Genomic DNA, 144,179 nt, shown 5'->3' on the forward strand with positions numbered 1-144,179 from the left:
ACTGCTTGCAGGCAGCAAGATACCATAGGAGTCCTTAGAAAGTGAAAGTAAACAGCAGAGGAAAAGCATGCAGGAAATACAGGAAATTGTGGAAAGAGATGACCCGCAGACAGGCAGTGTTGGAAGAACAACAGCGATCTGCTTACATACTGTGACTGTGTATATGCATCATAGCTGTCTATCCAGCAGGTGGCACTGCAGTGCAGAGTTATCTATGGTAATGTAATTGCAGGATGTTCTGTCTATGTTCAGTGTGCACTTGTTTGTATTCAGTTCCTGTCTCTATGATAAAATATATGTTCTGATATTTCACCATGAAAGTAAAGCGTATTGCTGTACACATGAAGCAACAGGCACAACACACAACATGAGAGGAGAATTATCACGTAAGCTTAAATTGGTTTGTCAAATATAACTACTGTCTGTATTGTTATTACAATGATGATGATATAAAATGAAAATGTATGCTGTGACCATAGATCTCCTTTAATATGAGGCAGGTGTCTCTGCAGACATTGAGGAGTGAAATGGAATCAATGTACTAAAAAATAACATATAGGGGTGTATTGAATACATTCATTGTTACATTCTTTGTATTGCAATGAATGTAACATTTACCAAGCAGTCACTGCATGGTGCGTCAGTAACTGTAATTTAAAACTCCAGAACTAATAGGTACACCTGCAATGAATGTTTGGTGGATGCCACATTTTACTGTTTTATTCAGGGCCAGGGCTAGCGCAAGTCAACTCTGGCACTTGCCTTACGGCGCCAGCGCCAGCCAGGGGACATTTCAGTGGCGGCCGCCCGATCGAGACCTCAGACCAGCAGCACCACGCGGGGTGGAGGCGCTCAAGCTCCAGAGTGCTCCGCTCCCTCCTTCTCCTTGTCTGAGGCCGCGGTATTTACTTTTTCAAATCCTCCTCCCCGATCCACCCGGGCGGCGCAGCTGCACACTGTCCTCTCCAGCTGCCGCCCGGTGGGGTTTGTCCTGAGGGGGCGAGGTTTGTGGTGGCCTCTGTGAGTGCACTAGTGGAGGGGTCTGTACTAATGGGGGGTGGTTTGTGGGGGGGAGGGTCTGTAATAATGGGGGATGGCTTGTGGGGGGCTCTGTAATAATAGGGGTGGTTTATTGGGGGGGTTTGTACTAATGGAGGCGGGAGGTTTGCTCACCACACAGGCCGGACACACGCCTGCAGAGCCACCACCGCGACTTACAAGGCTTCAGAAACACGTAAGGGGGACCTGTTTTAAAGTTTCCTGCTGGTATTCTGTATTGTGTTTTATATAATGTATTGCTGGGATTTGTAGTCCTCTGTAACTGCTGGTATTCTCCATTGTGCTGTATAATTGCTGGGGTTTTTAGTTCCTCTATAACTGGTCAGTGGTAATCTGCATTGCGCAGTATAATCATTATACAGCGCAATAGAGAATACCACCAGCTATAGAGGACTACAAATCCCAGCAATAGTACATTATACAGCGCAATGCAGAATAATGCCATCTATGCTATCTTTCTCTGTAAAAGATAAATAAGTTAAACGATCACTTTAAGCATCATAACCATTAAAGCTTAATTGAGCACAGATATAATGTATGGTGTGTGTGTGTGTGTGTGTGTGTGTGTGTGTGTGTGCGTGCGTGCGTTCGTGTGCGTGCCGGAGGAGGTGACAAAAATCCTTGCACCGGCCCTGGTTTTATTAAAAAAAATTGTAATGTTGTTGTTAGGCAAAACATTCATATTTGAAAGATAACTGTTCAATAACAAGTGTTTTAATGATATGTTTGTTTTAGTTTATATGAAGAGGGAAGCCATTTTAGCTGCTACCTCCAACCGAATGACCAAATGTACACTCACTTCGTTCCAACCATCATACAAAAGGAATGCAGCTCTAACTGGGTTTGTGTTATATGAGCACTCAGGAAACGGGTTTAATGAGACCATAATCTAAGCATTTGACCAGGGCTTCTCTGGCCACAGCTATAATATGTTCCTTCTTTGGATTGTTCTCCTCTTTTCCAATAATGGTTAGGATCTCCAGCATTTCAGCCTCCACCATTTTCTTTGCAAGGTCTTTGTCAGCATTAATCAGGTTGTGGACAATCACAACTCCACGGTGCTGAACCTGCAAGTCCTCATTAAGGCAAAGTCTCTGCAGGATCTCCATCCACTGTGTAGTCTAAAAAATGTATACACACATAAAATGATTTATGTATAAAAGGAACATGTCACATTGCAAAGCCAAATAAGAAAGATAAAGCAGAAACCAATCAGATAGAAGCTAATCTAAAAGATTCCCATTATAGCATTTGCACAAACCAAAAGGGGCCAAAGTTTGACCTCTCTGCTGGTCACAAACACCCCCTTTTTCCACCACTACAAGTATGCTTGGGAATGAACCTAAAACCCCAAAGATTCGACTAAATGTGTCTTCTATTTTAGTTACTTGTACAGTATATGGCAAAACCTGTACCAGGTTGCACTAACTACCTCTGACCCCACTACATTGCTGGATTCTCCCAAATGGTCAAAACACCTCGGGGTTGATTTACTAAAATTGAAACGTCCAAATCTGGTGCAGCTGTGCATAAGAACCAATCAGCTTCCAGGTTGTTTGTCAAAGCTTAATTGAACAAGCTGAAGTTAGAAGCTGATTGGCTAAAGTTTTTAAATTCTTCCTGTGATCTCTGTCATGTCTCTCCATTCAAAGAAAAGTGGAGGCTTATTTACTTATATCATCATGTAATCACTGGTGATGATGTCGCTGTTAAAACATAGACTATCAATATGAAGCTATGCAATCGTTGTGGCCATGTCATTGAACTTTTAGGGCATATGGGAGTAATTTCAGACTTCTGGGGGCAGATTCACGTATCTGGGCGCATCTTTATGCGGGCGTAGCGTATCCTATTTACGCTACGCCACCGCAACTTCGACAGGCAAGTGCAGTATTCACAAAGCACTTGCTCCGTAAGTTGCGGCGGCGTATCGTAAATTGGCCGGCGTAAGCCCGCGTAATTCAAAGTAGGCTGGTAGGGGGCGTGTTGAATGGAAATGAATCGTGACCCCACGTAAATAATGCGCCTAACGAATGGCGCATGCGCGCGCATGCTCAGTATCACGTCAAATTTTTTCCCTAAGTTACGCCGGCTCAATGCTTAGTCGACGTGAACGTAACCTACGCCCATCCCCATTCACGTACGACTTGCGCAAACAACGTAAAATACGACGCTGTTCCGACGTGGAGATACGCCGTCGTAAGTCTTTTGTGAATCTGGCCCCTGGACTATATTTGTAAGAGCCTATTCACAAAGGGGCGAGTCATCAGGAGCGACAGCCGCCTGACAAGTCACCTCCTGCTTTGTTCAAAAGAACCGTTCTAATAGGAACGGCACAAGTCGCTCCGACTTAGAAAAAGGTTCTTGTAGGACTTTGTGGGCGACTCGAGGTGACTTGCATAGATTTCTATACAGAAGTCATTTTGCAAGTCGCCTCTCAAGTTGTCTTCAGGTCGCCCTGCCGAGTCGCCCCCAAAGTCGTGCCGCCCCTGTGTGAATGGGCTCTTTAGGGCATATTTTCAGTGAGAAATATGGAGGATGTCACTGTTAACTTGTCCTTCTGCAAATGGTAGTTGCCTGTCTATCATGCTGACCATCATGCTTCAATACTTTGAATCATTTACTAAGAAAAAGCATGCCGCTAATAATTTATGATTTTCTGATATTAAAAATTGTTCCAAGTCAGTGACTTTGAAAGAATTGAAGCTAATGGGTGAGCGTAATAGCCAGGAAACTAACATTTTGAAAGGGGTTAGCTAAGGCAGTCCCGTATTACTCTGAACGTAGGTTTACTTTAATCAGCATGTTCTTTGTTTCAAATTTTAACTGCCTTAAAACTAGCATTCTACAACCCCTTCCTTTCCAGGAACTTTTCAGTTTTTAGTGCTGTGATAATTTGACTGACCATTACTCATGCAACACGATACCAAAATAAATGTTATATCATTCTTGTTTGCCTTACTTTCTAGTATAAAATATATTAAATAAAAATGTCAAGACCGTACAAACACCCCAAATATGACAAATTTTTGTAAAATAGATACCCCCAATGTGATCTTATTTTTGCCACAATTTTTTGGCAAAGAAAAAATATGCTGGTACGTAGGTGTTTTTTTTTACCTTTGGGTACCGTAGATTATCACTGTTTCACAGGCTCTTACAATTTTAGGGCTTGACATGTTTTGTATCTGTTTAATTTGCACAACCTCATCTTTTATAATTTTACAAAAAATGGGTAATATATTGGGGTTATGTAAAAGCAGAAAAATAAAACCAGCCCATACAGAGCTTGTAAATAGTCCTGCAGCAGCGCTGCAAACCCCTGGTTTGATGTGTAAGCTGTGTGGGATGCTGGATAGCAGCATTCCTACCGGAAGTGACGTTTTGCGCTCCACTTGCTGAGGGAACCAGGAAGTAAGCTGCAGGAAGGATTCCAAAGCGGTCTTCAGGGGTCCTGATAACAGTGAGAGTGGCACAAACACCCACACCAATTATATTTTTGCCTGACTATTTCATATATCTGGTATGCATGTTTTTATAAGGGGGCCTGTATATATGTTTTTTTGGTAACATTAAAATTATCGAAACAATATTGCGCTATGTGGATTTTTCTTTCCCTTACATAACTGCCAATACCTGGAGAGTGAAAAATCTATACGGTGATCAAGGAGATAGATTTGTATGCAGTTTCAATCCACCATCTGACAGTGACGAGTTACACTGAAACGCTGTTTTAAAGTAACCATCTGGTGAGTGCTTTCCCCGAAGGGGACCCCATATCCCCCCATGTGGTGAATTCCCTATTGGTGATTGGAGCACATACTGTTGATACTTCTGATCTGGTCATCCTACACAGCTTACACATCAACCAGGGGTTTGCAGCGCTGCTGCAGGACTATTTACAAGCTCTGTATGGGCTGGTTTTATTTTTCAGGGAGGCCCGGAGTGGAAAGACAGCACAGCAAAATAACGCAGGGCCAGGCATGACTGTGTGGAGGTAGGGCAAGCAGGAGTTAAATAAAAGGTGGAAGCTGATTGGAGGAACAAGAAAAGGCAGCCTGAGAGGAGAGGGGAGGGGTATTATATAAAGGGGAGGCGTGGACTCAGAGGAAAAGTGCGGGAGGAAAAGACCAAGGAGGCAGGATTTTTTATCTCTGCTCCTGTAACCCTCTTTGTAATGGCGGACATTGATAGGCTTTTAGCCAGGCTACGGGCGGCGGCTGCGTCTCGGGACCCCGGATGGTTGGAGGCTCAGGTCGGTGAGCTGCTGCGGGACGAGGCGGGGGGGTCAGACGAGACGGAAATGCGGTCGCCACGCGCTCGGAGGTCCAGGGCCCCGGAGCGTTACTCCCCAAGCCCAACAGCCAGAGCCCAGCGCCCTGTTAGGAGCCCCCCCGGCTAAGCGCGCCAATGCTTCTGCTGGGGGTGAGGCGGACCGGAATCCTCGACGTCGGGGGGGGCTCGGTGGGCGGGGCTACGGGTAACGATGGCGCCCGTACCTCGCCTGCACGCCGCGGACACAGGGATCGTTCGGTCTCCCCCTCTAGTCCGGATGTCGTGAGGGGGGGGGACTCGCCGGGGGAAAAGCCGTGACACGACCGGAGGGCTGGATTCTTCCGCGGCCGCCGGTTCCAGGAGGGAGAGGGGGGCGGAATCCCCAGGCCAGGAAGATGGCGCGGCGGGGCCTAGTCGGGGCCTTGGGAGGACAGACGGGCGTCCCGCCCCTACGACAGCAGGGTCCCACGCCAGAGGTCGCCCGGCAACTAGGCCAGGGTCCGCGACCCACAGGCAGGATCCGCCTGGGGGGTTGACATCGCCGAGGACGCCTGCTTCTCCAGCCAGGTCGGAAGGGGAGGCCTCCGAATCGGACGTGGATGATCCCGCGGTGGTGTCGCCGGCGGTGGACGGGCCTCCGAGGGCTGTGGGAGACGCATCCAGCCGGCAAGGTAAGCGCGCTCAATCTGGGGAAGGGGACATGGCGTCTGTTTTATGCAGGTTGTTGGGGGTGGGGAGTGGGGGGGTTTTGCCTGTTGTTGCTGCGGGGGTGGGGGTTGATGTTGCTGGGGGGGGGGGTGTGCGGGTCCCTGTTTCTTCCCCTGCTGTTGCACCAGGGGCACCGGCGGGACTTGGGGAATTTTTTAGGGGGTTGCGGGATCTGGTGCAGAGGTTTTCTGGGGGTTTGGAATCTCATCCGCAGGTGTCACCATGGGTGGGGGCGGGGGCTGCTGCGGCGGCACCCCCTGCGGTGGTGGCGGACGTCCCCCTCACCGGGGGGTCGGGCCCGGTCCCGGATAGCAGCACATCGGGGGAGAAGTCGGGGGGGGACAAGCCAGCAGTGGTCAGATCTGATGTGGTGCGCATAGCTGACGCTGCGAAATGTGAAGTTTATGTGTGTTACGAGGGCCCATTAGGGGCGCACTTGAAGCAGGAGGTGAGGGACAAGATAGTGAAAGGTGAGTACATAGAAATCTTCTCCCTCCTCCCATTGGAGAAATTTAATCTGGACAGAGTGAAGCCGGATGACTCCAAGAAGGAGGACGAAGAGAAGAGGAGGTACAGGCTTATTCCCCGTACATTTGTAAATTGGTTGCAGGCATTTGCAATAATGGCCAGCGTCATTGGGGAGAAGAACCCGGAGCATTGTTCCGGGTTATTCTGCTACATGGACGCGATTGGGGAAGCGCATCGGGTTTATGGGGGGACGGGTTGGTTGCGCTATGACGAGCAATTTCGTCAGCGCAGGGCGGTTCGTCCCTCGCTTCGGTGGGACCACAAAGACATCAGCTTGTGGATGCGCATGATGTCGGCTCCGCGGACGCAGAACCAGTTTTTTTCGGGGGGGGCCGGAGGTACATCCACCTCGGGACCGCCGGCCGGAAAAAAGTGGGGGGTGTGTTGGAGATTTAACGAAGGTTCCTGCACATATGGAGGAACCTGCCGTTTTAGACACGAATGTTCAGGTTGCGGCGGCAGTCATCCCTTGTCGCGATGCTTTAAGAAAGGAAAGAGAGCAGGGGAGGCTGGGAACAAAAGGGATGACGCCGGTGAAGGGGGAAAGGATGCGTCCTTTTCTAAATAGATACCCGGACAGGGCGGCGGCGGCTCTGCTCGCCTCCGGGTTCTCGGACGGTTTTGTCATTCCGTGTTCTTTGGCAGAGGTGCCACCCTTGGCCAAGAACTTGCGGTCCGCTCTAGAGAACCCGGGGGTGGTGTCAGACAAGTTAGCCAAGGAGGTGGAGTTGGGTAGGATGGGGGGGCCGTTTGACGAGGTGCCCCTAACCAGGCTAGTGGTTTCGCCTCTGGGGGTGGTGCCCAAGAAGGAACCGAACAAGTTCCGCCTCATCCACCACTTGTCCTTCCCAAAAGGGGGATCGGTGAATGACGCGATTGACCCGGAGGCATGCACGGTGTCGTACACATCGTTCGACGCGGCGGTGCAGTGGGTCAGGCGTTACGGGCAGGGGGCGCTCATGGCAAAATCTGACATTGAGGCCGCGTTTCGTTTGTTACCGGTACACCCGGACAGTTTTTGGCTGTTGGGTTGCCGGTGGCAGGGGAAGTACTATGTGGACCAGTGTTTGCCCATGGGTTGCTCCATCTCGTGCGCCCTGTTCGAAAAGTTCAGTTCTTTTTTGGAGTGGGTGGTCAGGGACGTGGCAGGAGTGAACTCGGTCATCCACTATCTGGATGACTTTCTGTGCGTGGGCCCTCCGTCTTCCAGGGTGTGCGCGACGTTGCTAGCAACGCTGCAGCATGTTGCAGAAAGGTTCGGAGTTCCGTTGGCGGCAGACAAAACGGAGGGCCCGACTACAGAATTGAGTTTTTTAGGGATCGTGTTGGACTCGGTGGCCATGGAATGTAGGTTACCAGTGGAAAAGGTGGTGAATCTCCGGCTGGAGATTAGAGGTATGTTGGGGCGCCACAAAGTGCAGTTGAGGGCGCTACAATCCCTGTTGGGCAAATTGAATTTTGCCTGCCGCATCATTCCCATGGGGAGGGTGTTCAGTCGACGGCTGTCGGCGGCTACTGCAGGGGTTAAAGTACCAACGCATTTTGTCCGGTTGACAAAAGAGCTGCATGCGGACTTGCAGGTATGGCATTCGTTTCTGGAGGAGTACAATGGCCGGTCCTTGTGGATGGAAGGCCCGGTGAGTAACTTCGATTTAGATCTGGTCACGGACGCGGCCGGGTCGACGGGTTACGGGGCCTTCTTTAAGGGAAAGTGGAGTGCGGAAGGGTGGCCGGAGGAGTGGGTCAGGACGGGTCTGGTAAAGAACCTGGTGTTGCTAGAACTGTTCCCAGTGGTGGTTGCCATGGAGTTGTGGGGGGAATCTTGCAGGAATCTGAAGATCAGACTGAACTGTGACAACATGGGAGTGGTTCAGGTCATCAACCGGATCACCGCCTCTTCTTTGCCGGTGGTTAGGTTGCTGCGCCATCTGGTTTTAAGATGCCTTCAGTGGAACATATTCATGTATGCTGTGCATATTCCGGGTGTGGACAACAGGCTGGCTGATGCGCTGTCTCGCTTTCAGTGGGACAAGTTCAGAGAGTTGGCCCCGCTTGCAGACAGAGAAGGGGTGCCTTGCCCGGGTTGGATGTGGGGGATTGTCTCGGAACAGCAGCAGCATGGATCAGGCGCTCGGTGAGTGGGGCCACGTGGGCGGCTTATGCAAAGGTCTGGAAGGAGTGGTCCAGTTACATGCGCTTAACGGATGGGAAGCCAGGTGATGCTGAAATGGGTTGGTTGGTATTGTACTTTGCGGCTCGGCACATGGAGGGAGGCGGGTCGGTTTCTGCACTGGATAAGAAGCTAACGGCCCTGGCGTTCTTGTTTAAACTACAGGGCAGGGTGGATTTTACTAAGTCCTTTTGGATAAAGCAGGCGATGAAGGGATACAGGAAGGGCCATAGGTGCAGGGATTCAAGGAGGCCAGTTTCTTTTAACATTTTACAGGCGATTTGTGGGGTGCTGGTTGAGGTATGCTCCTCGGCATACGAGGTGAGTTTGTTTAGGGCGGCCTTCACTATCGCGTTTTTCGGAGCATTCCGGGTGGGGGAATTGGTTTGCCCCTCTAAAACAGTTGGGGGGGGTTGCTAGTCACGGACGTGCACGTGAGGGAAGGTAGGGTGGTGTTTAGGTTGCGCAGGTCAAAAACTGATCAGGCCGGGAAAGGGGTGGACGTGTGTTTATATGCTTTACAAGGGTCAGAAATTTGCCCGGTAAGGGTGGTTGGGGAGTTTTTGGCCATTCGCCCAGGGGTGGAGGGGCCCTTGCTAATGCATGAAGATGGGTCATTTGTATCCAAGTTCCAGTTCATAGCGGTGTTCCGGAAATGTTTACGGGTGGCCGGTTTTGAGGACAAACAGTTTGCCTCGCACTCCTTCCGCATCGGGGCGGCTACTGAGGCGGCTCGGTGCGGGTTGGATGAGGCGGCAATAAAGCGTATAGGCAGGTGGGAGTCTAGACGATTCAGGTCGTACGTTAGACCTCATATGGTGATGGATTAACAGTTCGGGGCGGGAGGGGCAGGAGCCTGAAGGTGAATCGTTTGACATGTTGCATTATATTGTCATTAAAATGTTGTTGTTTGTTTTGCAGATGGTGTTCAGGAGCGCCTCGTTTGGATTCTGGGGCATTCATTTGTGTACTGGGGGGCTAGGAGGGCAGAAGCGAGGCCGGAGGGCAGGCAGCTGGGTTTCCCTAGGGGTGTGGCTAGGATTCGGTGGCTGGGGATCAGGGGAATGGAGTGGGGCAGGGTGCTGCCTGAGGTGCAGCATTATGCCCGACTGGACCGCTCTCCTGATGTGCTAGTTCTCCATGTAGGGGGGAATGACTTAGGAATTAGGCCTATTGGGGACCTGATCACGGCCGTTAAGGCGGATGTGTTGACATTTCGCGCGGCGTATCCCAGGATGCTACTGGTTTGGTCCGACATCATCGCTCGGACCACCTGGCGCATGGCGAGATCAGTGGTGAGGGTGAACAAGGGGCGGATTAAGGTCAACAAGGTAATTGGGCGGTTTGTGGTGAGACATGGGGGGTTAGTGGTGAGACACTTGGAGTTGGAGGAGAACGTGGGCCTATACCTCCGCAGAGATGGTATTCACCTATCGGACGTGGGTATGGAGTTGTGGTTTTTAGATTTACAGGAGGGGATCCAGAGGGCCCTGCGGGTGTGGAGGGGCCCGTAAGGGTAAGGCTTTACCCTTTCGGGCTGTGGCGGTGTTCGTTGGTCTTTGATGGTGGCAGTTACAGATGGGATGGAAATGGTGGTGGGCTCATCGGTGGGATGGGACCCTTATGGGGGATTATTCCAGTGGAACGGTGTCTGCTGGAATACGGTGATGGTTGCACTGCGGTGGAAAAAGGTTCGTCTCCGAGCTGGTTCGGCTGGGGGCCGGTTATGGTTAATGTTTCCGCAGTGAAAGGTTAAAGAAAGGAAGTTTAAGCCGGGTTACCGTCATAGACCAACAAGCTGGGTTATTATTATTAAAAGTGTTTATTGAATTGTTTAAGGAAAAGTTAGTGTGTTTTAATTATTTTATTTAAATTAATTATGCTTTAAAAATAAAAAAACTGGCTGTCGTGGCCAATTTACTCCAACAAAATCTGTGTCTCTCGTTAATCTAGAAAGGGGTTAAGGTATGGTAACAAATGGGGGGTGATGGTTTTGGGGGGTAATTGAGCTATCCGAAGTACACTGGTCATGCTTTTACATATGGACTTTATTTATTGAAGCAGCTGCTTTTTATTGTTTATATTGTGTTTTATTGTAACAGATTTTATCTTTGGGACTTTGAGACGCATCCTAAGCGCAGGGTTGTACTATAAATAGAGGGGCTGGTTAATAGTACTTTTACAAATATATTGGGGTTGATTTACTAAAACTAAAGAGAGAAAAATCTGGTGCAGCTCTGCATAGAAACCAATCAGCTTGAGTTAGAAGCTGATTGGCTACCATGCAAAGCTGCACCAGATTTTACACTCTCCAGTTTTTGTAAATCAACCCTATTGTGTTTTGTAAACTAGACAATTTTTTTAATGAAAATATGGGTTTGTTAAACAGTTGTCAAAAATTATGAGAAGGAGCAAGTGGACTCTCAAATGTAAATAGTAGTCATTTTTGAAAACTGCGTTAGCCAATATGATTGGCTCTGTGCTGTTTGCCTATGATAACTGCTTAACAAAATTTTCATCCCCATTTTAAGCAAACATTTTTTCCCCTAAATAGCTTCCTTTACCTTAGTGCAGTCCTCATTTACTTACCTCATCCTTCGATTTTGCTTTTAAATGTACTTATTTCTTCTGAGAAATCCTCAATTCCTGTTCCTCTCTCTGTAACTCCACACAGTAATGCAAGGCTTTCTCCCAGGTGTGGAGAAAGCCTCTTGAGGGGGGAGGGGGCGAGCAGGAGTGTCAGGACACTCTCTACTTTGCAGATAGAGAAAATAGCTGTGTGTTAGTGGGTGTCCTGACTCTCCTGTAGTCCAAGGGAGGGGGCAAGCACGACACTCCACACCAGGGAGAAAGCCTTGCATTACTGTGTGTAGTTACAGACAGAAGAACAGGAAGTGAGGATTTCTCAGAAGAAATAAGGACATTTAAAAGTGAAATCGAAGGATGAGGTAAGTGAAGGAGGACTGCACCAAGGTAAAAGAAGCTATTTAGGGAAACATTTTTTTACCTTTACAACCCCTTTAACCTCCCTGGCGGTATGATTCTGTCTGGAATTACGTACCAAAAGCGGTACATTTATTTTGCAAGGAAATTGGCGTTTTATACTGTAGGCCTGTAATTTTTAGAAATAACTCACTTAAATCTGACCAAGCAAGAGTCTTGTAGGCATCCCGGGTATGATTTTTTTTTTTAAAACAAAATTATAAATTATAATATAATAAATAATTATAAATAATTATAACAAATAATAATATAATTATAATAAAAATTATTCAATAATGTAATCAACTCAAAATCACTGAAATTTGCAGTTGCAGAATTGTCGCTGTCATTATTTTATTTTTTTTATGACGAATTTCCCCGCAAATCGCTATCGCACAATTCTGCAAGTGATTATAATTTATTATCGCTGTTTTCTAGCTGATCTAAAACCATTTTTGACATAAAGGGACACTTTTGGACAATCTACAGTTTTTAGGCAGAAATGACATTTTTTATTATATAAAAGTACATGCAGGGCACTGGGCAGACCACTAGGGACAAGGGGGGTGTGTATTTTTTACATACAGTACTGTAATCTATAAGATTACAGTATACTGTATGTAATGTGTTTGTTTACTTTTTTGAATTTGGCGCCGTTCTCCGTCCCCGTGCGTCGTAACGTCGCAGGGAACGGAGATCGGCGTCACACGGGGACTGTGAATCGAGCGAGGAGGTCCCGCTCGCTCACACAGCGGGTGGCATCGCTGGATCCAGGGACAAGGTGAGTAAACCAAGCCTGTGGATCCAGCGAAAGGTAAGCCCGTCCAGCCCGAGCGCGACTCGGGTTTGCCGATCCTAACATGTAAAACCAACCCCGAGTCGCGCTCGGGTTTACCGTCAGGGGGGTTAAATGACTCACATCATCAAACTAATTTTATTATTACAACTCGAGTAAATACAAAATGCAGTTTTTAAATGATGGTTTCCTTAATGATGGTTTCCTTAACCACTTAACCCCCGGACCATATTGCTGCCCAAAGACCAGAAGACTTTTTGCGATTCGGGACTGCGCCGCTTTAACTGACAATTGCGCGGTCGTGCGACGTGGCTCCCAAACAAAATTGGCGTCCTTTTTTTCCCACAAATAGAGCTTTCTTTTGGTGGTATTTGATCACCTCTGCGGTTTTTATTTTTTGCGCTATAAACAAAAATAGAGCGACAATTTTGAAAAAAATGAATATTTTTTACTTTTTGCTATAATAAATATCCCCCAAAAATATATAAAAAAACTTTTTTTTTCCTCAGTTTAGGCCGATACGTATTCGTCTACATATTTTTCGTAAAAAAAAATCGCAATAAGCGTTTATTGATTGGTTTGCGCAAAAGTTATAGCGTTTACAAAATAGGGGGTATTTTTATGGCATTTTTATTAATATATTTTTTTAATAGTAATGGCGGCGATCAGCGATTTTTTTTTCGGTACTGCGACATTATGGCGGACACTTCGGACACTTTTGACACATTTTTGGGACCATTGGCATTTTTATAGCGATCCGTGCTATAAAAATGCATTGGATTACTATAAAAATGCCACTGGCAGTGAAGGGGTTAACACTAGGGGGCGGGGAAGGGGTTAAGTATGTCCCTGTGTGTTCTTACTGTGGGGGGGGGGTGGCCGTACTAGGGGAAACACTGATCATCTGTTCATACATTGTATGAACAGAAAATCACCATTTCCCCTGCTGACAGGAACGAGAGCTGTGTGTTTACACACACAGCTCCCGGTCCCCGCTCTGTAACGAGCGATCGCGTGTGCCCGGCGGCGATCGCGCCCGCCGGGCACACGCACGGGAGTCGGGGGCGAGCGGAGGCGCGCGCGCGCGCCTCCTAGTGGCGGCTCAAAGAGCCGCCGTATAGCTACGGGCTCTCGCCCAGGAGAGCCGACCTGCCGCCGTATAATGACGGTGCGCGGTCGGCTAGTGGTTAAGTAAAGCAAAAAAAGCTGCCCAAACCTGCCTGGCTTTATGTGAAAAAGTATTTGCCCCCTAAACCTAATAACTTGTTGTGCCACCCTTGGTGGCAACAACTGAAATCAAGTGTTTGTGTCTGGCAATGAGACTGTCACATTGCTTTGGAGCAATTTTGGCCCACTCTTCTTTGCAGAATTGTAAATTCAGCCACATTGGAGGGTTTTCCAGCATGAACAGCCTGTGCAAGGTCATGATACAGCATCTTGGATTGGATTTAAGTCGGGGTTTTGACTAGGCCACTCCAAAATCTAGATTTAGCTTTGTCTGAATCATTTGGAGGTGGACTTTCTGTTGTGTTTCTGACCATTGTCTTGCTGCATAACCCAAGTGCACCCAAGCTGCAAAGCAGCCCCAGCAGCGGACCAGTTTCAGCAGACATGTTCGGTCGTCTGTACGAGGCCTTAGTGTGCTTCACTTTGTCAGACAGCTTCTATTTATGTGATTTCTTGATTCAACAAGTCTGGCAGTAATCAGGCCTGGGTGTGGCAAGTGAAATTTAGCTCAGCTTTCCAAAAAATATTGGTTAATCACAGTTCATGATTCAGCATGGGAGGGGGCAATTACTTTTTTCACACAACTGTATTTTCATTTAAGTAAGGTGTGCCTAATTTTAGCTTGCACTGAGCTGTACTCACCACTTGTGTTAATTTTTGGCATAGCTTCTTCTCGGCTGAGGTCAAAACAGCTAGGGTTCCTGCTGCGGCTCTTTGCAGTTTCACTTCATCCTCTTCACCGCACAACAATACAACCAATTTCAAACGATCATTTCCTTCTGCCGAGAACCTTTCCTGGATCTACAAGAATGACACCACAAAGTAAGGCTGGTGGACATTTTTGTATTTTGACTGTTAAAATATTAAGCTTGTAAAGTGGTTCTATACCACAGTATTTGTAAAGCCATGGGAACTCCACTGGAGCATTCAGTTCTTGTATTTATAAGCTAAAAAGAGATTTTCCTTTTCCAAAATAGGAATGTTCCACATTGCATCATATATATGAAACATTATATAGATAAGATAAATATGCCTAAAAAAAATTATAACAATATACTAATTTGCTAAAACAGCGCAGGACTATGAAAGCAATTAAGATAACCGTCAACAAAAAAAAAATATTGTCCCATCATATAAATCTGTTAAACTATGTTTTATTAAAGAACGCAGCGGTACACAATGCAAGTTTCAATACATTGAAGTATGGAGTAGCCCAAACTAGTTGCATCATGTCCTGAGGACTGTTGTGGACTGTCTGAAATACTAATACGCTACCAAATGAGTGCGATGTTGAAGCTTCTGCTAATATGATCCTTTGGTGTCTTGGGACTTATCCACTACTGAGTTGGGAAGTTTTACTTTGGCTGTTCAGAATGGGTGCAGTAATTTTTACTTTATTTATCCTGGTTGGTAATTGTGTTTCAATGCAATCTATGGACATATGCTCTGTCTTCTAAACTAAGCTTACTGTGTGAAATTTACAGTAAACTTATGAATTTCGCCAGTAAAATTTATTGTACCCACATGGATGGATGGATACTGTCCATGGCATAAATCCACCAGCTTTGCTGGGACACACTTTACACGATACAATAATATCCAGATTCATCAGCCTATTTCTTGCTTAGCCATTTTATGGGGTTTGGATTTACAGCATTTATATTATATTTGTTTCAAGGATTTCTCGTGTTATTCCTGTAAACAGTAATTTTGTGAGATACAGTTATTTGTTTGAATAGTTGGCCTTACTGGAGGCTCAGAATTTTTCTTTTGCAAAAAATGATTGTTACTTCTACTTCAGTCTGAGGATTTGGAACTTTTCTTGACTCTACCTGCGCATGTTATTCCGATAGGAATGAGGCATGAGCGCTACATTTAAGACTAACAGACTAAAAAAAATGCCAAGAAAAAAGTATTAGCACGATCCACATCAAAAAGCACATGCGTTTGCACATGCATTTCTAATTTTGTGTTTCCTTCATTGTTTCGGCAGCGAAAATGCTAGGGTTTCGGATAACAGTTTATGTTTTGGATGGAAATTTCTGAGGGCAATTAGTCTGATTCCTATCTTAATCTGTTAGACACATCAACATATGAACCAAAAACTAGACAGAATAGGGAAATGCTCAAAATAACGAAACCCTAATGGTTTCAAATGGTCAGGGGATGCAGAAAATAAGCCAGGGGTGGAATATGACGTTGGAGAAATATTACAAATAGTTGCCCTACTCCAGCATTTCATTCACTTAAATGTTTCTCTTCTGGCCTCATTCTAAATTCACTAGCTGCAATTATCACCCAAAATGGATGCTGTGCATATGCAATAAGCTACCACTGCATCCACTTAAACAAGGTTATTTCTTAGCAAACACTCATAAGCGTAAGTGGGAAGGATTATCACTATAATAGCCATAGCTGCTAGGAGGCATTTAAAGTGTCACTAAATCCACATCATAAAAACTATCAATAAATGGTGTATTACATGCTGTTCATACTGACTCAGTCACTATGAGATTGGTTTTCTGTATTCTGAAAAAACCTGAATGATCCTGCTGTTCTCTATCTCTATCTCCACCTGCCGTTCTCTATCTCCATCTATCTTCTCTTTTGTTCATTTCCCCATTTCAGCTAGGGATTTTACAGAGCAGTGTTAGCAGCTCTGCACATGCTCAGTTTTCAGTGAGTTTCTATGCTGAGCATTTCCTCTCTGAGCAGCCCATGTGACTATAAAGTCACACATGTGGACGTATACACAATGGTAAATGACAACTAGGGTTGTCCCGATACCGATACTAGTATCGGCATCGGTACCGATACCGAGCATTCGCCTGAGTACTTGTACTCGGGCAAATGCTCCGATGCTTCACCTGATACTTGTACAGTCAGCAGTGATCTGTGCGGTGGTGGAGTTACAAGCACCGATCACCGCTGACTGTCCTCGTATCCTCCTCCAGCCCCCCTCTGTTCTGCTGCTGTACCCCTCCGTGTCCCCCTCCATGCTGCCACCCCCCTCCGTGTCCCCCTCCATGCTGCCGTCTCCCTCCGTGTCCCCCTCCGTGCTGCAGTGTCCCCCTCTGTGCTGCAGTGTCTCCCTCTGTGCTGCAGTGTCTCCCTCCGTGCTGCAGCGTCACCCTTCGTGCTGCAGTGTCCCCCTCTGTGCTGCCGTGTCCCCCTCCGTGCTGCCGTGTCTCCCTCTGTGCTGCCGTGTCTCCCTCTGTGCTGCTGTGACCCCCTCCGTGCTGCAGTGTCTGCCTCTGTGCTGCCGTGTCCCCCTCTGTGCTGCCTTGTCCCCCTCTGTGCTGCCTTGTCCCCCTCTGTGCTGCCTTGTCCCCCTCTGTGCTGCCGTGTCCACCTCCGTGTTACCGTGTCCCCCTCTGTGCTGCCGTGTCCCCCTCTGTGCTGCCGTGTCCCCCTTCGTGCTGCCGTGTCCCCCTTCGTGCTGCCGTGTCCCCCTCCGTACTGCTGTGTCCCCCTCTGTGCTGCCATGTCCCCCTCCGTGCTGCCATGTCCCCCTCCGTGATGCCATGTTCCCCTCTGTGCTCCTCCTCCACCCCCTCGATCTGTCAGGATGGAGAGCGTAGGTAACTGAGCAACTGTGTTTACAATGTTTCAGTTTATGAATGGAGAGAAGCCTTGTCTTCTTTCCATTCATTTTCAGCGCAGCTGAGGCTGCAGAGAAAGGGACTGTGGAATCTGTGTCCCTAGTCCCTTTCCCTGTCTCAAAGGGAAATCTCACCAAAGCCCCCCAACAGGACTGATAAAAAAATTTGCAATAAATAAATAAAAAAATGATTGTAAAAAATGTAATAAAAAACACACCCCCCCCATTAAAAAAAAAAAGAAAGCATTGTAAATAAATAAATAGTAAAAAAAGAATTGTAAAAAAAAATAAAAATACTGACACATGTGCCACTATCACATGAGATTAAAAAAAAAGTATCGGTAATCGGTATCGGTGAGGGTGAGTACTCGAAAAAAAAGTATCGGTACTTGTACTCGGTCTTAAAGTGGCCACATCATGTTATTGCCAAAAAATAATAAAGATTTAATTTCAAATATATTTATATATATATTTGTATGGCAATTTAAAATAGTATATTGATATTATGTATTTTTACTCTGTATTCCAAAGGCTGTTTTTTTTTTTTTTTAACATGTGACCTACGGCAGAAGACTTAGAAGCTCCCCTTGCTTATGTTTCCCTGCAGACAGGTTGGGAAAGAGCAGGGTCATGTAACCGCTGAATATTGATTGGGAAAAAGGTACTTAGATTTATTTTGACTTTTTTAAAATAATTCCAGTGCCATCGGCCATATATAGAAACAGAAGGGACAATGTAAATTAAACAGTGCATGTTTAGTATCACTTTAAACAAGGTGGAATAGTGTGGACATCTACTTGTAGCTAATAAACATTTTCTACTGAATTCTGTTTAGGTATCCCACACAGTGCACAGAGTAGATGTGATGTCTGCACATCTGAAGAATGCAGACAGAATGACTGACCAGAACCAAAAGGCATACTTTGTAAGGCATAGTTTTTTTCTTTTTTTGTCATACTTGCCTCCACTGTGCAGTCTGTTTCGCACAGTGTCGCCCTGATCATAGGATGCATTATGGTGAAAAAATCGGATGCATTATGGTGAAAAACCACTAGGGTTTACAACCCCTTTAATAAAGAAGCTTAGAATTTTGCTTAAAGGAGTTGTAAAGGCAGAAGTTTTTTTTTATCTTAATGCATTCTATGCATTAAGATAAAAAACCTTCTGGGCCAGATTCACAAAAGAGATACGACGGTGTATCTCAGATACACCATCGTATCTCGGATTTTTTCTAGTCCTATCTATGCACCTGATTCATAGAATCACATACGCATAGATAGGGCTGAGATCCGACAGTGTTACACTGTGTTACACTGTCGGATCTTTTTTTTGATTTAAAAATGGCGCCGGGGGCGTTCCCGCTGATTTACACTGAATAATATGTAAATCAGCGAGATACGCGAAATTCACGACCGTACGCGGACCCGACGCGGTGTTCTTACGTCGTTTCCGTAGCGCGGTACCCGTCGTATACTTACCCATGCTAAAAGCAGGGGTAAGTATTGTTAAGTATGGCCGTCGTTCCCGCGTCGATTTTGAAATTCCCTACGTCGTTTGCGTACGCCGATTCACGAACACGCGCGTCGCAAGTCCCGCTCACGTCGCAACCACTGACGTCCTATTGACGTCAGTGGGAGCAATGCACGCCGGGAAATTCCCCGGACGACGCATGCGTATTTAAATCGGCGCGGGAGCGCGCCTGATTTAAATATGACACTCCCCTAGCCGCGGAATTTGAATTCCGCTGGGGGAGTTAGGATCCGCCGTCGCAAGTTTGGAGGTAAGTGTTTTGTGAATTTGACACTTTCCTCACAAACTTGCGAGGGCGGATCTTAATTCACATAGGTTACACGGATCTAAAGATCCGCTAACCTTTGTGAATCTGGCCCGTTGTGTGTAGTAGCCTCCCCAGCACCCCTTAATTACCCACTAGAGCCCCTTCTCTCTCCAGCGATGTCCACGATCCCCTCAGCCATCCAAGACTCTCTTCCTGATTGGCTGAGGAAGAACAGCGGCGCTATAGGCTCCTGCGGCTGTCAATCAAAGTCAGTCAGCCAATCAAGGGAGAGAGTGAGCGAGGCCATACCGGGGATCCATGTCTGAATGGATACACGGCGCTCTGACTCAACTTAGGTGCCCCCTGTAGTAAGCTGCTGGCTGAGGGGCACTCGAAGGAGGGGCTAGGAGCAGCGAAGAGGGATCCGAGAAGAGGAGGATCCAGGCTTCTCTTTGCAAAACCAACTGCACAACTGTAAGTATAACATGTTTGTTTTTTTCAAAAAAACAAAAAACAAGCCTTTACAATCACTTTAGTGTTCATACATTTGTGTATTGATAGCTGCATTCTAACCCAGTGACTATGTGTTATTATTGGTGCATCTAAAGCCGAATGTAGATGCGTAAAGCAATATAATCCAAGTATTTAGAAATATATTAATATTTAGGTTACAGTTGTAAGTGAATTGACTAAAAATAGTATGATAATTAGTAAAGGCTCACATCTGTAACTACAACAATAAAAACAAATTAAAAGCCAGCAGCTACACATACTGCAGCTGCTGGCTTTTAATAATGGAACACTTACCTGTCCTGCAGTCCAGCGAAGTCGGCACCATCAGCTGTCGGGTGATGCCGCCACCATTGCGGGTAAGGGAACCCGCAATGTAGCCTTACGGCTTCACGCTGGGAGCCCTACTGCGCATGCACAAGGCTCCGCTCCTCTCTCCTACTGGCCCGGTGACTGGGGGAGGTGGAGGGAGCCCCACGGTGACATCATGGACCACGGCGCAAACTCCAGGAAGTGGGAACAGAATACCTGTCAAAGACAGGTATTCTGCCCCCCCCCCCCCTCCCCTCCAAAAGGTGCCAATTGTGGCAACTGAGGGGCAGAGGAAATAAATGAGCGGAAGTTCCACTTTTGGGTGAAACTCCACTGTAAACTGACTTTTTATTGTCTTGTTAGCCCAACATACTATCCCTTGTCTTTTGTAAGTTCTTGCAAGTACATTTCCATAAATGGAAAAACTCTCCACCTACACAAAGGCGAAAACCTCATGAAAAAATTATTGCCCTAGCTGGTACCAAAGCAAGTACTGTATGTCTCACTTACCTCTTTGTTTACTGCTAAGTTGCACATACATTCGGTGGCAGCTTGTCGGATCTGTTCATGATTCTCAAACATATAATTCTCTATCTCAGCAAGGGCCTTCTCCTTTATGATTTTTTTCCTTTACGAGAAACATTTGAAAAAGATCACTTAAATATGTAAAGCATTCCTTTTTAGCCTTTATCAACATTTTCACTTTCAGTATTTTACATTTTCCACCATTTACTGCTTGTGAAGTGAGAAGTTTTTTAACAACTAAATTAAATAAAGAAAAAATAGTTGCTCCTGGGGCCGAATACCAGTTTTAGTTTCCAACAGTGATGAAATGATGTATTTTTTATTGTCTTTAACAATCAAGTAACAAACCTCATACTGAACATAATTTGTGTACACTATGCAGACTGTGCATTATGTTTATGAGGCCAGCTTTCCTTGGGGATTTCAAAGCTATCCCAGATCTTCTGTGAGTTGTAATCAATTTACATTTCTTTGGATTTGCTTCAGAAACTCCACCCAGATAATTGTGCCTGATAACGCTTTAAGGGAACTTCCCAAAGGGCATTCATATAGTGTGTAGGTTTTTAGCACCAGGAATGTGGAACTGATAGTTCTTGGTGTGGGCTGTTCTGCAAACAGGTAGAAATAAAATGTCCTGACACTTAACTTAACACAAGCCGGCCCTAAGGCCTCAAACACACGACCGTTTTCCTCGACAGAATCCATCAAGAAACTTGGTGGCTGAGCTTTTTTGCCGAGGAAAACGGTCATGTGTATGTTTTTCGTCGAGAAAACTGTCGTGGAACTCAACGAGAAAAAAAGAGAACAAGTTCTCTTTTTCCTCATCGGGAGTCTCAATTACCTTGCCGTGTTTCTCGTCAGGCTGGTCTACAACGAGAAACACGTTCGTGTGTATGCTTAGAAACCCACGCATGCTCAGAATAAAGTATGAGACGGGAGCGCACCTTCGGTAAAAGTAGCGTTCGTAATGGAGATAGCATATTCGTCACGCTGTAACAGACTGAAAAGCGCGAATCGTCTCATACCAAACTTTTACTTAACACGCAGTAACATGAGATTAGCAAAAGCAGCCCCAAGGGTTGTGCCAGTGGAATCGAACTTTCCCTTTATAGTGCCGTCGTAAGTGTTGAACGTCACCGCGTTTGAGAACAACGAGATTTTGTCTTGACAGTGTGTCAGGACCATCAGTCAGCTTCATCGGTTAACCGATTAAAAAGGTCCATCGGTCCTTTCTCATCGGATGGACTGATCGTGTGTACGCGGCATTAGTCTTAAACCGATCCCTGTAGCATCTTTTGTTGTATTGTCTGGACCCAAATGCTAGGCCATTCTCTATAGCCAAAGATTTGACACCTCTGAGATCTTCCGTCTGCCCCCACACAAATTCCAACTGGCAAGGCACTAGTATGGACTCCCTCACTAGGCCAACAGGAATATGTAGTCACTACCAGGCCAGTGCCAGGGCTTTGCCATTTCAAAATGGCTCAGCCTTCAGAGGTAAAAGTGGTCAATGAAATCTGTTGCTAGCAATTTTATGTTTTTAAGTGCTGCAATCAAACACAGAGGGCATCTCACAGTAAAAGAGAAGTGAACATGTGAGCTTGGAGCTTGGCCTTACCCTAATCCTTAGAATCAATTCTTAGGTTTTAAGGTTCAGATTAAATTTTAACACTTAAACCAAACCCTTACCTCAAACTCCTACTCTTAACACTCACCTTAGCCTAACCCAATAACCTAACCTCTAAGGCCCCATACACACGAGAGGATTTATCCGCAGATACGGTCCAGCGGACCGTATCCGCGGATAAATCCTCTCGAGGATTTCAGAGGATTTCTATGCGATGGCGTGTACACACCATCGCATTGAAATCCGCGCTGAAATCCTCTGCCGATGACGTGTCGCGCCGTCGCCGCTATTATGACGCGGCGACGGGCGCGACGCTGTCATATAAGGAATTCCACGCATGCGTCAAATCATTACGACGCGTGCGGGGAATCCCTTTGGACGAATGGATCCGGTAAGTCTGTACAGACGAGCGGATCCATCCGTTGGAATGGATTCCAGCAGATGGATTTGTTGTGCATCACAACAAATATCCGATCTGCTGGAATCCATCCCAGAGGAGATTTCTCCGCGGAAACATATCCGCTGGCGTGTACACACCATAGGATCTATCCGCAGAAACCCATTTGCTGGGATTTATCTGCGGATGGATTCTATCGTGTGTACGGGGCCTAACTCTTAAATTGTGCAGATCCGTATTTCCTTTTTTGAGTGTCTTACTCTGAATTCAATCAAAATAATGCCAAAGTGCTCATTACCGAGAACCAAGACCTCTCCAGATCTGATTACCCTACTAAACTCTGTAAGCCCCCCAAAACTTTCAAAGAAGCATTGTTTATTTCATCTGCATCCATGGCTTTAGGCTTTGGTCAAAACCCTATTGTTCATTACCATAGACAAGAATAAGTACATGCACTGCGTGGTACACCCTGAACCTAGTCCAAAATCTCAGTCAGTAAATTTTCATAGTACTTATGTGTGATGAGGAACCTGTTTTCTCTTTCTATGTATTCTTGCCATCGTAATTCTACTGAAAAAATATAACCACTGCAAGGAAGGCAACATTCTACACTTATTCATTATTATATAGTGTATCACATTAATGTTCAGTAATCACTGACACACATATACAGTAGTTCCATCAGCTGGTATTAAACATAGTGATCTGAACCCATTCGTTAAATTTAAAGGGATTTATGTGGCATGTAGCATGGTAAACATGTAAAGATTAATATTTATTGTGTGAACATAAAACCAACCTTAATTTGTCACTTTTTCCAGCAAGGTTGGTCAGGCCTAAAAGTGCTTCATAGTTCTGCATACCATCTTTCTCTGTGTTTAGAAGACTGACCAGGGGACGTACCACTTCATATACCTGGAAAGATACCAAAATGCTTATAAAGAGCAGTCTTCAAAACATATATTTATGTGGTAGCATTTTCTCATCCAAGAACAAACTGCTTCAAAGCTTCTACATCTTGAAAGAAAGAATAGTTACAGGCAGGTTGAAAAAAAAAAACATATTGGGCCAGATTCAGGTAGATCCGCGTATCTTTGCGGCGGCGTAACGTATCCGATTTACGTTACGCCTCCGCAACTTAGACGGGCAAGTGCTGTATTCTCAAAGCACTTGGTCCGTAAGTTGCGGCGGCGTAGCGTAAATCGGCCGGCGTAAGCACGCCTAATTTAAATTTGGAACAGGGGGGCGTGTTTTATGTAAATGTTCTGTGACCCGACGTGATTGACGTTTTTCACGAACGGCACATGCGCCGTCCGTGGAAATCTCCCAGTGTGCATTGCTCCTAATACGCCGCAAGGACGTATTGGTTTTGACGTGAACGTAAATTACGTCCAGCCCCATTCACGGACGAGTTACGCAAACAACGTAATATTTTCAAATTTCGTCGCGGGAACGACGGCCATACTTAACATTGGTACGCTGCACCTACGCCACCATATAGCAGGGGTAACTATACGCCGGTAAAAGCCTAACGTAAACGGCATAACTTTACTGCGTCGGCTGGGCGTACATTCGTGAATTCGCGTATCTAGCTGATTTACATATTTTGACGCGGAAATCAGCGTACTCGGCCCTAGCGGCCAGCGTAAAAATGCAGTTACGATCCAACGGCGTAAGAGACTTACGCCTGTCGGATCTAATAGATATCTATGCGTAACTGATTCTAAGAATCAGGCGCATAGATACGACCGGCCGGACACAGAGATACGACGGCGTATCTGGAGATACGCCATCGTATCTCCTCTAAGAATCTGGCCCATTGTTTTTAATCTAAGCACACAGATTAAAAAAAAATCATCTTAAAAACCCAGTTAATTGAAAGGATGGCAAAGCACTTATAAACCATGGTCCACGGAAAATAGAACTTGGTGGGAAAAAAAATAACATTCATTCAGAGGCATTACCCAGTCCATTCTTAAAGCATGCCATTGAACTGGCTAGAGCCTGCTCTTGTGGAATACTATTCTGTGTTTGTACAGTACTTATCGCAAATAACCCCTAAATTACTATTTTGCTGGTAAAATACATTTGTGGGAAGTTGGCAACTGACAAAATGACAATATGTATAATAATGATTATCTATACAGATTCATTTACAGTCGAAAATTGCCTGTAATTTCAATTGTGGAGTATGTTTACAGCTTGTTTAGTCATTTCCAATGCACCCTAGTAAATCCTATGGCCTCATTCACACGGGCATATCAGTCCATACATCTGTACAAAGGGGCTGTCTTCTGTGCAAACCTGTGCCTGCAGCCTGATCAAATCAATGACATGCGGTCAACTGCACAGATCTTCATGAGTATGCAAGTTTGATGCACATATCAGAATTCAGTCTGGCTGTGTCCTTATCCATGCATAATGCATGGCTGTACATTCCCAGATGCACATAAAGATGTGTACAGGTCCATGCAGCTGACTGCATGTCACAGATTTTCTGCCTGCACAGGTCTGCATGGAACACCTGTGCATCCTATACAGGAAAAGACAGCCTCTTTGAATGGGGGTAGGGATTGGTACATCTGTGTGAATGAGGCATAAAGCTCTCCACTTGTACCTCTGAATGGTGAGGCTGAATAGTAATTTGACCTCAGCAGTCAAGGTTGGGAGGATAGCTCTAGGCATTTGATCTAGTAAAATACATACCCTTTCTCCTGGGAATGCAATGTCAGGGTTAGATATAGCTGCTATTTTGGCAAGACCATGAGCGGCCTTTGTCTTCCCATCTTCAGTACCTTCCAGAGCCAATGGGATCATGACCTGTCAACACAAAGAGCAATGGTTGGTATTGTTAAACCTTCTTGGTTAGGAATAGCTAACAACTGAATAATTTTAAGACCTGTTGGATTAATAATAAAGAAGGGATATTGTTAAGCACTTTACCTTTCCACCCCCTTGTGCTACAATAGTTCCTCTGTCCTTTGGATCTTCACACAATGCCAGGAAAACCCTAGAAACAGTACAATGTAAATTATCAGAAACATGGCTGAAATGTATATACAACCCCTCTGTACTTGTTTTTGAGGACATGTATTGCCTTGTTTCCACTGAACGGAACGGTTCGGGTCAGTAAGTTTGGAACGGTTTAGAATGGACCGGTCTATTCTCGTGAGCGTTTCCACTGCAAATCGGACCGTCGGGGACCATACAGGATTTAGAAAAAATGCCTAGAGCGTCCACCAATCAGTGGAATGTATTGCATCTCCGCCCCAATGGAACCGTTCCATTTTCTATGGCCCCACATCTGAAGCAGGACCCAGAATGGTCCGGTACGGTTCGGTTTTATGGCACACTTTCATAATGGAAACACCCAAAATAGCGTACCGAACCGTACCGAACCGATCCGCTCAGTGGAAACGAGGCATATGTCTCTGTTGTAATGTTGGAATTTCTCCATGTGTGCTTTCTCAATAAAATATATATTTGAAACATTTTTTTTATCAGAAACAGCTAAAAAAATGTATCTTGCATTCTCTGATCTCTGAGCTATTTAAAGTGGTTGTAAAGGCTTAAACCTTTTTACCTTAATGCATTATATGCTTTAAGGTAAAAAACCTTATACATGCAGCTCCCCAGCCCCTCCTTATACTTACCTGAGTTTGATCTAGATACAGCACTGCGCACAAAAGCAGATGCTCTCTTTGCCTGCATGAGTGCCCCCATAGCAAGTGGCTTGCTATTGTATCATATATATTTAAAGGTAAAATATAATGGTCTGGGGTAAATTTTATTTGTAATTTTCTTAAATTTGTTTTTAAACAGATTTCTTTTTTTTTTAACTATGCATATACAATCTTTGTGTTACTAATAATTATTTAACACAGGGTATACACATGAGCTATGGAGAGAACGAGTATTCATATTTTTCCTTTAGCAATAAAGATACATTTTGTTCTAGGTAATATTACCTGGCTAGCTGTTCTTTGGTTTGATCTGTAAGGATAGAGCTGTCTGCTTTCAACATGCAAGCAAGGGTGGATATCACATCAGCCTTCAACAGTCTCTTAACTCGCTTGGTCACAAAGTCTTTCTTGTCCTAACAGAACACAGAAGAAAATCGAATAAATGCAAAATAGGATAGACAGTTTTCTCAAGCCAAATGACCAAAAACTATGCAGCACGACAGAACCGAATAGGTTACAGTTTTTGTCTTAGGAAAGTAATCACGCTGAAGCACAATGTTTTCAGGGTGTATTTAGATGTTAAATTATATTTTATTAATTCATTATTTCAACAAGCGCTGCTATAAAATATTCTGTACAGGTACTAACCTAGATGTGGCATAACTCTGGGTACCAAATATTTTATGGGTGCTTAACCAGATAATTAAAAAAAATGTTGTCCCAGTTGTGTACATAAAAACCAAACACGGCCCATTATCTGTTTTATAATGTGCCCTTCTCCAATAGGTGACTTACCTTTGGGTGCTGTTCAGGAACATGTTGCTTTGAGAATTTGGCCAGTTGTACCAGCTCAGGAATGACCTCTTTCACATCATAACTGTTTGTACAGTTGACCAGAGTGGAAGCCACTGAGTACAAGACTGTCTTGTCACTTGTCTGTGGGAGTAAATGCTGAGATGTCAACTAAACAGTACAGAGCAAGCATTATTTTTTTTTTTTTTTTTTTAAATCTGTTTATTGAATTTTAAAACATTCAACAAAAAAAAAAAAAAAAAAAGAAAACAAACATTGGTCATGACAAAAATTGGCTAAGGTACATACAGAAATATGATACGAGGCAATCTGAATACATAGAAGAAGGTGGGAAGTTCAAGTCAGCATAAAGGTCTCAGCGGGCCGTCATTCACGAGTGGAAAAAAAATAAAATAAAATAAATAAAGAAAAATAAAAAGGGGAACCCTGCAGCTCATAGACACATGAGATATTACATTCGAAGAGTCCTATACAACATCCGGGAACAAAGAATTAAGTGGAGCTTGGGTCTGCGGCTGTGGAAGAATCCGCCAGCCATTTGGACCAAACCTTGTCATATTTTTGAGGGCAACCCCTATTAGCATAGCAATCCTTGTAAAGAGGCAGGCTGTTGTTGACCAATTGCTTCCACAGGGAGAGAGGAGGAGGATTAGGTTTACGCCAGCTAAGGGCTATGGCCTTGCGGGCATAAAAGAGAAGCAACCCGACCAGGGTGCGACCTGCCACAGTGGGAATCAGTTGTTCTATCAGACCTAATATACATACTGCTATGGAGGGTTGAAGCGATATGGTGGTGATCTGCGTAATGACCCGTAGTATCTCCTTCCAGTAATCAGCGATGGCTGGGCAGGTCCAAAAAATGTGGGTAAAGTAACCTGGGACTGTACCACAACGCCAGCACCCCGGGGGGGAGGCGGGGTTCATTTTGTGCAACCTGTGTGGGGTGAAGTATGCGCGGTGAGCCATCTTGAACTGTATTAGTCGGTCTCTCAGGGAGACCAGGGATCTGAAAGGGAAGTCCCACATGTCATCCCAATCGTCATTGTCAAAGTCAGGAATGTCGTGTAGCCATTTGTTTCTGAGGTTTTCCAGAGTAGGGAGGGAGGTTAGTATTAAGTGAGAGTACAGTCGCGAGGTGGGTTTGTCTGTACACCCCGACCTAAGGAGGGTCTCTAATGAGGACTGAACGAACTGAAGGGGAGAACTGGAGAATTGGCGACCAAAGGCATGGGAGAGTTGTAAATATCTAAAGAAATAGCTCTGCGGGATGTTAAAGTCCGAAATCAGTTTGGGGAGTGGGGCCAGAGATTGGTTGGAGACCACCTGGGCCACTCTTTTAACACCAAATTTGGTCCAAGCGTGGGGTTCAGGCAATTTGTAAATGTGCTCAATGGTGGGGTTCAACCACAAGGGGGCAGAGCAAGCATTATTAATATTATAAAAATAATAGCATGTCAATTCAACACTTTGGCTGTACAAACCTTAGCCAGTTCAAACATGGCCTGCAGAGATTGTTCATCTTCAACAAAATCATCCTTTACATCAGCATCTAAAGTTAGATAAGCCAAGCCTTCAACTGCCCACTTTCTTGTTTGTATGTCAATGCTGGGATTACATAGCCACCTATAAAGAGACACCGGTCACTTTCCATGTGGGAATGGAAAACACTAAACTAAACAAAATAAACACTCCATACACAACAGATTTTATACAAACTGCTTAACTATTTGCTGTGTACTTTCTTTTGAACCAAGTAAAGCCAGCATATATTATGTACTCTAAATAGTATATGTGTGCATGCTGTGATAGACATGAATGGTGAAAAGCTTTTATTGTATAAGATACTTACTTCCTGCATTGTTTAGCAAGTTTATCTGTAGATCCCTCAGCAAACTGCCTTAAAGCGTAGTCTGAACCACCAGCTGATCCCAGCTTGCAAAGACCCTGCAAATAGAAAACCATACAAAATAAGTAAGACACTCAAAGGAGAATTTATCAAATATCCAAGAACCAGGCGCCTCTTACTTGGTATACTGCAACCCATGGACCTGCTACCCTGCACAACCAACTGGTGACAGTTTTTGTCTATATCTGATCAAGGCCATATTTTATGTTGGCATAATGGTACTTTTGACCCACAAGGAATTTTTTAAAAGAGAAGTTTAGGAACACAAAAAAAAACATCCAAATTCACCCACATGGTTGCAGCACTGATCCCAGCTGCAGCTGTCCCCTGCCAGCTCTACAGCTAGAACTGATCGCAAGAGCCAGTGACTGTCAGTCACCAACTCTCTGACCTTGCCCCTCCAGTGCAGGGGGTGGGAATGGCTGGCTCCGGTATTCAGCGGCTTTTCCGTCCAGGCATTTGAGTGGATCCTAATTGTAAAGTTGGAATCTTTCCAGAGCCTGGACTGGGTGAGTGACAAAGATCCATAAGAGAAGTAGGGCCAAACATGCTTTCACTATACTTCTCCTTTAATTGATTTTCAAACTTGTAGTAAATATTTTTCTCATCTTTCCTGTTTTTCACAGCCTTTGGTCTAGCAAAATGGGTTAATAACCCATTATTATTACAAGGTCGTATTTTAAACCAAAAATGATGAGTGAGGTCAGTGAAAAGGTAATTTATAAGAGGGAAAATGACAGAAGGCAGTAACTTCCATTGAGGTAGTCTGACTTGTATAGCAAGGGTCACAGAAATTCATGTGCTATGGTCTCTAAAGTGAAATGAGCAAGGATCAGATTTAGAGTTCAATGTCAGTAACATTGTGCCAGGCTGCCAGCTTGGATTCATGCTCATAAGTATGCACATGTTTCTGTGCATAGAAGCCTCGCTAGCTAAGCAACCTGTGTGCATGAGTACACACATTACCATGCATGCATGTCCACCATGGATAGTAGGTATATTTAAACTTGCATAGGCTCACTACTGAATGTTTTTTCAAATGTGTTCCTGTGACCCATGATCTCTGATCTTGAACCTTGCACCTGACTTTAATTTCTGACCCAGCTTCTGCCTGACTTGTCCTTAGATTTCACCCGTTCCTGCATCTAGGCACTTCTGCCCTTCTATCATCCTTTCAGGCCCTGTTGTAACTTTTAGGGGAGCTCATGTATGAATTGTCACCCTCGTCATCTTGGGCTCCTCCTACAGGTACATGGCACTCAAAGTAAAAGGCACTGGTCCCATTCACTCTTTGAGCTAAGTTGCAGAAACTCTTAACTCTCACTGTTAAGCACCTATATTTCTATATGTTACAGATTTTTGGAAGTAACAAGTCTTTGCAGGCCCTGTTGTAGCTTTTACGGGAGCTCGGAAAGGAATTGTGCAAGAAGTCACTCTCATCATCTTGGGTTCCTCATACGGATACATGGCACTCAAATTAAATGACACTGGTCCCATGCACTCTTTAAGCTTGTGGCAACTCTTAACTTGCACTGTCAAGCACCTACGCTTATATATGCTACAGAATTTTGGAAGTCACATGGTAGACACAGTAATCAGCGGTGTTGAAAGCATAAAAGATTTCAGTTTGCTCATACTCACCACCAAAGCACGGATCTTAATCTTTTCATTCTTTGTTTTCTTGTAAATGTCTTTTAACATAGACACTCCATTAGTGATGATGAAGGAGGCACGGCTAAACTTTGTTGAGGCATGAATGAGTGCTTCCACTGCAACCAGCTGGTCTATCTCATTTTCTGATGCTGTCAGTGCTACCATCATTTCCATTACACCCTGCAGCCCAAGCAATTTGTTTCCCAGGTCAAATGGTCCTTGCAGAATACCTGACACAGTTTGTATGGCATGTAAGTTCTTCTCCATATTCTTAGGGTCAAAATTACCACTGCGAGAAAAAATAACAAATGTTTGTCATGAGGCTAAACAGTAAGATGTAAAATGGAGAGATGATATACAGTGTAAAGAAATTGTTGTCAATGCATTGACATTTGCAACATGTACTACTCAAATCACAAGTAGCCCATGGCATACATATTTTTATTCTTATGCGGCTCCTAAATGGAGGAATATATACCTATCTGTGAATGCAAGCCATATGATGGGGATATGGGCCTAGATCTATGTTTTTTTTAAAATATTGCTAGATTATATTATTAATTGTTGATTGTGATCGTGGAGGGGCTAATCACTCAGCAAACAAATCACTCAATGTGCATGTCTTCCCACTTCCCTGTATTGCCATTTAATATGTTGGCGTGGTCAGAATTTACATGGTCTGTAACTGCACCCTCATTCTATTCCTTAAATGTACACAACAAAAGAAAAAAATCTCACTAGTAGTAAACTTGAGTTTTTGTGATCTGCCATTTTATAATAATATAATAAAAAAAATTGTTTTGTTCTCAGCTATCCTTGTGAAAAGTAAAACATCTTACTGGCATTTTTTGAAGTCATACTGGTAACTAATAAGATTGGTGATGATGAAGATCTCAACAATTTTGCAGAGGAGTATGGGAACATATTGGGCAATCCATTGGAGGCTGTATTTGTAAAAATGTTAAGGACCAATACCTTTATGTTTTTCAAATAACTCTAATTGGATTTATTTTAGATACAGCACGGTATGCTATTTGCCAAGACTGAAACTGTTACTACAAATCTGTTTATAAAAAGCCAAACTATACTTGTCTGTACATGTACAATTGGTTAAGGGGCAATAGTGCAGAATATAAATATCTTTAGTACAGCTAAGTATTTTCCCAAAAATAAAAATAAAACTTTACATTTTAATGATCATTTTCTTTAATGGGAATTATATTAACCTGGTAGAGCATTGTAGCATTAATCACTGACTTTTCAAATTTGTAAATTGTTGTTAAATTACTTACGTTATGTACTCCTCACATATTACACGGAAGTTGTCTCTTTCAGGGTCACAGCGCATGTCATCATATAGCTTATTTACAAGAATGGAAGCATTTAAACGGGTGTTCACCGTGACTGGAAGGCTGTTTGGCAATTCTGGGATTTGCCCCAAAGTCTTTAATATCTTCTTCAGTCCTGTCAGTAAAAATATTATTGCTTTATATATACAGCTCTGATCACTGACAACCTCATTGTTTTTGTGAATTTATTTTCCCCTTTACATTTTTCTACGCTGTTTTCCTATGGCAATGTCCTTAGCAGTAGCTAGAAGAGGGGATTGCATATACTTTGAATGTTATTTAACAATAAATATATGACTTTCAAACAATTGTCTACGCACAGGCTTTATAGAGGCTACAGAAGTACCTATGACATAAATTATTATATGAGATAAACATACCGTAAAGGACATTTTTATGGTAATCCTTTGCCATAGGTGCATGTTTTTTTTGTAAAACAAACATTTACATAAATAATATGAAATATAACATTTTCCAAAAGTCATTAAAGTTTCTTTTGAAGCACAAAGCCTCATTCCTAGCTCCCATATTGCATTTTCTTTCATCTTTGTGTTTCATTCACTATTCTTTTTTTTTAAATAACAATAATTAATAAGAAAATAAGAATTACATCTAAGTTGCTAAACCCTGAATTGAAGTATAGAATTTAACAAATAATATAAATCAAAACAGGCAAATTTAAATTTATTTTAATTAAAGTGTTGCAAGATGATAGCAACTGTCTAAAAGGCAAATACAAAGATGAAAAAAGCTATTTGGGGCAAAAATATATCTGTGTCATCAATTGTATAATGCATTTTATTAAAACATGTTATTTTGAGAGTTTTAAAATATTTGTTAATGTCACCTGTGTCAATTACGAATAGAGATTTGGTGTTGTCTTTAATCTTCTGGTCTTTACGGGGGACGTTTTTATTTAGCAGATTTAGAGCCTGATCCCTGCCATGTCCAGAGACCTTTTTACTAACAAGCATGTCCAACAAGTGGGTGGTGATCATCTGGAGGTCCTTCCTGCTGTCTGTAACAAAACATTTAGATGGAGATGTAGGAATCATTCATACCTTATCTTAGGATTACAAACCAAAACTTGTATAGACAATTAATGGCAAAAACTGCAAAATAGTTGGAGAATATTACTTTGTTGCTTCTTAGCACAAAAATCTAAGGCTGACCAAATATGTCACAATCTCATTGTAAAATGTTCTTTCAATTTGCAGTAATGCATGCAGTGCTGGTGCAAGAATTTTTGACACCCTAGGCGAAACCTAGTTGTGCCGCTTCCCCTTGGCTCCACCCCTGATTCCACTCCCTTTGCCCTGCCCATGTATACCCCACCTTTTTAATAAAGCACCCATCAAATGCAGCCTCACCAGTGCCCATCAAATGCAGCCTCACCAGTGCCCATCAAATGCAGCCTCACCAGCGCCCATCAGATGCAGCCTCACCAGCGCAAATGCACAAATGCAGCCTCACCAGCACCCATCAATGAATGTTTGCTTGCTTCCATTCATTCAGGAGTCGGGACACAGCCCTCCTCCACCGCTGCGCCTCTGACACTATGTGCGAATGGATGCGCTGATGCTGAGACTTAGTTGCTTGCTGAAGAGAGTAGGAACACCAGTGGCCGGGCGCCCTAGGCAGCAGTGCGCCCTAGGCGGCTGCCTATTTTGCCTAGTGGTAGCACTGGCCCTAAATGCAGGGCCCCTAACTGAGTGCAGGTTGAAAAGATTTTATATTTCTGCAGCATTGATTACTGTATAATAATTGGCGACTTTATGCTATTGTGTAATCTTATTGCGCTGTGTAAGTACCCATTTTTCTTAATTCTTCTCAATAAACTTCAAGTAAAAAAAAAGATTGTTCATGCAGGCCTTCACTTTTTTTCTATACACATCTTAAGAAGATTTGTACAGAGCTTATTCAGATTGTAACATGTATGGTCAGTTTAGGAGGCTGTGTTTTGTGCACTGCACATATTTCTATCAGTACAGCCCCAACTCTCGTGCCTATTACATAAACTGCATTGAACATATGGGTTCAACTTGGACGTACAACATATTATATCCAAATTTTCCAGAGCTCTTACCTAAAACCAAAGCCTCTTCTTTCCCATGGTCCTTTCGATCCTCTCCTGTCAGAGAGTCCACAATATTCTGTATCAGGTTGCTTGTAGCTATAGCAATTTCTTCATGATCAACTGCCATAATGCTCAAGATTTTACTGATACCCACAAGATGTAGGATAGCTGTAGCCTTGAGGAAAAAAACATATGCAATGAAAAACTAGAAAATTCACATACTTTCAAATGACTAAGCTCCTATGACTAAGCTCTGAGGGGCAGAGCGAAACACGTTGGGGGTGTGGCCTGGCTGGAGTCCAGGCTGAGGTTACCACTTACTCATTTTAGGGAAAGCATCGATGTGCAGCTACAGGGAGTCCTTTCTTCTCCTTTAAAAAGTATCTCCCTTTGTACATTTCTTTAGAAAAAAAATTTTTTCTTTAACCTGCAACTTGTTCCATATACTATATTTATATTGCAGATCCGGCCACACTTTGTTTTTCATTATAGTAAGGAAGGGTTAGAACATCTGCCATGTTTTATTGCTGTTTAAAGACTGTCTTTGAGTATAACTATAGTCAAAAAAAAATTTTTTTAAGGAGTAGAGAGGGATTAGAACACCTGACAGTTTTTATTGCTGTCTGTGCCCCCATTAGGGAGATTCACACTCACTGTTTGTCCTGTTTACTATTATGATTGAAAGTGAAAGAAAATAGAAGATTATGGGTTGTCCCCATAAAAGTAATAGAGGGGAAATCTTTCAATGGAGACACTAGTTCTGCTGACCTTGGAGTCCCAAGGGAATTCCCTTAGTTTGCAGGGGTTTCCTCTCCCTTTGTGTTTGGTTATGGGACAGAAAGTGAAGGGAAATTTTCACAATTGGACATCACAAAAATCTGACAAGGGGTTATAACACTCCCCAACTCAACAATTTTTTTGCCTATAGTTCTACTTTAATAAGGAGATTTCCCTTAATATAAATGTTGTCATCAGGGCAAGAAAATATCTCTAACACAATAAAATACTGAAAGAGGCTCTAGCCACTTTGTATTTCGATTGTTACGCTGTTTATGTCCCTATGGTGATTTTCTCTTCTGACACATTGTTTCCAAGACGGGAAATAAGTGAAAATCTCTCCATAAAGATCAGTAAAAAATATGTGGATGCTAACCTTGCCCATTTACCCAACACTTTACGAAAAGGATTTGGCTGGAGATATTCTTTCTTTTTTGAATTAATAAACTTCTTTAGTTAATGAAGTCCTATGCTGGTACCATGGACAATGAGGAATTTAAGGCCCCGTACACACGACCAAAAATGTTTGCTGAAACTGGTCCGCAGACCAGTTTCAGCAGACATGTTCGGTCATCTGTACAGCCGAGCGGACAGGATTCCAGCGTACATTTGCCCGCCGGGCCTTTTTCGAGCGGCAAATGTTTCTAAACTTGTTTAGAAACATGCCCGCTGGAATCCTGTCCGTCGGACATGTTCGGTCGTCTGTACAGACTTACCGTACATGTCTGAGCGGCCGCCATCCCTCGCATGCGTCGAATGACTTTGACGCATGCGTGGAAGCATTAAACTGCCAGGGCCGTGCATGTCGCCGCGTCATCTTCGTGGCGACGGCGCGGCCTCGTCGCCGCGTATCGTGTACGCACAGATTTCTGTATGATGGTGTGTACAGCCATCATACAGAAATCTCCGGGCGGACATGTACGCTGAAAACGGTCCGGCGGACCGTTTTCATCATACATGTTTGCCCGTCTGTACGAGGCCTAAAGTTTGGCAGGCCTTAGAAGTTATGTAAGTAGAAACTGACAAGGTCCAAAAAATTGCATACACTTACTCTTGCCCTGTGGCCAGTGCACATGCCAGAAAGGGTCCTCACTGCAGAAAGAATCAGCTCTGGGTCTTTGGTATCCACCAATTCCATTAGAAGGTTCACACCATTGTTCTGGAAAATTCTCTCAGCACCTGCATCCTCCCTGCCCAGAACAATTAGATTGTTGAGAGCCTGCAAAAAAGAGCATTTGAATATTAAAGGGATTTTAAAGAAAAAAAATTGTTTTCATAATAAGCATCCTTTACCTGCAGACATTCCTCTTTTCACTTCCTCATTGTTCGTTTTTGCTCAGAAGTTGCTCTATTTCTTGTCTGTTCTGTTCACTTCCTGCTTGTCTGATTTTACTGACCACCATGAAGGGAGGCTTTACTGCGGTGGTCAGTAACGTGCTCACCCCCTCCTGGGAACTACATCTGTGTGGCAGGACGCTCTCTACGTGTTAGAGACTTCAAGGAGGTGTGAATTACTGGGTGTGCCGCAATTCATACAGGGAAATGTAGTTCTTACATGAACGAGCGCCGCAAACCAGGAAGCGAATGAGAGAACAGAAACTAGAATGCCGGAGGTGATATAGATGAAGGAATTTAATAAGTATTTACTAGTTTTTTAACAGAATCATTACACTATTCTGTCTGTCTACCTTGCAGACATTAATTTTAGGCAAGAAAATGTTTTCCTTTAGTGACCCTTTAAGGCCTCATTCACACCTATGCAGTTTGCATATTTCAGGTGCATATTGCATTTTTTTCAATACAAGTTTTTGATCCATTGAAGTCTATGGAACCAAAAACCAGAAAAAAGTCCCTGGCCCTTTCCAGAAAATGCAGAGATGTGAACGTGACCCATAGGAAACCATGTTAAATGGACTGTAGTGTGTTTCTGCAAAACTGAAAACGCACTTTTAGGCTGGATTCACACCTATGCAAATCTGCAAAATGCAAAAAGCACAAAAAATGCATAGGTGTGAATCCAGTCTAAAGCATGTATATGAACTATATAGAATGTTTATTGCTATAATTATTATTTTTATTTTCTGTTATTTTTTTTGTTCTGTGTTTTCCAAAAATGGCTGTTAATATTAGAGAATTTTCAGAAATCAAAAAAAAATTTTTTACCTTTTCTCGTTTTTCTTTTTCGCTGTTTGGGTCCAGCAGGATTTCAAACATGTTCTGAACACGAGAGTCAGTGGAGAACTGAACGCGAAGCTGTGGGAATTAAGAGAGAGAGAGGTCGATTGTGATGATATAGCACACGATTTATCCAGATAATTTAATCTCAGTGAACAGTATAGTATTAAAGTGGTTGTGTACCCTTACATATTTCAAGTAAAGTGAGTGGCCTCAGGTGAAACACAGAGATTAAACAAATCCTCCTACTTAAGTTGTACTTGTTTATCTGCAGCCTTCTCTTCTCTACAGCCATTCAAAATGCAGAATATATAAACCCTGTCTGAGATTTCAGAAAGTAGGAGGTGGAGAGCTAAAATTACACATTGCAGATCTCAGTGAGAGCCAGGGCTGGACTGGGACAAAAATTTGGCCCTGGACTTCATCCAGACTGGCCCACTTTGACAGGTCTTTCCCATGGCGGTCGGACAACTTCCGCACTCCCTCCCCGCCCACCTAAGCCCCCTCGCCCTCTTCACTAGCCACTAGCCATTCTACTTTATTAGAGTAGAACCACTGGTACTGGTACTCTTATAGGCAGTACCAGTGGGGAAGCTAGACATTATTTCATCCGGGGGAAAGAATCAGTTCGGTGCCCCCCCCCCTTATGGGACAAGATTAGGCAGAAGTGAGAAACTCCCAGACCATAGCTGTTGAGTCAGCTGTCTGTCCCCTTCCTCCATGCTCCTCTGTCGTCCCCCCTGCTTCTTTGTCCCCCCCCCAGGTGAGCGCTGCGGGGAGGGAGAGACAGAGGAGTGGAGGGGGGCAGCAGTCCGCTGTCACTGAAGCCGGCCCACTGAGCCACCGGCCCACCGGGAAACTCCCTGTGGTCCCAATGGCCAGTCCATCCCTGATATATACCTAATATTGCCTCGGAATTCAAGGGATTTTTTGAGTGCAGCAGTTTCGGAAATCTTTGCAATCGGTGGCCAAGTGCAACCTTTTTAGAATACTTACCAGTATAAAGAAGTACTGTTTATACCATATATTTTATTAAACTGTGGTGTTACAGCAAGCAGGGTCTTACCTTTTCCTGAATATTAGTACCTAGCCGGTGCAGAGTCTCTACGAAGGTCTTATTCTTTGGCTCTAATGTTGCACATCTCTGGACATCCTTATATGCTTGGTCCAGCTTCCCCAGTTTCTCCAGAGCCTGGCAACGTCTGAACAAGGCTTTTATGTCTGATGCATCAATATCGATAGCTGAAATTGAACAAAACAATTATCTCATTTCAGAGTGTCTGACCTAGTTGTTAATGCTACCAGTCATAACCAGTTGATTAGATAAATCTCCCGATTTGAATTATTATGGTTTACAGCAGGGATGCTCAACCCGTTGGGTGTTTACCTACTATTTAATCTCAATAACAAAAAGTAGTGGATAACACTAGTGTGAACAAGCACTCTATGTCTATTGCATCGGTGGCGGGAGGATGATGGATAGGATCAGTTCCTGTATATGCCATCTCTGTCACCCCTTCTGTCCAAGTGTAAAACAGAATGTGACAGGGAGGCTGCCCGTGCCCCTTGGAGCATAGCATTGCGACCCCTGACGCTACACCAGTGGTTAGGGGGGGGTATAAAATCATGCCTCAACTATGGGGTTTTACCACCCCACAAACCGCAAATATAAGGCTTCTTTTACACTGATACACTGCAGTTTGCTTGCACCGTGGGTGCAGCGCAGTATATCTACAGCTTTCCTGTGTGTTAGCTGCGCTTTGCCATTATTTCCATTACATCTTGCAGGTGTGGTGCACTTTCTGAAGGCTCACTAAAGCTCCTGCATTCAGGATTTTTGGTGCGCTTTCAGAAAGCACACCAAAGCCGCAGGATATAATAGAAGTCTATGGCTCAGAGCAGCTAAGCCATAGGAAAGCCACAGGTACACAGATCAGCGTGAAATCAGCTTGATTGTTGTTAACCCTTTTTTAGGTGCTAATTTGCCCATTACAAAAGCACAGTTCTGATGTTTAATACACTGACCTTCTTTTGCTCTTCCAGCTTCTGCTGGCATCGCTCTCCAGGCTGCTAGAAAGATCCCAGACAAAGTGCACTTGGTATCACTCTGCCTGGGACAGGAGCTGGTGCTACGAAGGAAGGATCAGCTTATCCAGCTCCTGCTCTCTCGGCGGCCGCCTGCTTCCTCCACTACCAGTGCCGGCTCATCGCACTCTGATGCTCTGGGATATCAAGTCTTCAAACCTGTTGATCACGATGCGGGCTTGCTGACCTAACATCCCAGAGCATGAGAATGCGCTTCTCTGGTTTGAGGTCATGGGTCACATCAGAGGGCTCTGTGCCAGGGGTTGAGCAGGGGTTGAGCACCCTTGGTTTACAAGGCAGTCAAGCAAAATGTTCTGCTGTTTTTCTTTACATGTCTTACCTTTAGCGGCATCTGAGGCTGCCTGAAGAAAATTTTCCTGGATAAAAGAAAAAGATACAGGTGAACTCATTTTACTGAACGTTTGCTCTCAGCACAAAAAACGTTAGGCTAAATGTACAAAGTTTAAATGCAAGGATAAGGATTTTTATCTTAGTCGTATGACTGTGATTTTTAAATTTAATTGCACACTTTTTGGAAATAATGATCCTTATTTTGGTGTGGTAGGTTTGTGTATAGTAAAAATGTACTTATAATTAGATTATTAAGGCTTCTTAAACTTGTTTTATTTTTCAAGCTGATGAAGCACATGATAGGAGTAATAATGTATTGTAGCTAGTGTCAAGATTGTGACTTTTCAATGCACTCATAGTTCCACACTTCACCTTTCCACAGCAACCATTTCTACTTCAATCAGAATGCACTTATAGTATAATATTTCATTTTTCCACAGCCAGAGTTTACCACTGATTTTACAGTCCACATACCTATACATATCACTGCCTGATGCCTGTCCACCCTGGATGCGCCCTGTGGGGGCTGTCTGACGTGAAAGTCCCCGTCTCAGCCCCCAGGGGGAGCGCTTCCCGCACCTGGGGGCGTTGGTGGACCGACTCCCATGCCAGCAGTACATGGAAACCTTGTAAGTACCAGCTGGGACTCTGACTCTGTGTTCATTGTCCCCTAAATGTGTGAATGCATTGGACCAATCTGAAATTCTATTTATGTCATTACACAATACATGTTTTCTCCTGATAAGCGTCAATAAGTCGCGAAATGCGTAGAGCCAACAGATATTGTGTGTCAACTATGTGTCAAAACAGCATCTTCACATTGCATCAATTCTTTTTTGTCTGTGTACTGTTATTTTCTCATATTCATTGATTTTATGAACTGTCTTGCACCATACATTTATACATACATTTTTATTTTTTATATAATAAAATTGTTACATTTTAATTTTGTATATTCTTTTGTCCCTCCCTGTTATGGATTAGATTAATAACCTTTAACCTAGTAGGTATCTATTCATATGTATATTTATGAATTTTTCTGAATAATAAAATATAGTCAGTCATTTATAAATGAATTATGTAAAAATTAAGATATACAGTGTATTATAGATATGTCCACTATTATATAACAATTAGACCTTTATCCCACACATGCTTCATTTAAAGTCCCACCCTTTCTGTTATCCTTTTTATTATACATGATAGGAGTATTCCATGCTCAGTTTCTTTGAACACTAGACCTGTATGCTATGACATTCCACTACAAGCTACACAATGGCTGTCCTTGCAGTCAGAGTTAAACTTTAAGGCAAGGCCTCCAAGAAATATAATTCCACGCAACAGCAAAACCAAATAAATCTGAACTCCAGAAATACAATTTTATAAATATAATATAATTTTCTTTTGATTGCCTACAAAATCCCATAATCGTTAAGGTTTATTCTATAAGAGGGAACAGCTTATGCCCCGTACACACGATCGGAATTTCCGCTGGGATAAACTCAGATGGATTTTTCTGACGGAATTCCGTTCAAGCTGTCTTCCATACACACTGTCACACCAAATTCTGACCATCCAAAATGCGCTAACGTACAACACTACGACGAGCCAAGAAAAATTAAGTTCAATGCTTCCAAGCATGCGTCGACTTGATTCTGAACATGCATGTTTTTTTCTCCGTCGGAGTTCCATACAGATGAACGGAGTTTCATCTGAAAAATTTAGAACATGTTCTCTTTCTAAGTACGTCGGAATTTCTGATGGAAAAACCCTGATGGGGCACAAACACGGTTGGAATATCCGATGACACAATTCCCACTGACTTTTTCAGTGTGTACAAGGCATTAGCTTACAGTGTGAAGGACTGTTGAGGTCTGATCACTGTATCCCTCCCTTCTATACTATCTCCCTATCCCTGCAATTAGGAGACGATGGGGGATCTTGAGAGGCATACCAGAGGGAAGCAATTAGGACAAAACCATGTTCAGGCACAATTGTTCTCCCACTGATAAGCCTAAGGTGACTAAAATTAGCCTTCTTCACAAAGTTAAGTTGGCCACACACTAGTGAATGTTTAAAGAAACATTCATATGGACTTTTGTTGGAATATTCTCAGTACATTTTATGACTTGACCAATGTCATTCAAAAGTACTTTCATTTTAAAAGTAATATTAACTTTCAAAAGTAATATTAACTTTCAAAAGTAAAATTTTGTTTGCTTTTATCATTCAGTTTTGGAATAAATGGACTTTCCCAAAAACCACATACACTGTTAGAAATTAGTTTGTCCAGGAATTTTTTCCATCCTGCACCTTTGAATTTTCCTGTTACTGTGGTGGAAAACGAATGTCGGTTTGACCCCACCAACAATTAGAAAATTGAATGTTCTTAAAGCTAAAATGTTTGCATTAAATTTTACTAGAATATGACACAGAGACACACAGGGCAGCCATCACAAATTTTGGGGCCCCTTACACAGCTTTAGGCAGGGCCCCCCTGGAGCAGAGAACCGGGGGGGCCCTCCTCTCTCCTGCCGCGAGATGATAAGCGGGACGGGGGTTGGTGTTGACGAATAAAACAAAGAACCGGGCCCCTGGGGGCCCCTTACAGGTGTAATGCCTGTAACCTCTGATGGCAGCCCTGGAGACACATGAGGCAAGCATTCATGTTTAAGACCAGGTGGCTGGCATAGATAACTCAGGAAAGTTGGCTCTGCATATCTGACTGTTCTGATGTCAGAGAAGGCCTAAACTTGAACCTTCTGCAGGGTGCTGGCTCAGGCAAGGTATCCATATGAACCCATGGATGTTGATGACCTCCACAGCCTCTCTGGTCTTCTTAAACTGTTCAGTTAGTCTACAGGACAAATACATGGTGAAATTTTGCATTGGGCAACAGAATAGGAAATTGTCATTTCGAATTTTATTTTTTATTTTTTCTGGGATCAGGTCAACTAAAATTTTGCAGGATAACTATCTAAAATCACAATGGAATCTTCTGTTTAAAAGAGGAAATAAATCTGTCATTTGAAATATTAGATTGATCCACATTAACCAAATCTATAGTGTAGTTAGGGCTTGTCTCATGGTTTAAATTTTAACTCCAGTATGCCTGTTGGCATGTGTTTTGTTATGCTGATTTGTTCAATAAAAAATATTTCTGTTAAAAAATAAAAAGCACCAGTCCGAACGTTTATTTATAAATATAAATATAAATAATAATAATAATAAAGATACATTTCTGTAGATAGAGTTATGCCGCGTACACACGACCGTTTTTCGGGTTGTAAAAAATTAAGTTTTTAAGGGTCTAGAAAAACAATGTTTTTTTCATCTCAATCATTAAACTGGCCTTGCCTACACACGATCGTGAAAAAAAAATGCTCTAGCAAAGCGCGGTGATGTACAACACGTACTACGGCACTATAAAGTGGAAGTTCCATGCGGATGGCGCCACCCTTTGGGCTGCTTTTGCTGATTTCGTATTAGTAAAAGACGATTCGCGCTTTTCAGTCTGTTACAGCGTGATGAATGTGCTTACTCCATTACGAACGCTAGTTTTACCAGAATGAGCGCTCCCGTCTCATAACTTGCTTCTGAGCATGCACGTTTTTTTCACGTCGTTAAAGCCCACACACGATCATTTTTTACGACGTAAAAAACGACAACGTTAAAAACGACATGAAAAATTATAGCATGTTCGAAATTTTTAATGCCCATTTTTTACATTGTGAAAAATGCTCTGGAGCCCACACACAATCGTTTTTAATGACATTTAAAAAAAAACGTAATTTTTTACAACCCGAAAAACGGTCGTGTGTACGCGGCATTAGAACCTGTGTCATGTTTTTGTTGGTCTCTTTATTTATACTAAGGAAATTTCTCTTCACTTCCTACTGTACCACCAGGACAGGAATTATTGAAAAGCATATGCAATAGGGGCACACGCGACAAGAAAAATTTAATAAATTCGAACTCTTCCCCGCTCTATCCAGAACTCGAGTAAATGGCTGTAGGTGCAGTTTACTTTTCTTATAACATACCTTTTTAAGATAACAGGCTGATCTGTTACGATACAAGACGGCCAGCAGATTCTTATCTTTAGCAAGCTTTATGGCTTTGCTGTAGCAATCAATAGCTTGGCCATAATCATTTTCCTTGAAAAACGTATTTCCATCTTCTTTAAGTTGAATTGGGTCTTCCATCTGAAAAAATTCAAAATAACAAAATAAATACATTGTTAGATACACCTTAGAGATGATGGCCCGGATTCAGAAAGCCCGGCGTTACTTTGTGCGGGCGTAGCGTATCTCAGATACGCTACGCCGCCGTAACCTAGTGAGGCAGGTTCTGTATTCAGAAAGAACCTGCGCCCTAAGTTACTGCGGCGTAGCGTATGAGGGCCGGCGTAAGCCTGCCTAATTCAAAAATAGGAAGATGTGGGCGTGTTTTATGTTAATTCAGTGTGACCCCACGTAAATGACGTTTTTAGCGAACGGTGCATGCGCCGTCCGTGGACGTATTCCAGTGCGCATGCTCCAAATTACGCTGCAAAGCCTCATTGGTTTCGACGTGAACGTAACTTACGCAAAGCCCTATTCGCGAACGACTTACGCAAACTACGTAAACGACGCTAAATTCGACGCTGGCCCGATGTCCTCACTTAACATTGGATCCGCCTCATATAGCAGGGGTAACTTTACGCCGGAAAAAGCCTTACGTAAACGACGTAAAAAAATGCGCCGGGCGGACGTACGTTTCTGAATCGGCGTATCTACCTAATTTGCATATTCTAAGCGCCACCTAGCGGCCAGCGTGAATATGCAACTAAGATACGACGGCGTAAGAGACTTACGTCAGTCGTATCTTAGCCAAATTTCGGCGTATCTTGCTTTCTGAATACAGAAAGAAGATACGCCGGTGCATGCTAGAATTTACGCGGCGTATCAATAGATACGCCAACGTAAATTGTTTCTGAATCCGGGCCGATATCTATCTAGCATTACCTAGCATAAGCCACTAGATGGGGCTGACTATACAACAGAACAGCAATGTGCGCCTACTGCTGTACAATGACACTAAAATAAAATGTAACAACTTATGTATCATCAATAGCAGCCTATTACTACATATTCCACTGCTAGCATCAATAAATACATGTTTATTATTATATAGATAAAAGGGATTACAAAGCCATAGTACAATTGAAAAAAAAAATCAGCTCCAATTTGTGTCATCAGAAAAGAATGATAGATAGACTTACACTGTCTGCAGATTGATTGTGTATCAGGCAGAGTCTGTGACTAGAAGGGTCTGGGAAATGTCCCACACACTACCCATTTGTCTGACAAACAGCTGTGTGTATTCAGATGACAGGCGGCTTACCATATATGGAAAGTCAGTTGTCCCCAGTGAGACAAGTGGCCCTGTCACCTGTCCACAGACCAACACACAACAACTTCTTCACTAATTACAGAAAAAAATCAGATTTTGTGTATTTTTTTAATTAGAAATTGGGGCAATTTAATAAAGCATTTGCAACGCTTTCCTGGCATTATAACTGCACTAGAAATCACATCAATAGTTCATGAATGAAAATTAGTTAATGAGTAATGGCTTTGCTGGGGCTTTTGCAATAAACGGTGAAAGTATTCATGCTTTAACTGTAAGGTGCAGTAAACAGAATTTAATTAATTAAAACCAGACCGGGGCAAAGCTAATTCTGATTGGTTGCTATAGGTTACTTAAAGGGGTTGTAAAGGTACAATTTTTTCCCCCTAAATAGCTTCCTTTACCTTAGTGCAGTCCTCCTTAACTTACCTCATCCTTCCATTTTGCTTTTAAATGTCCTTATTTTATCTGAGAAATCCTCACTTCCTGTTCTTCTGTCTGTCTAACTCCACACAGTAATGCAAGGCTTTCTCCCTGGTGTGGAGTGTTGTGCTCGCCCCTCCCTTGGACTACAGGAGAGTCAGGACACTCTCTACATTGCAGATAGAAAAAGGAGCTGTGTGTTAGTGGGCATCCTGACTCTCCTGTAGTCCAAGGGAGGAGGAAAGCACGACACTCCACACCAGGGAGAAAGCCTCACATTACTGTGTGGAGTTACAGACAGAAGAACAGGAAGTGAGGATTTCTCAGAAGAAATAAGCACATTTAAAAGCAAAATGGAAGGATGAGGTGAGTGAAGGAGGACTGCACTAAGGTAAAGGAAGCTATTTAAGATTTTTTTTTTTACCTTTACAACCCCTTTAACCTAAGCTGGCCATACACTATACAATCTGATTGCACAATCTCCTTTAGGTGCACCAAAATTTTGTAATGTAATGTAATATAATATTTAGTAATATGAAGACAAAACTAACCAATGCATTCAATCTATCAAATCAGGCAGGCCTTAGCACTACATAGTTGATGATAGATCTAAAGGAGATTGTACAATCAGATGGTAACATGTATGGTAGGCTGGCCATAGAAGGTTCAACTCTTGGGAGGTTCAGCAGGAACCGACTGAGCTTCGAATCATGTATGAGCAGGCTGAATGCACACACGCTGATCAATCAATCAACTTGGATACAACCAGCCTGATGTATTTTACATGCGATTATCGCTAGCGGCTGTTATCGCTACTAGCAATAATGACTGTGTTCTCCTGGAGTGGACGACTTTCTTCCCCCCACCGCTGGGAGAACACAATGGCAGGAGGGATTCCCTAATTAACACTGAATGTTGATGGGGGAATCAAGCTCATTCCTTTCCTGCAACCCAACCTTAGATCCTTGTTCCAAAAAAAGTATAGTGTGCAAAGATTAATTCTAAGTAAAGCATCTCCTGGCAACCTATGGGATCTTTATTTGAATAGCGCATTTTACACTTCCTTCACTGAATGAGCATTTATCAGCTCCTAGTACTCTAAAACATCAATAAAAAGTAAATGTTATCCAAAAAAGTTGTATTCGTCATTTAAGTAATTGTTACCTTGCCAGCATCCAACAACTAAAACACAAACTGATTGTTAGACAGATACGTATCCTAAAGTGGAATTTAAATAATATCAATACACTTGGATCCAAATACATTAGGTGGCTTCATTATACTGCAGTGTGTTAGGCCTCATGTACACAGGCAGAAAAAACGCAACTGGTGGTTTTCCTTTTTTATGTGCCTCTGAATGCAGCTCTGTTTTTGCCAATGTGTTTGTGGACATTGTGGCGTTTAAAATTTTACGTTTTACAGCAGCATTTGGGGGATAAAAAAAAAAATGCTCCAAAGCCCGCATTTGCATAAATGCATATAAATGCATATAAACATGTAAACACGTAAAGTCCTTCTAGTGGCTTAGGATAAGTGAATATTCTAGCCAAAAGATTACGTCTGCTCGCATACACTTCTAAAAGCAATATGCCCATAAACACACATTAATTACTTGACAAACAAACATTTTTTTATTCCGGATTTTCCTCCTGAAAGAAAGATCCAGCATAGATGATGAGTATTATAATGTGCCAGTATAGTCTTAAGCCCCGTACACACGGTCGGACCTTTGTCCGACCAAAATCACATCGGAATTCCATCTGAGTAAACGTGTTCTCTATCTATCTCTATGAGTAAACACTAACATTAGTGTGAAACGCGTCAGCTGTCCTAGGTTCCGTTGCTGTGACTTGTAGTGCCTGTTTCCATTTTTTTACATTAAAGTTACATTGGATTGGAGTGCGTCTGTCCTGATCATCTTTTGTTCTATCTAAACTCCGACGGAAATTCTCTGAATTTCCGATGGGGCATACACACGGTCGGAATTTCCGATGGAAAAAGTCTGTCTGACTTTTCCATCGGAAATTCCGGTTGTGTGTACGGGGCATTATACTGTAATATGTCATATATATTTATTGTAGAATTGTACTATATGGAATGGTTGATGTGTGTATACAAGTAAAATGCCATAAAATGAGGTGGTTACACGGTGTTGAGATAGAAATTGCCTAAACAATTTGACAACCAAATCAAATATTGTGGTAGACTACCTATAGGCAAAGGACATAAATATATGGCAAAATTAAAAACAGTAACCACATATTAATATTATTATTATTATCAGAAGACAACAAGGCAAATAAAACAAGAAATAAAAGGTGTCAATAAATATTAATAAACATACATCATTATAAAGACACTAAAGTTCCAGTTTTTTTCCAATATATAGATAATGCAGTTGATTTTTTTGCATTACATAAATGGTATATCCCGACTACAGAAATTTCTACTGTGATCTCAGCATATAAACATACCTTGACTGGCATATGGGATCTTGGACTTTTCGTAGCACTTCTCAGGCAGCTTGTGTCCTCTGTGATATATATAGAAGTGAATGAAATGGTCCAGGACTGTGGAATGCTGGGACACCAGACACACGCAGGGGTGTCCTCTTGTAAATAAATATTTTAAGAATCGATAGACAAAATCTTCAATGATGAATTGTCAGACATAAGTTTAAGCTAAACAACTTTTTTTCTTGTTCCACATGTTGGCACACAAATGTGCATGCAAAGAATTGTAGAGTACTTAAGTAGTTGTAGACCCCCCTGTTGGTGTTATCAAAGCCACCTGCCCTGCCATTTATGGAGGTGACTGAAAGCTGACCACTGGGACAGCTAGAGGCATGAAGCTGATATAGTGGGAGATGATCCAGAGCAGCTGTCAGAGCTGGAGGTGCCTAGTAGCTTCTGGAAAATGAAGTGTGCCCATGTCACTAGGCCAGGCTCATCCACTCCAAGTTTTCTTTTCTCTTCGGTTATTACGCTGCAGTTTCTATGTCCATCATCCCATGGCCTATCTGGTTTATTATTTCACAAACAAAAAAAGATTACTTTCTCTAGCAAATAAAATCAATATATATCATGCAGCCCCTTTATGTATGTATATACCGTATTTATTGGGGTATTGTACATCCAGGACGTGAGCGCGAGAGGAGCCGAGCCTGCCTGAATATACACGAGTGTACTGCGGTCGTTATATGCCGGTGCAGTGCTCAAACTTGGCGCGGGTATCGGCGTATATCGCGCACCCACGATTTTGCCCTGATTTTCAGGGCAAAAAAGTGTGCGGTATACGCCGATAAATACGGTATATATATATATATATATATATATATATATATATATTATATTCTGTATATGCTCATGTTTATAATACAGAATACTTTATTGACCCAAAAGGAAAATTTGGAAATACAGTAAATTGCAATTTACCAAATCATGCAATTGCAGCTTCAGACTGACAGGATTATGCCCCGTACACACGATCGCAATTTCCAATGGCCTTGGACAAATTGGTGTGGGCACAGTGGTAACAATTGATGGCATGGCACAGTGGCTGCGTTTGATGGCACAGTGGCTGCATTTTGGCATGGCAAAGTGGCGACAATTGATGGCACAGTGGCGAAAATCGATGGCACAGTGGCTGCGTTTGATGGCATGGCACAGTGGTGACAATTGATGGGCACAGTGGTGATAAATGATGGCACAGTGGCTGCGTTGGATGGCACAGTGGCTGCATTTGAAGGCATGGCACAGTGGCGACAATTGATGGCACAGTGGCGACAATTGATGGCATGGCACAGTGGCTGCATTTGATGGGCACAGTGTGGCTGCAATTTTTTTTTTTTTTCTTCTTCTTCTTCTTCTTCTTCTTTGTTTGTTTGCAAAAATTTTGAGCACTAGCCGCCACTGTTCACATTTATGCAAATTGGAATGCTGTTTCACGGCATCCAATTCGCATGACAGGAGCATGTTCACATATCTCCGGGGCGGCCGTGAAGCGCACAGCAGAAGGGTGCATCCTGTGCATCTTTGGCTCAGTTTCAGGTCCGAATTCAGGCAAAAAGGATATGTTTATTTATGAAAACTTAGGGGGTTATTTATAACAGAGAATAGATAACACTATTTTGGCACCCTCTACTGTAGGTCAATTTAACCAGTTAACCACCAGCCGCCGTCATATAACGGCGGCAAGGTGGTTGCTTAACTGGGGGTCGCCGTTATTTAACGGCGCCCAGCAGAAGCAGGAATGCGCGCCGCCTCGGGCGCGCACACAGAAAATTCTGTGCGCACCGGGTCTATGAGACCCGGCGCTACACAGATCACGGTAACTGACCGACAACAGCGGTCTTTTACCATGTGATCGCGCCGTCCAATGACGGCACGATCACAGGTAAACAAACCGGCGTCATTTGATGACGCCGGTTCCTCCCTCCTCTCGCTGTACCGATCGGTACAGTGTGAGAGGAGAGCGCGGATGGCAGCAGCAGTGTGGGATGGATCTGTGACTATTGCAGTCACAGATCCATCCATCCCTGCTCAGCCATCCCTGCATTAACCCCTGCAATACTCTGCCTTCCCTGTGCAATACTCTGCAATAACTCCTGCAATACTCTTCCTTCCCTGTGCAATACTCTGCATTAACCCCTGCAAAACTCTTCCTTCCCTGTGCAATACTCTGCATTAACCCCTGCAATACTCTTCCTTCCCTGTGCAATACTCTGCATTAACCCCTGCAATACTCTTCCTTCCCTGTGCAATACTCTGCATTAACCCCTGCAATACTCTGCCTTCCCTGCGCAATACTCTGCAATGCTCTGCCTTCCCTGCGCAATTACTCTGCAATACCCCCTGCGCAATACTCTGCAATACCCCCTGCGCAATACTCTGCAATACCCCCTGCGCAATACTCTGCAAAACCCCCGCGCAATACTCTGCAAAACCCCCGCGCAATACTCTGAAAAACCCCCGCGCAATACTCTGCAAAACCCCCGCGCAATACTCTGCAAAACCCCCGCGCAATACTCTGCAATACCCCCGCGCAATACTCTGCAATACCCCCGCGCAATACTCTGCAATACCCCCGCGCAATACTCTGCAATACCCCCGCTCAATACTCTGCAATACCCCCGCACAATACTCTGCAGTACCCCTTGCGCAATACTCTGCAATACCCCCGCTCAATACTCTGCAATACCCCCGCACAATACTCTGCAGTACCCCTTGCGCGATACTCTGCAATACCCCCGCGCAATACTCTGCAATACCCCCGCGCAATACTCTGCAGTACCCCTTGCGCAATACTCTGCAGTACCCCCGCACAATACTCTGCAATACCCCCCGCGCAATACTCTGCAGTACCCCCCGCGCAATACTCTGCAGTACCCCCCGCGCAATACTCTGCAATACCCCCCGCACAATACTCTGCAATACCCCCCGCACAATACTCTGCAATACCCCCCACACAATACTCTGCAATACCCCCGCACCATACTCTGCAATACCCCCACACAATATTCTGCAATACCCCCCACACAATACTCGGCAATACCCCCCACACAATACTCGGCAATACCCCCCACACAATACTCGGCAATACCCCCCACACAATACTCTGCAATACCCCCCACACAATACTCTGCAATACCTCCGCACCAATACTCTGCAATACCCCCGCACCAATACTCTGCAATACCCCCGCACCAATACTCTGCAATACCCCCGCACCAATACTCTGCAATACCCCCGCACCAATACTCTGCAATACCCCCGCACCAATACTTTGCAATACCCCGGCCAATACTTTGCAATACCCCGGCCAATACTCTGCAATACCCAGAAAATACTCTGGGGAAAAAAATGTGTTTTAACCACTTCCCGCCCACGTCATATGAGGTCCTTGACTTTGTGCAGGGATATCTAAATGATGCCTGCAGCTACAGGCATCATTCAGATATCATTTTTTTCAGCCGGCGATTCTCTACACCATAAGAACGATCATGGCGGCTGTTCCGCCTCTTGATCGTTCTTACGGGAGGCAAAAAGGGACGTCCCCACTCCCTTCGCCCTCCGGTGCTTCTTCTGACTCACCGCTGCGATCGAAGCCAGGATCGTTTTTTTTCTTGTTTTTTTTTTCAGGCTTCCCAGCCTAGAGGTGAGATGTGGGGTCTTATTGACCCCATATCTCACTGTAAAGAGGACCTGTCATGCTATATTCCTATTACAAGGGATGTTTCCATTCCTGCGCAATACTCTGCAATGCTCTGCCTTCCCTGCGCAATTACTCTGCAATACCCCCTGCGCAATACTCTGCAATACCCCCTGCGCAATACTCTGCAATACCCCCTGCGCAATACTCTGCAAAACCCCCGCGCAATACTCTGCAAAACCCCCGCGCAATACTCTGAAAAACCCCCGCGCAATACTCTGCAAAACCCCCGCGCAATACTCTGCAAAACCCTGCGCAATACTCTGCAATACCCCCGCGCAATACTCTGCAATACCCCCGCGCAATACTCTGCAATACCCCCGCGCAATACTCTGCAATACCCCCGCTCAATACTCTGCAATACCCCCGCACAATACTCTGCAGTACCCCTTGCGCAATACTCTGCAATACCCCCGCTCAATACTCTGCAATACCCCCGCACAATACTCTGCAGTACCCCTTGCGCGATACTCTGCAATACCCCCGCGCAATACTCTGCAATACCCCCGCGCAATACTCTGCAGTACCCCTTGCGCAATACTCTGCAGTACCCCCGCACAATACTCTGCAATACCCCCCGCGCAATACTCTGCAGTACCCCCCGCGCAATACTCTGCAGTACCCCCCGCGCAATACTCTGCAATACCCCCCGCACAATACTCTGCAATACCCCCCGCACAATACTCTGCAATACCCCCCACACAATACTCTGCAATACCCCCGCACCATACTCTGCAATACCCCCACACAATATTCTGCAATACCCCCCACACAATACTCGGCAATACCCCCCACACAATACTCGGCAATACCCCCCACACAATACTCGGCAATACCCCCCACACAATACTCTGCAATACCCCCCACACAATACTCTGCAATACCTCCGCACCAATACTCTGCAATACCCCCGCACCAATACTCTGCAATACCCCCGCACCAATACTCTGCAATACCCCCGCACCAATACTCTGCAATACCCCCGCACCAATACTCTGCAATACCCCCGCACCAATACTTTGCAATACCCCGGCCAATACTTTGCAATACCCCGGCCAATACTCTGCAATACCCAGAAAATACTCTGGGGAAAAAAATGTGTTTTAACCACTTCCCGCCCACGTCATATGAGGTCCTTGACTTTGTGCAGGGATATCTAAATGATGCCTGCAGCTACAGGCATCATTCAGATATCATTTTTTTCAGCCGGCGATTCTCTACACCATAAGAACGATCATGGCGGCTGTTCCGCCTCTTGATCGTTCTTACGGGAGGCAAAAAGGGACGTCCCCACTCCCTTCGCCCTCCGGTGCTTCTTCTGACTCACCGCTGCGATCGAAGCCAGGATCGTTTTTTTTCTTGTTTTTTTTTTCAGGCTTCCCAGCCTAGAGGTGAGATGTGGGGTCTTATTGACCCCATATCTCACTGTAAAGAGGACCTGTCATGCTATATTCCTATTACAAGGGATGTTTCCATTCCTTGTAATTGGAATAAAAGTGATCAAAACATTTATTTTTGGGGAAAAACGTATCAAACTAAAATAAATAAAGTAAAATGAACAATAAAAATAAAAAATAAATATTTAAAGCGCCCCTGTTCCCGCGTGCTCGTATACAGAAGCGAATGTGTACGTAAGTCCCGCCCACATATGAAAACGGTGTTCAAACCACACATGTGGGGTATCGCTGCGAACGTTAGAGCGAGAGCAATCATTTTGGCCCCAGACCTCCTCTGTAACTAAAAACATGTAACCAGTAAAAACATTTAAAACGTCACCTATGGGGATTTTTAAGTAGCGAAGTTTAGCGCCATTCCACAAGCGTGTGCAATATTGAAGGGTGACATGTTGGGTATCTATTTACTCGGCGTAACTTCATCTTTCATATTATGCAAAAACATTGGGCTAACTTTAATGTTTTTTTTTTTAAAAAGCACAAAACTGTTTTATTTCCCAAAAAAATGCGTTCGAAAAATTGCTGTGCAAATACCATGCGCGATAAAAAGTTGCAATGACCGCCATTGTATTCTCTAGGGTCTTTGCTAAAAAAGCATATATAATGTTTTGGGGTTCTATGTAATTTTCTAGCAAATAAATTATGATTTTTCCATGTAGGAGAGAAATGTCAGAACTGGTCTGGGTGCTCCAGAACGCCTGATGGTGCTCCCTGCATGTCGGGCCTCTGTATGTGGCCATGCTGTGTAAAAGTCTCACACATGTGGTATCGCCATACTCGGGAGGAATAGCAGAATGTGTTTTGGGGTGTAATTTGTGGTATGCATATGCTGTGTGTGAGAAATAACCTGCTAATATGAAACTTTTGTGGAAAAAAAATAAAAATAAAAAAAACCTTGATTTTGCAAAGAATTGTGGGAAAAAATTACAACTTCAAAAAACTCACCATGCCTCTTTCTAAATACCTTGGACTGTCTTCTTTCCAAAAAGGGGTCATTTAGGGGGTATTTGTACTTTTCTGGCATGTTAGGGTCTCAAGAAATGAGAGAGGCCGTCAGTACTTCAGATGTGATCAAATTGATAAATTTTCAGTAATTGGTACCATAGCTTGTATACCTTATAACTTTCACCCAGACTAAATAATATCCAAATTTTTTTTTTTTTTAACCAAAGATATGTACAGTATACATTTTAGGCCAAATTTATGAAGAAAAATTCATTTTTTGCAAAATTTTATAATAGAAATGAAGAAAAATTCATTTTTTTACAAAATTTTCGTTCTTTTTTCATTTATAGCGAAACAAATAAAAACCGCAGAGGTGATCAAATACCACCAAAAGAAAGCTCTATTTGTGGGAAAAAAAGGACAAAAATTTCATTTGGTTACAGTGTTGTATGACTGAGTTATTGTCATTCAAAATGTGAGAGCACCGAAAGCTGAAAATTGGTCTGGTTATTAAGGGTGTCCAGTTGTCAAGTGGTTAATCAGGCCTAGCTGTAATTCGGCCTGTTTGTTTTGATCTGTGTAGGCTGGTGACTCACAGATAGCATCATCTTTCAGTTACCTCCCTTCTGCTTCGAGAGGATTCTAGAAGGAAGGAGGGGAAGAGAGGTGGAGCTGTCTGGGGTGTTCTAAGGAGCCCTGACCAATCCCCAATCTGGAGTGGCAGGGGGCAGGCCTCCTTAAATACCCAGAGTTAACCCAGCTAAGGGGGAGTTGTTCAGGTGGAAGAACTGTCAGGGCCTTCAAGAAAGCTCCCCAGTCTGGGGGGGGGGGGTTGACCTTGGCCCACACAACCTAAGGGGTGTCTTGAACAGGAGCAGGAGAGGAAAGCAGGGAATACTGCTGGGCAAGTCTCCAGGAGGTATCCACTAGGTGTTGGTGAGTGACACAGCCAGGAGCGCTGGGAAGACATGAAATCTGAGATGGACGTAGAGCCAGTAATGACTGCGGTGTCATAGGTAGTGGTAGCAGTCATCTTTGGCCAGGAGGGCTGTCGGGGTCTGAAGAGGACTGACTGGGAGTAGTTGTCCACCAAAGAGGGCAGCTAGCATCAGAACTTTCATTTGCTACACAATAGGTGCCCACGGTCCCTGCCTGTAATAAGGCACTTCTCCCAAAGGCTGGCTGAAACCAGTGTCAGGCCTAACCATGTGCTAGCTCTGCCTGAATAATTGTGCTGGAGATAGAAGGAGAGATAGTCTGGAGCAAGTGTTGTGCAGGGGGAGACTATCTAGATTGTCCCAAACCATGCAAGAATCTTTTCTGGGCACGCCATAAATTCCTTAACCCCATCCAAGTTCTAATCCCTCAATAAAATACAAAACAAAACAAAGCTGACAGACTTGTTTATTGTCTTGGAGTGCCCTGAAGTGAATGCCGGGCTGGGCAGGGTGACAGGTGGGCCATATCACTCAGTAGCCGCTATGGGGGAACACTACATTTAGGGGCTCATTCCGGGACCACCTGTTCACAGGTAACCTGCCAGCCATTCCCCTGTGCTTTGTTCCGCCACCATTGAGAACTTGAACCCAGGGGTATGACTTATGTGCTCTGCCTGATATTCAGAATCATAGTAATAAATGCCATTGCCCATAGCAACCTCCTTGAGCTGTCGCTAAATACTGCATCCTGCTTACCCAGTTGCCCCAACCAGTGCTGGGACGAACATTTATACCAATCCTGCAATTCAGTAACTTTCTACCATGTGCTGTCACCCATGGCAACCAAGCCAGACGATCATGCCCATGGATTACAAATATGTCCAGCACTCTGTTATTGCTGCACATCCTCCACTGGATTACAAATATGCTCAGCGCTCTGCTAATGCTGGGCATCTTGAACTTTTGCTCCAAGTTCTTGCAATATTCAGAGTGTGCCTTGAAGTATCTACTGGTGATTAGGGTCAACCTGCTGGTGCCTGCGGGTGGGACTGTGCTAAAATTGTTCCCTTCAGTAGGACATTGTCTATAAACTTTATTGTTGCTACCAGCCATCACCGGACAAGTCAGCGGTCATTTACTCCCAGTTGCTCGGGCACAGACGGTGCCGAGCGACATACCTGGACAAGTCCTGCTAGCATGCCTGCAAGCTTCTGTACATGTAATAAAAGTTGTTACAGAAGCATTCCCAGGGAGGAGTTTGCCTATAAGTTCCCCAGGCGCCAACCCGTCTGGAAGCGAGAGGGAGGGGCCACGCCCTGGTGCAGACACCACGAGGCAGAGGAAGATGGCGGGAGGTAGCTGACTGCTACCCACCTTAATGTGGTTGCCTGAGATGCAGGAAAGAACATTGGTGGACACCGGTGTCAAACTGGAGCCTCGCGGGGGATTCGCCCTCAGGGTGATCGATGAAGCGTAGCGACTCCCTGCTCTGTCCAGAGTTCCGGGTTCTGACCGGGGTGGTCACTGCTTGGGTCTGGTGAGGCCATTGTGGGGAGCCACTTACCCGACTGGGGCCAGCAGGTGCCGAAGTACTACACAGTAGACCTGCTTTCAGAACTTTATAATCTGCAACCGCGGAGGTACCAGAGGACCAGAGAGGGCCTAACATCAGCCCTTAAAGGTGGGGTGGAGGAGTGGAAAAGAGATTGCTGTGTCCCAGTGGCCTGGCCAGGGACCTGGCGTCTGTAAATACTGCTGTGCAGGAACCAGATGAGCCGGCCAACTCCAAGCCCCTTGTTATTCCAGTCCAGAGGGAGCCATTACCTGAAGAAGGTGCACCTTCAGGTGAGCTGGACAGGGAAAGTGAGGACAGGGATGAGCCAAAAACCCCCCCCCCCCCCGTTCGGTTCGCACCAGAACCTTCGAACGGACCGACCGTTTGCGCGAACATTTAGAACCCCATTGGCGTCTATGGGACTCAAGCGTTTGAATTCAAAAGTGCTCATTTCAAAGCCTAATATGCAAGTTATTGTCGTAAAACATCTTTGAGAACCCGGGTCTTGCCCCAGGGAACATGTATCAATGGAAAAAAAGTTTTAAAAACGGTCATTTTTTCTGGAGCAGTGATTTTAATGATGCTTAAAGTGAAAAAAAAATGAAAAATTCCTTTAAATATCGTACCTGCTGGGTGTCTATAGTATGCCTGTGAAGTGGCACATGTTTAGAACTGTCCCTGCACAAAATGAGATTACTATAAGAAAAAAGTAATTTAAAACTGCTTGCGGCTTTAATGTAATGTCTGGTCCCTGCAATATGGATGAAAATCATTGAGAAAAATAGCACAGACACAGACAGTACACACACCACGTAGCTTTAGGTGCACACTGCAGAGGACACAGGCAGTACACACACCACGTAGCTTTAGGTGCACACTGCAGAGGACACAGGCAGTACACACCAAGTAGCTTTAGGTGCAAACTGCAGAGGACACAGGCAGTACACACCACATAGCTTTAGGTGCACACTGCAGAGGACACAGGCAGTACACACCACGTAGCTTTAGGTGCACACTGCAGAGGACACAGGCAGTACATACCACGTAGCTTTAGGTGCACACTGCAGAGGACACAGGCAGTACACACCATGTAGCTTTAGGTGCACACTGCAGAGGACACAGGCAGTACACCACGTGAGAATACTGCAGCTAGCACAATCACCTGCCTGCCAGTAAATTAGGAAGTACATATCTAGCTAAACTATACAGTGTATAAATATATATACAACACTTGGGATGCATATATATCCTCTACACACTGTAACTTTAACTGACTAGCCTGCCTGCTCTACCTACTAAAAATCACACTCTCTCTCTCTGTCTTCTCTCTTTTAACCACCGCAACATACTACACAAGGCCAACCTGCAGGTGGCCTTTTATAGTGTGGGGGGTGTACTAAACCCCCTGAGCCATAATTGGCCAAAGCCACCCTGGCTTTGGCCAATTGTGGCCCTTCGTTTTTTGCAAGCTGTGATTGGCCAAGCATGCGGGTCATAGTGCATGCTTGGCCAATCATCAGCCAGCAATGCACTCTAATGCCGCAGTGAATTATGGGCCGTGAAACGCAACTCGAATTTAGCGCGAATGGCCCAAAACGTTCGTAATTCGACGAACGATTGAACATATGATGTTCGAGTCGTACATGAGTTCGACTCGAATACGAAGCTCATCCCTACTAGAGAGGTTAGCGGAGTGGTCATCACCCAGTGACAGTACTGTAGAGGAGTGGGAGACTGGGGAATCCCAAGTCCTTGAAAGTCAAGATGGGCCAGAGCCAGCAGTGAGATCTGAGGAAGCCGCAGGAATGCTGATTAGTAGCAGGCAGCTCTTTTTTGAACAGGCCTTCCACCACCCAGACCAGAGCATCTGCCTACTGTCAGTGGGTCATGAAGGCCCAGGACATCTGTGATCTGCAGGGAAGGGGGAATTCCAGAGAGTTGCCAAGATTCTTTCTCTTCCAGTGACAAGTACAGAGGTGGGTAGCCCTAAAGTGAGGCCTGGACTTTCCATATGTTCCTCCCCAGATCATGGACATTGTGGAGAACTCCCAGGGAGAGTAGGAGGATGACCTAGTCTAGGACGATTTACATGTTTCCAAACCAGAGGTGCCAGAGAGTGAGATCTGGGCCTGTTTTCAGGACATTTAGGATGAATGGTGGCTTGAGAGGTCCATTTACCGAGACTGGGTACTCGTTGCCAGGGTGGATCGGCCCACACAGAGCTACTCCGTCTCCAGGGAAAAAGAAGGAGGAAACCGGAAGAGGCTACCTGACTCTCGCTATTATGCAAAAGAGGACTGTGAGGAGCCACAGTATGCAGGGAGTGCGCTTTATGGACTGCCGGAGAGCTGCAGCATGTTTTCTTCCTTCTTTGACTTTTGCAGGAACAAATCAGCCTGCCACCCTGTTGCCCGATGGAAGAAACTTTCCTTTCGCACTTGGGTGAGATTTGTTCCCACACTAACTTTTCTAGGAGCCTGTTTGTTCGGGGAGGGGCCCCTCCCTTCAGGAATTCAAGAAGACGACCGTTCACACTTGTATATTTGTTTTTTCCCCCCTATTGTTCTGTTAGCACAGTGGTTCTCAACCTGGAGTCGGGACCCCCTTGGGGGTCAAATGACAATTTGCCAGGGGTCACCGAATCCTGGGCTGTTCCTGAAGCCTGCAGCACTCAGCAAATCAGCAGATAATCTTGATCAAGAGCATCTAAGCTGGCTAATCAGAACTCATCGCCAGCACTGCCAGCACTCCTAAAATGTACCAGAAGGGGTTTTAATACTGTACGAGTGTAAGGGATTTAGGGAGCCCTAAATGTCCGTGGGCTGAGGGCGCAAATTACTTGTCTGGCCTTAGGTGCTGAAAACCCATGCTATGAAAATTCTACTGTTAGGGGTCCCCACAACTTGGGAAATTTTATCAAGGGGTCACGGCACTAGAGGGGTTGAGAACCACTGTGTTAGCAGGTCATAACCCCTTTCTGACAGAACAAGACATGGGGAAAAAGAGTTTGGTAGGTGCTAGAAGTAGGATTTTTGAAATTGCAGGTCAATTTAATTAGGCCTAGCTGTAAGCTGTTTGTTTCGATCTGTGTGGGCTGGGTGTGGCTCAGAGGCTGGTGTTTTGCCTCAAAACAGAGTGTTATTAACACTACTACAATTGCTCACTAATACAAGCATTAGGCTTAATAAGTATTAAAGCAAAACATGATTTATTAAATGAGTTCTGTTGGTATAATAACATTTGAAGTGAATGACGGGCTGGGCAGGGTGGCAGGTGGGCCACATCACTCAGCAGCCTCTACGGGGGTACACTACACTATCATTTTTCATTAGGAGGGGGAAAATACAACGTGTTACGACTCGACACATCAAACATTTATTTAGGTTGCCATTCATAGCAAGTTTCAGTCATTGTAACAAAAAAAATCTGACCTTTCAAAGCATGTTCAAATGATAAACCACAACATGTTTGACCATTTAAACCAGGGGTGGGGAACCTTTTTTCTGCCGAGGGCCATTTGGATTTTTGTAACATCATTCGGGGGCCGTACAAAATGATCAACTTAAAAATTAGCCTGTTATAGCGGGGATTAAACGTGTCCCCCCCCCCTGTATCACTGGACCCCTCTACATTACACAGCACCCTGCATCACTGGACCCCTTTACATTACACAGCACCCTGCATCACTGTTCCCCTTTACATTACACAGCACCTTGCACATCTGGACCCCTTTACATTGCACAGCACCCTGCATCACTGGACCCCTTTACATTACACAGCACCCTGCATCACTGGACCCCTCTACATTACACAGCACCTTGCACCTCTGGACCCCTTTACATTACACAGCACCCTGCATCACTGGACCCCTTTACATTACACAGCACCCTGCACCTCTGGACCCCTTTACATTACACAGCACCCTGCATCACTGGACCCCTTTACATTACACAGCACCCTGCATCACTGGACCCCTTTACATTACACAGCACCCTGCATCACTGGACCCCTTTACATTACACAGCACCCTGCACCTCTGGACCCCTTTACATTACACAGCACCCTGCATCACTGGACCCCTTTACATTACACAGCACCCTGCATCACTGGACCCCTTTACATTACACAGCACCCTGCATCACTGGACCCCTTTACATTACACAGCACCTTGCACATCTGGACCCCTTTACATTGCACAGCACCCTGCATCACTGGACCCCTTTACATTACACAGCACCCTGCATCACTGGACCCCTTTACATTACACAGCACCTTGCACCTCTGGACCCCTTTACATTACACAGCACCCTGCATCACTGGACCCCTTTACATTACACAGCACCCTGCATCACTGGACCCCTTTATATTACACAGCACCCTGCATCACTGTTCCCCTTTACATTACACAGCACCTTGCACATCTGGACCCCTTTACATTACACAGCACCTTGCACCTCTGGACCCCTTTACATTACACAGCACCTTGCACCTCTGGACCCCTTTATATTACACAGCACCCTGCATCTCTGGACCCCTTTACATTACACAGCACCCTGTACCTCTGGACCCTTTACATTACACAGCACCCTGCATCACTGGACCCCTTTACATTACACAGCACCCTGCACTGTGCAGGACATTAATACATGAGTTACCATGACCATTGACCAGTTCAGGACATTTACCTAGGGTTGCCACCTGTACGGGATTGACCCGGACAGTACGGGGTTTGAATCATGTGTCCGGGTCTCCTTCCGCCTTCTACCCGGACACATGATTCAAACTGTACTGTGGCTTAGCTGGTGGAGGAACACTAGTAGTTAAAGTTGGTAGGGGACTGTTGTTATCCTTATACAGCAGTTCGGACAATTTAATCTGAGCCCCAATGTCCTCTTCTATACAGATACACTGAGTAATGTAATTGCCGGGATCAGCAGCACAAGGATTACTCTGCAGGGACTATTTGATGGTTTTCGGGCTCAGGCGGAGTAATCCTTGTGCAGAGGTTCTCGGCAATTACATTACTCAGCCAGGGTATCTGTATAGAAGAGGACGTGGGGAGATTAGATTGTCAGGACTCAGAACTGCTGAATAAAGATAAGAACTTTCCCCTAATGACATTGTAATTTTTTTTTTAATATGCAGCATGGGGGGAGGGGGTAAATGTCCTGCACTGGTCATGGTAACTCACAGTGCAGGACATTAATACATGAGTTACTTTGACCAGTGCAACTGTGTAGGTAGGACATTTACCCCCTCCCCCCGCCGCCATGCTGAATATTAAAAAAATCACAGACAGTCATCACAGTTAATAATCTTCAGTCTGAAGATTATTAACTTTGATGACTGTCTGTGATTTTTTTAATATGCAGCATAGCGGCGGGGAGAGGGGGGTAAATGTCCTGCACAGTGCACAGGACATTAATACATAAGTTACCATGACCAGTGAAGGACATTTACCCCCCCCCCCCCCCCGACATGCTGCATATTAAAAAGATTTGAAAAAAATTATTAAATGTAAATATGATGAATATGATCTTTTTAATATGCAGCATGTGGGGGGGGGGGGGTAAATGTCCTGCACTGGTCATGGTAACTTATGTATTAATGTTCTGTGCACTGTGCAGGACATTTACCCCCCTCCCCCCGCCGCTATGCTGCATATTAAAAAAAATTCGCTGTATTTCATGATGCTATCTGGCTGCCTTACTTGCTGCTGGAAATGGTTCCTCGTCGGTGGCGCTGGCTCGTCCTCTCTATGCTCCTCCCATCAGTGCCATCCCAGCCAGCATGAATGGTGATCCCCGCCCGCCGTGAGTGACGTCACGCCGCCGGGCGGGGCTGTAAACCTAGGGAAGCATCTTAGCTGCAGTGCAATGGCTGGAGGGTGGCGCCGGCTAACAGGGGCGGGCCGCAGGAGCGGAGTTAATGCTATTGGCTGGAGGCTGGCGCCGGATAACAGGGGCGGGCCGCAGGAGCGGAGTAAATGTATTTCTAAACACACGGACAATGAATGAATGATCGCCATGATCATCCATTCATTGTCAGTGTGTTTAGCAATACATTTACTCCGCTCCATAGTGACAATCGGCGGCGGTGTTTTACAATCGCATGGGGGGCCGGATTGAATGATTTCGCGGGCCGCAAGCGGCCCGCGGGCCGCAGGTTCCCCACCCCTGATTTAAACTGTCAATTTTTATTCTCATGGTATAACACCAAGGGGAAGTATTTAATATACTAAAAAACAATTTGTATGTAAAGTGTAACAACCAATCAGTCAGCAATTATGTTTTGTTGTTCTGAAAACTTAGTAAAGAGGTATTCTGGTTGCTGGTGGTTACTGCACCTGGCATCTCATCATTGTTAATTTTCCTGAGATATTAAATACACCCAAGTGCGCTCAGGATGCATTTTCTATGACTGCTTCAGTCACATAAGGCCTCATGCACACAGGCAGCTGAGCCTTGGTGCAGAGTACAGCCTCCCTTAAGCATCAGTGGCTGTGCATGGCTGTACATTAGCACAGCATATATCTGAGCACAGCCAAGCACAACCATTCATGTCTAAGGGAGGCTGTATGCTGCACTTCGGCTTCATGAAAGACATTTACAATTTAAATTGCACAGGCTTAATTGCTGTGTGCAAAAAGCCTAATTTATACAACAATGAAATGAAATGTTTAAAAATTTCTGCCAAACTATAAAATAACTGTTAATTTACTTTAGTATGTGAACTATACAGTAACAAATCTAACAGGATAAGTATACTTAATTAAAAAATGAAATAAAAAAAGCGGAGTCCAATGAGATTTCAAAATACAGTGAAATAGCCAAAATGAAGATCCTTATCCCTGTGTTCAAAAGGAACTAAACCCATCAATTTAACAGTCTCAAAAAACAGTTACATTCCTGGGTGGAAGATGATGACATACTCATACTGCCAAGCTTTGGGTACTTTTGTATTAGTGTTGTCATTTTTATTTTGTACCTTTTTCTCAAAAAAAAATCAATAAAAAACATTCAAGGCATCTGGGAAATCCTAACTGTCACATTTGTTTGTTCTCCCTGAACTGTCAAGCCATCTGCTTGTTTTGCATAGAGCAGCCTGGACCCTCCTCTTCTCATGTCCCCCACTGGTGCTCCTGAACTCTTCCTCTGTGCCCCCACAGAAAGTAGCTTGAAGTGGGGGAACCCAAACAGAGCCACTGTTAACACATAGAGCTGTGGCTCAGCTCACCCTCTCTCACCTCATTGGCTTACTGGCTGTGATTGAAGCAGTGGGAGCCAATGGCTCATGTTACTGCCTCAGCCAATGAGGAGCAAGAGTCCCCGGAGAGCTGGGGCACATCTCACAATTGAGAAGGATTTCAGGTAAGCATTAGGGGGGCTAGGGGCTGCTGCACAGAGAAGGTTTTTTTTACCTTCATGCATAACATGAATGAAGGTAAAAAAAACACAGGCCTTTAGAACCAAGGTCATTTTTAGCTGTTGGTATTCTTTAATGTCTTCTATACTGTGACTGGTAAATTAGTTTATAACCACTAGCAATGTTGGATGAAATATCAATACTTTAATTTTTAGAACATCTATTTTCTCCAGCTGAGCCTCAGTAATCTCAGGCATTTTCCAATGGACTCTTCTTCCTCTTCTTTCTCATACTCCCCTTTTGAATCTCTTCGGTTCATTCTAAAAATGAGGATAGCAAAATATCAATTGATCACTGATGAGCAGTACCACACAACTTTACTCACATAAACATATTTTGAAGATACAACATTAACTTTATTAGTTATATACATTGGTGCAGATATGTGCATGTATCCCTAGGTGTCTCTTCCTTATACCTGCAGCTTTTATTTTTAAATAGCCGGTTCTCTTTAGGCACCTCACTACAGATATTTAGTATAATAGGGTCTGTATGATCATTTGTTTTTCCAAATAATGCATACATTCTTAATATTTTTCCATACCAGTGGTCTCCAAAGTGCAGCTCTTTGCTTTTGTTTATCTAGCCCTTGGGGCATTATTCCTCCAACTGACACCAACAATGGGGCATAATCCTTCCTCCCTGCTGGCAACAATGGGGCACAGTTTACTCACACTGACACAATGGCATTTTTTACTCCCACTGGCCACAGTCTGGTGACCCTAAAGTCTGAGGCACAGTAAACTGGCCCTTTGTTTAGAAAGTTTGGAGACCCCTGCTTTATACTATAAAACTTGAGTCATAAAGTATTGTTCTTTTGTGTGCTCTATAGATGCAAGTTAATTTTATAATAATGCTTACTCTTTTTCTTGTGGGATAAAAATACATAAGTCTTCTTTGACAAAATCAAGACCCTGTGGTAAATAACATAAAAAGAAAACAAAATAAGATAAATTAAAGAAGAAACAGGACTCCCTTCTTGTCTCTAGGAAATGTTTTCTCTGTGGACTCCCCTTTTATATACAGTATATATCACAAAATAAGCTTATGCTCTACACTGACAAAGGCCACAGATATTTAAAATATATGTCCAACCAAATTTTAAGGCAGGGTTAGAATTTTTGCCTGGTTTTTACTACTATCCGAGACTCCATTTTACCAGACAGGAGGTGGTGGGTGGAGAAATGCTCCAACAGCACCAGAATGAAATTAAAAAAATATTTTTTGGCTGGCCATACACTTTCAGATTACATAGAGTATTAGCTTTGACTGGCTGATTCAGTGGTCAATATGCCATTATGGATCCTGGCAGGGGCACATATGGTCATGAGATAACTCAACCTTTTTTTTTTTTTTTTTTCAGTTTGTTTAATAAAATCAACAAATGTCTTGGGTGATTCTAATAGTTATTTATCATCGTTATGAATAATGGATGACTTCATTTTGGATTTTAAGAATTTGAAGGCAAGGCATATGATTGTGAATATTGTCTTTTTTTTTTATTATTTAACCAATTTTGTTAGTTTTTAGAAGGAGAAATTACTCTCTATTCCTCACAGCACTCAAAACGCATACATAAGGCTCAATTAATGAAACAGGATAAGTGTGCTTATTTAAAGGGTCACTAAAGGAAACATTTTTTTTTGCTGAAATGACTGTTTACAGGGTATAGAGACATAAAAGTTAACTTATTCCTTTTAAAAATGATTAAAAATAGATTCAATTCAATCATATAATGTGCCTCTAGTTTCACTTTCGGTTTTAAACTGGTTTCATGTTTCTGTGAAGTAAAGAGACCCACAGAACAAAAACAAACAAATCCAGGGCAGTGTTTTGTTTTTAAAATGAATCTGATTGGTTCTGTTAAGTTTTAGACACACATGCCACATTTTATGGGGTGGGGGGGTGGGTACCCAGTTTTGACAGGCACCCAGCTCCCACTTCCTTACCTGGCACCGGAAGTTCACCTCTCCCTCCCTGCAATATTCTAGGACACGTCACAGGTCCCAGAAGATTGCCCGGCCATTCACAACATGCAGCGCGGCTCACGCATGTCCGATGCTGTGGAGAGGAGGGGGAGAGGAGCGAGGCTTAGTGCCCTGCATCGCTGGACCGTGGGACAGGGGAGTGTCTGTTTATTAAAAGTCAGTAGCTACAATATACTTTTTGTAGCTGCTGAGTTTTAAATGGGTGGAACTCCGCTTTAAGGCCGGCCATGGGGGGGGGGGGCAGATGGCGAAAACCATCTGCGCCGGGGGAACACAGTGCTTATTGCTAGCAGCTATAACAGCCACTAGCGGTAATCGCAAGTGAATCTGGCAGGCTGGTTATACCTGAGTTGATTGATCCTGCTGAACTGACCGAGATTCGAACCGACTATGGCATTCAAGGTGAGTTGAAATCAATTTTTTTTGATTTTGCTGCCACTTGTCAATGTCACAATATCTCTTCTTTTTTGTTTAGGTGGTCATGGTAATGATAAGGAAAGATAGTTTTGTTGTAATGCAAACAAATATTTCTCGTGAGTTGATAAAGTGGGAAAAAAGGAAGTAAAAATTACGGTAGACATTAGAAGATGATAAAAAAAAGCAAAACAAATTTGGGCAAGTGAAGGTGGAGGGGAAGGGCAGAAGGGAGGGAGAAGGATATTCCCTAACTGGAACTCAAGAATATTTGCTTTTCCCATCGTCTTTCTTTCTCTCGTATTCATTAAAATAATCCTTACAGTTTTCAGCTGCTGAGATCCAATCAAAGCTTCTTTAATATCTCGTAATAATGAAGGTTTCTGAAAGAAAAAAAAAATAGTTCATTATGATCGTGTTGATGTCTACACAGCCAGCAATGATGATATGCAACCTGCCTGTGAAGTAAATGCATGTATACTGAAAATTGCTATTATATATGCATTTTACAATATATTTCCAGTACGGGTGATTGTACAAAAAAGTCTGATGCAAGGTTCTTAAAGGGGCAGTCCACCCAACAAACATATTTGGTTGGTTGAAATGACCCTTACAAGAAATACCAAAAATATTTTTACAAGCAATAAAGGCAAAAGAAATTAATGAGTGCTGACCTCAATATTTAGTAAAGACAGAGTATAGTGCTGAGAGACGTATGCCTTTGTCACAAATGTACAATTTGTCATAAAACATTTTTAAAGTGCTTATATATTAAGATTGTAAATTCTATGTTCTATATCTCTGCCTTGTTTTATTTAGAAAATTGCCTAAAGCCGGCCATACACGGTTCGAATTTCAAAATAATTTTCTTTCGAAAATCGTATCAAAGAATTTTCGTACAAATTTCACACCGTTAGTGGGCTGCAGCAACAGCCGATTTTCGTGCGGTAATAAAATTTGAGGAATCGGACATGTTGGGAATTTTTGAAAAACAAACTATTTTCTAATCAATGATGGGAGAATCGTGCGAGAAATGTAATAGAAAAAAAAACGCATTTGCAAGAAAAGAAAATTCCCGGAGAGAAAAGAATATTCCCAGCAACGAAAATTCTTTTCTGTAGCAACATGAAGGCTTGGTCGGCCGAATTTTGAAAATCATTGGTGGCATCATCGGATCACAAAAAAAAAAAATTCTGATTTTGAAAAGAAAATTTGTTCGAAATTTGACCGTGTATGGCCTGCTTAACCCTATGTTTGAATGATACATTTTAAATTTCTCTAGTTTCTCTGCATTTTAGGGGAATATTATCTCAAATACGGCTGACTCTGCCAATCTCAAATTCATGTAGAAAGGCTATTTACCATTTTGAAATTGCTAGCGGATACATTAATTGCTAACAACTTGCTGCAGTTTTCTCAAATTAAAGCGGTGGTTCACCCTAAAAAGCAAGTTTCTACCATGAAATCCAGCATACTAGCGTGAGCTACATAATGCCTTTATTTTTTTTTTTTGCGCCGTACTCACTGTTTAATTCCGTAGTTACGTTTCAGACTCCCCGCGGGGAATGGGCGTTCCTATGCAGAGGGGACAATGATTGACGGCCAGCTATGGCGCGTCACGCTTCCCGAGTAGGACTCGCCTGCGCACAGACTAGGAGCTGACTGCGCAGGCGCTGTGAAGAGCCAAGTCCTATTTCGGCTATTTCCGGGAAGTGTGATGCGCCATAGCCGGCCGTCAATCATGTTCCCCTCTGCATAGGAACGCCTACTAGTCTGAAACTTAAAGCGGCTGTAAACCCGCATATAATTTTTTTTTTTTTTACACCTGCAAGGAAAAAGCCATAATGAGCTAATATGCACCGCATATTAGCTCATTATGAATTACATACCTCGGAACGAGGTAGGTAACTTACCTGGTCCACGCCGAGTCGAGCCTCGGCGTGTCTTCCGGGTATCGCCGCTCCAGCGCTGTGATTGGCTGGAGCGGCGATGACGTCACTCCCGCGCATGCGCGCGGGAGATTTCCTTTCCGGCATGGGTCGGCGGGGCCGGCCCTTCAGCCGAGGACCCCCCTGCACATGCGCCGCTGCAATCAGCGGCGCACTGCGAGGGGAATATCTCCTAAACCGTACAGGTTTAGGAGATATTCTTTATACCTACAGGTAAGCCTTATTATAGACTTACCTGTAGGCAAAAGTGAAAAAAGTGGGTTTACAACCACTTTAACTACGGGATTAAACAGTGAGTACGGCGCAAAAAAAAAAAAAATAAAGGCATACTGTAGCTCGCGCTAGTATGCTGGATGGCATGTTAGAAATGTTTTCTTTTTTTTAGGGTGAACCCCCGCTTTAACTTCATGTCATGAGCTGATGGTCCAAGTATAGACCAGTTACAGGAAAACCAGTGAAAGTCACACAAGAAGCAACCCCCAAATCTGTGAAATTCTGAACCTAAAATAAAATGTATGCGTTCTCTTGTGATACTAGAATTCTTGTTTAGGGTAGAAGCTGTGCACACATCATGCGTTATCTAACCATTCTCTAAAGTTCATGGCTAGCTATAGAAATGCATCAAACACATTTAAAGAAAGATCAACACCACTAATGACTATTGGATAGTTACAAGGATACTTAGGGACACAAGAAAAAACATATTTCAGAACAAATTGGCAGGAAAAAGAGATTTAAAAAAAAGAACCATGGGTTGTAAGGAACTCTAGATGGGGGTAAGGTAAATGTAATTGTGTATATTCCCCGTACTTACACTCCTCCAATCCAGATCATTTTACATACCTTACCCCAGTTTAGATAGATACAACCCAGTGTGTTTCCTTAAAGTAGATGTTCAGGCAAACAGTTAGATACAACGCTGAAATAGAAGTACTGTATATCAACTGTCTTATCTGCCAAAGGATCTGAAATTCTGTCCTGACACTTTAGTAATTTATACAACCCCGCCAGAAAGCAGTCAGGAGAGTGAAACCACTTTCTCTGTTAGACCTCGCCACTGCCAGCCTGCTGATTAGACAATGAAGGAGCAGAAACACACTAATGCTGCGTACACATGGACGTTTTTCTTGTCCTAGAAAAAACAACGTTTTTCTCAACGTGATTTTTGTCAAGCCTACCTTGCATACACACGATCGTGAATAACAAAAAATGCTGGAGCAAAGTGCAGTGATGTACAACACGAACTATAAAGGGGAAGTTCCATTCGAACAGCAGCTGCTGTCAAGTTGGTTAGCCAATCAGGAGAGAGAGGAGTGCTGCCAAACTGCAGCTCCATGTCTGAATGGACACACGGAGCTGGAGCTCTGCTTGGGTGCACAGAAGCACAGGAGAGGCATCCGGGAAGAGGAGGATCTGGGCTAGTCTGTGCAAATCCACCACACAGAGCAGGTAAGTATGACATGTTTTTTTTTTTAAATGAGACTTTAAAACCACTTTAATCGTAGACTACTTGCCAAGGAACGAAAACAAATACATAAAATAATAGTTTTAGCAGTGCAATACAACAATCTTATACAACAAATATTTCTCTCACCTTGCGCATTCTGTGCCCCTTTTGAAACGTTATTAACTTTGCCTGTTCAATTTGTATCTGGAAAATAAAATGTTTGTCAAGATACAATATTATGATACTATAATCTAGTTACAAATATTAATTTATAGATAAGACAGGTGCCAAAAAAAGTAATTGCATAATTGCCTTACCTTAATTTGCTGTATTTCTTCCTTTAAAGCAGTATGTTCATGCTGTTCACATTCTTCAAAAATGGAAAATACCTTTAACAAAAGTATTTCAGTATCATAGATTAATCGTGTGTAAAGCATGAGGAAAGCACATTAATGATAACTGTTAGCCCACTTGGCAAGTGCAACTACCAAGTTGCTTTGGGCCAGATCCACAGCCGCCGAGCGCAACTTAACTTTTCAGAGTTAAGTTACACTGCCGCAAATCTCCCAAGTTAGGTGCCGATCCACAAAGCACTTACCTGGAAATTTGCGGCGGTGTAACTTAACTCCGTCCGGCGCAAGGCGTTCCTAATACAAATGGGTGATTCCCATTTAAATTAGGCGCGCTCCCGCGCCGGACGTACTGCGCATGCTCCGTCGGGTAACTTACCCAACGTGCATTGCGCCAACTGACGTCGCTCCGACGTCATTTGCTTAGACGTTAACGTAAATGGCGTCCAGCGCCATTCACGAACGTCTTACGCAAACGACGTCGAGTTGAAAATTTCGACACGGGAACGACGGCCATACTTAATAGGGCTTAGTCAAATAGGACTCAGCCCTATTTTTACGCGGCGTAACTCGACGTAAACAACGTAGATTTAGCGCAACGGGCCCGTCGGAACGTTCGTGGATCGCCGTAAGTGTTCATTTGCATATTCTAGGCCGGCCGCAATGGCCTCGCCACCTAGCGGCCGGCCTAGAATTGCATCCTTAAGATCTGACAGTGTAATTCAATTACACATGTCGGATCTTCTGCCTATCTATGGTAAACTGATTCTGTGGATCAGTTCCATAGATAGAAACAGGGATACGACGGCGTATCAGTAGATACGCCGGCGTATCCCTTTTGTGGATTACCCCCTTTATCTTTAGGTAATGCTATAGAAAGATCTCACATTTCCCAACTACAGTCCCTTTTGTTTTAGAGAATACTGTTTATGCAGCATTGTGAGTCTCTGGATTTTTCACACTTGATGCGCTTTGCATATTTCTTCAAGATATGTGTAGTAAACCATTGTGAAACTTTGTACGGGAACTTCCTGTAATAAAGACCAGTCACTGCTGCTCTCTCTCCTTGTGCAGGATGATTGGGCTTCCTTATTGTTCAGGGATCTCCTGAGTACCTTCTACAGCTCTGTTCCCTGAACAGGCTATTTACAGCACAGTATAAATATCCCCTGTGATAGCAAAGGCAGTGACAGGTACTCTTTATTGAGAGATTTGGGGACTATTAGACCCCAGATCTTTCCTTTGCCCTTAAAAGCTTCAGATCATACCAAGATTGGTATGATCTAATGCTAATTTCAAACCATTGATGCCGCGTACACACACAACGTTTTTCTCAACCCGATTCTTAAGCTTGCCTTGCATACACACGATCGTGAAAAAAAATACTCGAGCAAAGCGCAGTGAGGTACAACACGTACAACGGCACTATAAAGGGGAAGTTCCATTCGGATGGCGCCACCCTTTGGGCTGCTTTTGCTGATTTTGTGTTAGTAAAAGTTTGGTGAGAGACGATTAGCGCTTTTCAGTCTTCGTGCTTTTCAGTCTGTTACAACGTGACGAATGTGCTATCTCCATTCCAAACGCTAGTTTTACCAGAACGAGTGCTCCTGTCTCATAACTTGCTTCTGAGCATGCAAGTTTTTTCCCGTCGTTAAAGCCTACACACGACCGTTTTTCGCGACGTGAAAAACGATGAGAAAAATTAGAGCATGTTCTAAATTTTTAATGCCCATTTTTCACGTCGAGAAAAATGCTCTGGAGCCTACACACGGTTGTTTTTAATGACCAATTTAGAAAATGGCATTTTTCTCGTCATGAAAAACGGTCTTGTGTACGCGGCTATAATGCCGCATACACGCGATAATTTTTTGGGGTTGTAAAAAACAAAGTTTTTTAAAAATGTAATTTAAAACGATCGTGTGTGGGCTTCAGAGCATTTTTCGGGTTCTGAAAAACAACCAATTTTTTTTTCGAACATGCTCTATATTTTAACGACGTTTTAAATGATGTCGTTTTTCGGGTTGTAAAAAATGATCGTGTGTGGGCTTTAACGACGTGAAAAATCTGCGCATGCTCAGAAGCAAGTTATGAGACGGGAGCGCTCGTTCTGGTAAAACTACCGTTCGTAATGGAGTAAGCACATTCATCACGCTGTAACGGACTGAAAATCGCAAATCGTCTTTTACTAACACAAAATCAGCTAAAGCAGCCCCAAGGGTGGCGCCATCCACATGGAACTTCCCCTTTATAGTGCCGTTGTACGTCACCGCGCTTTGCTAGAGCATTTTTTTTAACGATCGTGTGTAGGCAAGGCCGTTTTAATGATGAAGTTGAAAAAAACTTTGTTTTTTCTAGAGCCTGAAAAACTTTATTTTTTAGAACCCGAAAATGATCGTGTGTACGTGGCATAAGGGTTTGTTTACATCCAGTGAAACCAAAAGTGATGAAATGTTCATCGCTTCCGTGTTCTTACATCATAGAAATAATCTGAGCTGTTTTGGTAGGATTCTCCTTTACAAAAAAGCCGACCGCTGGCTGAAAAAAAAAACACAATACTTTGCAGCTGCAGGCATCATCCAGGTATACCCACTCAAAGTCCAGCGACATACCGGTACGTCAATGTTCATCATGTGGTTAAATCAGCTCACACAATAATACTTGTCTGCTTGCTATTGCTAATGATGCAGCCTAGGAGAAGGAATAGCTGCAGAGGTTCTACTTGGTAACTTGTGATGTAGTCACATGACATTGGGAAGAGATTTGATAATTTGGCAGTCATAGCACAGGGATGTAATACAGGGTGGAGGAAGAGATTAAAGTCACCAAAGGGCTTTGTCTCCAGGGTGAGTTTTGGTGGCACCAGGAGTTCAAAATTGTTACAATTAGATTGTGTTGCCACCTCGACAACTCATTAGTATTTAAAATTATCCTATGGACCCCCCTGAGACACCGTAGGGCTATTTTGTGCCCCACACTATCCCAGTCATTACACATATGGAACACAAGTTGCAGAAGATGGCCCCTACGTTCTGCACACACCCAAGTGACAATCCCCTTCTCCCCCCTGGTATAAATCCCAACAGATTTGGATAGTGGGTGAACAAGGGTTTATACCATATAGGTAACTTTTTGGATCACAGAGGAATACGACCCTCTTCACATTTTGTGGATAGCATGGAGATGCTTCCTACGGAGAACATGCACTTACAACAGATTTTGCATTACAAAAAGGTAGCGCCGATCTAACAGTACGCATCATGTGTGAAAATAGGTGTGTGCAGGATGTGGCTCTCCGGGGTTGGGGGGGTATCTCAATTCTATACAGACTGTTGATCAGCCCCCTGGCTAAATTGTCCTACCAGGTCCTACCTTGAGGCGAATAAGTTTGCATTTGTAGCGCTATACAAGTTATTCACTCACTCAGGTGGCATGGAAGAGGGATCTGGACATGAAAATGGAGTTCAAAAATCCATAAAGGTATCCTCAATGTTGCCCTGATTGAGGCAGGATACAAAGTACACGCTAGATGGTACCTCATGCCAGAGCGTCTTTCTAAACTGTATCCTGAAGCTTCTGCTTCAAGGGTTGTGCTAGATGGCCCCACAACATTACACATATGGTGGACATGCCCCAAGATTTGCCCCTTCTGGATGAGGGTTCATTCATTTATATTTTCGGTCACAATGATTAACATCACTAAAGATGACAGGGTTGCTCTATTGAAAAAAACAGAAGATAATGTACCCCGACATACCCAGACACTGATTAATTTTATGTTCCTTGTGGCTAACATTGCCACAGTGGATTAATCAGGTCTCATTTGGTATCATGTATTTTTTTCCAAGTTTAAACAATGATATCTTCCTGCAGGTTCAATTAAGGGGTATACCCTCTCTGTGACGTACTGATGCTTTGCTAGAACTGTTCTCTCGGGGTCTCAATAGTCATTTGGAATGGTGCTTGTACTTGGGGCGAGGATTCAATCATCAGATGATCTATGTATATGATTGTACATATATTTTGTATAACCTCAGACCTTTATGGTCTCTATAAATGAATTGTTTAAAACCTTTCTGTTGGATAAATATACTTAAATAGAAAGTGTTCTACAAAACAAACAATCCCTATTCGATAAAACATGGTCCCCTTGACCTTCCTACTTGCAGGTCCTTAATGCATAGAGATGTTTCCTAAATCGACTGGCGGGAGGCTCCCGGATGGATTTTTCTCTTTTCCTCGTTCTGTCATGAAGATCCTGCCAGAAACAGTCGCCTCAGACTCTGCGGTTCCCGATCGCGTCTGCAACTGCGCATGCACGTGCGTGCACGTGTGCACACCTCTGTTGGCGCCAGGCGGGTTATTTAAGCCGGCCTATCACATACCATCCCCGCTATCTGCTCTACAGCATTTGTGTATCTGAAACCTGATCTGTGACTTAACCTGTGAAAGACCCGGCTTACCTGTGACTATTTCAGCCATCCGCCTGCACCTGATCCTTGGCCTGTTCTGACTACTCTTCTGTCTGCACCTCTGTACCTCGCCGACCGCCTGATAACTGACCCGGCCTGTCTGACCATCCAGTCTGCTGAACGGTTCCTGTCTGTTCCTAGTTCCAGTCCAGTTTGCTGAACGGTTCCAGTCTGTTCCTAGTTCCAGTCCAGTTTGCTGAACGGTTCCAATCTGTTCCTAGTTCCAGTCCAGTCTGCTGAACGGTTCCTGTCTGTTTCTAGTTCCAGCCCAGTCTGCTGAACGGTTCCTGTCTGTTCCTAGTTCCAGTCCAGTTTGCTGAACGGTTCAAATCTGTTCCTAGTTCCAGTCCAGTCTGCTGAACGGTTCCTGTCTGTTCCTAGTTCCAGTCCAGTTTGCTGAACGGTTCCAATCTGTTCTTAGTTCCAGTCCAGTCTGCTAAACGGTTCCAATCTGTTCCTAATTCCAGTCCAGTCTGCTGAATGGTTCCTGTCTGTTCCTAGTTCCATTCCAGTCTGCTGAATGGTTCCTGTCTGTTCCTAGCTCCAGTCCAGTTTGCTGAACGGTTCCAATCTGTTCCTAGTTCCAGTCCAGTCTGCTGAACGGTTCCTGTCTGTTCCTAGTTCCAGTCCAGTCTGCTGAACGGTTCCTGTCTGTTCCTAGTTCCAGTCTAGTTTGCTGAACGGTTCCTGTCTGTTCCTAGTTCCAGTCCAGTCTGCTGAACGGTTCCTGTCTGTTCCTAGTTCCAGTCCAGTTTGCTAAACGGTTCCAATCTGTTCCTAGTTCCAGTCCAGTCTGCTGAACGGTTCCTGTCTGTTCCTAGTTCCAGTCAAGTTTGCTGAACGATTCCTGTCTGTTCCTAGTTTCAGTCCAGTCTGCTGAACGGTTCCAGTCTGTTCCTAGTTCCAGTCCAGTCTGCTGAACGGTTCCTGTCTGTTCCTAGTTCCAGTCTAGTTTGCTGAACGGTTCCTGTCTGTTCCTAGTTCCAGTCCAGTCTGCTGAACGGTTCCTGTCTGTTCCTAGTTCCAGTCCAGTTTGCTAAACGGTTCCAATCTGTTCCTAGTTCCAGTCCAGTCTGCTGAACGGTTCCTGTCTGTTCCTAGTTCCAGTCAAGTTTGCTGAACGGTTCCTGTCTGTTCCTAGTTCCAGTCAAGTTTGCTGAACGGTTCCTGTCTGTTCCTAGTTTCAGTCCAGTCTGCTGAACGGTTCCAGTCTGTTCCTAGTTCCAGTCCAGTCTGCTGAACGGTTCCTGTCTGTTCCTAGTTCCAGTCCAGTCTGCTGAACGGTTCCTGTCTGTTCCTAGTTCCAGTCCAGTTTGCTGAACGGTTCCAATCTATTCCTAGTTCCAGTCCAGTCTGCTGAACGGTTCCTGTCTGTTCCTAGTTTCAGTCCAGTCTGCTGAACGGTTCCAGTCTGTTCCTAGTTCCAGTCCAGTCTGCTGAACGGTTCCTGTCTGTTCCTAGTTCCAGTCCAGTCTGCTGAACGGTTCATGTCTGTTCCTAGTTTCAGTCCAGTCTGCTGAACGGTTCCTGTCTGTTCCTAGTTCCGTTCCAGTTTGCTGAATGGTTCATGTCTGTTCCTAGTTTCAGTCCAGTATGCTGAACGGTTCCAGTCTGTTCCTAGTTCCAGTCCAGCCTGCTGAACAGTTCCTGTCTGTCCTGGTTCCAGTTCAAGCTGTTCCAGTCTGCTGAACTGAGCCTGTTTGTTCCCGGTTCCGGTCCAGTGATCCAGTTCCTGTCTGCCTAACCTGTCAGCTGCTTCAGCTCCTGTTTCCCAGTTCCTGAGGAATTCCTGAACTTCCGGATTACCTCTACTTCTTTTTATCCTGCCAGGCACTCGTACCACTCCTCACTCCTGCGCCTTCTGTTACTTTACCAGGGGCCGAGAGTAGGAGCCGTAAGGGAGGCCTCCCTCTGCTATATCGGGCTCACCACTATCAGGTACGTAACACTTTCCTTCTTTCTACCCAGTTTTCTTTTTCTATATCTTTTACTATTCTTAGCCAAACTTGGCATTGCGGGTGTGTAGCCCCTTTTTTTGTAACCCAGACTATTCTGGGCACACTTTGGGGAATTTAATCCCTCATATGAAATAGTTATCATGGCGATAGTTACAAGTGCCTTCATTTTCGCACAATTTGAGTAAGAGCCATTATTGCCACCAATACTATTCCATCAGGATTAGGTAATAACAATGCTAGGCTCCCAAGTCCATGATCATCCATAAACTCATCTGCCTCATCAAGGGGTTAACCAGACGGTGAACCTCCTGTGTTTATATTGCTAAAACGCTCTAGTAGTATAATGTTATAAGTTGATGTTTTCTATAAACTCTGTTTCCCCGCGTATAGACACTCCCCCTTGCTCGGGATTAGACGAGTGATCTGTCTATCAAAGTGCAGATCACCCGTCCAATCCCGAGCAAGGGGGAGTGTCTATACACGGTGCGGCGGGGAACAGACAGCTATTCAAATGAAAGCTGTAATGTTCCCCGCACGCTGATTAACTTGGCGGTGGCGGCATCTAGGTATGGGGAGACATGGCTGCATATGTGGGGGGACTTGGCTGCATATATGGGGGACATGGCTGCATATATGGGGGACATGGCTGCATATGTGGGGGACATGGCTGCATATGTGGGGGACATAGCTGCATATGTGGGGGACATGGCTGCATATATGGGGGACATGGCTGCATATGTGGGGGACATGGCTGCATATGTGGGGGACATGGCTGCATATGTGGGGGACATGGCTGCATATGTGGGGGACATGGCTGCATATGTGGGGGACATGGCTGCATATGTGGGGGACATGGCTGCATATGTGGGGGACATGGCTGCATCTGTGGGGGACATGGCTGGATATGTGGGGGACTTTGCTGCATTCGTGGGGGACATGGCTGCATTTGGGGACACATTTCAAAAAAAGTATCGGTATTTGGTATCGGCGAGTACTTGAAAAAAAGTATCGGTACTTAAAAAAGTGGTATCGGGACAACCCTAATTAGCAGCATACATGTCTTTTAATGACATTGAATGCTGGAATGAAAATACACTTACCTGTGCACAAAGTTGCTCTTTGTATTCCTGCAGAGCTTCTGAGACTTTAGCGACCCGTCTATTCTGAAATGGAAACAGTTAAACCAAAAGAGAAGTTTATTCATTCTTAACATATATTCTACACTTCTTATATTACTATCTGTTTCTTTACTTTTAAGTAGACATTTTGTCAAAATATTTGTTTTAGTTTTGGATAGCGTGGGGAATAATTAAAACTTTTCAGGGTTTTATTACTGGATGTGTCTGTCCCCTTTAGACAGGATTTCTCTTGAATTCCTGTCCCAGTGATGGTTGCCGCTAAGGGAGAAAGTGAGGCGATGTGAGGAAGACATAGACCATAGGCGTGCGCAAGTGGTGTGCCAGGTGTGCCTGGGCACACCCTAATCCTGGGGTTAGCAACCTGTCAATGGTGGGCAGGTGCCAGGTAAACCGCAATCCTTCCTTGCTGACCCTCAGAACATGGACAGGAGGGGTGGTGGGGGTGTAATTTAGTGGAACCGATCTGTATTTTTCTCCTGCAGCAGCTGGAAGTAGGCTTCTCCTCCGCTCCCTTTTTGTCAACATTCAGCTGCCACAGGAGGAAAATATAGGGGATCGGTACCAATATATGCCACCCCTTCTTTCCCTGTTCCTCTTCCTTCTGTTGCACGGGTCCCCCCTTCCTCCCATTGTTCCAGGATGGAGAGCGGGGAAGAGGCCAGTTAATATTTCAAACGCATATGTGTTGGAGCTTTGGGGTGCACACCCTAATGCAATAGGCTGTGCATACCTATGACATAGACAAAAATAAAACATGGCAGAAGCTAAGAAATTTTAAGACATTGTTGGGGACCTGAAAAGGACATGGCTGGTGAAAAAATTTACATGAGATTTAATCTCCTTACTCTATCCAAAATGTAAAAAACTTCTTAGTACAGAAATATTTTACATTAGACTTTCTGTTTGTGTGAATAAAGCTGGCCATGCAAGGAGTGAATTTTGGCCAGTTCTGGATGAAACTTGCTTAGAAGGTTTCCCTGTCAGCCTCATACTACCGAAATCCCTTGATTGAAAAATAGAAGGAGTGTGAATTTGTCAGCCAAATAGCACGGGCATCCAATCAGATGCAAGCACTGTTTGGGCATTTTGATAGCTGCCGGGGGGCTGTCTGTCAAAATACAATAGCAGCAGCTGAAGATTCATTCATCTATGCTGTGCAGGCTGACTGAAATGAAGCTTTATATGACTGGCTTTAGAAACATTGAGTGGGTGTTCTCACACTGTACGCTGGTATGTTCCAGGATCACCAGATTACAGATAAATACACTAGGGTAAATTACAAAAATGCCTGGATGAAAGGATTTTGATACTAAGAGCAGTGTTGTCACTTTGCATGTATTTCATACATCTTCAAAACTTACCAGATAAGCATTGTAAACCCGAGATTGCTTGCTTTCCTGAGGACTCAATTTGAGTCCTTGCAGAATTCTCAGTATTTGAAATGCAAGTTTAAGTGGTGGATCTTGTCCTTCTTCCCAAATGCTTATATCATTCCATAGCTGGGTAAAAAGTGGTATACATGGTGTAGAATGAGGCCTGGGGACACAAAATCAAAATTATCTTTACAATTACTTAAAGTGTTTGTTACCCCCAGCATTTCATATTCCTGATATATGCTTGCTGTATCATGTACTTGTATGAGAATGTATCCTGTTCTCTTTGTATTGCTTCCTTTGTGTGAAATCCACAGTGTTTCTGTCAGTCCCTCTGCTTTTCTATTAAAAACTGGCTGTACTATGCAGAAAAACACACTGTGGTCAGTTCTCTAGCTGTGCTGGAAGCTCAGCCTGCTCTGCTCCAAGGATCAGGCTTGTCCTGCTGCCCCCCCCCCCCCCCACCACCACCACCGTGGAAGACGAGCGGCCTCCTTACTTCTGCCCTGGCCTCACTTTGATCTCCCCTCCTTGAGCCAGGGAGTGCTGGGTGGCTGAGCCGGATGGTGAGCCATCCCCGGAGTGGTGGCTCTATCAGTCTTCACTATGCTTCTCCCTTGGATGCGCGTCTCCTCCCTCCTCCTCCCCCTTGGCCAATAACATTGCTTCTCCTTTCAGGCCAAATGGGAAACCTGCTTCCTGATTGGCTGGAAGGAGAATCATTGTGAGAATAGTGAATATTTATACACTATTATCACACAACTGGGTGGGCTCGGAGCGCAGGGCTCTGCGCCCTGAGCCCACCCTTCTTTGAAGCCTATTAGACCCTTTGGCCCTAGCCACGTGCTTCAACCCCCCCCCCCCCCCATTGGAATCCATGGTCTGGCACCCTGTGTGTAGATCAGTCAGGGGGCCCAGACGCATCGACAGGGCACCCCTAATGGACGGGCCAACACTGCTGCTAAGAGGTATACAAACTGAATTAACTTATTATTATCTATTTCAGGTACTTATATAGCTCCATCAATTTTTGAAGCACTTTACATATGTATTATACATTTACACCAGTCACTGCCCTCAAGGAGCTTACAATCTAAGGTCCTTAATTCACATTCATATATACATACTAGGACCAACTTAGACAGGAACCAATTAACCTACCAACATGTCTTTGAAGTGTTTCCCGGTGGAAACCCACACAGCCACAGGGATAACATGCAAACTCCAGGCAGGTAGTGTCGTGGTTGGAATTCAAACCAGTGACCCCTTTGCTGCTAGGCGAAAGTGCTAACCACTGTACCATTGTGCTGCCCAATCTGCTATACTGTACGAGGTTATATTAAATATTCGGTATTATATAGCATACTGAACTTTATAAGAAGGTTATAAGAAAGATTTTTTTTTTTCTAATTAAATCTAGATTAACTACTGTACAAGCATTGGAGACATCTGCCCAGTGCTTGTAGTGCCCACCATTACCACTAGTACAATTGGCCTGATGAAATAAAGCACACAGTTAACACCATCTACCAAATTGTGATGCAACTGGCCAGCTTGAACATTCAGTATATATGCACATAATATGCAAACTAAAAAAAAAAATTGGTCGAACTAGATGGCTTTGTGTCTTTTTTCAACCTGACTAACTATGTTATACCACCTTAGCATCTCATGTGTTTCCATTTCCACTGCATGGTACATGTAACTAAAAAGGGCAGGGATGCCTGAAATTAGGGTTGTCCCGATACCACTTTTTTAGGACCGAGTACAAGTACCGATACTTTTTTTCATGTAGTCACCGATACCGAATACCGATACTTTTTTTAAATGTCATGTGACAGTTTTCAAACCACAATACAGACTAAGGATATTTTCTTTAGAATTATGAAGAACTCTAACTCAAGACATTATAAAAGAATAAAAATGAGTAAAAATGAATAAAAATGTTTTATTTGCTTGTCACGCAGTAGTAAAAAACTCAAAGAATTTTCATAGAACATGTTGATAAATACAAAAAAAGTATTCTATTTAGGTATCGGGAGCATTTGCGCGAGTACGAGTACTCCCGCAAATACTCGGTATCGGTCCCGATACCGATACTAGTATCGGTATCTGGACAACCCTACCTGAAATGCTATATTATTTTTGATGTAGCTTATAAGTTTATGCTCAATGTGCTGTGCTGTAACCCCCCTTGTATTTTATATAGATCCTTTTGGTGTGCGTGTTTTTTACAAATGCGTCTTACATGTAGTCATTTTCAAATCCTTCATCTTCTTCGTCACTGTCATTTGTTCCAATATAGAAGTACACTGAAATAAGAGAAATTGACAAAGTGACAAGTGTAGTTAAGCATTAGCACCAATAAGATGAATTTATTTACAGGAAATCTGTTCTTGAATTATGATAATATATGGGGCCAGTGGATTGACACATCAGGTATGCCCACTTTAAGCCAGCCATAGGCGGGTTCAAATCTTGGCCAGTTCAGCAGGGACAAGCTGAGATTTGAACCATGTATGGGCAGGCTGATTATATCCAAGTTGATCGATTGATCAACTTTGGTACAACCAGCTTGTCATAATTTTTAAGCGATTGTTGGTAGTAGCTGTTATAATCACAGTGTTCTCCCGGCAGGGATGGCTTCCCTGCCGGAAGAACGCGATAGCTCCGCGGGAGGGATTCCCCTTTTAACACTAAATTTATTGGTGAGGGAATCAAGCTATTTTCACTCCTGCAACCCGTGGTAGGTGAAAAAAAAAGAAGGATGACAATCCAAACATTGTTGTGGTACTCCAGGTCACCATCTGTGTCGTATATTTTTGGAAAAAGCAAGAAAGAGATTTCAGACTGTACAGGCCAAACAAGGAGTAAGAGGCTTGTCTATAAATACATAAAGTTTGATAAAGTTTCTAGCCTACAAATAGAACTTGTTCCCTTAAAATTTGAATTCTACCTGTTTAGAGCAATTTTAAATGTTTTTGCATTAGAATTATAATACAAATTGAATATATTCCTTAAAGTAAAACTAAAGGTAAAAACACTGGTGAAAAAACTGAGGTACTCTCCATTTGGGAGGGGTTATATAGGAGAGGAACTCAATTTTAATTGGTTTTGCCAGTGTCCAATCACCTGTGGTGACTACATAACCCATTAAGTAATTAAGGCTCTGTGTCCTGTGATGTATTCCCAAGAAAAGGATTTTACAGGTAAGCTGTATTAAAAAAATCCTACTTTTTAGATTTGGAAAGGGTGGGGAGGGATTAGAACACCTGTTAGATGTTTATTGCTGCCTGTGTCCCCATTAGAGAGATTTACCCTCTCTATTTGTTCTGTTTATGGTTCAGTGAAAGCGAAAGTGAAAGCAAAATCACAAATTTTGAGTTGTCACCAGAACAGGAAACAAGAGGAGTTCTTCCAATGTGGATGCTAGTCTTGGTGACCCTGGTGACAGTGATTCCCTCACTTTGGAGGGATTTCCTCGCATTTTATGTTTTGGCTATGGGACAGGAAGTGAAGCGACATCTCCCCAATGGATACAAATTGCAAAAAACAGAAGAAGATAACTTCCCTTACAAACAACCATCAAAAATGAAAAAAATAAAATAAAGTTTTGCCTTTAGTTATACTTTATTATTGAGTAGCCTGGAAAGCTCTGTGTACAGGTGGTCCCCTAGTTACAAACATCTGACTTACAACTTACAAACGGAGGGAGATAACAGGAAGTGAGAGAAAATCTACCCCTAGGAAGGGGAATTCACACCTGTCAGGCCCTGTACACACGAGCAGACATGTCCGATGAAAACGGTCCGTGGACCGTTTTCATCGGACATGTCTGCTGGGATCTTTTGGTCTGATGTGTGTACACACCATCAGACCAAAATCCCCGCGGACAGAGAACGCGGTGACGTAGACGTCACCGACGTTCTCTAACACGGAAGTTCAATGCTTCCACGCATGCGTCAAATCAATTCGACGCATGCGCGGGATTTCGGGCCATTGGTTATATGTCATAACCAGCGGACGTGTCCGATGAGTCGTACTAACCATCGGACATGTCCGACGGACAGGTTTCCACCGGACAAGTTTCTTAGCATGCTAAGAAACTTTTGTCCGCTGGAAACCTGTCCGCTAGGCCAGGAAACCTGTCCGCTAGGCGGTACACACGGTCGGACATGTGCGCGGAAACTGGTCCGCGGACCAGTTTCAGCAGACATGTTCGGTCGTGTGTATGAGGCCTAAGAGTTATTATGGGGAAAAGGTGTCTCCACTAATGCTTTATCACCAAGGCTTGTTTCCACAACAACCCACATTTTTCAAAAGCCAATTGTCATTGGAACAGAAAGTGGGGTGAAATCTTCTGAACAGGTGAACAGACAGAAAAATAAACTTTACACGGGTATTAGCCCTTTCCAATGCTATCCAAAAAGCTTAAAAATATTTTTTTTTTGGCTGGAGCTCCACTTACAAAATGTACCTGTACCGACTTAATAACAGATTCAACTTAAGAACTAACCTACAGACCCTATCTTGTTTGTAACCCTGGGACCGTCTGTAATCAGTTAGCATGAGATACATTGCCTTGAAAAAGTATTCATAACCCCTTGAAATTTTCCACATTTTGTCATGTTACAACCAAAAACGTAAATGTATTTTATTGGGATTTTATGTGATAGATCAACACAAAGTGGCACATACCTGTGAAGTGGAAGGAAAATGATAAATGATTTTCAAAATTTTTGACAAATATATATCTGAAAAATGTGGCGTGAATATGTATTCAGCCCTTTTTACTCTGATACCCCTAACTAAAATGTAGTGGATGAACAGCATCATGAAGGCCAAAAAACACACCAGACAGGTCAGGGATAAAGTCGTGGAGAAGTTTAAAGCGGGGTTAGGTTATAAAAAAAATATCACAAGCTTTGAACATCTCCGTCCATCTCAGTCCATCATCCGAAAATAGAAAGTATGGCACAACTGCAAACCTGTCAAGACATGGCCATCCACCTTAACTGACAGGCCGGACAAAGAAAGCATTAATCAGAGAAGCAGCCAAGAGGTGAATGGGTAATTCTGAAGGAGCTGCAGAAATCCACAGTTCAGGTGGAAAAATATGTCCACAGGACAACTATTAATCGTGTACTTCACACATAAATCTTACCTTTTTATGGAAGAGTGGCAATAAAAAAGCCATTATTGACAGAAAGCCATAAGAAGTCTTGTTTGCAGTTTGTGAGAAACCATGTGGGGGACACAGAAAACATGTGGAAGAAGGTGATCTGGTCAGATGAGACCCAAATGTTACTTTTTGGCCCAAAAGCAAAATGCTATGTGTGCCGGAAAACTAACACTGCACATCACCCTGAACACACCACCCCCACTGTGAAACATGGTGGTGTCAGCATCGTGTTGTGGTAATGCTTTTCTTCAGCAGGGACAGGGAAGGTTGTTAAAGTTGATGAGACGATGGATGGGGCCAAATCGCAATCTTAGAAGAAAGACTGGGGCTGAGGTTCACCTTCCAGCAGGACAACCATCCTAAACATGCAGCCAGAGCTACAATGAAATGGTTTAGATCAAAGCATATTTATGTGTTAGAATGGCCCAGTCAAAGTCCAGACCTAAATCCAATTGAGAATCTGTGGAAAGACTTGAAAATTGCTGTTCACAGACTCTTACCATCCAATCTGACATTTGAGCTATTTTGCCAAGAAGAATGGGCACAAATGTCACTTTAGATGTGCAAAGCTGGTAGAGATGTCCCCAAAAAGACGTGCAGCTGTAATTACAGCGAAAGTTGGTTCTACAAAGTATTGACTCAGGGGGGCTGAATACAAATGCATGCCACAATTTTCACATATTTATCCGTAAACATTTTTTATCCATTTATCATGTTCTTTCCACTTGACAATTATGTGCCACTTTGTGTTGGTCTATCACATAAAATCCCAATAAAAGACATTTACATTTTTGGCTGTAACATATAACAATACTGAAAAAGTATAAACGTCAGCATAAGATTACTTACCGCTCGGTGAGCAGTCTGAGATGTCTACAGACATAGTACACTCCATGAAAGACTCCAATGTCCTGTTTAAAGAAACAAAACAATGAGTAAACTATCTCAGACAGATACATCTAGTTTTTAAATAAGTCAGTCTATCCAAAAGAGATATTTAAGTTATATAAGGAGCCTGGCAGGCTGAATTAGCCCCTGGATTTTTATATTTATTCATGAATGATCTAACAGTGTGATCTCCCTGCCCCAATTACTGACTCCTGTTTCAATTTCCATAATGTAAACTTCAAATCCAAACAGTGAGTGAGAAAATAAAAACTTAAGGAAAACCGTTCTGAAAGCAATACATAGGCTTCCATTGTTCACCTTCTGAAAATGTTAGTTGCCTGTCAAGTCAGTGCAAATACTTTGGGCCAGATTCAGGTACATTTACGTTGCTCCGCGGCAGCGTAACGTATCTGATTTACATTACACCGCCGCAAGTTTACAGCGTAAGTGCCTGATTCACAAAGCTCTTACCTGTAAACTTGCGGCGGTGTAACGTAAATCCGCTCGGCGCAAGCCTGCCTAATTCAAATGGGGCGGGCACCATTTAAATTAGGCGCGTTCCCGCGCTGAACGTACTGCGCATGCTCCGTCGGGTAATTACCCGACGTGCATTGCGCTAAATGACGTCATTGGTTTGACGTTAACGTAAATGGCGTCCAGCGCCATTCACGGACGACTTACGCAAACTACGTGAAATTTAAAATTTTGACGCGGGAACGACGGCCATACTTAACATTGCTTAGAACACCTAGGAGGCAGCCCTAACTTTACGACGCGTATCGCTACGGAAACAACGTAAATTTAGATCGACGGGCATCGCGGACGTTCGTGAATCGCCGTAACTAGTCATTTGTATATTCTACGCCAACCGCAATGGCCTCGCCACCTAGCGGCCGGCCTAGAATTGCATCCTAAGATCCGACGGTGTAAGTCAATTACACCTGTCGGATCTTAGGGCTATCTATGCGTAACTGATTCTATGAATCAGCCGCATAGTTAGGACGGGCGGATCACAGAGATACGATGGCGTATCAGGAGATACGCCGTTGTATCTCTTTTGTGAATCTGGCCCTTAAATACCAACTTTCTGTCCATAGATGTTACTGTTTGGTTGTTTAATATCCTATAGGTCCATCACTTGTAATGCAAATGCCTGCCCTTAATAGGTTTGATTGTACTTTTCCACTGTAGTATGGTAACAGAGTTCCTGCACTCTGATTGGTGGAAAGGGCTTGTTGCTGGGGTGTGAAGGTCCTTCTGCTTTGACAAAGAAAGGCAATGTCCTCTTTTCATGGTCACAAGCCAGCCCTACCTTGTGAGCACCAGCATGCCCCTGTTCTGGAGGAGCTCAAGGTTGGGACTGTGTTCCCCAGAGAATTCCAAACATTGTGAGACTGTTAAATAACAAGAAAAGTATCAGCCAGCACTAAATAACTTTATTGCTGTTGAAGTGAGTGCCTTTTCTGAGAATTAAGATGTTGTTTTGTTCCACATTTGAAGTATTGGGTATAAGTTCCTGGGCATGCAGATACATGAATTTCCATTGTTACCAAAGCCACCAAAAAAGAATCTATAAAGTGGGAAGTGAAGTGAGTATTGGTTAAGGGAAATAGAAGACTGGCCACTGGGTGCAGTGTGAAGAGTCGGCGTTGTGTACCACACTTGAGTCTCAGATGTCCCTGCTCAGAGAAACCGGTGCTGCAGGATGTAGCTTGGCTGTACTGGCTGAGTGCGCAACTCCCAATGCTACAGGGGTGTTTTTAGCTGTGTGTTTTACCTTTCTCTCTCTTTACTTTAGGTGTGGCCCTCAGTGCTGGATATTAAAAGATGGTCAACCAGGTCTTAAAGGCCTACCAGGAGTTCTGACTTGATTATGACCTAGATGGCTGAATTCTTGTTCTGAAACCTGTGACCAATAAAATATCAAAGCCATTGGGTCACCCCGATATTCAAATAACTACCACATTTTAAAGAGGTCAACAATGACGACCTATGTATTTTTATTATTAGCACAATTTTTCTTTAATATATGCAACAAATGCCAGAAAGACATTAACCTAAATTCCGTGTTTATCGTTAGTTGGCAGATATGAGGTCATATCTAGTGTCTTTCATATCATAGCTGATGATTTCTTTAAAGAGTTGTTCAGAGGACCCATTTTGGCTTTACTGCGTGTGTTTTAAAAATTACCTGTGGTATGGAGACTAGATTGCTTTCTTTCAGGGAACATGCTACTTTACCTTCACAGACCTATTAAAAAGGTCACAGTTGGGAGGCCAAGGTGTTTTGAAGGTATTCCCATTCCTATTTTATTTACAGAAGCCTTTACTGGCCACCAGTAATGTTTAATAGAGCTGAAAGAGACTTTGGCTATTGTTAGTTCTGCCTTGATAAGTAAGTGATTTATCATTTTTATTTTTATGTTAATATAATGTGGTTTTGTAGTGTGACTTGCATTTTTTATGCCTTTTTTGTAGGAGGAGAAGACTGTTTTTAAACATAATAACGCATTAAAAACTCATGTACATGCAGTATACTTGCAGTTTACCTGCGCTCCCATTAAAGTGTCCGCACTATTTCAAAAACACGCTGCAGCTGTGTTGCATTGATATGAATAGGCACCATAGAAAATAATAACATTGTCATGCAGTGTAGTTCGACAACAAGCATTGAAGAAAACACACTAGTGTGAATGGGGGCTTACAATTAAATTACATCAGCACTCATTTGCTTCTTGTCAATTGCAGGTAATATGCAAATCACATAGAAGCATGAAGTTCTTAGCCGTACGACTATATTACCATTTACGCTATTACACTGCGCATTACCACAGACACACAAGGCCAGAACTTGAAAAAGGATCCACAAAGTTTTTTCTATGAAATCTACAGAAGCATTTGGATTGTTTTCAGTTCTTTTTGTTTTCATTTTTGCAATGTATGTACGTTAGATGTGCTAGCACGCATCAGCATCAGTTTATGTGTGTTTAAAGCATGTACATGGAACCATAACTTTAGTTACTATGCATGTCTAAGGCCCCGTACACACGATAGAATCCATCCGCAGATAAATCCCAGCAAATGGGTTTCTGCGAATAGATCCTATGGTGTGTACACGCCAGCGGATCTGTTTCCGCGGAGAAATCTCCTCTGGGATGGATTCCAGCAGATCGGATATTTGCTGTGCTGCACAACATATCCATCTGCTGGAATCCATTCCAACGGATGGATCCGCTCGTCTGTACAGACTTACCGGATCCATTCGTCCAAAGGGATTCCCTGCACGCGTCGTAATGATTTGACGCATGCGTGGAATTCCTTATTTGACAGCGTCGCGCCCTTTCGCCGCGTCATAATCGCGGCGACGGCGCGACACGTCATCGGCAGAGGATTTCCGCGCGGATTTCAATGCGATGGTGTGTACACTCCATCCCATCGAAATCAGCGGAAATCTTTGAGAGGATTTATCCGTGGAAACGGTCCGCTGGACCGTATCTGCGGATAAATCCTCTCGTGTGTATGGGGCCTATCAGTCTGACCAAAAAAATGCATTTTCTTCAATGAGATTGTAAGCTCTAACGAGCAGGGCCCTCTGATCATTCCTGTATTAAATTGTATTGTAACTATAATGTCTTCCATGATGTTGTAAAGCGCTGCATAAACTGTTGGCGCTATATAAATCCTGTATAATAATAATAATAATAATAATTAGGGTTGTCCCGATACCACTTTTTTAGGACCGAGTACAAGTACCGATACTTTTTTTCAAGTAGTCGCCGATACCGAATACCGATACTTTTTTTAAATGTGTCCCCAAATGCAGCCATGTCCCAACCATATGCAGCCATGTCCCCCACATATGCAGCCATGTCCCTCTAGCCATGTCCCTCACATATGCAGCCATGTCCCTCTAGCCATGTCCCTCACATATGCAGCCATGTCCCTCACATATGCAGCCATGTCCCTCTAGCCATGTCCCTCACATATGCAGCCATGTCCCTCTAGCCATGTCCCTCACATATGCAGCAATGTCCCTCTAGCCATGTCCCTCACATATGCAGCAATGTCCCTCTAGCCATGTCCCTCACATATGCAGCCATGTCCCTCTAGCCATGTCCCTCACATATGCAGCCATGTCCCTCACATATGCAGCAATGTCCCTCTAGCCATGTCCCTCACATATGCAGCAATGTCCCTCTAGCCATGTCCCTTGATGTGGCGGTGCGATGCAGCGGCGGGGGGGAAAGGGGGGGAAGTATTCTATTTAGGTATCGGGGGTATTTGCGCGAGTACGAGTACTCCCGCAAATACTCGGTATCGGTACCGATACCGATACTGGTATCGGTATCTGGACAACCCTAATAATAATGAACAACATGGGTATATTATTTATAGAGCATCATTATGACCCTATAACAGTCATTCCGCTGCTTAAAAAAAAACAAAAACAAAAAACGCAGGCACGTCAGGTATGCCTTACAAAGATGTCCTCTACTTTGTTGCTCTGGGACCACAGCAATAATACTATCATCTTAATAAATGGGAAGGAGGAAGTGGGGGAGTGTCATGAGAAGGAGAGCTTGGTCATATGACCTGTCAAAGTCATGTTACTGAGTTCTCCTCCCATCATGCTGTTCTCTGCAGTATTATGCAAATAAATTGTCTGTTATAAATAGCCCCTATGATAACTTAGTCAGTGCACATTAACGCATGTGCTGCTCATATAAATGAGGCCTAATGCTGCATTAAAAATAAGTCAAAGCATCAAGTAATCAATAAATCTTAAGTTAGTATACAGAACTATAGCAACATTTAGTAACACACCACAAAGCTGTATAAATAATAACAACTTACTATGTTGTATATGTGAGGACGAAATCCAGCAGATGTCTACAAAACTGCCTCTGGGAGGTCTGGGCTCTTGGATAACACTCAACGGTGCAGCAAAGTGAAAGATTTTTTTTCTCTTTAGTGACGTCTTTGGAATGCTTTTGTAAAAGGATCCTAAACAATGCCCTACTATAATAAGTCACTCTACAGCCAGGGAGAAACGGAATGAGTAAGTCTTTAAAATGCTCTAATAACAGGGCAGGGTAAAAATGCTTATAGGAAATAAATGCCTTATAAAAAGATCAGCTGAGAAAACAGTAACCACCCAAGCATATAGATGTAAAATCTGGGTGGAGTTTTAAAAGTGACCTTAGATCCTACAATGGTTTCTCATTTCCATATCCATTGTTATTGCAAATAGAAAATTAAGGCTTTACATACTGACCATGCATAATGAGATTGGAAAAAATGTTCCACTGTGCATTAAGCTGACCATAGATCGATAGAATTTTGAACGTCAATTCTTAGGAAAATAATATTTAACCACTTAAGCCCCGGACCATTTTGCAGCTAAATGCCCTGGCCAGGTTTTGCGATTCGGCACTGCGTCGCTTTAACAGACAATTGCGCGGTCGTGCGACGTGGCTCCCAAACAAAGTTGGTGTCCTTTTTTCCCCACAAATAGAGCTTTCTTTTGGTGGTATTTGATCACCTCTGCGGTTTTTATTTTTTGCGCTATAAACAAAAAAAGAGCGACAATTTTGAAAAAAATTCAATATTTTTTACTTTTTGCTATAATAAATATCCCCCAAAAACATATATACATTTTTTTTCCCTCAGTTTAGGCCGATACGTATTCTTCTACCTATTTTTGGTAAAAAAAAAAATCGCAATAAGCGTTTATCGATTGGTTTGCGCAAAATTTATAGCGTTTACAAAATAGGGGATAGTTTCATTGCATTTTTATAAATTTTTTTTTTTACTACTATTGGCGGCGATCAGCGATTTTTTTCGTGACTGCGACATTATGGCGGACACTTCGGACAATTTTGACACATTTTTGGGACCATTGTCATTTTCACAGCAACAAATGCATTTAAATTGCATTGTTTATTGTGAAAATGACAGTTGCAGTTTGGGAGTTAACCACAGGGGGCGCTATAGGGGTTAGTGTTCACTTAGTGTGTGTTTACAACTGTAGGGGGCTGTGGCTGTAGGACTGACGTCATCGATCGAGTCTCCCTTATAAAAGGGATCACTTGATCGATACGCCGCCACAGTGAAGCACGGGGAAGCCGTGTTTACATACGGCTCTCCCCGTGCTTCAGCTCCGGGGAGCGATCGCGACAGAGCGGCTATAAACGAATAGCCGCGCCGTCGTCCCGGATCGCTCCCCGAGGGAACTCGCCCGCCGCACGCAGCAGAGGGGGTCCCGATCGGACCCCCCACCCGCTAGAAGGCAAGGACGTATATATACGTCCTTCTGCCTGTCCGTGCCAATAGTCGTGCGGCGGGCGTTAAGGGGTTAAAGAGAGTTTGTTTATTTTTCTAATCATTTCAAAATCTATGTTTGTTTTCGACCACAGTGATGAGAATTTGAAGTAACAGGATAGATTTCCAATTCCAATTTCCAATTCCAAAATAAAATATTTAAAGCAAGCAAAATCTTTTAAACGACATTCAAGTGTTCTGAGACGTTTTCTTAAAGAGGTTGTAAAGGTTAATTTTTTATTTTCTAAATAGGTTCCTTTAAGCTAGTGCATTGTTGGTTCACTTACCTTTTCCTTCGATTTCCCTTCTAAATGTTTTTTTTTCTTTGTCTGAATTTCTCACTTCCTGTTTCTCCTCAGTAAACTTGACCCCATCATCCCAGCCGTTCTGGCTGGGGGTTAGTCAGCCAGAACAGCTTACTGACGGGGGAACAGGAAGTGAGAAATTCAGATAAAGTAAACAAAGAAAAAAAATTTTAGAAGGGAAATCAAAGGAAAAGGTAAGTGAACCAGCAATGCACTAGCTTAAAGGAACCTATTTAGAAAATAAAAAATTAACCTTTACAACCCTGACGTTTCTTAAGAATTTTTGTTTAAAATACTATCCATCTATGCCCAGCTTTAATTTTACTTGTTGGTTTTATTGGACAAAATACTTGTTAATTGTTTTTTTTATGTGAATTTTCTGTTGTAAAACTAATGCTAATCACAAAACTTACAAATAAAAACTGCCTGTTTTCTACTTCTGTTGAGCCTTATGCAGACCATAGATGTTGCGAATTTCTTTCCTGCAACCAAAAACATAGACAGTGCTGACAGGGGATCCCGCCTGCTGAGACACTGTGTTCTCCCGGCAGGGGGGTGAGGGAAGCTGTGCCTGCCAGAGGAAGACAGTGATTATTGCTATAGCAGCCGCTAGCGATAGTCGCAAGTAAAATCAGGCAGGCTGATTGTACCCAAGATGATCGATTGGACTGACCATACACGGTTGGAATCTCCGCCAGCTCCTGCTGACCGGCTGAGATTCGAACAGTCTATTGCTGGCCTTAGCCTTAGATCTGGAAGAATTGTTTGTCTGTGTCCTGTACTCCCTTCCTGGGAGACTATGTAACCCCACATCCCCCCCCCCATTCTTTTCTTAGACTGCAAGTCAATTAGATTCTATGCTGTGGATAAGACGACAGTGGAAGTGGTTGAATCGTTTAGCAAAAGATAACAGGCAGTTTTGACACCACATAGTCCACAAAAATGCTGTGCGTTGTCAGCCCACAGTTGGAAATTCAAAGCTGGCTGCATTTTTTGTCAGGTCAATTTGTATTTTTCTGTAGTTTCAGGGTCTTAAGAAACAAAACATGGGTAAATGTGCACGTTTTGATTAAATGTAATGCCTTTTTAAAATGTTGCCTTGATATACACTTAAATAAGATAGACCCATCTCTACTGGTATTTTCATATGTGCCGTGAGACTAGTCACAGAAAGACCACCAATAAACTTTGTTGTTTTTCTGTATGATGATGCTACCAGCACCCTCCATTAACTGGCATAAATAAAACATTAATAAAGAGAGAGAGAGGCACACAGAAAAAAATAATCAGAAAATCTTTCCTTAAATTCTAATTTCACCTTCTAGATGGGGGGAGGGGTGTCATGCAGGGGATTGTTTTGCTCTGTGACCAGAGTCCAGTTTTAAGTATACCTGCCATGATCTAAACAATTATTAACTACTGTTTGTATTTTTACATACTATTTGTGTTGATTCACATTAAAACCAGAAGCTATTTTTTTCATGTGTTTACTTGTCTAATCTTAGCTATTAAGTTAGAAAAAATCATGTTTACAATGTTCACAGTTCAGGCTCAAATTTACTCAGATGAATCAAGCCCTCCCTATCCCTCCCTGTCTGCTCTCTTTCCCTCGTTTTGCCCTCGTTCACATTGGACTGATTGTCATGTGATTTGACAGGCCAAATGGCATGACAAGTCGCAGCCTACCGTTCAAATCTGTGCGACGCCACCTTTGAGGCGCTGCATGATTTGTAAAAGTAGTTCCTGCACAACTTTTGGCAATTTCGGATGCGACTTCGCACCCGAAGTCACACTGAAATGCGGCTTTGAAATCATGCGATTTCAGATGAAGTTGCATGGTTTCAAAGCCACGTTGAATGTGAACTAGGGCGTAATCAGAGAAAGATTGTCTGAATTTACACAGCTGCTGTTATACTTTGTGAATTCTGTGCCATGGGTGTACTCTGTATTAAAGGTCCTTTCAAACCTGCAAGGTCAGCTGTAATGATGTAAATGCACAGATGTTGTGTCATGTGTTAACATATGTTGCTTTACTGCGGCCTAATTATTTTAATGGGTTATCCAATGCACCACAATAGATCAAAAATCACGTTTGAGGCATTGGCCACAGCACGCTGTTGCAGTACGCATCTGTGATTGGCACCACATCGCATCAACAAGTGTTTCACATTTATTATTTTAAATATTTACAGAATAAGCTTTTAAAATGATGATATATATATATATATATATATATATATATATATATATATATATATATATATATATATTAGCATTTAGGCTAGGTTCACACCTATGCGAATTGAGTGCGGTTTAAACCGCATCTAATTCGCAGGACATTTCAAAATACATTGTTTTCAATGAGGCTGGTTCACATATGTGCGATGCATTCGCACTGCGAATTGCCTCCAAACCGCATGCGGTTTTTATGTCTTGCGGTGCGGCTCAGGTGCGAATTCAGTCCCATTATCTTCTATGGGTACACATCTAATTCGCACATGTGTTCAGTTCTCTGCAGGAGTTTCTCTCATTCAGCTCAATACAATTCTCCCCCACTCTCCTCTCACCCGGAAGTTCTCCCAGGTCTCCAAATTCGCACCTGATCTGCAGCTAAACCGCAGTTGATCTGCAGAACACCCTCTAGAGAAATCTGCAACGACAACGCAGCTCAAAAAAGCAACGCACTAGTGTGATTCCGGCCTTAAGGTTCATTCACAATGCAATATTCACAACAGTGCAGGTTTTTCATTTTGCTCTGATTCTGGCTTATAAATGCATTTCTATGTGGCAATCTGCTCGGCAGGAACTATGCCTAATATGCAGAAAATGTGCTTTCGCTAATAAAGTATTGAAATTGGAAAAGAAAGAAGGGTGCATTTGACTCATAGAAATGACTGGTACTGGGTCTCTGAATAGAAAATATATTTCTGCATGTAAATTAATAAAATTATTAAAAATGACTATAGCGATGTTTGTATGAAGTGTAAACATGTGGATCGAAATTGCGCAGGTGAAATACTAAATAAAAACAGCAGCTGACAATTACACAACAGTACATTCGTGCATAAAAAATAAAGAAAAACATAATTGCCATGCTAAAATAGGAGGTGATGAAACCAAAATACAAATTATATATACAGTGATAAATCCATGAGAACATCTAAAATATAAATGTTCAAACCCGTGAAGAAATTCTAAATTAAGTTCTTAAATATTCTTGACTGGGTGATGATAAATGATTGAACACCAAAAGTGCACCTTCCACATAAAAAAAAGGCTGTGCCTTTACCAGATGGCTAGACTCCACGTTATAGGAGCATAGCAAATTGTGGATTGGTGTAATACACACGATCTGTCCTTTGGATACAAACAGGATGATGGAAGTATCAACACAGGTGGCTGCTCTCTTTGTTTCTCGCTCCCAAGTATGATAAAAGAAAGGAGAAGAACGCCAACATAGCATAAAAAGGTGCTGGTTTATTGAGGTAGCATTAAGTCCAAACAGACAAGGATAAAAAAATAATCCAAGGTAAAAAACGATCTACAGATCACATAGGAACTAGCGTAGTGAGAATTAGCATAGACTCCACCCTACTAGTTTCGTCATAACTGACATCAGCGGGGTGAACAAAAATTAAAATTAAGATTTCACTATGCAGTGTCTTTCCTGTTTGTTAAAGGAAAGACGTGTATTCAAAGCATGTCATCATTTTATACATCTACTAACTAGAATATACAGTATATGCTTTAATATGGCCAAGGGAATGTCTGCCCAGGGTTTAACCATGTGATACATTTAACAGTCCAATACTTATTCATTAAGCCCCTAACCTAGCTGAGCAAATGTGCAAATTACAGTAACCCTGGCAACCAATCAAGTTTAATTGTTTTGACAGGAAAGGTGATAGCTGGTTACCATGAACACACTTTGCACATCATTGCTCTTTGTATCACCTTATTTTAGTGTAAGCTCAGAAGCTAATCAAATGCAATATTCTTTTATGTGCTTTTTAGGGAAAGCCACCTTGCTTTTGAGACGCACATGAGATGCTTTTGTTTCTATTCCCATTGACTTGCATATAGGCTCAGATTACAAAACTCTAGTGAACAGGAGGCCCAGCAACAGCAAAGATAAACACAAATGCAATGTAGTTATATTTTCATCTGCAAAATGTAGAAAGCAAAATCACAAGCCCTTAGATATACCTAACAAAAACACATATTGATTATTTTGCTTCTGTGGGATAAGGTAATCAAGAATTTAGCTTGTCTAAAACAATCACACCAAAGCTAAAATAAAGTCAATTACCTTGTTATACACTGGAATTTGGGTATATTATAAACCCATCAACATTGCCTAAATAATAACAACATAATAATAAGTGTATTGATCAAACACATCTAAAAAGATAACATGAAAAAGATGCATTTCTTTGAATGTGTTCCTACTGCAAAAATTCAGGAACGCAACATCCAAATTGAGAGCATTGCAAATACTGAATTTTTCGATGCCTTGGCATTATGTTTTGCACATTTAAATCGTTAAGAAAAAGAGTTAACATAAATGTAACAATTCTCAATAAAGCAAGCAAGTTGTGTTGCAAAACTTAAGATAAAGCTTGTTACTTACACAATCAGAAAAGAGGCAAGACAGACAGGTAACTGATCCTCACCATATACTTCCCAGGACAACTAATACCAAAAGTGATTGTTAAACGCTCTTTAAGATAACTTGCAAAACCAGGCTGATTTCTATGTAAATACAAGGGATACAAAACCCGCCCCCACAACCTATCCCCAGCTCACAGACAAGCCACAGAAAGGATGTCTCAGCAAGTGGCATACAAAGAAATGTATTCTAATTATGCCAAAATGATTGTAGGCTTAACAGCTTTATAAACATTTGTACATTACATTTCCCCCAGATTTAAGTGGTTGTGTAGAACTCGCACAACTCATGCATTTTTTTTAAGTAATAAAAAAAATTTAACTAAAGGATTTCTTTTTAGGATTTGAAAATAGTGGTGATGGTTTAGAATCACTGTCAGGTTTGTATTGCTGTCTGTGAACCCCTTATGGAGATTCACTCTCTTCAAATGTCTTGATCCCCAGTGTCACCAGGAATGAAAGTGACAGTGAATCCATAATTTTGAGTTTCCACCAGAAAAAGAATAGAAAATAAAACTTTCACTGGTGACACTTGTTCCTGTGACAACTGTCCAAGAGGGGGTTTCCTTAACATTGGGGAAGTATCCTCTCAATTTATGTTGAGTCTACACGTCTGGAAGTAAAGGGAAATCTCCCTGACGAGACACAGATGGCCAAAAAAAACAATTTTAACCTTCATCTTTTCCATCTAAAATAAAATAAGTTTTGGCTTTGGAATTGCCTTAATGCCTTTAATGGTTTTAGAGTAATTTTCTGTATGCAAGTTGAAATCCATTGTTGATCTTCCAGTTTCAGATAGGGTTGGGAAGCATTGTAATCTCTGTCTGGCTTGTATTGTTTTGCCCTGGTGAGTAGACTTCTCGATCACTGAAAGACTGTGCGATAAGCAATGAATGAGGTCAACTTGCACATTGATCTTTGCCATATTGTGCAGGTATGCCATTGTAGTATCATATATAACTGGTTGAAGCTCAAGACATGAAAATAACTGCAGAAAACATGTGCATATCTCTTAATTTTTATTTTCCTGGTATAATTCTTGCTATTACTTTTAGAGTTGAAAATATATTTATTGGTAGCGTAATAAACAATACACAAAAAATACAAAAGGAAACAATAATATTTTAGAAGAAAAATACATTTGGGTTGTCTAGATAGACATGAATATATGACATGGTAGGCATGGATTTATGCAGGATTAGGATCATTGATGCTTCGATCCTGGATACAACTTTATTGACTAGAAGTAAATGTGCAGCCTCCCTCTCTGACATTTTATTCTGCAATACAGCCTAATCGTAGAGTAGGAAAAAACAAAGAGGTGAGGAACTTTATACACAAATTGATGAAATAAATAAAAAAATGTTAAAAGAATGCTATTGAACATTCTAAACAAAACCCTTCTAGTAAAACCACATTAACCACTTAAGCCCCAAGCCTGTTTTCCAGACTCGGTTTTTACACGTTAAAAAATATTTTTTTGCTAGAAAATTACTTAGAACCCCCAAACATTATACATTTTTTTCTTACACCCTAGAGAATAAAATGGCGGTCATTGCAATACTTTGTCACACTGTATTTGCGCAGCGGTCTTACAAGCGCACTTCTATGCAGAAAAAAAAAACTTTTTGAATTAAAAAATAAGACAACAGTAAAGTTAGCCCAATTTTTTTTTAATATTGTGAAAGATAATTTTACACCAAGTAAATTGATACCCAACATGTCACGGTTCACAATTGCGCCCGCTCGTGGAATGGTGTCAAACTTTTATCCTTAAAAATCTCCACAGGCGATATTTAAAAAACTCTACAGGTCGCATGTTTTGAGTTACAGATGAGGTCTATGGCTAGAATTATTGCACTCACTCTAATGATCGCGGCAATACCTCACATGTGTGCTTTAAACACCGTTTTCATATGCGGGCGCTGCTCACGTATGCGCTCGCTTCTGTGTGAAAGCTCATCGGGACGGGACGCTTTAAATTTTTATTTTATTTTTTTATTATTTATTTTACTATATTATATTTATTTTCACATGATTTAAAAAAAAAATTGGGTCACTTTTATTCCTATTACAAGGAATGTAAACATCCCTTGTAAAAGAAAAAAGAGTGACAGGTCCTCTCAAATATGAGACCTGGGGTCAAAAAGACCTCAGATATAATATTTAGACTAAAATACAATAAAAAAAAATTGTCATTTGAAAAAAATTGCAAAAATAAATTGTCTCTTTAAGACGTATGGGCGGAGGTGATGTTTTGACGTTGCTTCCGCCCTGCTATGGTATGTATACGGGTGGGGGCCATCTTGCCCTCACTCGTTTCCATGCCTAGCACAAGAGAGGACCCGATCGACCCTCTCCCGCCGCCGATAACAGTGATCTTGCGGCGAATCCGCCATAGAGACCACCATTATCGTTTACAGGACTGCCGCCTTAAGAGATGGATACCTTGGTTGTGGCAGCAGCTTTTGCCGTTACCGAGATATCCCTCTTCAAAGTAAGGACGTATATAGTCGTGCGGTGGTCCTTAATTGGTTAATATATTAATATAAAACTATCCAATATTAAAGGGCTAGCAAACCCTAGTTTTTTTTCTAGATTAGCTCTTACCTGGGGGCTACCTTGCGAGCGTGCTCCCAGTATTGGATCAAATGGATTGAATCATTGGATTTGATTGACGGCAGCAGAAGCCAATGGCTGCGCTGCTATCAATCTATCCAATCAAGAGCCGAGAACCCCAGGCAGAGAGGAAGAGCGTGTCTCCGCCGAGGGATCAAAGGACTCAGGTAAGTAAAACGGTGAAAAAGCACAAGGGTTTACAACTACTTTAAGGGTCTATTCTTTTCACACAAAAGTCACACAACTTTCACTCAGGATTCACATTTTTCACATCACTTACATTTCCTCCATTAACCACTTGCCGACCAGCCGCTGTCATTATACTGCTGCAGGTCGGCTCATTCCCGAAAATCGCATTAGCTGTACATCAGTCCATTTAACAGCTAACGCGTGCACGCGCCCTCTGCACGAAGGGGGAGCTGATGTCCACCAGCCACCCGTGATCACTCCACAGAGAGCCGGAATGGGGATCTGTCAATGTAAACAGAGAGATCCCAGTTCTGACGGGAGGAGAGAGAGATCATCTGTTCCTAGTGATTAGAAACAGCGATTTCTCTGTACTCCCAGTCAGTTCCCTCCCCCCACAGTTAGAAACACCTCACAGGGAAAACATTTAACCCCTTGATAGCCCCCTAGTGTTAACCCCTTCCCTGCCAGTGTCATTTATACAGTAATCAGTGCATTTTTATAGCACTGATCGCTGTATAAATGTCACTGATCTCAAAAAAGTGTCAAACGTGTCCAATCTGCCCACTGCAATGTCGCAGTCCCGCTAAAAATCACTAATCACTGCTATTACTAGTAAAAAAAAAATGATAATAAAAATGCCATAAATCTATCTCCTATTTTGTAGACACTATAACTTTTGCGCAAATCAATCAATATACGCTTATTGCGATTTTTTTTTACAAAAAATATGTAGAAGAATACATATTGTATTACCTATCACCTGCTCCTTCTCAGAAAACTACACTCCCTTGGCCTCCGTGATTCTGCTTTATCCTGGTTCTCCTACTACCTATCTCAGCGCACTTTCAGTTTCACTTACAATTCCAGCTCCTCCACTCTTCTTCCTCTTTCTGTTGGGGTACCCCAAGGCTCCGTCCTTGGGCCTCTCCTATTCTCACTCTTTCCCTCTTCCTAGGGGCCAGTTGATAACCTCCCATGGCTTCCAATACCACCTCTATGCCGACGACACCCAGATCTATCTCTCCACTCCTCAACTCACCCCTTGATCTCTTCACAGATCTCAAACTTACTGAATGACATATCGGTATGGATGTCACACCACTTCCTCAAACTCAATCTTTCTTAACCTGAGCTTGTTATATTTCCTCCCCCATGACTTTACCATTAAGATCAACAACACAACCATTGGTCCTGCCACACATGCCAGGGTGCAGGGTGTAATCCTTGACTCTGACCTCTCCTTCAGCCCCCACATCCAATCACTGGCTAAATCCTGCCGCCTTAACCTCTGCAACATCTCCAGAATTTGACCCTTCCTGACTACTGACACCACAAAGCAACTTATTCACTCCTTGATTATTTCCTGCCTTGACTACTGCAATCTTTTCCTTAATGGCCTACCCTTACACAGGCTATACCCTCTTTATTCTATTATGAATTCTTCTGCTAGACTAATACATCTCACTAACCAGTCCGTGACTGCTGCTACTCTCTGCCAATCCCTTTACTGGCTTCCCTTACCCCAACATGTAAAATTGAAAAAGGCTAACCACAACATACAAAGCCATTTACAACATCGCCCCCACCTACATCACCAACCTCATCTGCAGATATCACCCAAATCGTCCCCTCCGCTCCTCCCAGGACATCCTGCTCTCTAGCTCCCTTGTTACCTCCTCCCATGCTCACCTTCAGGACTTCTCTAGAGCCTCTCCCATCCTCTGGAACTCCCTGCCCCTGTATGTTTGATCAGCCCCTACCCTGTCCACCTTTAGGAGATCCCTGAAAACTCATTTATTCAGGGAAGCCTATCCCACACCCACCTAACAACTGTCCCTGAGCCACCCCCATCAAATCACTCTGCAGCTATTACCTTTTGTATCACCACCCCCTCCTGTACCTTCTGTATTGAATTGTACTGTAATTGTGCTGTCCTTCCTCTACATTGTAAAGAGCTGCGTAAACTGTTGGCGCTATATAAATTGTGAATAATAATAGTAATAATATTGGCCTAAACTGATGAAGAATATTTTTATTTTTGTTGGATATTTATTATAGCAAAAAGTAAAAAATATTGTTTTTTAATTCAAAATTGTCGGCCTATTTTTGTTTATAGCACAAAGAATTAAAACCACAGAGATGATTAAATACCACCAAAAGGAACCTTAATTTGTGGGAAAAATAGGACGTCAATTTTGTTTGGGTACAATGTCGCCTGACCGCGCAATTGTCAGTTAAAGCGACGCAGTGCCGTATCACAAAAAATGACTTGTCATTAAGGGGGAAAATCTTCTGGGGCTGAAGTGGTTAAATCATTAACAGCTTTAGACAGATATATGCCCTGTATGGAAAAAAAAACTCTTAAAAACGATATAGGAATATCTCCTTAAAGTGGTTGTAAACCCTTGTTTACAACTTTATGTTACAGGTAAGCCTATATTAAGGCTTACCTGTAGCTAACAAGGATATCTCCCAAACCTTCACGGTTTAGAAGGTATCCCTGTATTTGCATGTGCTGACGTCATGCGGCACATGCGCACTTAAGCCAACTGAAGCAATGGCACTATGTACCGCAGCTTGAGTTGTACTGTGCCGTTCCCGCGTGCATGCATGGGAGTGACGTCATCGTGTCTCCGGCCAATCACAGCGCTGGAGCCGCGATACCCGAAAGTCACTCCAGGACAACATGTCAGCGGCCGGAGCGGGAGACATGGACCGCTGCGGGGGCCTCGATCTGAGGTAATACATAATCAGCCAGTATGCTATGCATATTAGCTGATTATGCCTTTGCCTTGCAGGGTTTTTTGTTCTTTCGGAGGGTTTACTTCCTCTTTATAATTTTATACTGTATATGTTCTTTCTATTTCACTCAGCAAAAATGACTTTCATCAATAAAAACAATAATTTAATTGAATTTAATTGCATTGAATTGCATCTTGTAAAATAGGTAGTCAGGTACTTAAAGGGGTTGTAAAGATACAATTTTTTTTTTCCTAAATAGCTTCCTTTACCTTAGTGCAGTCCTCCTTCACTTACCTCATCCTTCCATTTTGCTTTTAAATGTCCTTATTTCTTCTGAGAAATCCTCACTTCCTGTTCTTCTGTCTGTAACTCCACACAGTAAGGCTTTCTCCCTGGTGTGGAGTGTCGTGCTCACCCCTCCTTTGGACTACAGGAGAGTCAGGACGCTCTCTACGTTGCAGATGGAAAAAGGAGCTGTGTGTTAGAGGGCTTCCTGACTCTCCGGTAGTCCAAGGGAGGGGGCAAGCACGACACTCCACACCAGGGAGAAAGCCTTGCATTACTGTGTGTAGTTACAGACAGAAGAACAGGAAGTGAGGATTTCTCAGAAGAAATAAGGACATTTAAAAGCAAAATCGAAGGATGAGGTAAGTGAAGGAGGACTGCGCTAAGGTAAAGGACGCTATTTAGGAAAAAAAAATTGTACCTTTACAACCCCTTTAAGATTGATGTTAAACAAAATTTGTGTTTGGCGGGATTTAATAGGATAGGACTTTATATAAAAATTATTTTAAGGGCACACACCGTGCAGCATAACACTGTAGTGCCAAGATAATAAACATCAACATATATGTTGTAATGGCATGGCGTTACACATGAATAAGTGTCAACTCTGCCATACTTTACCTTCTTGGCTGTAATGTCCTCAGATATTGACTAATTTATTATTGTAGGGAGCCTTAGAAATTTTTATTGTTGTATAATGAAATCTTTTTTGCCAGTAAATAACCAATAAAAAGCAGAAGTGTGGATTAATCATGTATATGTTGTCCAATAGTATTGCTCCCTTTTCCTGTTGTGATCTTTGTTCTTTGACTTCAACACCTTGAATACCTCTTAGGAACTGGTAAGTAGGAAATTGAGACAGTGCAGACTTTGATCTTTGGCGGTCAACAACATCAGTAACTAAACACACTTTTTTTTATCTTGCTTACTTGTTATAGGGATTTTCTACTAGGATCATTCTCTGATCTTGCTACTGAGCAACAAGAACTGTCCCGTATGATCTTATTTTCCTCTGAAAAGCCATATGGATTGCAGGGATCTGTAACTGTCAAAATAAATTAAAGTACAGCTATAGGCACTTTAAAAAAAAATTGGAATAGAGTAATGGAGGATCATAATCCCTGTCAGCTTATCTTTTTTTGCCACCTGTATCCAATTGGGGAAATTTCCCTTCATTTCCTGTCCAGTAGCCAAAACAGGTGAGAGGACAGAAAGTGAGAGGAAATCCCTGGGGGGACCCCCAGGCCACCAGAACTACTGTCCCCATTGTAAGATTGCCCCTTTATTACTTTTCTGGAGACAACCAAAACTTTTTGATTTTCTTTTACTTTCAATGATAACGCTAAACAGAACAAAGAGGGAGAATGGATCTCCCTAATTGGGGCACAGACCGCAATAAAATCTGACAGGTGTTCTAATCCATCTTCACTTTAACCAAATCCCAAAAAAGTTTTGCCTTTGTACTTTAACCACTTGCCGCCCGCCAATGACATATTGACGTTGGCAAAGTGGTTGTAGAATCCTGACTGGACGTCATATGACGTCCTCAGGATTCTGAGCCGCTGCGCGGCCCCGGGGGCGTGCATAGCGGCGATTGTTGTTGCGGGGTGTCAGTCTGACACCCCGCAACACCGATCTCGGTAAAGAGTCTCTCACGGAGACTCTTTACCACGTGATCAGCCGTGTCCAACCACGGCTGATCACAATGTAAACAGGAAGAGCCTGTCATGGTCTTACCTCTCTCCTGTCTCCTTCGTTTGACATGTGCTGGCGGCCATCTTGGTTTCTGGGACTCTTGTAGCCTCCCACCCTGCGGCTCCTCCTTCCCACTGGGAGGAGCTGGATGCCTGGCTCACATATATAGGAGCTCTGTGGCTTCAGTTCCTTGCTTGGTCCTCCTGTGTTCACATGCTTCTAAGACTGCTGCTGCTTCTGGTTCCGATCCTGGCTTCGTCTGACTTCCCTGCTGGTTCCTGATCCTGGCTTCGTCTGACTTCCCTGCTGGTTCCTGATCCTGGCTTCGTCCGACTACCCTTCTGGTTCCTGACCTCTGGCTTCGCAAGACTCTGTTTAACCATCCGTTTGGACTTTTGCTTTACAGCTTGATTTTCAATAAAGCCTTCTTATTTTCACTTATCTCTTGTTGTACGTCTGGTTCATGGTTCCGTGACATTAGGACCAAGCCATGAATTTTGACGGTACAGGGCCATCCTCGCTACCCACGCTGGTTGCCAGACTTGATCAGCAGGATTACCTGTTGGGTCAGTTCGCCGTGGCGTTGCAAACCCTGCTTGAACGCACGGCTCATTTCGCTCCCGTTGCCGATGGGTCGGTTGTCGCTCCTGGGCCCGCTCCTACTGCCGCTCCGGTTGTTGCGCCAGAGTCTACCCCGACACCTGTTGTTGCGCCTGCGGTGTTTCGGGGTATGACCGGTTCTGCCCCCCTTCCACAGCGATTTGGGGGAGAGCCAACTCAGTGCCGAGGTTTCCTTAACCAAGTGGGCATTTATTTCGAGTTGCTGCCACATGCCTTTCCCACTGAGAGATCAAAGGTGGGCTTCTTGATCTCGCTGCTCTCGGACAAGGCCTTGGCCTGGGCCAGCCCTTTATGGGAGAACAACAATCCGGTGGTTGCCGAGTTTTCCGGTTTTGTTGCTTCTCTTCGGAAGGTATTCGATGTGCCGGCTCGCGCCGCCTCTGCTGCGAAGCTCCTTATGTCCGTCAGACAGGGTTCACGATCCGTAGCCGAATACGCCATTGAGTTTCGTACCCTGGCAGCAGAGGTGGGCTGGAATAATGAGGCTCTGGTCGCTGCTTTCTCTCATGGTCTCTCGGATGCCTTGAAGGATGAGGTTGCAGCTAAGGACCTACCAGTGGAGCTCGAGGCTCTTATTTCTTTCCTGATTTTGATTGACACCAGACTCAGGGAGAGACCTTCCTTTAAGGAGAGCCTGCGGAGGCCTCCTAACAGTTTGGCGCCTACGTTTGCTGTCCCACCCGTGCCTCCCTCTCCTCCCACGCCTCCTGGGGTTGACTTGTCTGGGGGTGAACCCATGCAGCTGGGGTTTGCTCGCCTGTCCGAGGGGGAGAGGGTACTTCGGAAACGCGAGGGACGATGCACGTACTGTGGTCTCGGTGGGCATTTTCGGTTGGCATGTCCGAACCGTCCGGGAAACGCTCGCACCTGAGATCCTGTCGGGGGCAGATCTTGGGTGGAGTCTCCTCGTCCCCGGTTTCCCGTGTTGATAAACCACTGATCACTGTTGTCCTCTTCTGGGTCGGGGGCTCGGTGACGACCCAGGCGTTGGTGGACTCTGGTGCTGGTGGTTTTTTCATTGATAGTGAGTTCGCTGCCGCCAATTCCATTCCTCTGCAGGCTCGAGGTTCCCCGCTGGCTCTAGAGGCGATAGACGGCAGACCCCTCCAGCCGTCACACGTGACTCATGAGACCCTTCCAGTGGGGATAGCCATTGGTGCCGTTCACAGAGAGTCAGTCTGCTTCCAGGTTATTTCGTCTCCACACTACTCGGTGGTCTTGGGGTACCCCTGGCTCCAGAAGCATAATCCGACTTTTGACTGGAGATCGGCCGAGATCCTCTCATGGTCACCACAGTGTGGGGCTAGTTGCATCCATGGGCCTGTCAAGTTGCTGTGTACTTCCTCGGACTCTCTGTTGCCTCCTGAATACGAGGAGTACCAGGATGTATTCGATAAGGTGCGCGCAGTTGCCCTACCTCCGCACCGCCCATACGATTGTGCCATAGAGTTACAACCTGGTGCCGTTCCTCCTCGCGGCAGGGTCTATCCACTGTCGGTTGCGGAGAATGAGGCCATGGAGGAGTACGTGATGGAGGCGCTGTCCCGTGGTCACATTCGCAAATCCTCGTCCCCGGCAGGGGCTGGATTTTTCTTTGTGAAAAAGAAGGGCGGTGAGTTGAGGCCTTGCATCGATTACAGGGGCCTTAATCGCATCACGATCAAGAACGCTTACCCGATACCCTTGATTTCCGAGCTGTTCGATCGCCTTAAGGGGGCCACGGTCTTTACCAAACTCGACTTGAGGGCGGCATATAACCTGGTAAGGATCAAGGCAGGCGATGAGTGGAAGACCGCGTTTAACACCAGGACCGGTCATTATGAATCCTTGGTTATGCCCTTTGGGTTGTGCAATGCGCCCGCAGTCTTTCAGGAATTCATCAACGATGTTTTCCGTGACCTGTTGCAGCAGTGTGTGGTGGTCTATTTGGATGACATCTTGGTATACACTGAATCCATGGAGGCCCACATTCTGGATGTCAAGCGAGTGTTGCAACGGTTACGAGAGAACAAGCTGTTCGGTAAGCTTGAGAAATGCGAATTTCACCGATCCCAGGTAACCTTCTTAGGTTACATCATTTCCGCTGAGGGGTTCTCCATGGACCCTGAGAAGGTTTCGGCTGTCTTACAGTGGCCTCAGCCCAGTGGTCTTCGTTCCTTGTAGCGCTTTTTGGGCTTCGCCAATTATTATCGGAAGTTCATCAGGGACTTCTCCATGCTGGCCAAGCCTCTCACGGATCTGACCAGGAAGGGCAGTAATTCCCAGGTCTGGCCGCTCGAGGCCATCCGGGCTTTTGAGGCCCTAAAATCCGCCTTTGTGTCGGCCCCGATTCTGTCTCATCCCAACCCTGGGTTGCCCTTTGTCCTCGAGGTGGACGCATCTGAGACGGGAGTAGGCGCCCTTCTGTCTCAGCGTAGAACACCAGAGGGTCCGCTGCTTCCTTGTGGGTTTTACTCCCGGAAACTGTCACCCGCGGAGTGCAACTATCAGATTGGTGACAGGGAGTTATTGGCCATAGTGCAGGCTCTCAAAGAGTGGAGGCACTTGCTCGAGGGCTCCGTGGTTCCGGTTCTCATCCTGACGGACCACAAGAATCTGACCTACCTTTCTGAGGCCAAGAGATTGACACCACGTCAGGCCAGATGGGCTCTGTTCTTGTCACGTTTTAATTACGTGGTCTCCTACCTACCCGGTTCCAAGAACATCAGGGCGGATGCCTTATCACGGCAGTACTCCGAGCTGTCCAGGGAGGAATCTATACCGACTTCGGTCATACCTCCGAATCAGATCCTGGCCGCCATTCGCACCAGCCTGACCTCTCCCCTTGGTGAGCAGATTTTGGCGGCTCAATCTGGTGCTCCCTCTGGGAGACCCAACGGCAGATGTTTTGTGCCTGAGGAGTTGCGCACTCGGTTGTTGCGAACCTACCATAACTCCAAGACCGCGGGGCATCCTGGTAAGAATCAGCTGTCCTGGGCTGTTTCACGTCTGTTCTGGTGGCCTTCCCTACGTTCCGACATCGCCGCATATGTAGCGGCATGCTCCGTTTGTGCCCAGAGTAAGTCCCCTCGGCACCTTCCGTTGGGCCTGCTGCAACCCATAGCCACCGAGGAGCGCCCATGGTCACACCTGGGGATGGATTTCATTGTGGATCTCCCTGCATCCCGAGGCCATACGGTCATTCTCATGATTGTGGATCGGTTTTCCAAAATGTGCCACTGTGTTCCTCTCAAGAAGTTACCCTCTGCACAAGAATTGGCCACGATTTTTGCCTGGGAGGTCTTCCGGTTGCACGGTTTGCCCAAGGAGATAGTGTCGGATCGGGGGAGTCAGTTTGTGTCCAGGTTCTGGCGCGCCTTTTGCTCCCAGTTGGGGATTCATCTCTCCTTCTCCTCGGCCTACCACCCTCAGTCCAATGGGGCCGCAGAACGATCCAATCAGGCCTTGGAGCAATTCCTTCGTTGCTATGTCTCCGATCACCAGGACAATTGGGTTGACCTCCTGCCTTGGGCTGAGTTTGCCAGGAACACGGCGGTGAACTCTTCCTCTGGGACGTCTCCCTTCATGGCCAATTATGGGTTCCAACCTGCCGTGTTACCGGAGGCATTCTCTCCCCAGGATATTCCGGCTGTGGAGGATCACCTTTCCGTCCTACGCGCCTCTTGGGTACAGATCCAGAAGTTCCTTGAGGTCTCTGCGCAGCGCCAGAAACTCCAGGCTGATCGCAGACGAGCGCCTGCTCCTTCCTACCAGGTCGGAGACCGTGTATGGTTGTCCACTCGCAACCTCAACCTTCGAGTGCCCACTCCCAAGCTGGCTCCTCGCTTTGTTGGCCCCTTCCGAGTGCTTCGCAGGGTAAACCCGGTAGCCTATGCCCTTGCGCTTCCTCCTGGCATGCGGATCTCCAACGTGTTTCATGTCTCCCTGTTGAAGCCACTGGTGTGCAATCGCTTCACTTCCTCGGTTCCTCGGCCTCGTCCGGTCCAAGTGGGCAATCATGAGGAGTATGAGGTGAGCAATATCCTGGACTCACGCCTGGTCCGCGGTCGGGTGCAGTTTTTGGTCCACTGGCGTGGTTACGGTCCAGAGGAGCGTTCCTGGGTTCCCTCCGCAGATGTCCATGCTCCTGCCTTGCTCCGAGCCTTCCACGCACGTTTCCCTCAGAAACCGTTTTTTGCACCGCGGAGGAGGGGCCCTTGAGGGGGAGGTACTGTCATGGTCTTACCTCTCTCCTGTCTCCTTCGTTTGACATGTGCTGGCGGCCATCTTGGTTTCTGGGACTCTTGTAGCCTCCCACCCTGCGGCTCCTCCTTCCCACTGGGAGGAGCTGGATGCCTGGCTCACATATATAGGAGCTCTGTGGCTTCAGTTCCTTGCTTGGTCCTCCTGTGTTCACATGCTTCTAAGACTGCTGCTGCTTCTGGTTCCGATCCTGGCTTCGTCTGACTTCCCTGCTGGTTCCTGATCCTGGCTTCGTCTGACTTCCCTGCTGGTTCCTGATCCTGGCTTCGTCCGACTTCCCTTCTGGTTCCTGACCTCTGGCTTCGCAAGACTCTGTTTAACCATCCGTTTGGACTTTTGCTTTACAGCTTGATTTTCAATAAAGCCTTCTTATTTTCACTTATCTCTTGTTGTACGTCTGGTTCATGGTTCCGTGACAGAGCCGTTGACGGCTCTTCCTCACTCGCGTCTGACAGACGCGAGTAGAGGAGAGCCGATCGGCGGCTCTCCTGACAGGGGGGGTTCGCGCTGATTGTTTATCAGCGCAGCCCCCCCTCGGATCGCCACACTGGACCACCAGGGAAGCCCACCCTGGACCACCAGGGAAGGGCAAACTGTAAAAAAAGCCCCCCCCACCCTCCAAAAAAAAAAGAAAAAAAAAAAACATTAAAAAAAAAAACATTAAAAAAAAAAAGATGCCAATCAGTCACTGACTGGCAACATAGGTGCCGCCCCACAGTGTCCATCAGTGCCACCCCACAGTGTCCATCAGTGCCACCCCACAGTGCCCATCCATGCCCAGTGCCCACCTATTAGTGCCCATATGTGCCACCCATAAGTATCCATCAGTGCCACCCATAAGTGCCACCCATGAGTGCCCATCTGTGCCGCCTATGAGTGCCCAGTGCCGCCCATGAGTGCCCATCAGTGCCGCCCATGAGTGCCCATCAGTGCCGCCCATGAGTGCCCATCAGTGCCTCCTATGTGTGCCCATCAGTGCCGCCTATGTGTGCCCATCAGTGCCGCATACCAGTGCCGCCAATCAGTGCCACCTTATCTGTGCCCGTCAGTACTACCTCATCGATGTCCATCAGTGCCATCTCATCAGTGCCGCCATATCAGTGCCCGTAATTGAAAGAGAAAACGTACTTATTTACAAAAAAAATAACAGAAAAAAATAAAAACGTTATTTTTTTTCAAAATTTTCAGTCTTTTTTTAGTTGTTGCGCAAACAAAAAAAAATCGCAGAGGTGATCAAATACCACCAAAAGAAAGCTCTATTTGTGGGGAAAAAAGGACGTCAATTTTGTTTGGGTACAGTGTAGCATGAACGCGCAATTGCCATTCAAAGTGCGACAGTGCTGAAAGCTGAAAATTGGCTTGGGCGGGAAGGTGCGTAAGTGCCCTGTATGGAAGTGGTTAAATCTTTTCATATCTCTCAGGTGGCCATCACAAGATACCTAAGATTTTAGTATGGGCAAATGAGAATCAGGATGTCAGTGGCATAAAGTGGGAAGTCTATTATAAAATCAACAGTTTAGAAATGATTAGATGATTACCTATTGTTTCCACATTCAATGATTAGAGCAACAATGGAGGTGTCCAGTCTACAGACACAGAGCTTTAACTATGTAAAGATGTAGCTGTAAGCAAGTAAAGGGACCTTCTCATGGTCACATTTGTACTAAACCTTTTTTTCTCCATTTCTGTGGACCTAATTCCGCGTACACACGATAATTTTTCGGCTTTCGTAAAAAACGAAAAAAAAAAAATTCGAACATGCTTCATTTTTTTAACGACGTTTTAAACTATGTTGTTTTTCGGGTTGTAAAAAATGATCGTATGTGTGCTAAAACGACGTGAAAAACCCACGCATGCTCAGAAGCAAGTTATGAGATGGGAGCGCTCGTTCTGGTAAAACTACTGTTCGTAATGGAGTAAGCACATTCATCACACTGTAACAGACAGAATCGCGCGAATCGTCTTTCTAACACGAAATCAGCTAAAGCAGCCCCAATGGTGGCGTCATCCGCATGGAACTTCCCCTTTATAGTGCCGTCGTCAGTGTTGTACGTCACCGCGCTTTGCTAGAGCATTTTTTAAAACGATCGTGTGTGGGCAACATCGTTTTAATGATAAAGTTAGAAAAAACAACGTTTTTTCTAGATGCTGAAAAACTTTGTTTTTTACAAGCCGAAAAATGATTGTGTGTACGCGGCATTACCCTCACACTTAAAATGAGTCTGCTTATGAATGAACATACTTTTGCTAGCAATAAATCATTTTAATTATTACTTTAGTCAAGAACCATTTTGTAATTTAACCTAATGCCTAGTAGATGTCCAGCTGGCACAGCTAAAACCTTCAGACCCCTACAGTAAGCCAGGTGGATAGCACAAGTGGTCAAAACTGTTCACCTTTCTGTAACTTTGGAAGGAAAGATACATTTGTAGGCAGTTGGTAACTAAGTGCCGGTTCACACTACCACGACTTGGGATCCGATTTGTGTCCCCAAGTCGCACGACATGAGAAATCCCATTGAAGTGAATGAGAGCTGTCATAATGTACACTACTGAAGTGGCTCTGACTTCAGAAAAGGTTCCTGTACTACTTCAAGACGACTTCTACCCATTGATTTCAATGGAAGTTGCCTCCAAAGTCGGATCAGTGTCTTAACTGAAGCAACTTTACAGGAAGAGAAAATAGTTTTCTCAGGCAAACCCCTCCCTCACACAGAGCTCATTATTGTTTGATTGGCCACTGGCAAAGTTGCCTGTCCTGGAGGCGACTTGAAGTTGCCTCACAAAGTCGTGCCAGCTTTCATGTCGCTGTAGTGTGAACAGGCACTAATGGAACCATGGCAGTACAGACAATGCAAGTGGGGCAGTTTCCCTTTACTTCTTATCAATGTCATTTGAAAGGAAAGGGAGCCAGAGCTATTACATTACATAGGGCACCATTCTGGCTTATCCAACCATTGCTCAGCAGTTCCATGTGCATGGAGTTAAAATCATAACATCAGGGCTATCAGGTGGCTCACTTTGCCCTGAATAAGAGAAGTGACAAGGTCTCTTCAGCCATAAGGCAGGCTGTATTTAAAAAGCATGTCTGCCTCATATGAAAATATATAATAACAAATTATAAAAAGAAACAATTTCTTTGTAACCATATTCATTGATAAAGTAATTTGCTTCAAACCTACCAGAGTTTTTTTTTTTTACTCCTACCTGATCTGGGTTACAGCGGTAGCTATACTAGTTAACATTTACCAGCTATACAATGCTAAATTGTTTACTCAATAAACGTTATATATGGCGCACAGGGCACCTTTGATTAAAGCATATGATTAACTAAAAAGAGTATGATTAAAATAAATTACCGAATTGAGGTAAAGTTTACAATGTTAACTTTTACTCCATGTTGTACTAAGATAAAACTACCCAGAATGACTATATTTTGATAATAAATTGTTTTATTGGTGACCTAAAGCTAATGGCAGTGACCCATGTCATGTAAATTAGGAGCTCTTTCTAGAGTTTCTATTACAATGGGATTATTTGTGCATTTAGAATTTGAGTTTCAAGTTTCTTTTACCATTTACAAATGATCAGATACCTTCCAAACAAACCACTAACAAATTTATTACAATGGCCTTGCATTTTATTACGCTATTGTTATGATGCAGGTGATCATTTTACAATGAAGTCAGAATTCTTCAATAGACTTTACCTGGTAAGTCTAGTCTAGGACACTTGTTTTGTCTGTTAATATACTCAAAAGTTTTCTTCATGCGTAAGACTCACATATACACCAGAATTGCAAATGGTAAGGCCTCATGTCCACGGACGTTTTTACAGCCACTTTTCTGAGCGTTTTTTTGCAGCTTAAAAACGGCTCTCCATGTTAGCCTATGGCCTCATGCCCACCATGATGTTTTTGACCTGTAAATGGCTGGGCCGTTTTTAAGTCGCAAAAAAAAAAAAAGGACCAGTGCGTTCTGAAGCTCCAGCCTTAGAGCTTTGAATACGTCAGATTCCGGGAAACGTGATTTAACTAGGCTTAACGCTGTGTTAAGCCTCGTCCGGCGTTTCTTTCTCTATTCAAAATCAATGGTTCCCTATGGGAGCCCATTGATTTGAATAGAGGTCGCACCAGAAGTCGGATCAAGATGATCCGACTTGCAGGGCGGTTTGTGTGCGGAGAATCTTGAAGGGCAACCCCCCGCGAAAATGAAAAAAATGTTTGCGTAAGGTTCCCCCCAGCATGATACCAGGACCTTCGGTCTGGTATGGCTGTTAAGGGGAATCCCCCACACTGAAAAAAAAAGGGGTGGGGGTTCCCCCAGGATCCATACCAGACCCTTATCCGAGCATGCAGCCCGGCAGGTCAGGAAGGGGGATGAGCGAGCGCCCCCCGCTCCTACACCATACCAGGCCACATACCCTCAACATGGGGGGGGTTGGTGCAACATGGGCACTGCGCCCCCTACCCCAAAGCACCTTGCCCCCATGTTGATGGGGACAAGGGCCTCTTCCTGACAACCCTGGCCGTTGGTTGTCGGGGTCTGCGGGCAGCGGGCTTATCGGAATCTGGGAGCTCCCTTTAATAAGTGTGCCACCAGATCCCAGCACCCCACCCTATGTGAATGAGTATGGGGTACATCGTACCCCTACCCCCTACCCATTCACCGCTGTCTTCTTTCAGCTCTTTTACCAGCGGCAGCCCGGTCTTCTTCCTTCTTCGGGGGGTCCTCTTCCGACTTTGGCGGGTCTTCCGACTTCTCCGCTATTTTTCTCTTCTGCCGGGCACCACCGCTGTCTTCTTTCAGCTCTTTCACCACCGGGGGCCCGGTCTTCTGCGTCGCCTTCTTCTCTTCTTCTCTTCTCCTGTCCTCTTCAATGTTGACTCGACACTCCCTGCCGCTGTAATGCCGGGGTGTGCGGTGCGCGATGATTTATATAGGCCCCTTATGACGTCACAGTCCCAGCATGCTCCGGGTGGTGTCGTCACCGAAGTCGGAAGAAGACCCCTCGAAGAAGGGAGAATACCGGGCTGCTGCTGGTAAAAGAGCTGAAAGAAGACAGCGGTGGTGCCCGGCAGAAGACCCCCGAAGTCGGAAGAAGCCCCCGGAGCTGCCTAATAAACTACTTTTAAAACCTGTATAGTGTTTTTTTTATTGACATTTTTCTACCACCAGGTGAATGGGTAGGGGTACGATGTACCCCATACTCATTCACATAGGGTGGGGGGCCAGGATCTGGGGGCCCCCTTATTAAAGGGGCTCTCAGATTTCGATAAGCCCATCGCCCACAGACCCCGACAACCAACGGCCAGGGTTGTCGGGAAGAGGCCTTTGTCCCCATCAACATGGGGGCAAGCACCAACCCCCCCATGGGGCACGTGGCCTGGTACGGTGTATGAGGGGGGGGGGCGCTCGCTCACCCCCCTTCCTGACCTGCCGGGCTGTGTGCTCGGATAAGGGTTTGGTATGAATCCTGGGGAAGCCCCCACGCCATTTTTTTTCGGTGTGGGAGAGTCCCTTTAAGATCACCGAAGTTGTAAGAAGACCCCCCGAAGAAGGGAGAATACCGGGCTGCCGCTGGTAAAAGAGCGGGTAATGCAAGAACATACTTTAACTGTATGTAGTTAATAAATAAAAATAAAATTCAGTATTATAACTTCTCAAACCTTAAACTATTCACAAAAATCTTAGCCACTAAGTTAGGCTAAATTATATTATCCACAAAGACCAAGCAGGATTTATCATGCATCGTCAAGCAGGGGCCAACAATAAGGCTCCTTTCACACTGGGGCGGGAGGTGCGGTGGCGATATAGCGTCCGCTATACCGTCGGAATTGCAGTAGTATTCGGCCGCTAGCGGTGCAGTTTTAACCCCCGCTAGCGGACGAAAAAGGGTTAATACCGCCGGCAATGCGCCTCTGCTTTCAATGGGAAGGAGCAGTGGAGGAGCGGTAAACACACCGCTCCTCTCACCGCTCTAAAGATGCTGCTAGCAGGACTTTCACACTGGAGAAACAGCAGCCGCTGTTTAGGGTCGTTTGCAGGTGCTATTTTTAGCGCAATAGCGCCTGCAAACTGCCTCATTGTGAAAGGGGCCTAAGAGAGCTAATGATATACTGCATTGACAAAATATATGAAAGCCCTATTATTATAGTATAAACAATTTATGACACTTTTTTGTTTTGGACAGAGTGGATTAGAACACCTGTCACGTTTTTAATTTCAAATGTGGGGATGTCGGCGTTGCTAGAACAGTAATAGAAGGGAAATCTTCCAATGGGGATACACGTTATGATGACCCTTGTGACAACCTCACTTTGGAGGGATTTAGTCTCACTTCCTGTTGTTATGAGACAGGAAGTGAAGGGAAATCTCCCCAATGGGATACAGGTCAATGTGGCAAAGTCAGCTGGAGTTGGGAGCTATAGTGATGAAGGGGGAATCCCATTTCACAAATAAATCCCCCTGAGGCTCCAAATGAAGCCAAATGGGATCAGTCCTGGGTAGGAGGGCACATAAGAGCAGAGCGGGGCCCTTTCAGAGGACAGAGGGAGGGGAGGCAGCTCCACAGTGTGTGCAATTTTTACGGCCAGAAAAAACTCTCCTAAACTCATTTAAACTTTGTACTAATAAATGCTCTATATGAGCAATTTTTACTCACAAGAGAACATTTTTTAAGCTCAGTGTGCATGGAGCCTTATAAATTGCCGTCCAAATTAAATGGTAATCATTTAACAAACTGCCAAATCAAGGACAACGAGGTATACATATATGACTGTGAATCTGTGTACTGTAATGTTACAAATGTAGTAAAGATTAAGACAAGTGGAATAACAATAAGCATTAAACCAGGAGAACTGTCAATATTTGGTAAAAGACCTGAAATGTGCCAGGAAACATAGGATTTAATTACTCTATATTGATGTGATCCTAAACCTTCAGTATACATGACTTTATTTACACCCTATGTTGTTTTACATTACCATGCTGTTAACATAAAAAAAAAAAGACACTCACCACTAATTCAGGCTAGTTCTCTCTCTTGCCTCGTACACACGATCGGGTTTCCCGGGGGACTTTTTACCACCGGGAAACCCAAGGGGGCAGCTTTTTCCCCCTACACACGGCCGGTTTTCCTGGCAGGAAAACTGCCATGAGAGCTTTGGCCGTGTGTATGCTCCCCTGCAGGCTTTCCCCACTTCCGGGTTAAAAACCGCCGGGAATCCCGGGGGGAAAAAAAGGGAACATGTTCTAATTTTTCCATATACAGTACATATATACTCTGCATTCAGCGTAGCCTATATATACAGTGCATTTGGTGGTGTATAGTTTCTAATACACTTCTGGTGTTGTACACAGTATATAATAAAGTGCAGCCATTGTAAATTTTCTAATACAGTGCAGCCGGTGTACACAGTATATAATACAGTGTGTACAGTTTCAAATACACAATTCAGACGGTGTACACATTATTTAATAAAGTGCAGCCAATGTACAGTTTCTAATACAGTGCAGGTTATCTGCCGATATGGTTCCTCCTATCGATATGGTTCCCCCCTTGACTGCGCAGGTGCAGTCCGAGCCGACGGAAATCACTGAACCTGAGCACCTGTAGCAAGGAGGTCCAGGGCGACGTGGAATTTGCTGTAAGTGGCCAGTCGGCCTCATGTCCTTGCTTCGCTCGGACGGCTGGCTGCGCTCGCTCGGCCTCCTGGCTCTTTTTTTAACATCCTCCAATCCACGGGGATGGTAAGGAATGAGCCTGAATGGCGCCCGAGGTTCGGTCCAGTGCAGTCAAGCAGGGAGCCATATCGATAGGGGGACTAGCTCGACAAGACACAGGCAGTGTACACAGTATATAATACAGGGTGTACAGTTTCGAATACACTTCTGGTGGTGTTCACAGAATATAATACAGTGCATCCGTTGTACAGTTTCTAATACACTTCAGGCAGTGTACACAGTATCCAATACAGTGCAGCCGTTGTACAGTTTCTAATACAGTGCAGGCGGTGTACAGAGTATTTAATACAGTTTCTAATAAACTTCAGGCGGTGTATCAATATATATATATATATATATATATATATATATATATATATGTATATATATATATATCAGGGTTTGACAAACCCGGGCGCCAGGTCGCAATTGCGACTAGAATTAGCGACCTGGCGCCTGGGGCGGCACAGCTGGGGTATCCTGTCTCTCCGTGCGCACCCCCCCGGTGCGATCGTGTTGGGCTGTGCCGGCCGGTAATTGAGGCCGTGGCTTTGCGGCCTTTTCTGCAGTCCTATGCTTCTCTGGCGCCCTCTTGTGGTGGTTGTTGGTATGACAAGACAACCAGCAATGCTAATGGAGCTTCCCCTGCCTGTTTTTTCACTGCCCACCCACCTCCTTTACTTAGAACCCCCAAACATTATATGTATTTTTTTGTCTAACACCCTAGAGAATAATGGCAGTCGTTGCAATACTTTCTGTCACACCGTATTTGCACAGCGATCTTACAAGCGCACTTTTTGGGGGAAAAATACACTTTTTTTAATGAAAAAATAAGACAACAGTAAAGTTAACCCAATTTTTTTTATATTGTGAAAAATAATGTTACACTGAGTAAATTGATACCCAAAATGTCACGCTTCAAAATTGTGTCCGCTCGTGGAATGGCGACAAACTTTTACCCTTATCTACACTTCTGGTGGTGTACACAGTATATAATACAGTGCAACCATTGTACGGTTTGTAATACAGTGCAGGCGGTGTACACATTATATAATATACTGTAGTGCGGTGTTACAAAAAAAATCATGTCCGGAAGGCCACTGAGTAGAGGCAGATGCTCACAGGCCACTAAAAGAGGGTAAGCAGCCTCTGTGTCTACAGTCAACAGTGGTGGTTGTGGACATGGTGCATCCTCTGTAGGTGGCCATGGGGCACGCTTGTTCTTTTTTTTTTTTTTTTTTTTGCTGCTGGCTGTATTATTGAGCCACAACATGCAGAAGAGTTGGTGTAGTGTAGAACAAAGCCGTCCTCATCCTCTGTCACCCAGGCTCAGAGTAGTTTGCCTTCCAAACAGCTGCCAAAGCGGCCTATTCCACTGGCTCCTTGTCCAAAGTTACTGTTTCCGTAGCCCCACCATAATGCACGGAGGAGTCCCCAGAATTTTACATGGTTACACGGTTACATGCTGCTGGAGGATGCACAGTGATTTGAAGGCTCCGATGTTGTTTTGCCGATTAAGGAAGAAAGTAACGTGAGACTAGAGAGAGGGGGTGCCACAGAAGGGCAAGAAACTGGCAGTCATGTTCCCCCCAGCTGCAGCATACTGCCAAGTTTGCGCCAGTGATGAGGAGGGAGGGGATTATGAGGTCACTGACTGTACTTGGGTGCCTGAGAGAAGAGAGGAGGAAAGTGAAGAGGAGGAGGAGGCACAATGAGGCAGGATGTCCTCCAGGGGGTAGCTTAAAGGGGTTGTAAAGGTTTGTTTTTTATTTTCTAAATAGGTTACTTTAAGCTAGTGCATTGTTGGTTCAATTAACTTTTCCTTCAATTTCCCTACTAAATGTTTTTTTTTCTTTGTTTTTGTTGTCTGAAATTCTCACTTCCTGTTCCTCCTCAGGAAGTGAGAAATTCAAACAAAGAAAAAAACATTTAGAAGGGAAATGGAAGGAAAAGGTAAGTGAACCAACAATGCACTAGCTTAAATGAACCTATTTAGAAAATAAAAGACGAACCTTTACAACCCCTTTAAGTGTAGCCATCCTATTGCATCACACTACAGAGCTCCGCAGGTGCAGGGCGTTGCTGACTTTTAGAAGTTCCTTGGTATGGGCCTTTTTCGATACATGTGCAGCAGATCACACCGTTGCTGTTTGCAACCAATGTCTGAAGTGGATCAAGCGTGGCCAGAACAGCAGCCGCTTGACCAGACATATGACTACCTGCTATGCAGTCTGCTGGCAACAGCACTTGAAAGACCCACATTATAGAAAAAGGCGGGCTTCTCCTTGCTCCTCATCTGGGATCTCAAACACTACTATACCTCCAGTCCTTTTAAAAACCTACACTGAGAGGAATGAAGGTGAAGCAATAGGTGTCACAAGTACTTGCAGCCAATCTGCTAGCAGTACACCACCAGTTGATTTCAGCAGGAAAATTTCCCTACCCCAGTTTCTGAACCGTAAAAGGGAATCCGGTCCCAGCCATCCACATGCTCAGCATCTCAATGCTAGCTTGGCCAAATTGCTAGCACTGCAACTGTTGCCTTTTCAGCTGGTAGACTCTGCCCCCCTTTCGTGAATTTGTGGAATGTGCTGTACCACAATGGCAAGTTCCAAAACACCATTTATTTTCACCTAAGGCCATTCCGGCTCTCTACCAGCATATGGAAGACAATGTTTTTGTTGAACAGAGCGGTTAACAGTAAGGTTCATATTATCGCTGACTCATGGTCCAGCAGGCATAGGCAGGGACTTTACCTTTCCTTCACGGCGCACTGGGTAACTCTGATGGCAGCTGGGAAGGATGCAGGACAGGATTCAGTGTTGTTGGAGCTTGTTCCGCCACCACGCCTCCAAAAAGCTAGTGGTGATTCTACCAAAGCTCTCTGCTCCACCCCCTCCTCTTCTTCCTCTATGGTCTGTTCTGCAGAATTGTTCTCTTAACTAGCAGTGCTCCGTAAGCATTCAAAGGGCTACGCAAGCAGTCAGGCTAAAAGATGCCATGCAGTGCTTGAGTTGGTCTGCCTAGAGTACAGGGGCCACACTGGGTCAGAGATCCTGTCAGCTCTGCAGGGGCAGGCTCAGAGGTAGTAAAGGTGATGGATCGGGGTAAAAGGATGTATATGAATGCACATTGGTTGTCATCCACCTACCTACAGATCGAACATGGGTCCATTTCATGTTTCATAGGTCCATAAATGTCACATAGATTACATCCATTGTGTTCAGCTCCGATTCAGCAGGGGATGTGTTCATGATCCCCTGCTAAGTGAATTCACTAAAGAAAAATTGCAGAGAGCATACCACTCCCTCATAAGGTGGTGAGATTTTTTAGGGTGTGTTTAGAACTGTCACTGATGCAAGCACAACCACAAAAAAAGTATTCATACAATTATACATTTATTATAAAAGTTAACAAGTTTAAAACAATTACAATAATATATATGGTCACCAGAGGGAAAACCAGTAATCAATATAACAGTAACATTTGGTCATAACTATTTGACCATAGTTGATATTCAATACACATGTTAGATGTAGATGCTTGTACATGCGGAAAACCGACGCGTATCGCAGACTTGTTATCTGCTTCTTCAAAGCAGCTTTGAATGCGTCAAACTTGTCGTATTGATATTCCAACAACTGCAACACCAAAAAGAGGGCGAGGATGACAAACCCCACAGTGAAAGGGTGGTGAAGCCAGATTCACCTGCCTGGTCGGAAGGACGTTGGACCATGTAAACAGCTTGGTATCAGCAGGCCAATGATAGTCTAAAAATGGCCGACAAAGACGAGTATCCCAGAGAGACCAACATGTAAGGTGCAAATGCACCTAGATCTCTAGGCGCTCCACGAAGCGTCGCCGCAGTATGCAGTAATTGTTTTAAACTTGTTAACTCAGCTAGGCGTGTCAGGGTCTCTCACCTCAATGATCTCAGCTCAGCATGTCCTTGCACGCCACGGCCTCCTGGGTGGATAATGCTCCTGATCTTGGGGTAAAATATTGCAGGCAGGCCCAGCCCTGCGTCCCGACTCCCTGGCACGCACTGCCTCTGCCTGCTTCCAAGAATCCGGTCCCAGGCAGTTGTAGTTTCCTCTGCGCTGCTCTGTTTTCCACCCACCGGGAGCTTGAGCGTGGACTACAAATCCCGGAATGCAAAAGCTAGTGGTCAGTTTCTGTGGCTCCTGGCCCCCCGGCTCGACTTCCTTGTGCAGAATAAAAAAGAAAATGGTAGAGGGCAGCGGCTGCGGGCCATTTTGAACATAAGTTAGAGCGGCCTGGGAGGCAATTGCCACCCTGCCCCCCGGCCCAGCCCTCCCCTGGTTCTAAACTCATCCTATAAAATCCCATCACTGTATAATAATAATAATAATAATAATCACCTTATGAGGGAGTGGTATGCTCTCTTCAGTTTTTCAATCATCACCCGGGATGTGAATGTGTTAAACTGTCTTTAGAAACTGTCCAATACGCTGTATATAGGAATTCACTATAGCTCTGGGGAAAAAATACAATTTTTTATTGTCCTACCCTTGTAGATTGAAAGCTCTTTTGAGCAGGGCCCTTCTAACTATATTGTCAAATGCTGCAGCATCATTTCCATGCCTTTTATGTTTTTTGGCCCTAGTACATTAATGTAACAAATGTTTATACTAATGTTGAAATAAAAAGTGATTTTTTTTTTTTTTTGCTTGACTTTTGCAGACTATAAATACAAATTTTCTAAGTGCAAACTATTCATACCTCTTCAAATATGTTGTGCTGCCCCAATAGGGGCATAGAATATGAGATGCATAGCCTCAGTTAATATTAGCATTGTTATATAGATAGAGTTTATATAGTGTGGTTTGCCTAACTATTTCTCATAGCTAAATCTATGTGTTATCCTATGCTGCCATCTAGTGGCCCTTTGTTGCAATGCACATGTTTTTCTGTGATTCTTTGAGTTACCACATATTTTCAGTGTATGTATGCCCCTCCCTGCTTCCCGTGTGGAGTACTTCCTGTGTCATCTCTTCAGCCAGCAAGCCACATGTGAGAAGGACACTCATGTAGTCTGCACAGTACGTAGGAAAGGCATCATCTTTTGACCGCACAATACTATCACCATTCATCTGCTGTTCCTGTTATCTGCTGTAACCCCTGAAGTTAAAGAATAAACACCTCTTTTGAATGAATCGGTATTGACGAGTTCAGCTGTCTGATAAGGATTGTCCGCAGTGAGTATATCTGCTTATACAGGCCAGGCATAGAGGTCTCAGCAAGGGATATATCGCTATCACAACAATCGGAGTCAGAACAGTCAAAGGATGCATAGAATTCTTACAGCATGCTGGGTATATGTGTGTGCCTAATCTGCAATCAAGCTCAGTGCCAGCCGCCATCTTGTGTAAGCACATGGTCGCACAAGCTTACTGCGCTTCATGCGAATGTTGAAAGCTGTTTCTCTAATTGAACTGTGTTACCCCACCTGTCTAAGCTGCTGTTCGTCTTCTTAAAGAGACAGTACCATTTTTTACAAAACCGTGAGAAATGTCTAGACAAGGCTCTGAACACTCTTTTACGGCTGAACCAACGCAGATTCATCATGCCTCTGAACCCGCAGACGTACAGGGAGCAGTCTCTGCAGATATTGCTGAACAGAGTGTAAGACCCAAGCGTACAATAAAACCAATACAGAAACTCAGAGAAAACTACGAATACACTAGAGATAAGTTCTCCAGCAAGCTATCAGACTTCTGGGACAGAACTGCACACTGCATGTCAGTTTTGCCACGCTTTAATGATCGACCAGCTGAACTAGGAGATTCTATAGTTCGCCCATCTGCTGCGTATGAACACTACCAACGGCTGTCTGCAAAATACACTGCTTTCTTGCAAGACTGTAATATAGAGGACTCTTCAGCAGAACTGACCAAGACTGATGCACTGAACCAACAAAGGGATCTCTTAGTGCAAAATGCTCAGTGTAAGGCAGAACTCCGCATTGCTCAACTGCAAGAGACCAGATCTCACAGATCAACATCAACCAAGCACACTGCATGTTCTTCTAGATCCTCTCGCTCCAGAAGTTCAACATTAAGCGACAAGCTAATAGAGGTCCGCGCTGATGCTGAATCCAAAAAAGCGCAAAGCCCCCCTGCTAAGAAAGAAGCAGAGATGAAGGCCCAAAGCAAAGCTCTTGAAGCAGAGATGAAGGCCCAAAGCAAAGCTCTTGAAGCAGAGATGGAAGCCCAGAGCAAAACTCGCCAAGCAGAGATGGAAGCCCAGAGCAAAACTCGCCAAGCAGAGATGGAATCCCAAATAAAGATTCTGCAAATAGAGAAAGAGGAAGCAGGTGCGCTAGCAAGGCTGAAAGTCCTTGAACAAGCAATGGGTCAAAGTACTAATTCAGACTGTCTTATCCCAGCAGAACTGGAAGATCCAATTGATCGCACCAGTGATTATGTGCTAAAGCATAATGTTTACAAAGATACAGAGTCATCTCCTGTACCTCCTACTAACAACACTGTTCTGACTCTCAACTCAGGGACCTCCCAGCTCCAAATGCCTGAGTCTCCTCAAGTCCACAACGCAAGAGCATCTACGCAGGAAACCACATCAACTCCTGCCATCAACAAGGTGACTTCCAGCGACAAGCCGCAGCTCCAGCCACAGTCAGCAGAAGCCTTAAAGACTACACCAAAGTTAAGCGCTCATGCAACATCATTTCATCCTGGTAAACCTCACCCTTCTTCACCAGAGAACTTTCACACCCAAGGGGTTCCACAGATTACTTTGGCACCAAAGAGTGAGAGATCAGACTTGAATGACTTAGCCAGCCATATGGCGCGCCGTGAGCTCATTATCACCAGTCTCTCAAGGTTTGATGACTGTCCAGAGAGCTACAGGGCCTGGAGATCAACCTTCAAGGCTGCTATTGCTAATTTCAACCTTACTACCAAGGAGGAACTTGATTTGCTCATAAGGTGGCTGGGGCCAGAATCTGCAAATCGTGTTAAAAGACTGAGGACAGTACATGTTGACCACCCAGATGCAGGTCTTGTTGCCACATGGGCAAGACTTGAGCAAGCCTATGGTAGCTCAGAAGCCATAGAAGGCGCTCTATTCAAGAGACTGCAAAACTTCCCAAAAATAGGGAACAAAGACTATCGCAAGCTTCAAGATCTAAGTGACCTCCTCATGGAGTTAGAGTTGGCAAAGACAGACCCACGTCTACCTAGACTAAGCTTCCTGGACACTGCTCATGGTGTCAATCCAGTGGTGTCTAAACTGCCATACAGCCTGCAAGAGAGATGGGCGCAGCAGGGCTCAAGGTACAAAAGAGACTATAACATATCCTTTCCTCCATTCTCATATTTTTGCAGGTTCATCAGTGAACAAGCCTGGATGAGAAATGATTTCAGCTTCAGTGAACCCAACTTGCCTGCTTCATCACCATCTCCAAGGTATGACAACACAGCAGCTAAACACAGAGACTTTCATAGAGCAATATCTGTTAAAAGGACAGACATCTCACCACCCGTATCCTCTCATGCATACCAGAGTGATTCAGGGGATAAAGATAAAGATCCTAATCGTCAGTGCCCTATTCACAAGAAGCCTCACCTTCTTAAGAAATGCCGAGAGCTGAGAGCAAAGACTTTACAAGAGCGCAGGGAGATTCTCCCGAAACTTGGAGTATGCTACAGGTGCTGTGCTTCTTATAGTCATTTTGCCAAGGACTGTAAAGTTGTCATCAAGTGCACAGAATGCAGCAGCGAAAGACATGTGACAGCTATGCATCCTACTCCACTTACAGACAGCCCACAGCAGCTACCTACCTCCACCCCTCTCTCAAATCATGGCGGGGAGCAATGAAGCCACGCTCTAGCCCAGGAGAATGTTTCTTCTTCATGCACAGAAGTCTGTGGAGAAGGTTTAGATCACAAGTGCTGTGCCAAGATATGCCTTGTTAAGGTATACCCAGAGGATCAACCTGAAAAAGCTGCCAGGATGTATGCCATAATAGATGAACAGAGCAACAGATCCCTGGTTAAGCCTAAATTCTTTGAGATCTTTGGCATTGAGGGTCATGCCACACCTTATACTCTCAGAACCTGTTCTGGTCGTGTAGAGACTTTCGGCAGAAGGGTCGATGGGTTCATGGTGTCTCATATCGAAGGGAAAGAGGGCATACTCCTACCAACATTAGTCGAGTGTGACCAGATATCAGACGAAAGAGAAGAGATTCCTACTCCAGAGGTTGCATATCACCATCCTCACTTAAGGCACCTTGCTGATGAGATTCCCGCAATGGACATGAATGCTGAAATCTTAGTCTTGCTAGGAAGAGACATTCTTAGAGTACATAAGGTACGTGAGCAGTGTGATGGACCTGAGGATGCCCCTTATGCACAAAGACTTGATATAGGCTGGGTAATAGTGGGTGATGTATGCTTTGATAGAATGTGTACGTCATCTGAGATCCACTCCTTCAAAACTTACATGTTAGGAAATGGACCTGCATCCCACTTCAAAGAGTGCCCTCACCATTATGAAATAAGGGAGAAGCCTCTTGACATCATCCAAGTACCTGATGTCACCCCTATCCTTTGTGATGACAACCTAGGTACCACAGTGTTTTGTACCACAAGTGACCACAACAAAATAGCCTTGTCAGTTGAAGACAGAGAGTTCATCAAAATAATGGACAAAGAATTCTTCAAGGATGAGTCTAACAGCTGGGTTGCACCATTGCCTCTTCGTGCTGCAAAGGTCAAACTGCCAAACAATCGTGAACAGGCTTTATCCAGATTCAACTCACTTCAACGAACACTAAAGAACAGGCCTGAAATGAAGGACCATTTCATTACCTTTATGAAGATGATCTTTGACAATGAGCACGCTGAGCCAGCTCCACCTCTTCAAATACACGATGAGTGCTGGTACCTACCCTTCTTCGGAGTGTACCATCCACGTAAGTCAAAACAAATTAGGGTAGTGTTCGACTCCAGTGTCAAGCATCAGGGCGTATCCCTGAACAATATTCTTCTCACTGGTCCTAACCTTACCAACAACCTTGTAGGTGTACTCATGAGGTTCAGAAGAGAGCCAGTTGCCATAAATGTGGACATTGAACAAATGTTTCATTGCTTTATTGTACGAGAAGACCATAGGAACTTCCTAAGGTTTCTGTGGCACCGTGACAACAACATGAACAATGAGATGATTGAATACCGCATGAAGGTTCATGTTTTCGGAAATAGCCCCTTACCTGCCGTCGCAACATACGGTTTACGAAGGACTGCTCTTGATGGAGAACAGGAGTATGGTGCAGATGCTCGACATTTCGTCGAGAGAGATTTCTATGTGGACGATGGACTTAATTCTTTACCTACAGTGGAAGAAGCCATAGACCTGCTCCAAAGGACACAAGTTATGCTTTCTGAGGCTAACCTCAGACTACACAAGATTGCCTCAAACAGTGTTGCTGTTATGAAAGCCTTTCAACCTGGCGATCATGCCACAGGGTTTAAAGACTTAAATCTGGGGATGGACAAGCCACCTGTGCAGAGAAGTCTGGGCCTACGGTGGGACTTATTAAAAGACAGCTTCGGCTTTCAAGTCAGCTCTGCAGACAAGCCATTTACCAGGTGTGGAGTTCTGTCAGTGGTGAACAGCCTATACGATCCAGTGGGATTTGTGGCTCCCATCACCATACAAGGTAAATCCATACTTAGACAGCTCTCAGAGACTATCAAAGATTGGGATGCCCCACTACCAATAGACAAACTTTCAAGGTGGGAGTCCTGGAAACAGTCGTTACATGCCTTAGATGGAATCCGTATACCACGCTGCTACACTCCGACTTCCCTTGCTACCATTTGGAGGAAAGAGCTGCACATCTTCTCAGATGCATCTACTGAGGCCATAGCGGCTGTTGCCTACCTCAAGGTAAGGGATTCAGCTAATCTAACCCATGTAGGGTTTCTGTTTGGGAAAGCTAAGTTAGAACCCAAGCCTGAACACACAATTCCTAGGCTTGAACTTTGTGGGACTGTGCTAGCTGTAGAGATTGCAGATTTCATACTGCATGAGCTAGACATTCAGATAGATGACATCAAATTCTACACAGACAGCAAGGTTGTTTTGGGCTACATATACAACCAGACTAAACGTTTCTATGTCTATGTCAGCAACCGTGTAGAAAGAATAAGAAAATCATCTAAACCTGAACAATGGCATTATGTTCCATCTGAAATTAATCCTGCAGATCATGGCACCAGGCCAGTGTCTGCGAGTGCCTTTGTAAATTCTTCTTGGTTACAAGGTCCTGAATTCTTGCTGACTGATCCAGAAGAAACCACGGCTCACGTCTTCAGTCTTCTAGAACCCGACAAAGACCCAGAGGTTCGTCCTGAAGTTAAAACCCTTGTCACCAGAACTGAACAAAGACGTGCCTTGGGCTGTCAACGCTTTGAACGTTTCTCCAAGTGGACAAGGCTGGTACGCACCACCGCAAGGTTAGTTCATATTGCACACTGCTTTCACACGAAGCTCACAGATGCTCACTGTCAAGGTTGGCACATGTGCCAAAGGCTTCTTTCTGCAAAAGACATTGCTGAAGCTGAACTGATCGTAATACGCAGTCTACAACAGGATGTCTTTGGCTCAGAAATCAGACGTATCCGTGACAAGGGGGACATTCCAAAAAACAGTCCAATTGCTAACCTGAACCCATTCATTGACAATGATGGCACGTTAAGGGTTGGTGGACGCCTAAACAAGGCTAAGTTCAGTGAGCAAGAACAGAATCCTCTCATTATACCTGCTCGCCATCACATCACCACTTTGCTCATACGGCACTACCATGAAAGGGTGAAACACCAAGGTAGACACTTCACAGAGGGAGCCATAAGAGTTGCAGGCCTTTGGATTATAGGAGCAAAAAGACAGTTTACAGCTACACTGCACAGCTGTGTTCAGTGCCGCAAACTAAGAGGGAAACATCAGCAACAGCAAATGTCAGATTTGCCAGCTGACAGGTTAAGTACTGACCCACCCTTTACTCACGTTGGTCTGGATGTCTTCGGACCATGGATGGTAACAGCCCGCAGAACACGAGGTGGCCAAGCCAATAGTAAGCGATGGGCAGTGCTGTTCATCTGCATGAGTGTATGTGCAGTACACATTGAAGTAATAGAATCTATGGATGCCTCAAGTTTCATCAATGCTCTAAGACGGTTCCTTGCCATCAGAGGACCAGTCAAGACACTAAGATCCGACTGTGGAACTAATTTCGTTGGAGCTTGTCGAGAGTTACAGCTCAACTATAGGCCAATACAAGACCGTTTAGCTGAAAGAGGCTGCACATGGATTTTCAATCCTCCTCATTCTTCCCACATGGGTGGTTCATGGGAGAGAATGATAGGAATCACACGAAAAATACTGGACTCAATGCTCATGGACTTGAATTCCACAAGACTTACCCACGAGATTCTAACCACCTTCCTGGCAGAAGCATCTGCCATAATCAATTCAAGACCACTTGTTCCAGTGTCTACAGATCCAGAGACCCCAACTATCCTTACTCCAGCCACTCTTCTTACCCAGAAGCTTGGGACTGTTCCCGTGCCACCTGGAGACTTTAAATCAGGAAATCTGTGTTACGATCAGTGGAAGCGAGTACAACACCTTGCCAACTGCTTCTGGAATCGTTGGAAGATGGAGTATCTTTCTACTCTGCAAGGACGCAGGAAATGGCAGCGCCCGAACCTTAACATCCAAGTTGGAGATCTCGTTCTGCTTAAGGATCAGCAAGCTGAAAGAGTCGAGTGGCCTATGGATCTTATTGTAAAGAGCGTTCCTAGTGATGACGGTAAGGTACGTAAGGTGGAGGTGAAAGTTTCAAGACAAGGGACTGTAAAGACTTTCATCAGACCTATCACGGAACTCATTTTGCTCTTGCCGTTTGGAGGCTGAACTTACTTGGGTATGCTGTTGGATCCTACCTGCAACTTCGAGAAGGAAGTATCTGGAACTTTAGTTGTCACAACTTGAAGCCTTATATTATAGATGTTGTTGCATTATATGCATGTTCTCCATTATGTCTTTCAGGTTTTCAAGACATCAAGCAAATTGCGCTGTTGTTTATTTGCATAACTACCGTTGTATTATGTAAATAGTGGCATTATCATGCCAGACGGGGAGTGTGCTGCCCCAATAGGGGCATAGAATATGAGATGCATAGCCTCAGTTAATATTAGCATTGTTATATAGATAGAGTTTATATAGTGTGGTTTGCCTAACTATTTCTCATAGCTAAATCTATGTGTTATCCTATGCTGCCATCTAGTGGCCCTTTGTTGCAATGCACATGTTTTTCTGTGATTCTTTGAGTTACCACATATTTTCAGTGTATGTATGCCCCTCCCTGCTTCCTGTGTGGAGTACTTCCTGTGTCATCTCTTCAGCCAGCAAGCCACATGTGAGAAGGACACTCATGTAGTCTGCACAGTACGTAGGAAAGGCATCATCTTTTGACCGCACAATACTATCACCATTCATCTGCTGTTCCTGTTATCTGCTGTAACCCCTGAAGTTAAAGAATAAACACCTCTTTTGAATGAATCGGTATTGACGAGTTCAGCTGTCTGACAAGGATTGTCCGCAGTGAGTATATCTGCTTATACAGGCCAGGCATAGAGGTCTCAGCAAGGGATATATCGCTATCACAACAATCGGAGTCAGAACATCTGTATTAAATCTAGTTGCATACAAAAGGATTTGGTTGTGAAAATCCTCAGGTAGATGGTTCACTGTCTATGCATCCATAGTCCTTTTTTTGGACAAGAGGGTGTCATCTGACCTCCAAATTGCATGTGTTCTTCTATTTATCAATGTTTTCACCCAAAAAACTTTCATCTAATTTTCACACAACCTTTACCTAACAATACACAATATTCACATATTTTTCACATACGATCCAATTAGAAAAACATTTGGATACTGTGAAAGTTGGGCGAATAATGGATGAAAACATTGATAAATAGACCTCTTATGGCTTATCTCCAATGGCATTACTTATTCAAAGCTTGCAAAAGCTTTGAGCCCTTGGAAGATATCCTTTGATAATGAAACATGTTGGACGGAGCCTTGTGCCAACGTCACCGCATCCCCGAAACCAGAGGTCTTCGCCGACATGGTGATATTTTACACGCCAATGTTTTTTTAAACTATTGTAAGTGTATTTACTTATTTAATAAATACATCATTAGTCTTTTACTGCACTATGGAGAGGGGCTTCTCTTCTTTTTTTACATGATTACCCCTATATGGAGTCTTGGTTGGTATGTTCAGTGGTGGAATTCCAGGGGATGAATGTTGGGGAAATAAAGTGATGGTTTTGGAGTGATCTTATATACGTTACATCAGTGGTCCAAATGTCAAGTCCTGGGCTACTAGCTAGGCTTTTAGAGTTACTCGTCACCAGATGCCCCACCCAACGCCTACCCTGCCCCTAATTATGCCCCCAAACACGTCCTGGTAAATTATCTCATGAAATGACTCTGGTAAATGTTTTATGCAGAACTAAGTTACACATATAAATATTAACAACTTTAACAATATTAACATAAAGTGTATCAGTATCCATCAGTGCAGCCTATTAATGCCCATCAGTGCAGCCTCATAAGTGCAGTCTATCAGTGCCATCAGTGCAGCCTCATCAGTGCTGCCTATCAGTGGCCATCGGTCCAGCCCCATCAGTGCCCATCAATGCAGCATATCAGTGTTGCCTTATCAGTTCAACCTCATCAGTGCCCATCATTGCTGCCTTATCAGTGGCCATCAGTGCTGCCTCTTTAGTGGCCATCAGTGCAGCCTCATCAGTGCAGCCTCATTGGTGCAGCTTATTAGTGATCATCAGTGCTACCTTATTAGTGCAGCCCCATCAGTGTAGCCTCATCAGTGCCCATCAATGCGGCTGTATCACACAGAGAGAGGCTCTCCTGCTGTGACACAGTTTGGATCTGAAACACTGGCCACTGTCAAACAAAGTCCCGCCTCCTGGACTGGCTTCTATGATAGACATCACACTGATTACATTTCCTGGCATTGGACCAGTGTGCTGTGTGATAATATTCTTCTATATTTCTTATTTTATTTTGTTTTATAGATTTATTCTGTCACAGCTCACTGTTATTCAACTTATTTGGTTATAGCGCAACACTATTTTATATACAGTATAAGCTTTGAAAATGTGCCTTGTGTTTTTTAAGCATTTGCGGGCAGTTTTTGAACACACATGACCACCCTTGGATCAAGAATTGCATAGCTGATCATCTCACTTTACTGTTTTATTTTAAATGCCGCAACACTGCTGTTTATGTTGCTACTACTACATACTTGCTAACTGTCCCGGATTTGCCATGACAGTCTCACTCTTACTCTGTTGTCCTTTATGGACTGAGTCCCAGCCAGTGTCCTGGAAAGACAACATGAGGTCTTCGAATTTAATTGTGGTGGTTGTACGTGATGTTATTTTGGTGCTTCAGGGCCGGTTCACACTAGATGTGGTGAAAATTCGCACTGCATCTAAATCACAAACCTGTTTATGTGAACTGATTGCGAGGTGTATGTTAAGTTACAGATTCTCTGCAATCAGTTTGCAAAACGCAGTGCGATTTGCAGAATCGGATCGCATGGGTGTGAACCAGGGGCGTCGTTAGACCTGGGCTTGGGGGGCTGGAGCCCCGAATGGAACCCCAAAAAGCCCAGAGTCCATTAAACGATGCTTTGTATTGTTGAGCGCCGGGGCCCGGGACCAATCTGATCGCGGCTGTGGCCGTGTGAGGCCGAGTGCGGCCGAATGTAGCTGGGGCCGAGTGCGGCTGGGGCCGAGTGTGGCCGAGTTCGGCCAAGTGCAGCCGGGGCCGAGTGCGGCGGAGTGCGGCTGGGGCCAAGTGTGGCCGAGCTCGGCCGAGTGTGGCCGGGGCCGAGTGTGGCCGAGTTCGGCCGAGTGCGGCTGGGGCCGAGTGTTGCCGAGTTCGGCCGAGTGCGGCTGGGGCCGAGTGCCATAGGTCCCGTCTTCTGGAGCCTGCAACGCCAATGCCAGGATGACCATGGGATGTGTGACGTGCATCCATCATAGCCTGCAGAGTCTCCAGAAGGCGGGAATTTTAAATGCAGCCGCCGAACAATATCTCTGCTCGGGCGGGCGGCTCTCCTCCCTCTCCTCCTCGGCATTGCAGCTTCTCGCCTCCTCCTCGGCTTGGCAGCTACTCTCCTCCTCCACGGCATGGCAGCTCCTCCTTCTCGGCATGGCAGCTCCTCTCCTCCTCGGCAGCTCCTCTCTGACAGTGACGAGTGACTAAATGCCTGCTCCCTGCTGTGACCGCACACCACGGCTGAGCTCAGGTAAGTCAGTGGGCCAGATTCTTAGAGGAGATACAACGGCGTATCTCCAGATACACCGTCGTATCTCTGCGTCCGGCCGGTCGTATCTATGCGCCTGATTCTTAGAATCAGTTACGCATAGATATCTATTAGATCCGACGGGCGTAAGTCTCTTACGCCGTCGGATCGTAACTGCATTTTTACGCTGACCGATAGGGGCGTGTATGCTGATTTACACGTCAAAATATGTAAATCAGCAAGATACGCGAATTCACAAACGTACGCCCGACCGATGCAGTACAGTTACGCCGTTTACGTTAGGTTTTTCCCGGCGTATAGTTACCCCTGCTATATGGTGGCGTAAGTGCGGCGTATCAATGTTAAGTATGGCCGTCGTTCCCGCGTCGAAATTTGAAAAAGTTACGTTGTTTGCGTAAGTCGTCCGTGAATGGGGATGGACGTCATTTACGTTCACGTCGAAACCAATGGCGTCCTTGCGGCGTACTTTGGAGCAATGCACACTGGGAAATTCCACGGACGGCGAATGCGCCGTTCGGAAAAACGTCAATCACGTCGGATTAAGCCTGTTTTACATAACACACGCCCACCTCTTCACAATTTGAATTAAGCGGGCTTACGCCGGCCTATTTACGATATACGCCACCGCAACTTTTTTTTGAGAATACGGCACTTGCCTGTAAAAGTTGCGGAGGCGTAACGTAAATAGGATATGCTACGCCCGCACAAAGTTACGCGATTCTACGTGAATCTAGCCCAGTGTGTGTATCTTAGCCATTGTCAGTAGGTCAGTGTGTGTTAAGGTCATACAGGTCAGTGTATGTAGGTCAGATAGGTCAGTGCAGGTAGGTCAGTGCAGGTAGGTCAGTGCAGGTAGGTCAGTGGTCAGCATTGATGGGCACTGGTAGGTCACACAACCCCACCGCCCAACCCCAAAAAAAACGCTACACTACGCCACATACAACACCATACCTCCCAACTTTCTGAGATGGGAATGAGGGACACCTATCAGCAAAAGTATGCAGGCATAGGACACACCCCTTGCCACGCCCCCTTAAAGGAAAGTTGTACACAAAAAAAATACCATCGGTTAAACCCACAAGTGCTTTTTTACCACTACTATTCCTTTATATTGGCTTTTGGAATTTACAAATGCAGTGATTTAGAAATCAGATAAAAGGTTTAGCACTGGGAAACACTTTTTGATAGATAAAAAGTGCATTTTATATACATCTATATAGATCAGACCAAAATGAGGGACAAATGAGGATAATGAGGGACATTTCTCCAAATCAGGGACAGTCCCTCGAAATCAGGGACAGTTGGGAGGTATGTACAACACCACTAATCCCCCCCCCCCCCGATTCCGGCCTTGGACTTCGGGCTGAAGCCCCTGGTCTTTTTGCCACCTAGAAACGCCCCTGGTGTGAACCCCCAAATGCTCCATTTATAGTGCAGACCAAAAAAAGTCCCGTGTGAGTTTGGTCCAGATGCGATACAAACTCAGGAATACAGTTTGTATGGCTGAATTTGCATCGCACAGACATCGCATGTGATCTACACAGCAATGCGCTGCGAATCACATGCGATGTCTGCCATCGCACTAATGTGAACCAGCCTTCAAGGGTGGAAAAATGGCCCAAAGCCACCTTGTTTTCTGTCTGTGAATCCCTAAATATCTCTATAAACGTTTTAGGTCACAGTTGAGCCTTCCACCAAAATGATCTTTTTATTTTTTGTCTTTTTTGAAATATTTCATACATTCACTCCTTCCCAGAGGCTGTTTGGTTTCATCCTCGCTTTGTGTTTTCACGTGTAAAATTTGGTACTCTAGGAAAAGGGATTTATTGTATGATAGATAAGGATCTAGATTCTACATAAACTGCATGCTCAGACGAGGGACGGCTGGAAGAAAACAGAGACAAGGAGGCGAGGATGCTGATTGGAAGAAGCGGTGTCACATGACCGGCAGGATCCCATCCAGGAAGTGTGAGCACCGAGGAGTGGAAATGGCAGTGTTGTGTAGTGCATGTCTTTCTATAGAGAAGGACTGGGCAGTATGATGTGAATGGACTGTGCTGGGCTCTACACTGCAAGGTAATAGAAAGGGATTTCAGAACTAGAACTACAGGAAGGCTGAATGGTAGGAGGAAGGCTTACTGTAGTGTGGAATTCTAGCTCTGTGTGCTCTGATGAGGATTCCTTTTTGTAAACACTGCGCAGGTGGTAAACGCTGGAAAGGTTTGTTGCCCTATGTAAATCACATATAGTGCCATGTTTGAAGCAGTATTACACCCAAAACTAAACATTTTATTATATCACAGTTTACCAATTCATAAATGTGATGTCTGTATTAGTTTCCCCTTTTTATCTTTTCTATTTTCATCTGGTGGTCCTGACAGTAAGTCTGTTGTCTTTCAAAAGAACAAGCGCTCTTCCAGATGTACCGGTTAAAGGGATGAGACAAACCATTATTTTATACTAGAAAGTAAGGCAAACAAGAATGATATAAAAGGTATTTAGGTATAGTGTTGCATGACTGCTTACAGGGGTGCTTACAATGATCAGCGTTTTATTTATTCATCTAAAACCTTTATCCCAAAAGGAAAAGGGGGACAAAACTTTTTTTACTGTAGTTACTTATAAAGTATTAGCTGGAGTTTGGCTTCAGTTTGTTAGTGTAGCTAAATTTGCTAGTACATCTAACACTACCCTCCCCCCCCAGACTGAGAATGCAGCTGTCTGATGTGCCTCCTATGCTCCTTCCTCTAATAAGAGTTTGGTCACTGGCCAGATCACCTGGTGAAAACGGTGGTTGTAAACCCTTTACAACCACATTAACCTACAGGTGAGCCTAGATTAAGGCTTACCTGTAGGTGCAAGAAATATCTCCCAAACCTTAAAGGTTTAGGAGATATTTGCCAAAAATTGCAGCAATGATGTCTACGGCGCATGCGTCGTAGACATCGGGCGCAGGCGCACTGAGTTTGCCGCTACTAACGGCATCATGCTGTTAGTGGTTACGCAGGAGTGACGTCATCGCTGCTCCGGCCAGTCACAGCGCCGGAGCAGCGATACCCGGAAGTCACTCCGGGTATCATGGCGGCGTCGGAGAAGGTGAACATGGGCCGCTGCGGGGGCTTCGATCTCAGGTAAGTAAAAAAAAAAAACGAAAACCTGCAAGACAAAGGCATAATGAGCTAGTATATATAGCATTCTAGCTCATTATGCCTTTGTCTTGCAGGTTGTCTTTTTTTTTTCTTTTTTTACAAGAGGGTTTACTTTAAAACGAATGCAGCCACCACATCTAATGACTGGTAAGCTGCAATATACTATAGTTTTGTGTTTAATATTCCTTTTAACTTTTAAGTGTGTCCTGAAGGCTATTTTTATGCAATTTTGGATAGAGTGGGGGGGGGGGGGGGTCAGCTTTTTATTGCTGTCTGTGCCTTTGAGTCACTCCCTCAGTTTGTGCTGATGACTAGGGATACACCAATATTGTGCTGAAAATCAATACAAAATGAATGGAAGCAAATTGCACTGCAAAGAATCGCATGTGATTTGAACAGGGATGCAGTACGAATCCTGTCTGAATCTTATGCGATTTCTCCACCAATCCTGTGTGTGTATAGAAAGAGAATCGTCATCTAGATGGGCAGCTTATTAAAAATGTTTTAACTCTCATTAAAGTGATTGTAAAGGCTTGTTTTTTTTTCCCCTATAAAAATAATAAACATGTAATACTTACCTGCTCCATTGCAGGGGATTTTCACAGAGCAGCCCAGATCCTCCTCTTCTCAGGTCCCTCTTCTGGGATCCTGGCTCCTGCCGAGTTCCCCCACAGCAAGCAGCTTGCTATGGGGGCACCCAAGCTGAGTCACAGCTCCCTGTGTCCATTCAGACACAGAGCTCTGGTCCGACCCGTCCTCTCTCTTCCCTGATTGGCTAGCTGACTTTGACAGCAGTGGGAGCCAATGGCGCCTCTGCTGTGTCTCAGCCAATCGGGGAGGAGGATTTCTGACAGCTGAGACACTCGTGCACATCACTGGACAAAGGGGGACCTCAGGTAAGTGTTAGGGGAGCTGCTACACACAGAAGGCTTTTTATCCTAATGCATAGAATGCATTAACATAAGTAACTTTCTGCCTTTACAACCGCTTTAAGTACATATCTAGTCAAATGCAAAATCTGCATAGTGTCCTGGTCCAGCCAATGATAGAAAATCACGACCACTGAAGATGCTCACAGGACTGGAAGAGATGTAGAGGTGGTCTGCCACCAAGCTGACATCACTTCTGCCCTTTACCCACAGGGGTCTCGGAACTTCTCCTTCAGCCCAGGGAGCACCTCCAGCAGCCGTGGTTTTCTATCATCGGCGGGACCGGGACACTGCAGATTTTGCATTTGATCAGATATGTACTTAAAGTGGAGTTCCAACCAAAAGTGGAACTTCCGCTTTTTTTGTCCCCGTCCCCCCCAATGCCACATTTGTCACCTTTCGGGTACCGGGTTTGACAGGTACGTTTTAAGTTTGGCCCCTCCTTCCCCTGCTGGGCCAGTACAGGCAATGGCGACGGCAGCATCTGACAGCCGATGGGAACATCGCTGGATTCCAGGACAGGTAAGTGTCCTAATATTAAAAGTCAGCAGCTATGGGATGTGTAGCTGCTGACTTAAAATTTTTTGGAGGGGGAGGCCGAAACACCGCTTTAATGTGAGATATAACATTTTTAGTGAACTGCCCACTAGATGGCACTTCCCTTTCTATATACAGTTGTGGCCAAAAGTTTTGAGAATGACACAAATATTAGTTTTCACAAAGTTTGCTGCTAAACTGCTTTTAGATCTTTGTTTCAGTTGTTTCTGTGATGTAGTGAAATATAATTACACGCACTTCATACGTTTCAAAGGCTTTTATCGACAATTACATGACATTTATGCAAAGAGTCAGTGGGGTAGATTCACGTAGGGGCGCGCAATGATACGGCGGCGCAGCGTATCGTATTTACGCTACGCCGCCGTAACTTACAGGAGCAAGTGCAGTATTCACAAAGCACTTGCTCCGTAAGTTGCGGCGGCGTAGCGTAAATGGGGCCGGCGTAAGCGCGCGTAATTCAAATGTGGAAGGGGGGGCATGTTTTATGTAAATGTGGGATGACCTGACGTGATTGACGTTTTTTACGTGCCGTCCGTGTACATATCCCAGTGTGCATTGCTTCCAAGTACGGCGCAACGACGTATTGGTTTCGACGTGAACGTAAATTACGTCCAGCCCTATTCGCGAACGACTTACGCAAACGACGTAAAAAATTCAAATTTCGAAGCGGGAACAACGTCCATACTTAAAATTGGCTGCGCCTCCTAATAGCAGGAACAACCTTAGGCCGAAAAAGCCTAACGTAAACAACGTAAATACATTGCGACGGGCGTACGTACGTTTGTGAATCGACGTATCTAGGTAATTAGCATATTCTACGCCAACAACAACGGAAGCGCCCCTAGCGGCCAGCGTCAGAATGCACCCTAAGATACGACGGCGTAAGAGACTTATGCCAGTCGTATCTTAGGCAAATGTCGGCGTATCTAGCTTTCTGTATACAGAAAGTAGATACGCCGGCGCTGATTTGAATTTACGCGGCGTATCTATGGATACACCGGCGTAAATTCTATCTGAATCTACCCCAGTATTTGCAGTGTTGGCCCTTTTTTTTTAGGACCTCTGCAATTCGACTGGGCATGCTCTCAATCAACTTCTGGGCCAATTCCTGACTGATAGCAACCCATTCTTTCATAATCACTTCTTGGAGTTTGTCAAAATTAGTGGGTTTTTGTTTGTCCACCCGCCTCTTGAGGATTGACCACAAGTTCTCAATGGGATTAAGATCTGGGGAGTTTCCAGGCCATGGACGCAAAATGTCAACGTTTTGGTCCCCGAGCCACTTGGTTATCACTTTTGCCTTATCGTGCTCCATCGTGCTGGAAAATGCATTGTTCTTCACCAAACTGTTGTTGGATTGTTGGAAGAAGTTGCTGTTGGAGGGTGTTTTGGTACCATTCTTTATTCATGGCTGTGTTTTTGGGCAAAATTGTGAGTGAGCCCACTCCCTTGGATGAGAAGCAACCCCACACATGATTGGTCTCAGGATGCTTTACTGTTGGCATGACACAGGACTGATGGTAGCGCTCACCTTTTCTTCTCCGGAAAAGCCTTTTTCCTGATGCCCCAAACAATCGGAAAGAGGCTTCATCTGAGAATATGACTTTGCCCCATTCCTCAGCAGTCCATTCACCATATTTTCTGCAGTAGATTAATCTGTCCCTGATGTTTTTTTTGGAGAGAAGTGGCTTCTTTGCTGCCCTTCTTGACACCAGGCCATCTTCCAAAAGTCTTCGCCTCACTGTGCGTGCAGATGCGTTCACACCTGCCTGCTGCCATTCCTGAGCAAGCTCTGCACTGGTGGCACTCCGATCCCGCAGCTGAATCATCTTTAGGAGACGGTCCTGGCGCTTGCTGGACTTTCTTGGGCACCCTAGCCTTCTTCACAAATGCAGTGGAATTATTTTTTTATGGGATTAGGTTAATTTTCATGGCAAAGAGGAACTTTGCAATTAATTGCAATTCGTCTGATCACTCTTCATAACATTCTGGAGTATATGCAATTTCCCATCTCAAAAACTGAGGCAGCAGACTTTGTGAAAATTAGTATTTGTGTCATTCTCACAACTTTTGGCCATGGCTGTACACACGTGGGAGTGGTGTGGGAAATCGTATGCAATTCAGACATTTATTTTGTATTAATGTAAATCGCATCGGTATCGGTGAGTACTTGACTAAAAGTATCTGTACTCATACTTTCCAATAAAAAAAACTGTATCGGTGCAACCCTACTGATGACCATTGTCACCAGGACAGCTGATGATAATGTGAGGAAAAATCCAGCATTTTGATTTGTCAGGCAGGAAGCAAGTAGGAAGCCACCTTTTCAGGGAAGAAGCAACGCTTTCTGGTCTCTTTCCTATTAACAGGGACAAGGCATGTTTTTACTGGTCAGGTGACAATCATAGCAATAAGGTGCAACCTTCCAGTGGGAGAAAAAAACAGCTCATGCATATGAACGTTGCCATCATCCTTCAAGGATTATAAAAAATGTGAATAACCTCTAGAGTTGGGATTATGTGGGCAACAAATAATAATCAAAATATATATAAAAATATTTTATTAGATTGTATAGAAAAAAATGTGACAACTGCCTTAGGGTAGGGGGGGTATGGAAGTGGGAGGGAACTACATCAATGGAAGAAAGGGGGAAAAAAAAAAAAGGGAGGCAAATGAAAGAAGATATAATGTGAAGTATGTAATGAAATGTTTGTATTGATGTGATTTTTAATGAAAATGGGAAATGTATATTTGTATATGAGAAAGAAAAAAGCAATAAAGAGATAAAAGAAAAAAGATTGTATAGAAAAATAGAAAAAATTCATGTGTTATAGTACATGATATATAAAAAAAATATTGAGAACAATGGAATAACAAAAGATACAATGCCACGATATCTGATTCTCCAAAAAGGAGGCAGTTGAAAGATGGCTCATCCATCCATGGAAGAAAAACGGACCATAGTGTAATTCCGTAAAAAATGTAATAGAAAAAACAAAGAAGAATCGTACTTGCAAACATAAGAGTTTTAAAAGCATGTAAAACAGATGCTGGCCGGCACTATAGGAGCCCTTCCTCCTTCCGTTGAGCGCGGTGACGTCAGAATTACACTATGGTCCGTTTTTTCTTCCATACCTATGAACTGGGACCTTTTTCTATGAGCAATTGAGCTTACCTTCGGATATCTACTCGTTGGAATCCCTGCAGTCCGGTGTCCTAACCCGTGGATGGAGTTCATGCTTAATGCTAATGAATCTGGTTGCTCTGGTAAGCGGCTTTCCATAAGGTGGTGGATTCTTCACAGAAGTCGTTATCACGGTGGTGCTGTTTTATCCTGTGGGCTCTGATGTGATTTAATCCACACATTTGGGACTTTTATTTTTTATTTTTCATCCCAATTATTTATTTAGGTTTGGGATATAAAGACTTTATTCTTTGTGATTCCGGTGCTAATTTTGGTTGCTGGTTTCCTGCATTGGCGCTGTTTTTACTTTATATTATGTCAGGGCTCGACAAATCCCGGTCGCCAGGTCGCCCTGGCGACTTGGCTTGGAAGGGGGGGCATCTGGTGGTGAGCCGTTGGTATTACAAGTTATTACCACCAGATGTGTAAGCTGGCGCCATCTGGTGGTGGCCGTTGGTATTAAAAGTTAAGCATTACAAGTTAAACAGCAATTCTAATGTAATTTTTCACTATTTTCACTGCCATCTTCTTCCCTCTAATTAGAACCCCCAAACATTATATATATTTTTTATCCTAACACCCTAGAGAATAAAATGGCGATCGTTGCAATACTTTGTCACGCCGTATTTGCGCAGCGGTCTTACAAGCGCACTTTTTTGGGAAAAAATTACACTTTTTTTAATTAAAAAATAAGACAACAGTAAAGTTATCCCCATTTTTTTTTTATATTATGAAAGATAATGTTACGCCGAGTAAATTCATACCCAACATGTTACGCTTCAAAATTACATCCGCTCGTGGAATGGCGACAAACTTTTACCCTTTAAAATCTCCATAGGCGTTGTTTAAAAAATTCTACAGGTTGCATGTTTTGAGTTACAGAGAAGGTCTAGGGCTAGAATTATTGCTCTCGCTCTACCAATCGGGCCGATACCTCACATGTGTGGTTTGAACACCGTTTACATATGCGGGCGCTGCTCACGTATGTGTTCGCTTTTGCGCGCAAGCTCGTCGGGACAGGGCGCGTTTTCTGGCTCCTAAATTTTTTAGCTGGCTCCTAGATTCCAAGCAAATTTGTCAACCCCTGTATTATGTTGTTTATGCTTATCTCATTTATGCTTATCTTATCAAACTGCGGCCTTTGATCTTTATTGATGAACTATATTTTTTTATTATTTGGTTAGCGCAGTTTTTTCCTTTGTAAGCCTCAGGAAAGCCTTTAACAGAGTCCTAGGAATTAAGAGACGTGATCTGATCTTCAAAAATAATAAGAACAAGAAAAAGAAAAAAAGAGGACAACATCCCTCGCATTATTATGACCTATTCAAATGCGCACCTGAAAATTAGAAAGGTCATCAATAAATACTGGTCTATCCGATTCCTCACAGAGGATCCAATTCTGAAAGGATGTGTAACCTCCAAACCCCAGATCACCTTTAGGAAGGCAACCTCTATTGGGAACATGCTCGTACAGAGTGAATACGAAGGTGATGCTAGAGGGGATCCTTGTAGAACCTTTGGGACATACCCATGTAGAGCATGAACGCAATGTTCTGTCATAGGTGGAGGTTCCACATTGGCTTTACCTAATGGGGAAACATTCACTCTGCGACACTTTGCCAACTGTAAAACACAGGGGGTAGTTTACATTATGATTTGCCAATGTGGGGCTTTCTATATTGGAAAAACCAGGCAAGAACTAAAGAAACGAGTGGAAAAGCATGTACACAGTATGAAAATAGGAAACCTATACCTCCCCCTAGGGAGGCATGTTGCAAGACAGCATCAATACAAAATGCCCAAAGTTTCCTTTTCTGTCATAGAAAGAGTACATATCCCCCTAAGAGGTGGAGACTGGAATAAGGTCCTGCTCCAGCGGGAGATGCGCTGGATCAGGCGCCTTAAAGCCACCACACCTCCTGGCCTGAATGAGATGGAAAGTTTTAGGCCCTTTTTGGATGGGTTTAATTCAGGGAAAACAAATTAATATTACCCTTCATGCAATCGATGACGCATAGAGGGTCTTTCTTGACTTTTACATTCACTAAAAGCCCATAGTCCATTTTCCCCTGTCTGGGGTTATCCGAGGATTAAGATCTCCATATGCAAACTTGGAGGAATAGAGACTGTAGGAGACTCCTAGAGATACAGTGCACATATACTGGGGTTATTTTTTAATTTAAGATTATTGTTTAATTATGATGGTCTTTGTATTTATGTTTAAAAATGTAATTTAAATCACTAATATGTATATGTACCTTCACATCTGTTTGCTTTGTTCCAGTGATATCACTGTGCTGTCTTTGTTCCGTTTTTTTTTTATTCCATATGTCTATGCTGCTTCTGATCACAGGGTACCTTCCTATCCTCCGGTGCCAAAGAAAGCGGTCTTGGTATTTTTCAGCCTATGCTGATTTCTTTGACTTCTGTTTTCTCCCAGCTTTTAGATTTGGGAGATTTTCTTTGGCACCGCTGGGTTTTCAGTCCCTGATCAATATAGAATAGAGACCCCCCCCCTTCCCCAAGGGGGGGACGACGACTCTATTTTATTGATCATTACCCCTTATACCCTATTTCTGTGGTTGTACAATCAATGCCTCTATATCTGAATTCTCCCATGTTAGGGTGCTGGCACAATAATTAATCTTTCCCCCTTCCAAAATGGCGGCACCGACGTTTCCGGTTTTGGTGTGCGGATGTCGTCATGGGTCCTTTAGATATGTTGCCAGCCGTGGTACAGCCCGTCCTCTTGGTTCCCATGGACGCAATAACATTTGCGTCCTTTTACCTTGATAGGCGGGCTGTCTATGGGCTTCCAGTTCCGCCCATATTGGCGCGGCCCGCGAGGGGGGCGGGGCCGCGTCTTGACAGATGAATGTGACACATCTTCCAGCTGATGTGGTCACATGATGCAATCCAGCCAATCGGGGAACCAGAGGGGTTTAAAAGGACGCCAGGGAGACAAGACGGCGTCATTCCCTCTCCTCAGCGTATCTGCTGAGGAGCATCATATAGATCTGTCTGCTGCTGCTGGCTTCCTTTTTTCATAGGGGAACAACTAGACTCAATGGGCTAGATTCAGATAGGTTACGCAGATCTAAAGATCCGCTAACCTATCTGATTTATGTTACGCCGCCGCTATTTTTTGAGGCAAGTGCTTTATTCAGAAAAGTTGCGGCGTAATGTAAATTCAAATTCCGCGGCTAGGGGGAGTGTACTATTTAAATCGGGCGCGTCCCCGCACCGATCGAACAGCGCATGCGCCGTCCGCAAATTTTCACAGCGTGCATTGCTCCAAATGACGTCGCAAGGACGTCATTGGTTTTGACGTTAACGTAAATTACGTCCGGCCGTATTCGCGAACGACTTACGCAAACGACGTAAAAAAATCAAAACTCGGCACGGGAACGACGCCCATACTTAACATAGGATACGCCGCACTTTCCCCTGCTATAGCAGGGGTAACTTTCCGCCGGAAAAAGCCGAACGCAAACAACGTAAAAAAAAAGCGCCGGGCGGTCGTTCGTTTCTGAATCGGCGTAAATGCTCATTTGCATATTGGACGCGTAAAAGATATGGAAGCGCCACCTAGCGGCCAGCCTGGAATTGCAGCCTAAGATCTGACGGTGTAAGTCACTTACACCTGTCGGATCTTAGGCATATCTATGCGTAACCTGATTCTATGAATCGGGCGCATAGATACGACGGCCGGACTCTGAGATACGATGGCATATCAGGAGATACGCCGTCGTATCGTCTTTATGAATCCGGCCCAATGGGTCCCTGCTTTTCTATGTAACCTACTACCAACGGTAAGCAGTATATTGTAGGGTTTACCATGGTATGTGTGTGTATGTGTGTGTGTATATGTATATATATATATATATATATATATATATATATATATATATATATATATATGAGTTGTCCAGATACCGATACCAGTATCGGGACCGATACCGAGTATTTGCGGGAGTACTCGTGCAAATACCCCCGATACCTAAATAGAATACTTCCCCCCCCTTCCCCCCCCGCTGCTCCTGCCGCATCGTGCCGCCGCATCGAGGGACATGGCTAGAGGGACATTGCTGCATATGTGAGGGACATGGCTAGAGGGACATTGCTGCATATGTGAGGGACATTGCTGCATATGTGAGGGACATGGCTAGAGGGACATTGCTGCATATGTGAGGGACATGGCTAGAGGGACATGGCTGCATATGTGGGGGACATGGCTGCATATGGGGGGGACATGGCTGCATTTGGGGACACATTTAAAAAAAGTATCGGTATTCGGTATCGGCGACTACTTGAAAAAAGTATCGGTACTTGTACTCGGTCCTAAAAAAGTGGTATCGGGACAACCATATATATATATATATATATATATATATATATACACAATACTTGTTATAATTGGACTTCTCTAAATTCATGGGGTCATTTTTTTATAATTTTTTCAGCCAGACTTTTTTTAGAGACGCCCTCGGTCTCCGACGAGATAGGCTTGGTAACTGGATGAGGAATCTGTGACAGCGCTGTGGCTGCTGGGGGAATGCATATATTTGTGGAGGATGCAATGAAGTGAGTTTTTCTATTCCAAAAATGACTCGCATCGGATGTGATTGATTGAGATATATATATATATCAATCTCTATATCTATCAATCTA

At 44.1% G+C, this 144,179-nt stretch overlaps 3 protein-coding genes across 3 annotated transcripts in view; 1 reads left to right on the forward strand and 2 right to left on the reverse strand.

Annotated features, from left to right (window-relative positions):
- Positions 1-1,694: 1,694 nt before the first annotated feature.
- UNC45B (unc-45 myosin chaperone B) lies at positions 1,695-47,897 on the reverse strand. The gene is made up of 20 exons (XM_040336897.1): positions 47,652-47,897; positions 43,407-43,568; positions 39,353-39,389; positions 37,994-38,169; positions 36,916-37,005; positions 35,804-35,971; positions 33,985-34,150; positions 32,746-32,916; positions 31,842-32,013; positions 30,538-30,838; positions 28,840-28,934; positions 28,472-28,613; positions 26,973-27,113; positions 26,463-26,590; positions 25,438-25,504; positions 25,201-25,314; positions 23,294-23,409; positions 20,456-20,573; positions 14,388-14,546; positions 1,695-2,180 (listed from the first exon to the last, which is right to left on the reverse strand). Exons 1-20 carry the CDS (start codon positions 47,661-47,663, stop codon positions 1,920-1,922), a joined length of 2,796 nt encoding a protein of 931 aa, XP_040192831.1. The 5' UTR covers positions 47,664-47,897; the 3' UTR covers positions 1,695-1,919.
- A 15,478-nt stretch (positions 47,898-63,375) lies between these two features.
- On the reverse strand, positions 63,376-94,964 carry LOC120926735. Its single transcript, XM_040336898.1, has 10 exons — positions 94,777-94,964; positions 84,823-84,884; positions 81,040-81,103; positions 78,780-78,954; positions 77,380-77,442; positions 69,820-69,891; positions 69,650-69,706; positions 66,430-66,489; positions 64,566-64,618; positions 63,376-63,964 (listed from the first exon to the last, which is right to left on the reverse strand). The coding sequence occupies exons 2-10, from the start codon at positions 84,866-84,868 to the stop codon at positions 63,865-63,867; spliced, it is 690 nt and encodes a 229-aa protein (XP_040192832.1). The 5' UTR covers positions 84,869-84,884; positions 94,777-94,964; the 3' UTR covers positions 63,376-63,864.
- Positions 94,965-133,618: 38,654 nt separating this feature from the next.
- The window catches only part of RAD51D (RAD51 paralog D), a 48,820-nt gene continuing 38,259 nt past the window's right edge, over positions 133,619-144,179 (forward strand). The window contains exon 1 of the mRNA XM_040336900.1: positions 133,619-133,764. The gene's annotated coding sequence lies outside the window, so the exon portion shown is untranslated. The remainder of the gene's footprint in view (positions 133,765-144,179) is intronic.

This window comes from Rana temporaria, chromosome 2, assembly GCF_905171775.1.
Source record: "Rana temporaria chromosome 2, aRanTem1.1, whole genome shotgun sequence".
Taxonomy (NCBI): domain Eukaryota; kingdom Metazoa; phylum Chordata; class Amphibia; order Anura; family Ranidae; genus Rana; species Rana temporaria.

Excerpts from the sequence above, each read along its gene's own strand:
- UNC45B (XM_040336897.1), bottom strand. Across the intron at positions 25,315-25,437 it reads TAGCACAAGGGGGTGGAAAG|GTCATGATCCCATTGGCTCT; the intron begins GTAAAGTGCTTA and ends TTGTGTTGACAG. Across the intron at positions 20,574-23,293 it reads GGAAAAAGTGACAAATTAAG|GAAAAAAATCATAAAGGAGA; the intron begins GTTGGTTTTATG and ends TTTCTCGTAAAG.
- LOC120926735 (XM_040336898.1), bottom strand. The coding sequence starts at position 84,868 with ATGGAGTGTACTATGTCTGTAGACATCTCAGACTGCTCACCGAGCG. Across the intron at positions 77,443-78,779 it reads GGGTTTACAATGCTTATCTG|AATAGACGGGTCGCTAAAGT; the intron begins GTAAGTTTTGAA and ends TTTCCATTTCAG. Across the intron at positions 64,619-66,429 it reads GATCTCAGCAGCTGAAAACT|GGTCTTGATTTTGTCAAAGA; the intron begins GTAAGGATTATT and ends TATTTACCACAG.